The sequence below is a fragment of the Cavia porcellus genome, unplaced genomic scaffold (genome assembly GCF_034190915.1).
Source record: "Cavia porcellus strain 051 isolate PalLab524CR breed Dunkin Hartley unplaced genomic scaffold, mCavPor4.1 scaffold_4, whole genome shotgun sequence".
Lineage (NCBI taxonomy): Eukaryota > Metazoa > Chordata > Mammalia > Rodentia > Caviidae > Cavia > Cavia porcellus.
Window position 1 is genome coordinate 36,829,843 of NW_026947487.1, and position 144,179 is coordinate 36,974,021.

The window sequence follows — 144,179 nt, forward strand, 5'->3', positions numbered from 1 at the left end:
GAGTGATACTAGAAATCTAGTGACTGGGTAGAACTTAAGAAATATTAAAAGGCTAATAGGTGTAGCTGTTTATGCTTGGAAACATAAAGCTTTGCAATAAGAGAAGAAGAAACATGACAGCTAATGAAGAGAATTGGCAACACAAGAAAGTCAACACTTGCATGTGGAGAAAAACTCATCCAGGATGAAATCCATCTCAAATGGGCTTATTTTCACAACAATCAGTACTGTTTTAGTGGATAGGCTGTGACTGTTTTGAGAAACAACATGTACTCAATGTACAAAATTGTCATTGGCTTTCTCAGGCTTCCTAAGAAAATCTGAGCCAGTTTTCAGATAAACATTTATTTGTCACACACACACACACACACACACACACACACACACACACATTATATATATAACTGAGTCAAATTGCTTTTAGAATAAGCAACCGAATGACTCAGAGAGAAGAGGATATGGAAAGTGCTCATTGCAAAACTTACCTTAGTTTTGATCCCCGGTACCGGTAAAAAAACAAACAAACAAAACAAAACAAAACAAACAAACAAACAAAAAAAAACCTTACCTTAGTTACCTAAAACACATGACATAAATTAGCAAGGAATTAATAGAAATGTGCAAGTATGAAACTCTATGTAATACTTCATTTGTATAATATTATGAATATTTCAACTTTTTAAAATTGATTCTATGTTAAAAAATTAAAAAATTCAACTCTATAAACTGAAACTTGAGCTTACATCTCTATGCACTACCAGGATGACAAAAACCCAGGCTTCAAGCCTTCTCCTTTCTTTATCAAAGAAGCTACTATCATGAATTTCCAGCAGATTCTATTTCTACCTTCTTTTTTCTTAAATTCAACACCTGTATTATAATGCTTTTTCTTTTATAATAACCAATTTTAAGTAGGTAACAATTTGTGAACATTTATGGAGAGAATGGAATGTTTTGATCTATGTGTATATTCAATCATTCTAATTAACATAATCATCCTCACCAAGTTATCATTTGTGACAGAAAACACATTAAAAGTTAATGCTGTTTCACAATACACAAATCCATACTTATTGACTGTGGACAGCTTGTGTAGATCATCAATACATTTGTCTCTCCAGTCAGAGGCTTTGTATACTTGTCAACATTCTGCCTTCCTCAGTCCTGCTTCTCTTCCTTAATCTGTGGTAACCATGACTCTATTGTCTTTCTAATATTTTACATCTACCTATTAGTACCTCATATAGTGTATTTATTTCTATATCTGGATTATTTTACTCAGCAGTGTCTTTCATTTCCATCCATATTGTAACAAGTTATAGAGTTTCCTACATTTTTTAGATGATATGTAACATACAGATGCACAATTAGGAAGAATGCACTTAATGTATGAGGCAATCCCAAGTCAGAGAATGTACACTCCTGAGTTCTTTTTAGCACTATGCACAGCAGCTAAAGTATGGAAACAACCCAATGATCAACACCACAAGTGGATAAAAGGATAAAGAAGATGTGATGAATGTACCTGGTAGCTACCTTGCAATTATAATGTGATAGTAGAGAAAAAAAGACAAGGCTGCGTAAGTGAAACATGGCCACAATGACCATGTGTTATTTATATACACACAAAATTTAAAAGTATAAAGTAAATGCAATACTGCATTAAAATATAATGTAACATATATCTTTACATAATAAATAAAAAAATTCTTTTGTATTGTATTAAAATTGGCACATTCCAAGCATCATCTGTCTAGTCATACTGTTCCATTTGTCTAAACAATCACTTGAAATTGGTGCTAATTATTTTAAATTTGTTAATTTCATTGTATATGCTATGTATCACCCATTCACTGTATATACTATATATCATACTACATACCATACATATCATACATTCACACAGCATGGATAACTACATAGTACACACGTTAAAATACAAATGTACAACATGATATTATATGTGTACATATGTATATTTCTATATATCTTTAAGAAATATTGATGTATATGAAGAGAAACATAATAATAGTAGTATAAGTTTCTTAGACACTAGATGGGAAACCATAAAATCTGGCAACACTCTTTTTTTATTCCAATATGCAGAAATAGGAAGACTCATATGGGAGTATAACCGAGTGCAAACACTTCAAAGAAATCTTAAAACCATCAATTCGTTGATGATGGGCATAAATCAAGCTGAAACTCAAGTTCTATGTATAGGCACTAGCACAATCTTTGTATGAGAATAAGATAAGGAATTAACAGTAAAAATTATCTTCACATTGCTTACAATGAACCTTTTGGAAACAATCTTCCTTTCAAATAAAGCCTGAAGAATGTACATGTGTGTGTGTGTGTGTGTGTGCGTGTGTGTATGTATATATATATATATATATATATATATATATATATATATATAATTTTTCAAACTTTTGGATGAATAAAACATAGCCATCTATATTTCTGTGTTTCACTAATATGGATATCAAATCAAAAGCAAATATTGTATAACAGAACTTGTTTTTATTATAAGCTACAAAGTTGAAATACATGAATAATATCATATTATATTAATTTCATAGTAAACAGTTTTGAAGAGGTGATACAATTTAGTGTATGCTGGAAAATGTTAAGAAAGAAGTGATTACACAGAAGGAATACAGCATATATATATATATATATATATATATATATATATATATAGTGGAAATGTTAGGAAAAGACACATGAGATTAGGAAAATTATCTTAGAAAATCACTGTGACTTATTCATATGGTCACCACTGTGTACACACATTGATATGAGCACTTGTGACAGCTCCTACTGTGAGCCCTAAATCAGCCCAGAGAGAAGATACAACTCATATGCTAGCACACTTGCACACACACATAAGCACACCACTTATAAAGTTATATTTATTTTTAATTTGAGCTGAAATTATTCATAATGATAACTCTTTTCAGTGAGAATATATGCACTCAATTTTGGTGATAAGAATGTAAATGTAAATTATTTTAGGAAAATTATTTGAAATTTTACTGCATTTTAATAGAGTACAAGTTACCTTGTTTCTTATTTCTATTATCTAGTACAGAACTTTGGGACAAACCAATTCTAGTCAAAGAAGTTCCACATGATAATGGTGATAATAATTTTAAAGTTTGTTTTATTAGTACTCCCAAATTAGACAAAATATTGCTTCAATGTAATATATTCATATATTCATATAACATTTTAATCATATTCATTCCCTCTATAATAATACTTTTTAAAAACGTTGTTTTGGAAGCAACTTAGGTTCTCAGCCAAACTGAGTAGAAAATGCAAGCATATAAATTGTCAACTTTTAATATCCTGCCACAAAACATACATAGAGCGAGAAGTCCCTTAATTACATTTTCATTTTTTCCATTTCCAGTGTTACTTGGGGTGAGGGCACTCGCATTCCAGTCTTCTGCCCCTCAAGTCTCTAACTGTAGCTCAAACCCAAAGTCAATATTTTTCTGCTTATTAATGTGTTTTCTTTCATTACAGTAGCATCCTACCTCAGCATCAATTTATGATTTTTTTTAATTTATGGTTTAGTTAGGGATTATTGGTTACAATATCTTCCCTCAATTTAACCCTTAAAATAACGATGATGTGCTGTTATTTTATGATTCTTTGAAAAACTCAAGGTTGTTGTTTGATTTTACTTTAAGTTCTTGTTGTTTGCTCATGTTTGTTTATTTTTATTCAATTTATATAAGTTAAGATGCAAAACTAGCTAGAAGATCCAAAGTCTTTCTATAAGAGGCCTGGAAATTTGGAGATCAAATAAGCTGTAGGGAGAAAATATGTATTAGTTTTCCACTGCTGTGAAAAACATTTGAAACAAGCAACCTGAAGGAAAGATTTATTTTGATTGATAGATTTCTGTCCATTGTCTCAGTTGGCATTCTGTATTTGGGCCTGTGATAAGGCAGAAATTCCATGATGGAGCCAGGAAACAGAGAGAGGAAGGGACGAGGTTCTCCTTCAAGGAAATCCTCCCAATTCCCCCCTATTGCATTCTACCTATCATCTCCAAATAGCACCACAGCTGCTGCCAAGCCTCTAATGGGTGAGTTTTGGGGGACATGTAACATTCAAACCACAGCAGAAGTTATTTCAGAAATAGTTATGTGGGACTCTCCAAGTGGATGCTAGAGTTTCTTCACACTGGTAACTACATTCTAAGAACAAGCGCTTTAAACATTGACACATTAGTTTCCAGATCTCTCAAGATACATTCTCTAAAATGAAAGTGTAGTTCTGGCACATTTGCTTTTTCAAAATTTCTAATGAAAACTTCTGGTTCATAGGAGAAAGAATTAGACATCATCTCTCAAGGTGGAGATGCAAAATGTCTTCACTGATTTTAATTCATGGAAAACTGGAAAAATTCTAGGCCTGAAAACTGAACAAACAAACAGAATTAATTTCCACTAAAAATATGAACTCCTTATGCAACTTTAATCAATTTGATCTATAGAATCAAATGCAATTTTCCCATTCTGATCCAGCATTGAAAAGAACCTTTAATGTCCACATGTTTCTGAGTAATCCAGCCTTCCCTAAAATCCGCATCCCCCGTGTTGGTTTTCTCACAGCCTACAGAAAAAAATGGTATTTTTGTTTAGCATTGTTATTATTATTTAGCACCTTTTTTGTATATTTGTAGATTGCAAAAATATTAGCAAATAAGCCATTCTGGACCACAATGGGAATGCTTCAAAATCCACCTGTTTATTATGTCACGGGGACATATCATTCCTCACACATTTTTTTTCCAAATAGCAAAATACACATCAATATAATCACAACATGTAATAGGGGCTGGTCATTCATTGCATCGGAAATGTCTCCTTCTCGTATTTTATCAAGATCACACTAGCTAGAAGAAGGAACAATCACTTTTATTTGTACATAAAATCCATTAATGAGTAATGAGAAAGTAGATTTTTTTTTTGCTAAGCTATTTTCCTTTCTTGCCATGATACTGTCAGTATTAATAATAAAGAGGTCTTTCTGTGGGTTCACATCTCATTTATCAGTTATGCTTATGGTTACATTTATGTTGTGTAATATTTGTCAGTCACAGTCTCTTTTGTTTTGCTCTAAATGGAATCAGAAGGACTGTTCAGAAAAGATTCTTTGTACTATGAAATTAATATCCTTTTCACAGTATCAGGAAATCAGTAATGAAATTAGAATGGATGTAGTAGGAAAGCACTAAACACAGGCAAAAATATAACAGTCACAAACCAACAAAACACTGAGATTGAAAAAAATCAAAGACAAAACAAATCATAATAAATTTCTCTTACTTTGCATAATTACTTAGAACACAATTGTACTATGTGAGCTAAGAGTTTAGAAGCTCCATACCTGTTTATATGTCCTCTCCATGAGAATGTGTGTCTGATTCATGGAAGTACAGTGCCCAAAACATAATAGACACTTGATAGCCATTTCTTTAATTAATTAGTTAATCAGAGATTACACCCAATCTTTGCAAATTTCACATGCCTCACCTGATACACAAACTAGCAATCGATCTCTGCCACATTTAATAGACTAAAGGACCTAGAACAAGGTATATTGGGTTAAATAGCCCAAAAGTTCAAAAGCTTTTCAATTTAAACCACATCACTCTGAACTATTAGGACTATTCCTTGGGTCTAATTCTATCTGCAGCAACTATCATTGCTGGAGCGGGGATCTCTAAGTGCTTTTCTGTGAATGTGCAGCGAGTGAAGTCTGAAGCTAAAGGGCAAGCTGAGAGAGGCAGGCGTCAATGCACCACTGTTTATATAATGATAACAGTACACAAATACATCTAAACCTAGATATGTTTGCATAAGAGTTAAATTATACCAAACGATCTTGTCAGTCTTAAAAGTACCTGTTAAGATAAAATTCAAAGTTAATGAAAACAAAATCTCTCTTTAAATCCCCTTTTCAACATTTCAGCTCATTAGAAAACTTCTTCAAAAATTTAAAATCTCAGCAACTGTTACTGTATATGACTGACTGAATTACGGTAGCAGTGTGAGTCATAACTCTGAATTTCAGAACATCAGAAATGCTTGCCTATTATAAAATACATTTGGTAAAATTGCTTTAGAGAAACAATTTTAGTATTAGAGAAAGAGAAGTTAGTTTAAGTATTAGAGAAAGAGAAGACTAAGTAAATATCTTCTTGTAAGACTGAAATTTATACTTTCTAGTTAAATTAAATGCTCATTATCTCTCCTACTTCACTTTAAAAGGAGTGCTGCAGTGAAATATTTTCATGCATAGAACTTTGCAGTTAAGATGTGAATTTGGATGTTTCCAAAAGGGAAATTCAGGTTTGTACTTTAGCAACTTTTTCTTTACTAAAATCTTGGCTTGCAAATTGGATAAATATATAATTTCCCTAAGACCCTCCTATATCTCTTCCATAAAGCACCAGTATTTCTCCCACATGCTCATGAAGCAAAATAGTCACTTCTAAAGATTTATGGAAGTAACTTTTTAAAATACATAACATTTTTCTACATCCTAAGAGTTGACAAATAAGAGTCTGTGAACTAAATCTGCCTTATCTCACCTCTGCCACTCATGGTTTTGTATGTACTTTCAGAAAAAAAAAAGTGTGTGTGTGTGTGTGTGTGTGTGTGTATGGGTGTGAGAGAGAGAGAGAGACAGACAGAGAGAGAGAGATAGCGTGCATGCGTGCAATGCAGTTTTAACATTTTAAAATACTTAATTTTTAAGCAGTTAATTAAGTACCTACACAAATATTCTTAATTTTTTCTAGGATGGAAGCTCTGTAATCTTGCTTTGTATATGTAAATTATGATGAACTTTTGTATTATTCATAGTCTATGTATTTCTCACACAGTCATTAAAGATATCAGTGCATTTGGCCTCAATTTATTCTTGTTGATTGCTAACAGCAAAAGTGTACCACTTAATTTTTCAATAATTACAGAGCTAACCTTTGATCTGAAATAGCATTTTGAGATTTACAATAGCATAACAAAGCATTGAATCAGAGTAATAGGAATAACAGCACATTGGATTCATAAAACCACCTCGTACATGTGTATTCTTATACTGACGCTGAAAAACACGCAAGTTAAACAGAGCTATCTTCATAAACCTATCTTATAGGTAGGAAGATAGTCTCATAGAGGTTAAGTAATTGACCTAGTATTATGAAACCTGTAATTACTGAGGCTTTCCTTGCAATATAGATATTCATGTTACCTGATTTCATTACACCTTCTCAAGTTAAAGTGATATCATACTTCATTTAATTATGCAGGAATAATAGTCATACGCATATAATTATATGAAGATAGAAGGTAATATAATAAAATCCCAATGTTTTGTTTCAGCTAATGACTAAATAACAACAATCAGACCAACTGGAAAATACACTACTAATATGAAAAAAGAGAGTTAAAACATTCACTATAGAAAATAACATGAATTAATGAATTAAGTAATCTAAAAGTAGCAATCTCACTTCTACAAATGAAAATAGAGACCTTAAATCAGTTACTTTTTCATTAACTCTTTAACACAATTCAATAATTTTATTATGAATTAATTCATTAATAATTTCCATAACAAATTTCAACTTCATTAAGCAACTTCAACTAATATTAATTCCAGATTTGTATTTCATGTTTTTTAGTAAATATTTGCAGTTATCTTGGGGTGTCAGTATATGTACATAACAAAGTTTGAGTCATAATTTTTAATAAATATTTGCCTTACATGATTGCTATTGTGCATAATTAAATATCCATAAATTTTAAAAATTACTTTTAATATCTTAGGACAGTCAAAAGTTATGACATAAGTAATTAAGAAAGGCAGAGTACAAAGGCATATGAAAGTTCAGAAATTATTGAAATTTTAATTATAAATATCACATGTAGTTATATATATCTCATATATACAATCTGGCTACTTTTTCTATTATCTTTTAAATCAACAAGTTGGTAAAGAATATAACTATTAGATATTTAACATTTTCTTTAACACTGCATAAATTATATGGCAATATTTTTTTCTCATTATTGTGGAGAAGTTGGGGCCTGCAAAGATTATATGTTTCTTGTTTGTTTGTTTGTTTGTTGATGCAGATTTTCTTTCTTTATATAATTATTCAATTTTTTAAAAAAATGTTTCTTCATTCTCCTGCCCTTCAGCTTGCTACAATTTGCTGGTATGTGTTTAAAAGAAAACTACCTCTATATACAGGTATTTTAAAAATAAGTCTTTGGGCTATGAGTTCTTAGAATCTTTCTACTGCTCTAAGAAGCCTATAGTTTCAAGTTCTCTCATTTTAAATCTAACACTATGGAATCATTTTTTTTTCCTGTATTCTGAGCATGTCTCATCTGTTTTTCTCATTACTCATTACATTTTGTTCCTTTCGGTTCTGTTCCTATCATAAAATTCATTATTAAATTTTCCATAGTATTTTTATCATTTCTATACAATCCTGCTTTGTCTGACTGAAATCTGTTTTCATCCATAGCCTTTTCATTGTATTTTGATTTATTCTTTGATGCTTTCTTAAATTTTTGTTAAAAATAAAAGATGGTAGCATTAAATAAGGTCTCTGGGCCCACTCATCCAAGTCATTCACATCTTCTCATCCTTAAGTGGACCAATAAACCCATTTAATCTTAATCTTCTTAGTCATTATGTCTTCTTAATCTTAAATGGGCCAATGAGCCCAATAGGCCAGTGTTCCAAGAAGCCTAGAGATTTCTATTTTCTTTTAACTCTAATTATTTTGAGTTTTTCCTATGCATTGTACTCAGATCTACTGTTGGCCTGAAATTCTTCTTGTCCTTCCTCTCTTATGATTAGTCTTTCCTTGAACACAGACCTTAGGATGGAAAGCAAATAAGTGGCTAGGGACATCCTATGGCAAGACAGAAGGAGCTCAGAATTCTCTCTCACTACTTAACAGCCACTAATGCCATCATAGGACAGCAACCTTCATGACCTTATTAGTTCTAATTACTTATTGAGAGTCCATCTCAAATAGCATTAAAAGGAATTAGCTTTCTTAAACTCAAAGGTTTGGAAAACACATTCATACTCTGATAATCAGCTTAGGTTTTAAACTTACGTTTGCCCAGTCAACCTCACACAGAGTTCAATCTCTCCTCCAGGCTGCAGTATATATTAAAATGATTCATCTACACAGAGTGAGAATCCATTGTATCACATGATTTGTTGCAAAGCATCAAGGTTAGAACATGATCACTCTTGCCAGATTAAGGATTTTTAAAAGTTAATACACTTTAAGAATAGTAAAGCAAACAAACAAAAAAAAAAACAAGCAAAAAAAACCCAAATGATAACACTGCTATCCCCTTAAGATGCTTAGAAATTGTATAGAGATTTGATAGTATGTTTATTAGTGTATTTATTAGCTCAATTAAAATAAAATTAGAATAGAAAATAACATATTAACCCTTTCCATTCAATTATTTAAATAGAGAATGACCAAAAATTGCATATGTTTCATTAATTTTATAAGGTATCAGGAAATGTAAAAACAATTGTATCAAATTTATTTAATAATTTTTCTTTGTATGATATATCTTAAACTATTCAATATTCAGCGCAGTGTTACAGTGCAGTGTTACAGTTCAGTGTTACAGTGTTGCAGTGTTACAGTGTGTATCTAATTTCTTTCCAAATTCTTTTTGCTTTATTGTCTTTATTTGAACAATACACTTTACATTATAGTGTTGGTCTCTCCTAATTTTTCCCCCTGTGGGTTGTATAGTTTCAATAAAATATTTACACTCTAAACATAATGGTGAACACATTGGTGATCAAAGTTCTGGGTGGGGTTTCACTATCCTGTATTTTTCAGTTATTAATCTATCAGACCTAAAGTGTAAGTGACTTTTTGAATCCTCTTGGTTTGAATAAATGACACAGTTGCATATTATACTGTCCAGAAGGTACCTAAATACTTTAATAACGTTATTTTCTCAATTTTGATTATAAGATAACTTGTTAGATATTGTTCAACTCTGTCAGTACCACCGATGAAATTATTGTAATTATTGACCACTATTGGAAATCTTTTAGTTTCATTTCTTCTTTTGAATTCTGTCATTTCTGCATTACGAATAGTTGACAATAAGGAGATATCTCTTTTGTCTTTCCATTTCATAATACAGACCTCTCTTCTCTGGTATACTAATACTTCTCTCTTTTTTGTTTTCCTCTATTGCAGATCTTAGGCATTTCCTTCCTATTTAATCTCAGTGTGCCAGATACGTCCATTTTTTTACTGTAAAAAAATTATTGAATTCTGGAGAGGTATAAAAAGTATATATAATATACTTAAGTTTTTATAGACTATGGTACAAAAGCTTATTTTTCAAAAATAAAATAAATACAAATTAGTGAAAAACTAATAAGATCTTACTAGATAACAAACATCAAAATTGAATACAGTGCTTTCATTAAAAAAGGATGCAAAAAAATTAGTTGACAGGAAGCAGAAGGACCTGGAGATTACCTGTTGCATACCAGAATCGACTGGTTAAAATTTCACCTGCCCAAGTGATGCCCGGGGTGAACTGTTAAGAGATTAACTCACACAGTGCAAGGAATAAGACTGTGATTTATCTGGAAACTCAGATGCTGCAATTACATTGGAAGTCTATTGTTGACACTTGGTTCACTTCAAACTACTCAGGCCTGGGATTCAGTAGCTCTATCTCTTCATCAGACTTCAAATAGAGTAAAGAACATTTTTCTTCAGATTTCCTTCCAAACTTCTTCCAAACTAGGCTTCACTAGTTGACAGAATTGATCCACGTGCTATTCGTGAAAATTTTACTGTGAATGTGAGGATTTCAAATACTGGCTGGCTAATATGTGGTCAAACTTCTTCTCATGAAGCTGAAAGTGGACAAATGACCATCAGAAAATACTTGAGTAGTGGATACTTGAAGAAATTAAAGCTATTTTTGTGTAGGCTTGGAAAAATAATAAACATTTATCATTCATTCAGTCATAATACAGAGTAAGTATTATGCCAAAAGTGTAATAAAATTCTACTTAGGAGTGTGCTCAGAGCAGTGACATCAAACAAAAAGTAGGCACTCGTGAATAGAAGATTATTTAATAAAGGCCTGGAGCAATCCCACTGGGAAGAATGAGGGCGTGTAGAAGTAGAAGTCACTTGGAAACACTGGGAATGTAGAGCTGATGTTGGATTTCATGTGAGGCTGGAGGGGGAAAAATATATCAAAGGCTCTTTTGTGAATTTCTAAATAATATTGCCTGAAAAAGTGTTCTGGAATCTAAGATGTGAAACACTGTTTAATGTTTGTGGAGTAAACATCCAGGAATTGATGTTAGGTAAGAAAATAAAGTAAACATTATCATTGCATGCACTGTGTCTTTTAACGGATATTAATTGAAATTCTTTTCAGTTGAAAACATAAAGAATGAAGTTAGGCATAGATCTTTGGCGTACAAAGATAAACAAGTGTTAAATGGAGATATAAGTAAAATTGCAAGATATGTTTCATGTTTTAGTCTATGGGAAATAGTACAGACAAAAGAGAAAGTTCAGAGCTACATGATTGCCACACTTAGAGCTCAGTTAAAGGAAGGATATAATGATACAGAAAATCACACAAAAAAGAGAGTAGCTAATGAGGGAGAGGAAAAATCAAGTATGTGACTGTGGTACCATGGAAACGATCAGAGGTGCTTTTAAAAACTCGTAGCTGATGATTGCATCTAATACTAGAAATTAAGCAATATTATCTCTGTCTTTGGAACTGAAAATATGAAAATGATTAGTAGTCCTCCCAATAATGTTTAGTGGCTTGCTAGAGAAAGAAAACAAGATGAGTATAGCTGTTTAATTTCGAGGTAAGAATCTTGAGGCTGCATACACACTGATTATATTAAAAAATTAAGATACACAAAAGAATAACAAAAAGGAGGAATGGCTGATCAGTAACCCTAAAGATATTCTGTTTGTTTTATTTCTTTAAGTGGATATAATAGATGGTTTAATCAAAAGAGGTCATGAATTCTTTTAGGTTTCTTCTTGACAATGAGAAAACAGGTTGCTGCATAGTTCTCATATGCAGAGCATAAATAATCTTTGTCAAATGAGACTGATCTCTATTTTATTATGTCTGCCCTGCTAAGTACATGTTTAAGTATTCCTTAACATAATTGCACACTCCCAGTATTCTAGCAAGTCTAAATATATTGTAAAACTCAAATTAATTTAATTCTCCCCAAAAGTTAGCTAGGGCTCTATACCTATCCTGAGAATATAAAATTTTGTATCTTTGAGAAATATGAATGATTAACATTTGAAACATATATTACTTTTCCTCAGATTTTCTACAAAAAAAAAAAAAAAAAAAAAAAAAAAACTCAAAAGAGTGTATCCCCCTCCTCTCTTTCTGACCATTCCAGGTTGCTCTTTAACATTTTTAATTTTTAATTTTCTGGTTTAATACTATTTAGTAGACCTTTCTGTGATGACAGAAATGTTCAATTCCCTCCAGTATGTATCCACTGACCATATAACTACTAAGCACTCAAAATGCACCACTCTAACTTTTAGGGTGTAACTCATGTGACCAAGAGGATCCACTGCACAGCACAGTTTCAGTCCGTGCCCTCCTCACACAGAAGGGTCTATCTACTCCCTCAGCTTTAAACAACTACTGCTATCTTCCAAGTGACCGTTTTTTTTTTAATTTAAACAGAATAAACATCAAAAAATGTGATGCTTTCAATAATTATATTGTAGTCAGTACTAGCTTTTCCTGTATTTGCTTTTTTGTATGCAGGAGGTCTCTTTATTATTTTATTTTGATTGTACATCTTAAATACCTCTTAAATCTGTAATACCTCCTCCTTTTGCCACTTCTCTATAGGAAAGCCTTTTCATTGTTTAACTGTACAAGCTTGCCCAACCCTGTCCAGCCAGTTGCCCGTGGCCCTGAGACAGCTAGTATTGAAATCTAGTGTCCCTAGATTGAAAGTTTTAACCTTTTCTTTCTGTCACCAAGACACATCTTTATTATTGTTGTTATTGTGGTGGTGGTAGCGGTAGTGGTGGCAGGAATGGTTTAAACCACATGCATTAATGAGTCGTTTCATGACTGGATGGTACGCTCCTGGACTGAGGACTACAGGAGGTGACAAGTGATGCTGTGTAGGGATGATTGCCATGGAGGGCTAACTCTGCCTGCTGCACCCTAAGCATAGTCCATTGAAACCTGCAAGTATCAGATAGCACACGAGCTTGTACAATTTGGCAAGTAAGTTGCAGTGGTTGTTGATAATGGTATTTCAACCTACCTACCTGACTGCATGCCTGTGAAAACAGACCTAGTTATTACATAGAAGTCCCTCTTCATCAGTGCAGTGCAGTAAGACCAAAATTTGGACACCCATAGTGTAATATTTTAGTTTCTTTGAGAGGATGCTGAAATTTGGCAATTAATATTCAGCAAAAGTGAAAAATATTCACTTATGTGATTTTCTTCCTCTATGTTACCACTGTACTTTTTCCATATTTCAATTAGGGTAAGTAATCTCTTAATAATACATGCTATAGTATGTATAGTATGTAATCTGGCTATTTTGTGTAAACTCCCAGAATTTTTACACTATTATAATTTCCTTGAAACCAAATCGCAGGAAAGCTATGTATCAGAATGACGCTAGTCACATAGCAGGCTTTCAGTCACTTCTTGTTTCCATTTTTAAAGGTTTACTTAAAATGTCAATATCTTAATATAAGAAGCATATCATAGTGGAGAAATGCAAAGTAATAAAAGAAACAACAATGAAAGAAACATTTAAGATCAAGTATTTTAAAAATATAAGAAGTCAGGAACAGTAGCTACTCATAATGCTAATTCTCAGAGGTTCAAGCCCAGTCTGCACAACTCAGCAAGATGCTGAAGTAGTTCTAAATCAAAAGGGTTGGAAAGCAGCTCAGGGCAAAGGGCAAGACTTTAGGCACCATTATCACAAAGGAGAAAGAGATTGAGAATGAGAGTGAAGCAGATAGACAGAGAGACAGAGACAGAGAAAGAGATTCGATGAACTGTCTGTGCAGACAAAGGATACATCCATAGCTATGTCCTGGAACACAGTCTGAGAAGGATGTGCCACATCTTTTGACCCATACAGGGTTCAGTCATCAAGGAAGAGCTACACTGGGGGAAACAATGAGTTGGGAAAGAGAAACACAAGGACAAAATGCATTTCAGGACAACTAATGGGTCTGAGGCATGCCTTTGGGAATATTGGTGAAGCAAAATGGTCATGAAAGTATTCAAGTAATACTGATTGACTATAACAGCAAAACAAAATAAGGATTTGAGATGCTATTTTCAAGCTTCTACTTGTGGGCTAAAGAGTGCAGGCCTTAGTGCCCCTTCACTTTCTGTGACATGCCAACAGACAGTGATGTATTCAACCTTAAGAGAAGTAAAGGAATGTTTACAAAATCCTCCCATTCAGTTTTCTTAACTTGTATTGTAATTTCCACAGATCTGGTCTTTCTTCTATGTATAATACACAACTTTTTTTTTTTTAACTACAAGGGGTTTTGGTAAAGTATTCTAAGATGCCGAGAAAATCATGTCCTTGTATAACTTCCTCTCCTTAAGTATAGGCAGAACCTATGGGTTACTAACAGATTACAGTAAAAATAAAGGGATTTTCAGATAATAAAATGTGCTAATTGATTCACTTTGAGTTAATCAAATGTGAGATTGTCCAGGGCAGGCCTGAACTAATCAGAGGATCCTTTTTGAGGGGACTGTAGTCTTTGCCTATAGTTAGGAAGTTAAAATAGCAGAAATTTTCTCTCTCCATGATTGGATTGTAAGAAGCTGTTGCTGTGAATTCTGTAGTTGATAATTCTGTAGAAAATCCTGAGTGTTTAGAAGCAAGTCCTTTAGTTAGTCCCTCAGATGGGATGTAACCCAGCTAGCATTTTGATTCAGGTTGTGAGACCTAAGCCAAAACCTCGGTGAGTTCTACCCATATTTTAATCTATAGAAAGCCTTACATAATAAATGAGATTTATTTGAAACCACTAAATTGGACTGTTTGGTATACAGCACTGAAAACTAATGCAAGAATGAATTTGCTAAATGCGTACCTTTATACTTGTCAGCCCAGTACTCTGGAATGCTGAGGCAGGAGGATTACAAGTTTGAGCCCAGGCATGCAACCTAACAACTTTGCAAGACTGCCTCAAAATACAAAAAAGAATAAAAAGTTGTTGGTGATATAGCCCAATGTGGAATCCCTGGGTTCAAAATCTAGTACTCCCCAAAAATTTATTAGCCTGTAGAAATGTGAACATTTTATTCCATTTTGTTATAAAAATATTCTGTGCATATTAGCTATACTTAATTCTTAGCACAACTCTGCAGGTATACACACTAATGCTTTTTCCTGTTTATTTCTGTATTTGAGAAAACTGGCTGTTCTGATTTTAGACAAACAGGTCAGTTTTGAACAGTGTTAGGAATCAGGTCTGATTTTCAAAAATATTTTTGCTTAGGTACCTCTCATACTGTTCACCAAACAATTGTTTCAGAGAACAAAGTATCATGTCAATTGCAAAATTAATTGCTCAGTTAAAGGAAATCTGATGTAAACATTCATTTTGCATTTTCTTCTTTTTCTACGTATTTAATACCATTGGGAATTTTGGAAGGGAAGTTCTAGGTGTATTTCGATTCAAATAAAATAAACTCATAATGGCAAAACATTAGTTATCTAAACGTTTTTGGGAACAGAGTGGGACAAGTGGTGTTGCAGGTCTGGCTCATCAAGCTGGAGTGTTTGCATTTGGACTGGCAGAGTACCTTTTAGAAAGCGTGAATTGCTAAGAATAGTGTAAAACTGGGACACTGCTTAGAATACAGTGCAGAAGAAATATTCCATTAGTTATCACAGCAAAATCACTATTTCTCATGATAAGAAGAGATCAGTTGGGATGACCTAAATAAGTTCTCTGTAAAAGAGAGAGAGAGAGAGAAAAAAAAAAGTCTATGCCTGAACTGTGCTTCTGTGATTAATGGCCCTTGCTTCGCTCCAGCATAGCTCTTTCCTTAAGGAGATGAGAGAGAGGCAAGTTAGAATTATGTAAGGTAAAAAAAAATTGAATGCATTTTGTTTTTCATCAGTTTTCAGAGCTTGCAAATCACTATTCGAATCGCATAGCCCTGAAAAAATAGAACAGGAATATCGGGTGTTATGACAGAGTAATATATACTGAACGCATTGTGATTCATCCTGGGGAAATCATCTCAGAAGAAAAGGAACAGAACCGAGCTAAAGGCACTGTTGCGAACTGGATGAAAGGAAATGAATTCATCTATGCAGTCTCGACTTTTGTCAGTCAGTATGTGCCGGGATAAAATTATGACTAAGGTGGGTTCACAAGAGCTGCTTTCATACCTTCTAAGAATCTAGAAAGTTAAACAAAATTGTGCAGATTAAAATATTTTACATAACATAAAACGCTATGGGTGTCAGCAATCATTAAATGAGATTTTCAGCATCCTATTTTGTTTCCTCATATGCACTCAGAAATTACAAAAATTACTTAAATTCTTTCACTGAAATTGTCTCCATAGGTTTTTGCTTATGACAGCTCTCTAGAGTATATATAGATAAAGCTCCCTTTGGAAACCTCAGCTTTATTAAAATCTAAAAATTCATAAAAGGAACTTTTACTATTTCACGTGTAGCTGCTTTAACAGAGTATATATAGTTATTTCCACTTTGAAATCAGAGAAAATTAAGTACTGAGAATTTTATGTTCTCAAAGTTTAATAAAAATGACCAAAGCTGTTAATGGTTGTAATTCATCAGAAGCTAAATAAATGAAATTAGCAATGTTCTGAAAATGGGCAATCATAATTGAATGTTCAAGAGAAATTAGCACTATGAAGCTATAAAAAATATAAAGAATTAAAGCTTTTCTTTTTATTATCATTCACTGTCAGATGTACTCAAATATGTTATTGTGTCCACACTATTATTCTCTCAAAATGCTAAGCAGAAACACTTTTATCATGCTTTTATTAAAGTGAAGTCATAAAAATAGAATTAATGTTATGCTCAGGCAATCATCAAAGACTCTTTTTTCCATATGTTGCCTTTCCTATATTTGCCATGTTGTTAATGCACAGCACCACACCAACTCACATCCCCATTCTATATTTTAATTTACTAGAGAAGATTAATGAGCATCTCAAGCTGAACCTAGCCCCATCACTCCTGATGAATTTCATCTGTCTCTCTATTCGTACTTTGTAACTTTCATGTTTTTGACCTGTTGATTTAATGAAATATTTCATCCTGAACCAATTTTGACTTTTTCCTCCAAGATCAATCTTTCTCCTTCCTTTCGATCAAGATAGAGGAACTTAACTACCATTTTACTGAGATTAAGAGCAACAAGAAAAGCAATTTTTTTTCTAATTTTGACTCTATCTTTGTATTTTTCAACTCTTATATAATGTCCTTGTTATTTTTCAGGTCTAATCTTTCCACAGTCACCTTGCTATTTCCACCATCTTCATCTTTTTATCTTCCCTCAGCTCTTTTATTTCTATATAGTCAAGTTCATTTCAATTCTACTAAAGGAAAAAAAAAACTTACAGCTTATACTTTAAAGCAACCTCTAGATAAATTCTAGACCCATCCTCTTTATGAAAAGCAAAAATAGAAAATGCATGTCCTTTGATAACTAAGTCTGAAAGTCAATTAGTTTCTGAAATATGGAAGAATTTCCAGGGGAAATGTGATGCATTAAGGTCAATCACACTTCAACTTTGATGTTCCCTTCCATTCTGCAACATAATTCTCCTGTTGACGTCAAGAACACGGATACCCATGGCCCAAACCTTCTACCTCCTGTTTTTACTTTGGCAAGGGAAAAGGTATCAGCAAGAGACGAAATGAGGCTGTTACAGGCTATGTACTAGGTATTACAACTTGTGTGAAAGAGAAAGACGGAGGGAGATGCGCATATTTACACACAGAGTTCAATTTCTGGATGTGCATTCATAACAACAGAAAATATGCTGTGACTCTAAAGGAAAAGATGCAGCTTTTATGTATAATGATTGTCTGTTAGACAATGGAACAGATCAGGAAGCTTTCCGACCTTTACAACTTTCAATCAACAAATCAAATAGACAGAGAAACAGAAGACAAGGCATAATCTAAAGTAAAATTCCAAACATATCATATTTTATGCCTGTCTTACATTGTTAGTTTTTTTTTTTTTCTTTTAATTCTGTACTTATAATGTTTTGGCCATGCACCACTTTGAGAACAAATCCTAAGACTTGATTTTGTCCCTTGCTGAATCTTAGACTTCCTTTATCAAAATACCTGTTTGCCTTCTATTTTAACCCTAACAACATGTCAAATATCTAACACAGTATACTATAAAGAGTAATTATTCAACATGTTGTAGTAAACTAATTCTATTGGCTGTTGCTGGTCTTAAGACAATATTTAATTATTATTCATATTAACCTGCACTTGTTGAATTTCACATAATTCCTCCAAGCTTATTTAACACCTGCTGCTTATAAGTGGGCCAAAGGAACTGTGTATTACTGTCTAGTGTGGTCTTTGCTTCCTAGTGTGTTCTACGCCTCTACATCATAATATGTACTGCACATACATATATAATATGTAAATGTAGACAGTTGAAAAGTCTACCCAACCGTTACTCAGTCAGAATAACTGCTGATTTTCTTAAAGCCTTTCCAAATATAGGAGCTCATTAGAGTTAGGACACCTATGTCCTCAAAATATTCACAATTCTCCAAGTTTTCTCTTTTTTTTTTTTTTTTAACCTTCCTATACTCCATAAGATCTTTTTTCTCTGTTGACATATTCTTTCTTGCAAAATGCCTAAACTATTCTAGGACATGGATACAGCAAAATGAATTACCCATTCCTTATATCACCTTTTTTTTTTTTTTTTTTTTTTTTTGTCTTTTTCCTTTTTATCGGTACCTGGGATCGAACCCATAACTACCTGCTTGCAACGCAGGTGCCTATGCCACTGAGCTAAACCCCCAGCCCCCTGTATCACCCTTTTAAAAACCATGGGGAGGAGGCCTCTACCAGATCCTTTAAATAGCCCTGAAATCTTATTGGCTATAATTAAATCAATGGCTATGGTTAAATAAGCCTATATAAAGGTCATCAAAAACCCTTAGTTTCTAAAATTCCTTATTACCAGGACTCAAGGGATAGGATAAGCTTAACAAGTACAAAGGCTCAGCTGCAGGGAAGGAGGGATTGGATGTAAAATTAGCCACCAAAAACTTCCACTTTTCTTCCCAACAAACACTTATGGCTATGTAAAACATCTTCACATTGAAAAGGAAATCTCAGTCCAATTTAAACTCTGAAAAAAGTAATAATATGTGATAGTCATGTGAAGTTTATGATATCACACATTATATTTTTAGTTGTAACTTCATATGTGCCTACTGGCTCTAAAAGGAGATGACAGTACTCTCAAGACAAGAATATCCAATTTTTCTTACTAATTCTTTTTCAACTCAAGATAATATGCTACACGGGAAAATGGCATAATACTAAATGTGTTTATTCACTGAATTAAACAAATGTTATACTTTCATTTATGTTTTAAAATGTTACATATTTTACTTTGAAATTTCAGAAAGAGCTCAAACTTTTTCGCATGAACAAAAGTGGAGAAAGTGACAGAGGACAAATGAATATCCAAGGAAAACATATTTAAATATCACATTCTCAAAATGATTTCATTCTTGGGAAAATGTAAATGGGAGAATGCCAGAGAAATGTATAACTGGAAACATTTATTTTCCTAACATAAATATTCAGTATACTCACCAATCATTTAATAAACTGTATGTTACAGGATTTGCTAAATCACATTATTTAATAAATATGAAATCTGTTCTTTCAATATGTTTTAAATCATATTTACTGGCAGCATTTTTTCTTTAATGTTTTCAGGAGAGCAACCAAAATATTAGAATTTTCTGAATTTACGATGATTCCATTTGACAATTTTCCAAGAGCAGACTTTGCATAGATGCATGGATACATTTTTTCACATTGCAGAAACTAGCAAAAGATTCCCTATTCATTTTCTATGGAGGCATATATCCACCAAACTAATGAGAAATAAATTAACTAACTTAATCAAAGATACAATATTAAATTATACAGAATAAATGCAATCTTTGCCAATTCACACACTCTTGAGTTGCATGATTTATAAAAGTTAGGTAATAAAAATCTCTGAACATATATGCATAAAATATATAGTAATGTACAAAAGTATTTAAATAATTTCCTCAAATGTAAGCATTTTAAATAAATGAAAATGAGAAAAGAAAGCAATTTATGTGTTAAAACTATAATGCAATTTTATCTACATATCAACCAATACTCCCAAATGTTTTTCAATAACTACATAAAACTAGTATTATTAATGCTGGAATAACATAGATGATTGAGCAAGGGAGACATAAATTTTCACTTTGATATTGTTTCTATAGTAGAGAAAATAATTAAAAGGTTGTGTACTTTCTAGTGAAGTAAATCTGTTTTCTGGTTCTTTAATATAGTTTTCCAAAGCAGAAACCATAAATAAGTGAACAAAAAATTCACAAATATGAACAAGATAGCACTGTATGGTATATGATTTAGATTTATATTAAAGCTAGAATTATATAGAGAGTGAATTATGAATCTTTATAAATTTTATATGCTGTATTAGAAATAAATACTGGGTATGGCAGTATAAAAAATTAGGATGATAAAAGCTGTACTGAGCTCTTGACTGGAAAAGAAAGTACTGAAAAGGCAAGAGGAATATTTTATGGAGAAATCAGAAAGGTTTACGACAGTGGCCAGAAATTACCAATAAACTTAGGTTAAAAGGAGAAATTAGAGTATTTATCCTTAAATAGCTAATTTTCTCAGAAAGAATAAAGCCTTTACTTTCTTCCACGAAATTGGCTTCCTGGTCATGAATTCTCACCTTGGAAACTAATGCAACTGCTTTCAAAATAAAACTAAGCACAGAATGGTAATTCTATGGAGCAAGAGGATTTCAATTGTGTGTGAATTGAAAAGCTTACGAGTAAAGGTAGATTTGTCTGCCAAAGATCTCAGTATTGTGTTAAACCCCTAACATTCAGCACTAGAGATCTCAGGGGATTGTTGTAGGCTTTAATCAAAAGAACATTTTGCAGTTTGGTTGAAAAGGTCAAACTTGCTAACTTATCCTTATATGATGGTAGTTTAGTAATGATCTAGTAACTTGGCTTGTGGTTTGTCATGACCTATATCATTTTGTGGCAATAGGAAATTGATGTGACTACTTTCAGCCCTACTCAACCGTTAAAAAGAGCATTAGTTGGTCTTTTGTATCAAATACAGTTGAGCTACTAACAGAAAGAAAATCTAAGATATTGCAAATATAACAGATCTGCAAATATCAAAGCTTTTCCTTTTAAAAATTATCTGAACATAGCTCAAAAGAAGTAAACATCAGGCAGCTTCATGGAGAATGAGAAAAAAAGGTAAAGGCAGAGGTGCTCGGCTCTGGAAGGAACTGTCCCTTCTGCTTCTGAGAATTTTCTCAAAGATGGAAGAAAATGAGAAATGGCCCCTCGGGCCTCCACTGTCGTTACTACACTCTTGTCTTTGCCATTTATTTCTGAGGCTTCAGTTACCTGAGGCAGGGAGAACTACAGTGCAAAAGTCTTCAATGGAAAATTCCAAAAATAAATGAATCATAATTTGGAGTAGTTCACTGTGTTCCCTCTTTGCTCATAAGTGAAGCACCCTTCTGTCTGTACATGGGTATGTTTCCAACATATGAGTACTTAGAGACTATTTCAGTTATCAGATCATGATAATGGTATATGATTATAGTTGTACCATTTTATTATTTTGTTGTTAATCTCTTCCTGAGCATAATTTACAAATTCATGTTCATAATTTACAAATTTATAGTAAGTATGTATAAAGGAAAAAAACCCACAATGTTTATTCTTGTATAAATTATGCTATCTGTAATTCTTTGTATCCACTGGTGGTCTTGATATACATCCTTTGTGGATAAGAAGGACTAGTGTGTTTTTATTTGTGTATAAATCAATTATGAGTATTTTGGACATGGAGAGTTATTAATTAATCAAATAATACAGATATTTAATGGAAATATTGCAGTATAGGAAACCAAAGGTAATGTTTAATTGTTATGCAGAGCAATGTTTCAGGAACAAAGCAGGAAAGAAATTTTGCTTCAGACAGGTTTTGATGCACTGCACATATTAAAATAGTAAACCTAATATCTGAGTTATTCATGTATGAAGGTTTTTGACAGATAGTTCAGATAAGTTTGTTAGACAGAGCAGTAGACAATCGGGACATTGCTCACTACAGGTTCCTTAAACTCTTTCACTACACATGAAAATGATTCTTCAGGTTTTGCAATAATAGTTACTTAATGTTTATTAACTTTTTATAAATATCTAGACTCGTCAGATGGCAAAAGTTTTTAGATGAATGCACTGTGGCCGAGTGTGGTGGTACACACCTATAATCCCAACATTTGAGAGGCTGAAGCAGGAGGACTGCTGCAAGTTGAAAGCCAGCCTGGGCTACATAGTGAGTTCAAAATCATCCCAAACTACATACTAAAACACTGTGGTAGCTTTAAGGATATATCCACATACCCTTTCCTCAGCAGATGGGATTTAATTCCCTTCTCCAGAATTGTAGACTGGTTTTAGTAACTTCTAGATACTGAGATGTAATAGTATGACAGTACTGATGAGATGGCATTTCTCAGATTTTTTTTAAAAAACACTATAGCTTCACAATTTGAATCCTCTGGCTTTGTCTTTCTTAGTTTCTCTGTCTCTCTGTCTCTGTCTGTCTCTTTCTCTACCTCTGTCTGCATTTCGCTCTTCCTCCCCCTCTTTTTTCTCCCTCTCCCTCCCCTTTTCTCTCTCTCTGTTTCCCACTCCCTCTCTCTGTCTGTCTCTCTCCTTGTTCTAAGGGAAGTTTGCTGCCATATCCTGAGGACATGGATGCAGCTTACAGGATGCCCACCAGAAAAGGAACTGAGACTAGGCTGAGTAGGATCAATGTACACTTGAAAACAGATCCTGCCCAAGTTGACTCATGAGAAAAGTGCAGTTATAGCCAACAGCTTCTTTGGAAGTCCAAAAATCCATGAGCAAGCAAGAATTTCTCAACAGAGCAGCTCTTAGATTCCCAGTTCCTAGAAAGTATGACATAACAAATAATTGCCATTTAAAACCATCGATTTATAGCAAATTGTTATGCAAGAATATATAATTCATTCATATACAGAAATGCAATGTTAATACTAATACAGAATATACAGTTTATGTATATTTTCAAAATTTCCAAATACCATACTTATGTGAATAAGAAGAAACATACTCAAGGACAATGATCACTTGGTCTTCATTTTCATGTTAGCCAAGGATGTATTTATCTGATTTTAGTCTATGGCAATTAAAGAAGACCTTATACTTGAAAAGACTAATTTAATTTGCAAGATATACAAAGCTGATGAAAGTTTTAGCAAGAATGAGTTTAGGAATGGTACAAGGCAAGGTGATGAATTTGCTTTAATCTCTTCCTCTTCCTCTTCCTCTTTGTAATGGGTATATTTAAATAGGCAACCAGAGTTAAGATGAAAACCTCCATTTTCTAACTGTGAATAAAAATACAGAAAATTTTTGATTGCATGGAAAGCTAAGTCAAGCATGTGACTGAAGTAAGTATTCCCAAGAAAAGAGGCACATTGCTAAGATAGACACCGCCCATGACTCTGCACTGAATTTCAGAGCAAACTGGAAGCATTCAAATCCTATTTCATATGCTATTTTATTGAGTGCTAGCCATCTAGTTCCACATATTAAATATTTACATCTGTTTATTATATTAACAGTTCCATTTAAATACTTTGTAGGCTTTCAGTATAAAATATTTTATCTGATCATTCCATAAGCTATATTACATAGAAATTATTAAACCTTTTTAAAAGGAACCCTGAGATTAAAAAAAGAAACAAGTTAAGGTTGTACAACTTAAATAATTGTAGATTATTCTTAATTTTCCTGTCCAGAGTCTGTCTGTGTTCTAAGATTTTATACTTTCTCATATCCTGAGAAACAGCTCAGAATTTAAAATTACAAAATCTGGATTCTGTTTATAGTTCATCCCCTAGACAGCCTGATGTTTTCAAGTAGAGTAATAGCTGAATAGATGTAAGGCTCATTGGCTTCCCTGAGCATTTGCTGTATTTGTTTTATTTTGAGCAATAGTTGGTCAACTGAACTCACCAATCCCAACACTTTTCAATCAGATTGTGTCAGATAATCAATTTTGAAAGATCCCCATGAAATACAATGTTCATGCCTCTCTGTATGAAGCTCCATATGACAAATTCCTCTCGGAATATAGAATCCACCCTTTAAAAATGTTTCTCACGAAGCACACAGAAAAACATGGCCATAATGTTAAATTTAAAACAAAAATAATGAAAAGCTCAGCATAGTCTAATCCCAGATAACTCTTCACCTGGTTTTCCAGTGATTTTATAAAACTTTTCTCAGATATGTTATTATTATATAAAATACTTGACATATATAGTTCTTCATGAAAATTTATTGCTTTAGTTAATGTATGCTAAATACATAATGTCTGGTAATAAAAACACACTACCCCCTTCATTTTCTAAATTATAAAATCAAAAAATTCTAAAATCTAGCTTTTTAACTGGGTTTTAATCATACCATCATTTAGTTAATTAATATATGAAAAGAATAGCAAAAAGCCACAGAGTGATTATTTTTAACTGTATAGCAATTTGCATATCTGAAGTTTTATTTTTGATGTGCTGTTTATGGTCAGGACCTGATAAGATTTTGTGTCCTGTAAAACTAAAATGCATGCACACACACACACACACGCACACGCACACACACACACACACACACACACACACACACACTCATAAAATCATGTTTAAATCTATCGACAAAAGCCTTTTAGATTGAGACATAAATTACTGAGTACAGCTATGGTAACTGGCAAACTACAGCCAATACAGGTGGCTGATTGATTGTTTTTTTTTCCCCATTTCTAATTAACTAGTGTATATGTATATCTTTGAAATTAAAATGCTAAAACATTGAAAACATGCAAGCATTATGCTTTTATTTGTAAGACAACTTTTTTTACTTAAAGAGAAAAACAAAACAAGACAAAGCAAGACAGTAAAAGGCTACAAATAATACAGAATTTCAAGAGAAAAAATATACAGTAAAAGTTCACTAGTGAATAGATTACATATTGTCATCTCAGAAACAGTTGTCCAGGTTACAAAATTAAAGCATACAAAGTGGACATTAATACAGTGAGATTGCAGACAGTTCTGTTCAATGATCCAACAAAAACTCAGTAATATGGTTTTCTATCCTACACTCTTAAATACTCTCGCAGTTGTATCCTTCAGATCACTTTCTTTCCTCCCTATTTTACACTAACAATCACTCATTTTGGGTCCCATCACTCCCACAGTTCTTATAACTTTTTCTTTAAAGAGGAAAAGAAAAAAAAAAAAAAAAAAATATATATATATATATATATATATATATATATAACAAGAAACAAGACAAAACAAAACAGAACAAAAAAAAAACACTACAATGTGACACAGCAAAACTGAGTCATTTAAAAGAGGAGGATGGACATAGTATATAATGCTAAAAGAGATTACTAGGTGATCAACAATGGTTACCATTATGCCTCTTGTTACCCTACAAAGAGGTGCCTATATCAGTTGGTATAAAAGAATTGAACAAAACAGTACAGAATAAGACCAGTAAAACCCACATTGGAGACCTTGTAGGACTTCCAAAGAAGATAATAGTCAAACCATAATGGGCATCATAAAGTATCTGGTTGCCTTCAAAGTGATTGCCTATACCCTCAAATTTGATACTATTAAAAAAACAGAATATAATAAAATCAGTCAGAACAAGATGTGGAGAACAACACAAGGGTTCAAATCAGGTTAATAGGAAAACAAAAAAGTTGCTATAATATATCTCACTATTTTTAATTTAATTTTCCCTTAATTAAAAGATGCTAAGAAATAAATTAATTTTTTAAAAAAGAAAAAAAAGGGGGGGGGGAGATTGAGATTTAAAAAAAGAGCATATCAATAGCACAACACAGGTCAGAACCGAACAATTTAAGCATCATTGTGTTTCACCACCAGATAACCTGACATTAATAGTAGTTACCATAGTGTCTCTTTCCTTGAAATATTTGAGTCTAACTTCGTATACTGTAGCATCAAACTTATCAATAAAGTGCGAAATCTTCCAAGAGAATGAAAGTATCACAGAGTATTTAGAACCAGCTAACAGAAACTGAACTTCGGTTTCTATGTGATCTCTTTGCCTATAAAAAATTTGCTTGTACTATTGCATATATTAAAATATAATAAGATACAACATATTAAAACTAATGGAAATGGATAAACAACAACTTGATGGGGCTTCAAAACAGGATGATATTAAATCAGCACTAGTTATTACGCTGTCCTATTTTCTTCAAAATAGCTATTCGTATTATCGCAGACAATAATATAAAACAACCAGTGTAAAGCATTACAATTAATGAGTGAAAACATTATATGGCTTCAAACCAGTGTGACTGGGGACACTGATTACCACGTATTTTTATGTATTCTCATCATTACTTACACTAGGGAAACAATTCAGTATTTATACATGTGAGTTTGATTTATTTCACTTATGAGCATGATCTCAAGGTGTGTCCATTTATTTATAAATGTCTCAATGTGATCATTCTTTATAGCTGAGTAGTACTCCATTGTATAAAAATACCACAACTTTTTTATCCATTCCACAGTTGATGGACACTTAGGTTGTTTCCAAGATCTGGCTATTACAAATTGTGCTGCTATAAACATTGGTGCACATATATCACTGTAGTATGATGCTTTCAGCTTTTCTGGGAATATGCCTAGAAATAGAATAGCTGGGTCAAATGGGGCTTCCAGTCCCAGCTTTCTGAGAAATCTCCAGACTGACCTCCGCAATGGTTGTACTAGTCTACACTCCCACCAACAGTGCAGGAGAGTTCCTTTTTCCCCACAGCCTCTCCAGCATTTGTTGGTGGTGGTTTTCTGGATATTGGCCATTCTTCAGGAGTGAGATGAAATCTCAGTGTGGTTTTAATTTGCATTTCTCTAATGACTAATGATGATGAACATTTTTTCATATATTTATTTGCTGTTTTTATTTCTTCATCTGAAAATTGTTTATTCATCTCAGATGTCCATTTTTGGACGGGGTCTTTGAATTTTGGGGGTCTGATTATTTTTAATTCTTTATATGTTTTAGACAGAAGTCCTTTGTCTGAGGGGCAGTTCACTAAGATTTTTTCCCAGTTTGTGGGTTTTCTTTTCACTATGTTAGCGATTTCTTTTGAGGTGCAGAAACTTTTTAATAAGAGGTAGTCCCAGTTATTGATTCTGGGAAGTATTTCCTGTGCGGTTTGAGCCTTGTTCGTGAATTCTCTACCTATTCCTATGTCTTCAAGGTTTTTACCCAATTTGTCTTCCAACAGATTTAGTGTTTCTCTTTTAATATTCAGATCTTTGATCCATTTAGATTTTATTTTAGTACATGGTGATAGGCATGAGTCTAGTTTTAGTTTTCGGCATATGAAGAACCAGTTTTTCCAACACCATTTATCAAAGAGACTGTCGTTCTCCCAGTGAACATGTTTGGCCCCTTTATCAAAGATAAAGTGTGTTTGTAGTTGTGGTTGTATCTTCTAATCTATTCCACTGATCTTCGGCTCTGTTTTGATTCCAGTACCATGTTGATTTAACCACAGATGCCTTGTAGTATAACTTCAAGCCAGGGATTGTGATGCCTCCTGCCTTGCCTTTGCTGCTTAGAACTGTCTTTGCTATTCTAGGTCTCCTCTCACTCCAGATGAAATGTAGGAGTGATTTCTCGAGATCTATGAAGTATGTTGATGGTATTTTTATCGGGATTGCATTGAATCTATATAACAGTTTTGAGAGGATGACCATTTTCACAATATTTATTCTTCCTATCCATGAGCAAGGGATGTCTTTCCATTTTCTGAGATCACCTTCAATTTCATTTTTCAGTGTATAATAATTTTCCCTGTATAGGTCTTTCACTTCTTTCGTGAGAGTAATTACTAAATATTTCATTTTTTGGTTGCCAGTGTGAAGGGTGTGACTTCTCTTATTTCTCTCTCTGTGATTTTGTTGTTAGTGTGTAGGAATGCTATTGATTTTTCAGTATTGATTTTGTATCCAGCTACATTGCTGAATTTATTTATTATATCTAGGAGTGTAAGACAACTTTTAATTTCATGACTTTTTTGTCACATTGTTCTTCAAAGAGCATGCATTATTCAAAACATGCATATTTCAGTCTGATTCAACTATATGGAGGCTGCCTGTAACAAAACTTACACAAGCATGCAAGTTGTTGCTATGTTCTAATATTTTAGAAAATTTATTCTTGGCATAATACCTCTATGCATCCCATGTCCTTAAATACAATATATCATATATATATAATTATGTTTGTCAATTAATGATAAATTAAAAAATGAATCCGTGATAATCAATCAAGACTCACTTGTAAAATCCGCTTTTCCATTATCACATAATTTAGACTTCCAGAATAAGTTCTCATTTAAGTTAAAAGCATTTTATTAATGTTAAGCTAAGAAAGAGTATTGAATTGTAATGCATAGCCACTCTTCAAAAATAGAAGAATGACTTGTTAGTTTTCCTTATAGTCCTTGAAGTGATAGATATAGACTTTACTTATCCTGAAGCATCTGTCTTTGGATAAGTATTTTTATGTACTCCTGCAGAATCAGAAGTAAAATCTCAAATAGTCATTCTACTGAAAGTATTGTAAAGATCCCTTTTCCTCAAAGACCTCCTCCAGGGAAGAAGAGCTTACTTGACATTCTAAGGAGAAAACTGTGGCCCAAGGCCATCCTTTGATCTTACCATACTATACTAAAGGTATAGTCTGCATATCTCCCTTAGGAAGGAATTGATGGTTATTTTACTAGTGTTTAATATTGATATGAAAAACCTACCATCTCTTCAAAAATTAAAGTCATTTTCTTGAAAAGGATGAAAACTCAAGTCTTCAGAGTGATGCACTGGTACTCGGCAGGTGATAATTCTAGAGTTGTGATTAATACGTGTATCACTGGGAACACCTATCTGAGGCAAATTCTAGTCAACTATTATTAGGCAGCTTGTTCTTGAAAATCACCTTCCTCTTCTGTGATATGCAACCACCCTCCAAGGTTCATTGTGGGGATATTCATAAAGAAAGCATGCAAATCTTTTTATGTAATTCTTCCCACTTAGTAAGGTTTGATGAATCATTAGGAATTTAAATTTTTGTGCAACTCACTTTTATAAATAGAATGCTATATCTTTCACTACTACCTAAGCAAATCTTTTATTACACTTAGTCTCTTAAAACTATCTCAAATTCTACCTCATAGAAGAAGTGAACTAAGTATCTACTTATTATATCATTATTATTTACTATTTTTCAGGTCAAATTTAAATTTTCTGAACTATATAATAAAGAAGCAACTAGACAGCCTAGTGCAAGGGATATAAGATGATATACCTTGTAAGTACAGGTTGTATGTAAGTAAGCTAAATCTCTGAATTCTAGGACAGTAGAAGCAACAAAAATAGCTAAAAGATGCATTTTATGTCTCACAAAACTGTAAGCTAAGCTTCCATAACTTAACTAGGAAACAGCAGTACCTTTTCAGTCTTGATAAAAGGTTTTTCTTGATCATTTTGAATGAATTTGCTCAAGTATATCAATGAATGTAGACTAGGATGGAGAAATAGATCAATTTGGTGCCTTCTAAAGCAATGTTTACTAGCATCAAATTTAGCAAAGTATTTCAATAGTACAACAGTGGGTACAATTTTCAGAAATAGACCCTTTGTGGGAAAAATGTATTTTATGCTTATTGATTTCAGAGATTATTAAAATATAGTTAGGTACTTATAAAATTTGGTAATACTAGACCATGCATCAGGAGATATGAAATGTATCTCTAGAACGCAATATTTACAAGCTTCAGCTTTTGTGTTTTTCAAGTGGAAATAATAACATTCTTCCCCTAATACATTGAAGTTATATGAAAGAATGGTGGCAATATTTTTGGAAATAGTAGTTCTGTGTTAAATAACATTCACCTAAATTATGAGAACTCATGGAGAAGTGATTTATTAGGCAGCAAGATTACTAGAGACATGTGTCATCATTGTTTAATTCTGAATACAAATGCTCTCTAAATGGCTTGACTGTTCTATTTTTGATCAATGAGTTACAGGCTTGAACCAAACTCTCTCTTATCTCTGTTTCTCTTTTGTTTTTGTTCAATTCTATCTGACAGATGTCAAATGTCATCATAATAACACAGCGTGTAAAATGAAATTTCAAAGTTTCTAGGTTATCTTAAGTTTTCATATATTTCCATTTTGTATATATGTACAATCAATACTCATAAGAATATCAAATAATACATGTATTTTAATTCTTGCATTGGCTGTCACGTTTATAATAACCATAGTTGTATGTTAATATTAGTCTTACTATGATTATCAAGAGAAATACTGGTGATCAATTTAAAAAAGTGAAACTCAGAAAAGAAAATTAGGATATTTTAGTCAATATGTCTCCTATGTTTTTATGACTGAAATGCTTTGATGATCATGTAATGGAAAGTGAAACATTACTGAAATGTGATTGGTATATAAATTAACCTTATGATACAGGCAATTATATAGATTCTGATAAGATCCCTTTAATACTTCACAAAATATAATTCTGTCCAGGTAAATAGTGCAAGTTAAATGTCCAGGGCATTTCAGAGTGAGTAGATAATAACACACACACACGCACGCACACACACACACACACACACACACACACACACACACACACACAGATAGGATACACAAAATATTGTTTGATATGCTTATTAGTTACAGGAAACAAATTTGTCTTCATCACTTACTGAGTACTTTTCTTAGTAGTTTTGAGCATAAAAATCAAGGACATTTCCAAAAATTATTTAGAAGAATACAGATTGTTCTCTGACATTCTCTTTCTCTCTCTCCCCATGCCCCACAAAAATGTACTGTAATCTCTCCATAGAAAAACTTTAGATATTTTTATTTCTATAACTTGATTTATGCACAATAAACCTGTATTGTATAATTAATTGTAAGTTGCTTTGTGCATGGAAAATACAGGTTAAAAATTATCATATATATATATATATATATATATATATATATTTCCAAAAGATTACATAAATAAAATACATGATTAATATATGATATAATTTAGATAGAGACATACAATACAGTAATTTGGTAGTTGTGAAGCTATCCAACATATATTATATGTCCAAATAATATAATATTTTTGTTATCATCTTTCAAATTATTTATATTTTATTTTTTCCACATCTTCATTCTCTAATTAGTCTGTTTAGGTTCAAATGGCATGACTGAGTTTCCAAATTTCTAAAATTTTGGTCCCATGGTTTAGCTTGTTTTATTTATACCAGAACGGTTGACTTTAACAGCTGGTTTTTCCTGAAATAGTTTTGTTACTGGTTTTTCATTTCAATTAACTCCTGATCTTCTAATTTACTATTATAGAATAATTTCATGAAATATTTAAAGAGTTTTCTTATACTGATATGAAAATTTGACACTGGTTTTCCAAATTATCTAGAATCTTTATAAAACTTTCTAAAGGACCCAAAATAATATACAACATAACTAGCCACTACCTGTTGTTTAATATAGATTAGCTAATTGCTGTAATGACAGATAATTATATACCTCTTTGCCAGTTTTTCATTACATTCAGTAGTCTTGTGCTTCCTAACTCTTAATGATGAGCTATGTTGGTATATTTTCCAAGTTATATAATTTGTAATTTTAAAGTTGAAATATAAATTATTAATTATTGCTATAGAAATTAAAGAACTCAACACACTCAAAAATTCATAAACATCAAAAAGAGGATAAAAATAATAAAAATGTCAATAGCAAATGTAAAATTGATTTTTAAAATGTATTAATAATGATGAGGCATAGTTTGCATAATTCATATGAAGGCAGACACTGAAGAGTTAGTGAATGCAAAAGTTTTAGCTTTATCACTTACTTGTTTTGACCTAGGACAAATAACTTTTCTCCAATTCCTTTGGCTACAAATTATCTGAAAACAAAAGATGAGTAATTTTTAAATAAAACACAATGTCTGTGGTGGAAATTTATTTCTAAGGAACTGAAACATAACCCCAAAACTGACCAAAGACAAAAATGTGGGGATAAATATCACTGATCAAAATTTAAACTGCAGATGACAATTAATGATATTCAGGAAAGGACTGTACTTTACTTTTATATATGGTATTGAATAACATTAATCCAGGGAGTCATCAATAATAAAGTGCAGGAAATGCATGATGCAACAAACATAATATGTAAGAAATGACTAACAGTTGTATCTCTCTGATTGGAAAGTCATTGTGCTTATAATGACTCATGATTAGGCTGAAATCACATTGACAGTCCAAAGCAATTGACTCATCTCAAACATATAACCTTCATGAATTCCTTCCCCATTCAATGTAAGATAATATACGAATAAGTTTTAAGGATTAAGACTTGGTTGCCTTTGTAAGGTCATTTTTGCTGTCAGCTCATACCATTATGGTGAGATAGCCAAGTTGACTTGTGGATAATATATATATATATATATTATATGCACTATATATATATTATGCACTATATATATTGTATTTTGTACACATAAATTCATACATAAAAAACTATATTTTCTCATTCCTCACATTTCTGAATCCTTTCTGCAATATATTATCTGTACAATTTACATGCATTGCTTTTTGCTGAGATTAAAATATGCAATCATATACTTAATGCATATATTAACCAAAACATAAATAGAATATGCTCAAAATTCCATTCTTTTGAGTGAAACAATGAGTATAATCTGAAAACTTAGAAATACAAATTTTCAGTGGCACACACAGACCTGCTGAACCATAATCTCTGCTGGTGGTTCCAGAATTATGTTCTCACAGGTTATTTAGGTGTGCCTGAAGCATACTCAGGTTTGAGAGTCATTGACTTAGACAATAAAAAAACTGGAAAAAACAGTTTAGAAATTAAACATTCATTAGTGCCATCTCTCACGCAGAACTGATGTATGACATCTGCAGTGAGAATATATTTCCATTAGGGTACTCATACATGATTTGCATTCAGAATCATGAGAAGAGAGGTGATTAAATAATCATATCTCCTGAATTTAAGTCAATTATGCTAAAATTATATTGCTTATTTATTTATCTACTTATTTAATAATTTTTTTTGAGTAATAGCCTTATGTGTATTTAGATTTGGATCACTTCTCGGCCTTTGGCTAGGATCATATGTAGTATTTAAATTTGGTTACAAATGAGAATTCTGCATTGGATATTTTGTAATATAAGTAAATGTATAAAGAATTAAAGCATACATTGCAAAGAATAGAGATACAAACATCTCAATTATCTAAATTCTGGATTACCAGGAAAGACAGTAAAAGTTCATTCTGTTTTTCAAGAATAAGGTACTACAGGCTGTATAGTTCAGTGACATAGTGCCTACCTGACAAGCACAAGGCCCCAATTTGATTCCCAATAACAAATAATTATATACAGATAAATAAATACATCAGGTACTAAAGAAAGGTGAAGTATAAGAACAGAGGCTGTGGGTGAGAAGGAATTTACCTTCATATTTCTTTAAAAAATAGAATTGTGAATCTTTAACTTTTATGATTTTTAAAATTTTAATTTATGAGTTTGTGTACATAAGACATAATGTTTATATTCCTTGTGAGAAATTGGTACAAGTACATAACACATTACAGTTTCCTTTTTTTTTCTCATTCTTTATCTTTTCCTCTCTCCCACTTCCCCTGACCTCTCCCCACTGTGAAAATGATCTGTCTCTCTACTTCCTATTATCCATATTTTATTTTTCTCTTTAATTTTACTCTGGGTTTCTCATATAAGAGCTGCCATAAAATATTTAATATCGTGTGTCTGATTTATTTCTCCTAAATAATGGTCTCAAGGTGCGTCACTTTTCCTAAAAGTGATTCAAGTTTGTCTTTCTTTATGGTAGAACAGTACTCTCTGTTGTGCAAATGCCCACATGTCCTTTATCCATTTGTAGTTTTTTTTTAAAACTAGCAATGCTAAGAAATTTCTACTGGCCCAACGATCACTTCCGAGGCCACTAAAATAAGTTACCTATTGTCTGGATAATTTAATCCTATTTATACAAAATTGTCATAGTAAATATTCACATCCATGAGACTGATGAGCGTGGCACCCTTAGGGCACATGAGATCCATGACTGTAGGCAGCAGCAACCCCGAAGAAAACATTGGATTTTTTTGTTTGTTTGTTTGTTTGTTTGTTTGATGTTCAGATTCATCAAAGTAATAGTAGAAATTTGATTTAAATTCAAGAACACTACAATTGAGCTTTGCTTTCTCTTCTTTCCTTTTTTATTTTTTTTTTTAACTATCACTTTTATTCTTTTTAGGTAATCGATATGAATCATCAAGAAAGGTGACTTTAGAATCTGTCTAGACTTGACCAAGCTCGTAATGTAACTCCACTTAATTGGAAAGCCTGTCTTATAGTATTGATTAGGGTGAGTAATTGTCTGAACTGCTTAGGATTTACTGATAACCATAATGGCATGTATGAATTAATGCAATACAGAACACCAAAACGTATTTATTAATTGTTACTGACCCAATTTCTGTGCTAATTATTGTGAGTATATTCCAGACAGCAATGAAAAATTAGTAACAAGTACTCTAACTTGCCTTGGTCTGAAAGATATAACAAATTGTGTTAAAATATTATACTCTTAGATCCATATAATTTTAGTGCTTTTGCTAAGTGCGTATATTTTTCCTTTTGGGGTTTTAGGAGTAGATGATTTAACTTCACTTTTAGAAGCACACAATAACCTTCTTTACAGTTTCTTCTGCACCAATTCCCCATTCTCCTCCATTCTTCCCTAAGTGCTTAATATATATATATATATATATATATATATATATATATATATATGTTTTATATATTCTTTAAAAATAGTTACCTTAGTGTGTGTTTTTATTTACATAAATGGTCTTTTTTTAATAAGTGGCTTTTTTATACTTATATTTTTCTACATAATGGATTTTTTACTCAACATTGTTTAAAAATCTATCACACTGCTTGTGATACAAAAAGCTTTTCTGATTTGTGAAAACTTTTGAGTATTTTATCATTTGTACTTTATCCATCCTTCAATAATGGTCCCTTAGGCTTCCTCCTACTCATTAATACTAGCTAGTATGACAATTAAAATATCACTCTTGGCTAGTTGGGGAATTCATGGGAATTCATCTGCAATTTATAACCTATGAATTATAAAACACACTACCTAATACTGTCAAATTGCTTTTCAGTTTAGCTACTAGAAAAGATTGTTTTCTTTTATTTTTTCTTTCTTCCTTTTTCTTTCTTCTTTTTTTTTTTTCAGGAAACTAGCCAATCTCAAAATAACACCTATCCTACTATCTGAAGAGTTTGAGGATTTGTCAATCATGTTTTTTTGTTGCTTTTAATTGTATTCTTGTCTATGTCTCTATTATTTCTTTCATTTATTGTCAATTTTTATCAAAACTTGTGTTATAGATATTGTTTTGCCATGTACTTTAAATTTTGCAAAAATATTCCCCTTAAGGCCAGGAATTTAGCTCAGTGGCATAAGTGACTGCCTGGCAAGGGTGAGGTTATGAGTTCAATCTCCAGTATATATATATATATATATATATATATATATATATATATATGAATATATTCTTTCTGTATTTTGTTCTTCTGTTAAATTTGCACAAATTTTTTACTGGATAGCATTTCTAACATATTAAGAGAAACAAACTTAAGTATGATATATCTCAACTCCATTATTTATATCCTATTTGTGATTTATTTATTTTCTTTTTAAATTTTTATTTAAAAAAAGACTAAACAAAACAGAAAATAGGTAGAAATAATACGTTCAGAGAAAAAAATGAACAGTAAGAAATCACTAGTGGATGTTTACATATTGTTGTTTTACAAATAGTTGTTCAAGATACAAAAATGGAACATGTAAAGCGGGAATTCAAACAGCGAGACTGCAAACAGTTCTGTTCAACTGTCCAACAAAAACTTAGTAACATGGTTGTCAATCCTATACACTTAAACGTACATGCAGTTATCCATTGCTTCATTTATGTTTAGATTAAACAAACTAAAGCAGGTTAAAATCATTCTGAACAAAGAATAATAGTATTGCTAGATTTCACATCATGACACTCTGTGATCAGCACTGGGTACTGTAGTGTCTTTTTTTAAAATTTAATTTAAAGAAAGATTAAACAAAACAGAAAATGGGTAGAAATAATACATAATTTCAAAGAAAAAAATAAACAGTAAGAAATCACTAGGTGATGATTACAGATTGCCTTCTTACAAATAGTTATTCAAGATACTAAAGTGGAGCATATAAAGTGGGGATTCAAACAGTGAGATTGCAACCAGTTCTGTTCAACTATCCAACGAAACTTAGAAACATAGTTATCAATCCTATACACTTAAACATACATGCAGTTATTCATCTCTTCAATTATGTTGAGATTGAATAAACACAAGCAGGCTAATATCACTCTGAACAAAGAATAATACTATTTCTGGGTTTCACATTATGACACTCCAGGATCAGCACTGGGTATTTTACTGTCTCTTTTACTTCAGAGTATCTGTTCATTTCATCATGTGTCATAAGGTCAGTTCTCATAAGCTGTTTATGGATTCTACACATGCTTGAGTCTTAACATGTATTTCTATCCTTTCTATATTAGAGGGAGAAATAAAACAAAGCAAAGCAAAACAAAACATATTCCTATAAACATATGAAACAAAATAAACCTATAAAAGACAATTGTACGAATCGTTCTACTATAGTTTCTGTGTTGTCTCTTGTTATCTCCAATGGAATTGGCTATATCATCAAACATAATATAATTGAATATGTCAGTACATAACAGTATTAATGAAAACACAACTTTGCATATAGTATAGAACTTTAAAAACCTGTAGTAATCAAACCACAATGGGTATCATAGTGAATCTTGTCATCTTCAGTGTAGTTGCCTATACTCTCAGACTCAATACTATCAACTGTATCAGTTTTGCATAAAATCTTCTCTGCCTCATTTCTTTTATGCTCTTTTTTTGCCATCAGTTGTCTGCTTATCTTCTTAATTCTGTTTTCTACTCCATTCATTGAGGCCTCTCTGCCACTGTTCCTGGAATCCTAGTATTTTTCTCTCTCTAGAATGCCCTACAGTACTCTCTGTAGAGTTGGATTGGTTGTTGCAAATTTCCCAAGTTCCTCTTTGTCTTGGAAGTATCTTGTTTCTCCATTAATTTCTAGTGACAGTTTATCAGGGTATATCAATCTGGGATGGAGGTTATTTTCTTTCAAGGCTTGGAATATTTTGCTCCAGATGCTGACTTGATGGTTTGTGTCAAAAAGTTTGCCGTTATTCTGGTGGGTCTTCCTCTATAGGTTATCTGCTTCTTGTCTCTAACAGCTTTTAATATTCTGTTTTTATATTGAATTTCTGGGATCTTGATTATTATATGAGTCCTGAATATATCTCTTTATGTCTGTGAGTTCCGAATATATCTCTTTATGTCCACTGGTGCTGATATTGCATGTTTACTGTTCTCATTCTCCTTTGTATTTACCTGTCTTGGGTCAATGTCCTTAGGGTTGGAGCCTGGGGACTTTTTGTTGTTGCTTCCTCTTCCCCTCTTTTTTTGCTTCTTCCAGGAGGCCCCGGTTTCTTTCTTTGTTGGTTACAATTCTTCTGAAGTGTGCTGGCTAGATGACCCTTCACACTGCAGTGTGTTAGTGAGTTGCAGACAGCGATTGCGTATGCTAGCCCCTCCCCTCCAGATTAGTCAAGCTGCTGTGGCCTGCACTACTGTATTACTTTGTGTTGCCTCCCTCCAGACCAGCCACTGGGCCAATGTGGTTAGTGTGTACCACCGCTACAAGGACTTGACCTCAGATAACCTATTGGGTATCAATCAGGTCACGTGAACCAGGTTTAGCTCACTCCACCAATCCCGTTTGGGAAGGGAAAAATTGACTGAAGTCACTGATGTCCCTTGTACTTGCCAGTTCTGCCCGATCTCAGAATGTCATCCACTGGGGACTCCCTATTTATGGAATAGCTCCACTCCCGTCACTCACCACAGATCGATGTAGGCTCCCCTCCAACTCAGCTCTCCATTCAGCTCACTGACCCCCAAACTCAATGTAACTGTACCTCCAGTGAGTCGAAGCAGTGGGACCTAGGACGGCTCGGCAAGTCATGGCAGGACATTGGCCAGTTGCGGCGGGGCCTCAGCAAGTCACAGCTGGAACCAGTTGCAGCAGAACCCTGGCAAGTCACAGCGGTGGCCAGTCACAGAGGGACCTCAGATAGTCAGCAAGTCACCTTAATTTCTTCTTGGGACGAGAGAATCCATCTCCCTTCGTTTGGGGCTCTTCACTGTATTATGTTGAATTCTAAGTTGACTATCTCAGGGAGCTTCTGTAGCCAGTTGTTGTCTATCCGCCATCTTTGCTCCTCCCCATTTGTGATTTATTGTGGCATAGGGAAAGTATCTCTCTTCACAAATAAAAATGTTTTGTCTGTTTCTATCACTTCTGTATTTTGCTTTACATGCAAATTTTAAATTCACTTGAGGTTACACCACTTTAATCAATATAATTAAAGTTTTACTCTCTTCCATGTAGTAAGCCCATTTCTTAAACTCTTCCTCTTTTGATTTGTGATACCATGTATTTCCTACACAAAATTCTCATATATGATCCCAAGATTTCTATGTCTTTATTTCATTTACTTATCTATTTTTACCATTTGTAATACTATCTTTGTCACAATGTTTTATAACATAATGTTATTATCTAATTGTGCAAGATCCATGCCACCTATTATTTTTCAAAGTTAATATGGCTCCTTATAAATTGTTATATATTTTTAAAAGGTTTAAGTTATTGGAGAAGTAAAGCATGATACTATAATATACTTGTTACCCTAGTACTCGTTTTTGTGTCATATTTACCATCATAATTTAAATTCTCCATTCTATTTTTACAATGAACTTATTTTTCTTGATATATATATATATATATATATATATATATATATATTTATGGGTCTTTTGAAAAATAGACCAATGAATCAGATATGAAAATGCATCTGTATTGGTTTCATTTTGAATAGATAATATCAACTGTATTCCAGAATCCTTATACCAAATAGTGTACTGAGTTGTACTACAAATGTTTCCCATGTTAAGTATTTTTGCCTCATTATATTGTCAAACATATAAACATTTACCAACAGGAAGTTCAAAATGTGGTTTTACATGGCACATTTAATATATATTTCTTAGGTTATTAGTATCATTGAACACCTGACCAGGTTCCCAGATGATCTCAAATAGAACTTCCAGAGTTACTTGTGCAACCACCTATCATGCATTTTTACTTACACAAGGGAAAAATAAATCACAGAATATTGGAACTACTTTGTAGTCATAGCTATGATTGAAACTAATTAAAAAAACTTAGGGGGTAACACATTATGTTTGTTCAAAATTATTTTATAATTTGTTGAAACTAGAGAAAATTTCCTTATATTATCCATGTAATTTCTTTTATTTTCATTTTCTATTTTTGTGGTACATTTTTACAATCAATGAAATGATATTCCTGTCTTAGTTCAGGTCATTGCAACAAATTATCTTAGGCTGGATAATTCCTCAACAACAAAACATGCATTGCTCATGGTTCTGGGGGCTGGGAAATCTGCAGTCAAGATGTTTAGCAGATTCAGTGTTGGGTCAGGTCCCAACACTGACCCAGGTGATGCCTACCTTCTGCATAATCTGGTGATGGAAGAGTTAGCTCTCTGAACTTCTTTTATAAAGGTATTCATTTCACTAATGAGGATGAAGTCTTTATGACCTGACTGTCCAAAGGCCCCATCTTCCAAAATAATCACCATGATATTTACACTGTAGCATATGAATTTGGGGGACACAAGCATTCATACATAGCAACATCTCTGTAGAAGTCCATATAAAATGTTAATTTTGTTAGTTTTAAGATAATATCTTTTTGGACTGGGATCTCACAGGGTTTTAAATTAAGTGTATTGGCTCAGTATTCTCTTAACTGAGATATAAAACCTGACATACACAATTTCAAATAAAAGAGGTTTTTTTTTTTTTGTTCCTTTGGCCACTTGGGAGATTTAATCTATGTTCAGTTGGCTTCCAAGCAGGAAGATCAAGGCAGAAAGATGTGGTGGAACAAAGCTACTTAGTTCATAGTAACTAGAAAGCAGAACAAGGGAATGGCACCAGAGAAAAAAGGGACCAGGGACCACATATAACAACAAACCTCCATCTCCAAGACTCACCCAGACACACCAGCAAGGTGCTCCATGAAACTCTGGACAGATCCCAAAGCCAATCACTCTGACATACTCTACCCTAACATCAACATGATGTCTCCTCAGGTTACTTTTGGCCACGCATGTTATGAATAATTTCTTTATTTTTGATAATCTTAACATTTTGTAAGTTGTGTTTGAGATGTTTGGTGAGATGCCTTGTATAGTAATTTGATTTTTTGAATACACTGGGATATGGAATTTTGAAAACAGCAACATAGATGCATAATGACATTTTAATTATATGGTATCCAGGATAGTTACTATCTACGTTTTATCACTTTTGGCATTGATGCTGGGCAGATGGCTAAAATAGTATTTTCTAGCTTTCTGTATATTAAAGTTACTTTGCCATGCCAACAGTTAAAACCCTTTATGCCATATATTGCAAAGAAAGTCAGAATATATAGACCACAAATAAAGAGTGGAACAATTTTTCAATCTAAAAAAGTACCTTCAAAAGGGATCATACACCTAAATGAAAAACATGAAACTGTAATATTCTTAGAAGACAGAATAACAGGTTATCTAAAAGACCTTGATATTGGGGAGGATATTTTTAGATAAGATACCAAAGGTAGAATCCATAAAGAATTGGTAATTTGGACTTAGGCCCTGTGGAAAACCCTGTCAAGAAAATGAGATATTGCAATACTCAGAGACAATACTTGTAATACATACCTGAAAACACCTGTATTCTTATATATTCCAAAACTTTTTAAATTACATAATAAGAAAATAAACAACTAATAATGGGCAAAGTCCCTTAACAAGCACCACATCAAAGAAAATTATACAACATAAATAAAAATATTAAATTATGTACCACATCACATCATTAAGAAATTATGAGATATCACTGAGCTATCACTGTGCATCTTGCAGAATAGCTAAAGTCTAACACACTGAACACAGAAAATTCAGATAAGGATGTGAAAATCTTTATTTCACTGATGGTGGGAAAGCAAAATGATACTACCATTTTGGAAGATATTTCGGCCTTATCTTTCAAAATTTGACTTATTCCAACCATATGATCCAGAAATTGATTTTCTGATTATTAACCAAAACTTGTTGAAAACATATCCACAGAAAATCCACAAAGGTAAGTTTATAGCTATTTTATTTACAGATGAAATACCTTAAAGTATACCATGACATTCTTAAATACTTGAATGAATAAACTCTGAAACATTAATCAACAATAAAAACAATTGAGCTATCAAGTAATGAAGTGACACTAAAACCTTCTCAAATTTCTGCTACATTTTAAGTAGCTAAGACTAACAGCACAGTTAAGGTATTAATCATATGTATTCTGCATTTTGACTCTTGTTTCTCTTAAAATTTTTAGTATCCATCTCTATTGATTTCCTTTACTAGAAAACACGTGCTTCGCTTTAAAACTACAAAAGAGATTAAGCTTGCTGATACACTGATTCGCATTTTATTGTAGGATTTGTGAAAAATGTGTCTCTGTCTCATAGTATACATGCCAAATCACAGCTTCTGTGAAATACCTATTTTTAATTTGCATTTCAAAAAGACAATTAGAATATTCCTTCAGAATAAAGTTTGCTCTTTTATGCTGGCATGGAAAACGATGTTCAAATTCAAGGTAATCTTCAAGGTCAACTCTAGATCTAGCATTCAGTTAGAAATTTAGGAACTAGATTGTTTATTTTTGGAAAGTGTTATTTAGGTACTGATTTTAGGTTTATTTCCTTCTAGCAGTCTGTAGGCTGATAAAACAGCAGTAACAGAAATAGTTCAAACAGAAGAGTCAGTGAAATTTTTGGAAACAGGTTCAATGGAAAATGCTGTTCTGTCTATGTATAAGGATCACGTTAGCCAAAATGCAGACCTAAAGTAAGTAGAAGAGGAAAGCAGCCACAGGCAATCCCTGGTCGGTTTGCTTTATTAAATTTAGATCATTAGATTTTTTTTAGTGTTCTCAGATCTGTAACCAATTTGAAAAAAAGATTCCCTATTCATCTAGTTGGTTCTCATGTTAAAATATTACAATGGTCTTTCCAAATTAAAATTTTAAGCTGGAACACTTTCCCACTTCAAGGCATGATGCTTGATGTTGAAGCACGAATATAAATGATGCTTTCTCTTCCTCTTCAGAGGGTATATATGTGAAGGCCTTCATTTATTGCAAAAATATCTATACTTTTTAAACATTATTTGTATACGTGCATATTTTTAAATACACACAATGACCATTGGACAGATTTTTCACTTAATAGAAATGTAGTGATGAAATCTAGCACCACTTAGAATTGGCTTTCTGAGGAGATACTCAGGGGTCAAGGTGAGGGATCATTAGGGGACTTAGGGTTCCTTCTGTGCGTGAGGCCATAAAAAGTTTATGTGTCATTACAGTGCCTATCCATTTGTTGGTGGGCATTTGAGTAATAACTACTTTTTTATGATAACGCATAAAGCAAGTATGAATATTGATGTCATTGTGTGCATGCATGCTTTCATTTCTTTTGGATAAATATGTAAGAGTGCATCTATGCAATCACACAGTGTATGGATGTTCAATTTTATTTTTAACAGATAAGGTTATTTATGTATTTATTTTTCTGTCCCTCCTCCTCAGTACTTATCATTTTTGTCTTCATTTTCTGGTGAATGTTAGTGGGACCTGTTATGTTATCACATGTTTCTTCAGATTCTTAGCAACATCATTCTCATGGTTTTCACTTGATTTCCTAAGCTTATTGATGGACAAGTCCCCTCCACTGTTACTTAATTTATTTTCTTTAAAAAAAAAATCTCACTCAGCTTTCTCAACGTCTCCGGTAGATTCTTTGGTTCATGAATTTGATCTTGATGTAGAATTCTGACCAAAATGGGAAGAATCCATAGTGTCACTGTTTGGTCGCCTTGAGCCTCTCTTAGCTGGACAAATACACAGTTTCAGTTTGCTAAAATTTTGTTACAGCTTTTGCATTTGGATTCATGAGGATATTTTGTCTGTAGTGTTCTTTTCTGTATTCTTTGTCTTGTATTGATATTAGAGTCATGCTAATATATCTAAAGCACATTAGAATCTACTCTTCTTTTTCTTTTCATTCTTTTCTTTTGCAGCATTTGTATATATTGAGTAATGTTTCATAATATTTGGCTAACTCTTAACAGGAGAGTAATCTGAATCAGGAACATTTCTTGGAGGAACAGTTGTTGCTAAAAATTCGATATTTTTACTATTCTTTCTCATTATGATGCATGTCTCTTCTGCCCTTCCTCTTTAACTTCCTCTTTGACAAGATCAGTTTTATTGCCCTTCTCAAGTAATTGGCTCTTGGTATCATTGATTTTTCTATTGTTTTACAGTTTACTGATTTTTACTCTTACCTTTATTGTTTCTCTCCTTCAACTTCCATGAATTTTGTTTTCTTCATTTTTAACATTTCTTATAGTGGCTTCTAAAGTCAATGCCTTTGAATGAAATTTCTAACATAGGCAAATAGCGTTACAGGTTTTCCACTGCTTCACCAGCATCCTAAATATCTTTCAATATGGTGATTTTACTTTCACTCACTTAAAATATTTGATACTTTCCCTTTTTGTTTCTTGCTTTGAAAAATTGTTTATTTAGAAATGTGTTAACAACCAAATACATTGAAATTTTGAAGTTATCAGTTGTTTACTCTTAATTACATCCTGACAAAAAAGATATACTTAAATTAAATGATGGTTCTTTTATGGCTAAAATTAAGCTCTACCTCAATCAATATGTATTTTTCTAATCTAGATAAATAATTGAATCTTTAACTTTATTTTTATCTTCTTTGTCTTGAATGTAAGCTTCTATACATTTCACTATGATCCAGATGGCAATATAAGTCTACTGATTTTATGTACATGATTTGTACTATCACATGTTGGCAATTTTTAACTTTCTGATTCTTACAAAGGCTTACAAGTAAAAGTTTGTCTTGGGAATCAGAAACTATTGACTTCAATGTTTTTGTATTGTTGAAACTATTGACTTGGACAAGTCATGAGATAAAAAATGAGTCGTTTAGGGCCCAGTAGCAGACGGTTATAGTTTTAATCTAAAATATTCCCTAAATATCTCACATTTGGAAATAGGTCCTGTTTGGAAGTGGTAGAACACTGCTAACATGCTTTCTTTAGAAGAGCGAATTCTTATTCCTGGCTCCTGTTTATTTCTCTCCCTCTCTGTGCTTCTCAGCTATCAGAAAGTAAACAGATTCTCCTCTACTGTGCCCTTCTGTCACACTATTTCTGCCTTGGAGTGAGCTGATCACACACTAAAATCCCTCTGAAACAGTAGGCCAAAATGAACCTCTCCTTTAAATTACAGATGTCAGATACTTTGCCACAGAAATGAGAAAAAGGCTAATACAGATAGCAATACAGCTGTTAAAGTAATTTAATAGTTTTATTTTGGAAAGATCATTATAATATAACATGAGAACCAACTAGGTGAATCAGAAATTGGATTTAAAATTGATCGTAGATCTGAAGATACAAAATTCAATAAAGCAAACCAATATGACTTGCCAGGAGAGAAGGCCTGTGGCCGCTTACCCGTTCTTACTTCAGGTCTGCATTTTGGCTATCATGATCCTTATAAGTAGACAGAACAGCATTTTCTATTGCACCTATTTCCAAAAATTTCACTGACTCTTCTGTTTGAACTGTTTTATTACTGCTGTTTTATCAGCCTACAGACTGCTAGAAGGAAATAGACCTAAAATCTGTACCTAAATAAAACCTTACAAAAATAAACAATCTAATTCCTAAATTTTTAACTGAATGCTAGACCTAGGGTTGACCTTGAAGGTTACCTTGAATTTGAACATCTTTTTTCATGCTAGCATAAAAGAGCAAACTTTACTCTTAAGAAAGAGTATAATTCTCTTTTTTGAAGTGCAAATTAAAAACAGGTATTTCACAGAAGCTGTGGTTTGGGATGTATATGAGACAGAGACAATTTTGCACAAATCCTACAATAAAATAGGAATCAGTGTATCAGCAAGCTTAATCTCTTATATAGTTTAAAAGCAAAGCACACATTTTCTAGTATAGGAGATCAATAGAGATGAGTACTAAAATTTTTAAGAGAAACAAGAGTCAAAATGCAGAATATATATGAGTAATTACTTAACTGTGCAATTGGCTTACCTACTTAAAATCTGGAAAGAATTTGAAAAGGTTTATAATAATGTATTTGCAATACTCTAATCCATGACTTTAGGTCAACAAATTTAGCTGTTGAATGATTCTTTAATGCACTTAAACAAATTCAATTTTCTTGTGTAAGTATTAGGAGTGTATCAATTTTCCTTTAAGTATGCCATCAAGGAATAAAGAAGTTGTGGAACTTCATAGAGAATCAGTTAATATATACGTTTATATAGCCATTGTGGAATAACTACTGGGTGAATGTCAGTAAACTAGTTGTAAACTCATATACTTCATTTATTCGCATTGCACATGCTACTTTTGTAAGGCAAATTGCTTGGTATTGCTTGGTCATTCAGAAAAATACACTGTGATTGGTAAACTGCAAATTATTAGCAAGCTCAGCTTGCACAAAGATGGAACCAATGTTTGTTTCAATTTTTTGAGATATGCCTACATAAAATGGAAAGCACAGAAGTGCCTATAATATCATAGGATTATCTAATGCTTAAATTAGTTATTATTGGTAAAATATATAATACGTACAAGCATACTCTAACATCAATACAATTTAAAAAAACAATGATGGTGAATCCATAATTCATATTGTAACATGATGTAAACACTAAAAAAATAGAAATAATACTTAAAATAAAGGAAAGTTTGATCATATTTTAGCTTCTGACATAACTAAAAATTATGAATTAACAAAATACCTTTTAAAGTGTACCAAGTCTCCTTTCTTCAATCAACTGTTTGGGGGCCATTTTTAGGCTATACTGCAGAGAATCACATATTTTCTGCTATCACTGTTAAATGAAGTCCTTAGAGTATGCAAAGTCTTAAATCATTTCTATTGATTCCCATGATTCTTATTTTACTATGTAATAATTAGTATATTTCATTTATGATTTTTATTATAAAGGATAAAATATGCTTTGTTATTTTTTTCAATTCTTACTTTCTACCTTTAATGTTTCAATATTTTGACAAAAATTACTTTTCATGCAACTAGAAGTCATGGATATGAAAGAAAAATTATTTTAAGAAGAATTGAAAGTTAAAATAAAAAGTTCTGGCACATATGGGTAATCAAATATATGGTGAATACATACATTAAAATAAATAATAAGAATGTCTTAGTTACTTTACTCATAGCTGAGACAAACTACCCAATGTCTAATGTTTTATTTCAGCTTACAGTCTGTAGAGGTTTCAATCCATAGTTAGCCAGCTCCAGAGCAGCGTAGCGTGGCAGAGGGGGATTGCATTGGAGAAACAGCCTATAGTGAAGCAAGGCAGGCAGAACACAACAAAACAAAGAAACAGCAACAGCAAGCAGCAGCAGTGGCAGCAGAAGTAGCAGCCTGTTTCCTTTCTGTCCCTTTTATTCCTTCAAGGCTACTCACCTTTTGGGTGGGGCACTCAGTCACATCTTTAATGCAGAAAGAAATACCATAATTCAGCCACCTTCAAAACTCCCCACCTATCACCACATGAGGCTTTGGGGACACATCTATACTCAAACCATGACAAAGAGAAAGGGAAGCCTTGCAATTAACCACTCATAGTATTCCTCATTTTCAAACACACTTTCCCCATTCTTCTTGCCACATTCTAAAGCAATTCTGGGAGAATGGTAATAACAAATATAGTGAACTCTGCTGGCAAGAGTCATCCAATACAGAGACAGACTCCTAAGAGCATTGCATGCATTCTCATCTACCTTATTCTCCAGACCAGGTACCATGTGACCCCTGCCTTTCTCAAAGTTAAATGATCATGTTTCATAAATGCTATGCATAAACTCAGGACATGGAGGCAATCATGACAAAACTACATTTAAAAATGACAAGCACAATGAGATAGGTGTACTTGATGCAAGAGGAAAGTATTTTCAGATATATTAATATATACTTCTACTATAATTTTTAATGCAAGCATTCCCCATATTTAGTTGGTCACATCTCTTATAATGATCAACCTTTATTCACTGGACACAGTGTGGGGGCTTTAGACTACTTTATATTATATTCTCCTAAATAATACTAGGCAAATACTGGTATCTAATTTTTCCTTATGTGATTAGACATTTATAAAGGTTAGGTCATATAACAGTAAGTGCTGGAAATGGGGCCATCCATATTTAGACAATAAGGACAAGAAATGCAAGGATGAAGAATTGGCATTTATGGAGAAAGATCATTAAATTGAACTTGAAAGCAATTTCTAGCTCCACAAGAATATTTCCAGAATATTCTGTTTTTCTTTCTAGTAGAGCCTTGGGGGTTTTTGAAGTGAATTGGGACTCCCTAATGGGATTCCTTGTCTTTCTACACTTGTACTAGCAGAAGATGGCAAATAAACCAGATGGTAAAAGTTCAAGTTGATTAAAATGACCAGATGGAATTGGATGACAAACTTGAAATAGTTTGGGAAAGAAAGCAGTATGGATTTGAGAACATAGATCAACAAATCACCAGAGAATGTAAAGACAGCTGTAACAAAGTAAGAGGAAGAAAAGATCTATGAGAAACAGCAGCAATTTTTCTTACTGAAGGATTAAATAACTAACGAATCTGTCAGCCAAAACTCAATTGAAAAGAAGATTTATACAAATGATAAAAAATAGCAATATTTATCATGATAGTCTGTCATAGTTTGAAGCAATGAGTTTATACCCCATGCTAAATTTTAAAGAGAAATATGATTCATTTTTAAATGAATAGAAAATAATATCCATGAAGTTACATCTATCATTGAAATACTAAGTTATCATTATCTTAAGTTCTTATGAAATTGACAAATTTCACAGTTTAGACATACTATTTTAATTACTATAGTCAAAACAATTAAAGCTATGAAATATGATGTTAGAATTGTTGATGATGATTTTTAAAGATCTTAAAGTAAAGTCTTTAATCAAATAGTGACAAGTTTTAAGACATTCATTTTTTCAGAAAACACCATAAAGACCATTCCAATTTTTTAAATATTGGGAAATGTCAAATACATGTGTTTTAAGAAAATACACAATTATATAACACAATTCTTAACAAAAAAAGTTCAAGATGGCAATTTAATGTATATTTAAACTAAAGTTAGATTGCTATGCTATTCCATTTAAGATGTCTGGTAACATGTGGTGTTCCACATTCAGAAACCTGAATTTTAATCACTATTGTGAATCAGCTTCCCAATACTTCAGATAGGATTGCTTTTGACATTTCCAAAATAGATAACTCTTTTTTGTATAGAATGTCATGGGCACTTCCGGACGTGTTCCAGTTCTGCCCTGCTCAAAAGTGAATACTGCCAACCTCAGTGACTGCAGCTTTCAAAAAAATGCCCAGTGTATTCCCAGACCTCTGACGGGAAGGCATTTACCATGCTTTGTTAACATACTCTGGTCTACAAAAATGTAAATCTCTTTAGCTAATTTTTTTTCAATATTCAGTATATACCTTATATCCAAAATTATAAGTGGCTTCAAAAATGATTTTAAGTGCATGTATTCTAAAATTATTTTCTGTCTATGAAAGCAATCATGCAAATATGTTTCAGTGTAAAGAGGGTTAATATTGGAGGGCTAAGAAAAAGTTTCTGTTCTAGAATTCATTTAATCTTTTTCCATAGATATATCTATAAATTTAACACTATTTACTACTAAAATTATCATTCCAAGAAAAGACATGAAAAACATTCAATGCATAATACTAGCTGAAAGAAGCCAATATGAAAACTGCATGTTGCGTGGTTCCAATTATATGGCATTCTAAAAATGCAAAGCTATATGCAGAGTAAGTGACTGGTGGTTGTCAGGTGGAAGAGGAAAAGGAAAACTGAAAGGGTATTTTTAAAATAATGAAGCTATCCTGTGTGACAATACAATACATAAATATCCTTATTTATTTCTCAAAAACCATAGGAACTTAAATGCCAACATTGAACCCTGATGTAAAATATGGACTGCAGGTACTAATACCTCAGTGCTCATTCACTATTTATAATAAATTTCTCATTCTAAGAGGGGTAGAGATATAGCACATGTGTGGGAACTGTGCTTTTCAATTTGTTGCATGTGGATTTAAAACTGCTCTAAAAATAAAGTATATATTTAAAAGTCAAGTATTAAATTTGTTGTATGTCGTATGAACCTCAATAAAATACTAATGAAAGGAGAAAAAATCTTATAAAATGTCTCAAAAATACATGCTGTTGCTGAGAATTTGCAACATTCATATTTAGTATTTCAAGATAGAAACAAAACTTATGCCAAAAGTATCAACATTTAACGAAACTATTGTTACCAAAATCAGAAAAATACACAAGTCACCAATTAGAAATATGTTATTAAAGTTAATATCAGTAACAAAAATTAGGACACTGGGGATGTAGCTCAGTGGCACAGCCCTTGCCTGGCAAGCATGAGATCCTGAGTTCAATTCCTAGTACAAAAATAAAATTCAACGTACAAAGAGAATAGCATTATATTAAATGTTCTCCATGACAACTGCATACGTAGGTTGTTTTATTACATGTATGTATGCTATGTGATAGACATACATGTACACACGCGCACACACACACACACACACACACACACAGATTAACAAACAAGCAAACTTTTAGAATTTAGGTCTCCTACGGTTGTTATTTAAATAGTGAAATTTATTGGAAGTTGAACAGTTTAAAAATCAAGGAAAGAATATTAAGCCAAGCAAAGAAAGTATGTATGATCTAAGTCCTTATCAGGGAGTCTCTAAACTAACAAGGTCACTTGCCATTCCTGTACCTGACATCACTGATATAAATTCCAAATAATATAATTCTATGTAGGTATGTTATATTACTCATGCTATATATAAAATGCTACATAATAATCTGAAATAAAACAACCAGATAATGATATTTTAATCCCCAAATTAATATATAATGAAAATAAATATAATTATGCAAAAGAATACAGTAAATTCCACCCCATGATAAATTAGAAGAGAGTATGATATAAAGCAGTAGCCTGATGCAATTGTACAAACCAGTGGCTTAATTATTTTGGTTGGTCAAAATTTTCTGAAACAGTACAATGGGAAGCTTTAATGAAATTAATTTATAAGAAATAGCTATTGTACATAATTCATAATGATCAGATAATCAACAGTACACAAATAAGTTAATTCAAAATTTAAAAGATTTTAAACTAGGAGTATATTTGTCTGCACACTTGTTTTGGTGCATTATGTATGTTTAAATATTAGGATCTGAATATACAAAAGTTGGGTGCCAGAGATTCCTTCTTTAATTAGAAAGTTCTTTTATATTATCTGTATTGGAAATCTGCATAAAAGTATGATTACAAAATATTCCGAGGTCCCTAGTTTCGAAAACCAATGACAATTTCTGGCTACTAAAAAACTAATTCTGATTATAAATACACTTTATTATTTGAAAGAGGTTGTTCACTTTAAACAGTATACTACATTTTATTAAGTGCTTACTACAGAGTAGAAATGTTTCTAGTACTTTCAGTAGCTACTTAGTTTTAAAAAACAGCTCAATTATTCCTTTTAAAAGCACTTATGTGTGCATTTATATACATAGTCATTCAAAAACTTACTCTGTTAACATATATTTAAAATACATTAGGATGTTAAATTGTTGGTGATTAGTTTATAGACAAACATTCTGATCTCCAATAATGCATATAAGCCTTTTTACAGCAGGATGAAATACCAAGGGGTTCAATAATTCTAATGAGCTGAATGCAGTCTCTGCTTAATGTGCTACTTGTTTGAGTGGAATCTCTACATCATAGACCTCTGACTAAAATCCTACATTCTCTTTAAAAATAAACTTGCACAGAATTGTATAAAACCAGGAAAGAACCCTAATAATATCTGTGGATTTGGGCAATTACCTTGTACCCATATTGGTTCATTGGTCATAACAAAGTAGCACTCTAAGAAAGCGTTGACAATAGGAAATGCTCTGATGCGGGGCCATAGGAATGAGGTGGCAAACTTCTGTACCTTCCTCTCAGTTTTGCTGTGAATCAAAAACTCATCTTAAAAGAAAGTCATTAGGAATGGTGCTTTTGAAGACCAGGTAGTCTCTGACAAGGATACCACAATTCTATAACACTCCAGTCATGATAAAAATAAGGTTTTACATTAATCCTCTTTTAGCAAAATGAAAAAAAGAAAAAAGAAAAAAAAGTTACCACTTTCTTTGAAACAGCTATGAACTGTTCATATTTATTATCCGGTTTTTATCCAAAAGAAAGAAACCTGCAGTTATTTGTAGTACACAAAGCTTGTCTTCTCTTTATTTTTCCTCAAAAGTAAAAACAAGTTTATCCACAAAACGAAGCTTAAAAATATTGTAGCATAAAGGATGCATTTTTATTACATTTCCTTTACCTGCAATCATTGCAATTATAGTGGTCAGGTATGTGATTTCTCACTTTCTGCCTTCTTACAGAGCTTAACCTTTAGTGTCAATCCTTCTTGGTTTAAACTTTGCTTTTAATGCTTTGTCTTGTTTCTAATCCCAAATAACATGAAATACTCCTCTTAATCTTTATATTTTTTCTTGTTAAATATGAAGATTTTTAACTTTGCAAATTGTCAATGACCCATTTAGGTCCTAAATCCAACTTCTTACAATTACAGAGAAAAACCTTTAATATATTCCTATATATATATTATTTTCATAACATAAAATTTGCTTTAGGTGGTTACAGTTGGCAGACCTAGTAGAATATGTTTTAACTGTTTGATTTTTGCCTTACATCTTTTCTCGATCTTCTACCTTAAAATACAAAGATGACACCTCAAGGGCTAGAAACTAAGTTTTGAAAGCATGAGGGTAAATCCCATACACTTTGAAAGATGTAAAGGAAGGCTTACATTAAGGTAACTTTAATCAAATTCAAGCCACCATACCTTGTCTGAGCAGTTATTCTGAACACTATTTATGTGACAAAAATAAACTCTACATGAAGAAGACAAATGTGTTGGATTAACTAATGTGCAATTCGTAGCACCCAGCTGAACTGAATCATCCTGGTTCTGGGTGTGGAAGGCCCACCTGAGGATTGCTGCCAACAACATAAAGGAGAACAGGAGGAGACCACGTATGCTGTTGATTCTCTTGGAGAATCTTAGCACATTGGTTTTCCTGATTTGCTGTCAGCTCTTCTTAAATCAGAGTAGCTTGGGTTCTTGCTGCCTCTAAAGGTGTTTCTAGTTCTCTTCAAAGGAGTCCTTGTCTTTTCCTTGAGATTTGCTTCTTGACTCCATTACAGATCAGCCAGCCTGCTGGCGTAGATCCTTCATCCCACTGGTGCTGACTTTCTAGCTTCCACGGTAGACGTTCAGGCCTTCCCAGGGCAGATCCTTGGTACAGACTCAGAGGAGACGTTGTCATGGACTCTAGGCCTCCAGTTGGACTCTAGTGAGACATTGAGCTGCAGGCTCTCAGGTGGATTCTTTTGGTTTCTAGTGTGTGGAGAGATCTCCAACACCCTTTTTCATCTCTATGTGGGTATATATTATAAAATAACACTATAAATCATGTGGCCTGTATTAAATACATTCTCATGTAAACCCTGACTACAACAAATCAATGGCTCATGCAGTTTAAAGCAGAGAGATGGTGACTCTTTTAGAGACTGCGTGCCCAAATTACAACCCAAAACCCATTTACTTACTGCAAAGTGCCAACAGTACTATTAAATATGAGTACTAAGGTTTTAGTATAGAAAAAAAAACAACATATATATTAAAAAAAACAGAATGTAGATTTCAATAATATGAACAACCCATTACAGCACACATACCATAAGTTTGTCATCATTGGCTTAAGTTAATTTATTTGATTAGACAACTACAAATACTTTGATTTATTGCTGAAGTTTGCAAACTGCAATGAAGAAACTCATACATGAAATGAAGTACAAGACTATGTTTATTCTATCTATTCTTATATGGACACAAATTACAACAAATTTCCTTAAGTAAAAGCCTATAGGTAGTCAGGCATGGTGGGAGGCTAAACAAGATGATGATAAGTTTGAGTCCAGTCTGGTTAATTTAGCAATTTAGAAAACCCTGTCTCAAAATAAGCAGTGAAATAGGACTGGGAAAGTAGCTCAGTGTGAAGATACTGCTTTAGTCTCCAAAGCTGCAAAAACAAGCAAACAAACAAACAAAAAATCCTTATAGATTTTCAACATGAATCACTTTAACAAAATTGTATTTCATTTAATGAATACTTCTCAATACATTAATGTTTATGGTTGGATTTGTAAATACAATAATTAGGTGACTATGTAAAATATTTCATAAGACTAACACAAGGATTACCATTTTTTCCATGACTCTAAAATACGAAAATAATCTTGTTTCATATAGTTCTTATTCAACTGAGAGCATATGCCATGGATTATTAATCATGCTTTTTTGTTCACATGTTTTTTGAGAAAACATATATTTCATGTGAGAAATATTTGTGTAAACTTTTATATGTTACAAATACAACCTAATGACCTCTGGGAATTTTCCATGATAATTGCGCAAGTATTACGTACAATGCCATGAAAAAAATGGATCCATGTGCAATGCTCAGAGCAAATCTGCACATGGCTCTTCTACTTCACAGAAAGCTCTCCTTGTGGAAGGAAACAAAAATCGGGTGGTGCATAGGTTTTTGAAGAAAGAAATCAAACAGGATTTGGGTTAAACTACATAGCTGCTATGTTGGAAGATGATAAATTTTTAAAGGCATTATTGAAATCCTATTCCTGCCTGTATTCAACACTGACCTGGCAAATATTGCCCAATGCATTCCCAACTCCATAAAAAGTTTCTTGAATCTTAGAAGCACATTAATGCTTTCATGTTCAGTCTTAGTTCTAATAGCTGTCTTGTGAGTTAAACATTTTCATGTAAAATGAACGTTTCTTTTAATATATGGAATTATAATAAAAGATAACCCATAAAGGAATTTAATAACTGATATATTGTATTCATTATTCCTCAGTTTAGTACAAAGTCCCTATGGTTTAAAAAAACATATTTAAGCTGTTTAGCTGCCGCGCCTGGCCATAGGTCTGCAGAGGAGGAGCTGGGCAGATCCGGGGTGCCCTCACTGGCCTCTCTGCGTGTCTGGAGGACTCTGGATATCTGCGCCCAGACGGGCTGGAGTTCCCTCAGGCTTCTAGGTGCAGTGAAGGAGAGAGGTGGGTTTGAGGCTTCCACATCAGCCTCCCCATTCCCAGCTTCATTTGGAGACCTGCTGAGCTCCCCATAGGTGGGCTGGCCCACACTACCAGCCTAGCCCAGCCTGTTTAGCTGCCACGCCTGGCCATAGGTCTGCAGTGGAGGAGCTGGGCAGATCTGGGGTGCCCTCACTGGCCTCTCTGCGTGTCTGAAGGACTCTGGATATCTGCGCCCAGACTGCTGGAGTTCCCTCAGGCTTCCAGGTGCAGTGAAGGAGAGAGGTGGGTTTGAGGCTTCCACATCAGCCTCCCCATTCCCGGCTTCACTTGGAGACCTGCTGAGCTCCCCATAGGTGGGCTGGCCCACACTACCAGCCTAGCCCAGCCTGTTTAGCTGCCGCACCTGGCCATTGGTCTGCAGAGGAGGAGCTGGGCAGATTTGGGGTGCCTGCATCGGCCTCTCCATGTGTCTGGAGGACTGTGGATATCTCTGCAACCAGGGAGGGTCCACAGGTTCCTGAAGCACTGAGGCCTGTGGTGAGTACCCTAACCCGGCTGCGATTGAAGAACTGTGGAGCTTCCAAGGGGCAGATGGGCGCACAGTGTCCCTGAGGCCCTGCTTGTCTGGAACTGCGGAGTTCTGAGCAGGCAGAGGAGGGCCACTGGTTCTGTAGGCCCAATGGCTTGGGGTAGCGCGGCGCCAGAGTCTCAGTAGCTCCAAACATAGAAGGGGATTTTCAACAGATCCTGAGGAAGCTTTCAAATAACACTTGAAACACAGAAATATAGGAAAATGACAAAACGAAAGACCAAATTACAACCTCAAACCTCCAGCCCATCTCAAGAAACCCTAGGAGCGATGTATATAGAAGAAAATATATCCCATCCACCTCATATATCGGACACAATAGCCACTGAAAATGACAAGCAACTCCAGGAAGCTTTAAAGAAATTCAAACTCGAAATAATCTCCCAGATAAAAGAAGAAATGATAAAAGAAATGAAAGAGATTCTAAATATATCTAAAGAAAACACAGATAAAAAATTGGAGGAACTAAACAAAAAGATAGAATCCCTAGACGAGCAATATAAGAAACAAACAGAATACATAATGCAGATGCACAGAGATATACAGGAAATAAAAAACTCCACTGAAAGTTGTAAAAACCGCCTTAATGAAAGTGAAGATAGAATTTCAGACCTTGAAGACAGGATTGCAACTAGTGAACAGGAAAGGAAAGATCTTTTGAAAATAACAAGGAATCAAGAAACAACAATTCAACAACTGCAAGACGATGCAAAGAAGAATAACATAAGAATGATAGGGATTAATGAAAGAGAGGGAGACAACATGAAGGATGTCAGGAGGATATTTAGAGAAGTAATAGCTGAAAATTTCCCAAGCATGAGATCAGAAACTGACATCAGGATCAGTGAAGCATATAGAACTCCAAACAGTCATAACCAAAATAAAACTACACCCAGACATATAATAATCACCATCCCAGAAATCCAACACAAGAATAGATTATTAAAAGCTGTCAGAGAGAAAAGACAGATCACTTATAAAGGAAAACCTATCAGAATCACAGCAGACTTCTCAGCACAAACGATAAAGTCAAGAAGAGCATGGAGTGAAGTATTCCAGATCCTAAAGCAAAATGATTCCAACCTACACTGATGTATCCTGCAAAACTATCATTCAAAATTGATGGTGCAATACGATACTTCCATGACAAAGAACAGCTGAAGAACTTCATGAACACCAAACCAACCCTGCAAAAAATATTGAAAGACAGTTTAGATACACAAAGGAAAAAACCATGAAGCAAAGCAAATAATTAAACAGAACAGAAAGATAAAGATGCAACAGCAGAGAGATAACATTCCTACAATTAACCAGCATTTAACAGTAATAACCATTAATGTAAATGGTCTCAATGCACCAATCAAAAGAAACAGACTAGCAGAATGGATCAAGAAACAAAATCCAACCATATGCTGTTTACAGGAAACCCATCTAACCCAGAAGGATACTCACAGACTGAAAGTCAAAGGATGGAAAACAATTCTTCATGCAGCAGGAATCCAAAAAAAGGCAGGAGTAGCCATTCTGTTTGCAGACAACGTGAATTTTAAACGAACAATGACCATAAAGGACAAAGAAGGTCACTACATACTCGTAAGGGGAAAACTCCAAGAGGAAGAGATAACTATCTAAAATATATACGCACCAAACTCCAGAGCACCCAGTTATATAAAACAATTATTAACAGAAATGAAAACTCAAATTATCAGTAACACAATTGTAACAGGAGACCTTAATACACCACTGACACCAAGGGACGATCAACCAGACAGAAAATGAGCAAAGAAATAACAGAACTGAATCACACCTGTGAACAAATGGGTTTGATAGACATATACAGAATGTTCCACCCAACAACATCAGAATACACATTCTTCTCAGCAGTACATGGATCATTTTCTAAAATAGACCATATATTAGCTCACAGAACATATTTAAGCAAATGCAAAAGAGTTGAAATCATCCCTTGCATATTATCGGATCATAGCGCTCTGAAATTAGAAATTAATGACAAAGGATACTGCAAAAATTCCGCAAACACATGGAAACTAAATAACACACTCTTGAGTAATCAGTGGGTCACAGAAGAAATTAAAGAAGAAATTAAACAATACCTAAAAGAAAATGAAAATGCAGATACAACTTACCGGAATCTGTGGGATGCAATGAAAGCCGTTCTGAGAGGAAAATTTATTGCACTGAGTTCCCACATCAGGAAAACAGAACGAATACAAATAAATAACTTGATGCTACACCTCAAACAGCTAGAAAAAGAAGAGCAAGTCAAGCCCAAAGCCAAAAGAAGAGAGGAAATTATAAAAATCAGAGCAGAAATCAATGCAATAGAGACTAAGAAAACAATCCAAAGAATCAACGAATCAAAGAGTTGGTTCTTTGAAAGAATAAATAAAATCGATAAGCCCCTAGCCAACCTTATTTTAAAAAGGAAAGAAAAAGCTCAAATTCATGCAATAAGAAATGAAAAAGGAGAAATCACTACAGACCCAATAGAAATACAGAGGATCATCAACACCTATTTCGAAAACCTCTACTCTCAAAAGTTTGATAACACAGAAGAAATAGACAGATTCTTAGAAGCATGTGAAGTACCAAAGCTAGATCAAGAGGATATAAAACTGTTGAATAACCCAATCTCTGCTAATGAAATTGAAAATGTAATTGGGTCCTTGCCCACCAAGAAGAGCCCAGGCCCAGATGGATTCACTGCAGAATTCTACAAGAAATATAAAGAAGACCTAATGCCGACACTCCTCAAACTATTCAATGAAATTGAAAGGGAAGCAATCCGTCCTAAGTCATTCATGGAAGCAAATATTACTCTAGTACCAAAACCTGAGAAAGACCCAACTATAAAAGAGAACTATAGACCGATCTCCCTAATGAACACAGATGCAAAAATCCTCAATAAAATATTGGCAAATAGGATCCAGGAAATCATCAAGAAGATTATACACCATGACCAAGTGGGATTCATCCCAGGAATGCAAGGATGGTTCAACATACGCAAATCAATAAATGTAATCCACCATATCAATAAAGCCAAAAATAAGAATCACATGATCATCTCTATAGATGCAGAAAAAGCCTTCGATAAGGTCCAACACTTATTCATGATAAGAACTTTACAGAAAATTGGAATAAATGGTCTTTACCTCAATATAATAAAGGCCATTTATGACAAACCAACAGCCAGCATCATACTAAATGGCCAAAAATTGAAAGCCTTTACTTTAAAATCGGGTACAAGACAAGGATGTCCTTTATCACCACTCCTATTTAATATAGTACTGGAAGTACTAGCCAGAGCAATTAGGCAAGAAAGAGAAATAAAAGGGGTAAAGATAGGAAAAGAAGAAGCTAAATTATCATTGTTTGCAGATGACATGATACTCTACATAGAAGACCCCCTAAACTCCATTGAAATACTCTTAGATACAATAAATAAATTCAGTAATGTGGCTGGATACAAAATCAATACTCAGAAATCAATAGCATTCCTATACACAAACAACAAAATTACAGAGAGGGAAATAAGAGAAACTGGACTATTCACATTAGCAAGCAAAAAAATGAAATATTTAGGAATTACTCTTACGAAAGAAGTGAAAGACTTATACAGTGAAAATTATAATACACTGAAAAAGGAAATTGAAGATGATCTCAGAAAATGGAAAGACATCCCTTGCTCATGGATAGGAAGAACAAACATTGTGAAAATGGCCATTCTCCCAAAACTGTTATACAGATTCAATGCAATCCCAATAGAAATACCATCAACATACCTTATAGATCTAGAGAAATCACTCCTAAATTTCATCTGGAACCAGAAGAGACCTAGAATCGCAAAGGCAATTCTAAGCAGCAAAGACAAAGCAGGAGGCATCACAATCCCTGACTTGAAGTTATACTACAAAGCAACAGTAGTAAAATCAACATGGTATTGGAATCAAAACAGAGCTGAAGATCAGTGGAATAGATTAGAAGATACAACCACAACTACGAACACACTCAACCACCTTATCTTTGATAAAGGAGCCAAGCAGGTTCACTGGAAGAACGACAGTCTCTTTAATAAATGGTGCTGGAAAAACTGGCTCTCCATTTGCCGAAAACTAAAGCTAGATCCATGTCTATCACCATGTACTAAATTAAAATCTAAATGGGTCAAAGATCTGAATATTAAAACAGAAACACTAAATCTATTGGAAGACAAAATAGGTAGAAACCTTGGAGACATAGGAGTAGGTAAAGAATTCATGAACAGGACTCAAACCGCACGGGAAATACTTCCCAGAATCAATAACTGGGACCACTTCTTATTAAAAAGTTTCTGCATGTCAAAAGAAATCTCTAGCATAGTGAAAAGAAAACCCACAAACTGGGAAAAGATTTTAGTGAACTCTCTCTCAGACAAGGGCCTCTTGTCTAAAACATATAAAGAATTAAAGAAACTCAGACCTCCGAAATTCAAAGATCCAATCCAAAAATGGGCATCTGAGATGAATATGCAATTCTCAGATGAAGAAATGCAAATGGCAAATAAATACATGAAAAAATGCTCATCATCATTGGTCATTAGAGAAATGCAAATTAAAACCACACTGAGATACCATCTCACTCCTGAAAGAATGGCCAGGATCAAGAAAACCGACAACAAATGCTAGAGAGGCTGTGGGGAAAAAGGAACTCTTCTGCACTGCTGGTGGGAGTGTAGACTGGTACAGCCTTTGTGGAGATCTGTCTGGAGATTTCTCCAAAAGTTGGGACTGGAATTCCCATTTATTCCAGCTATTCCACTTCTAGGCATATTCCCAGAAGAACTGAAAGCATCATACCACAGTGATATATGTGCACCTATGTTTATAGCAGCACAATTTGTAATCGCCAGATCTTGGAAACAACCCAAGTGCCCAGCAACTGAGGAATGGATAAAAAAGTTGTGGTATTTCTATACAATGGAGTATTATTCAGCTATAAAGAAGGATCACATTGAGATATTTATCAATAAATGGGCGCAGCTTGAGACCATACTCATTAGTGAAATAAATCATTCTCGCATGTGTGAATACCGAATAGTTACCCTAATGTAAATAATGATTCAAATATATAAAAATATGTGGTAATCATGATTCCCCATTAGGTGGCCATGAAGCCTTATAAAGTTTTCACTCATTAATTGGAAAGGCTTTATTCTGGGCTTCTTGATATGAAAATATTTGAAGCTAGAATATATGAAGTTTTATCCAAATATTTCAAGGAAAAAGACACTATGGTAACTACTATTAAGTCAGGTTATAAGGTGGTGAAGTACTAGGTTGTTGAAACAGTCATGCTGTGACCTCTATTGTTATATTGTTATGTCCTGTTTTATCTCAATCTCCCCCTTATTGTTTCAAAAAAAAATTATTTAGTCATTTCTTATGTTTGTCTTAATTAAAGAAAAAATTCAAAAAAATTAGGATATATAAATAGTAACTCTTTTCGATTTCCTATTAACTTGTTTTGAAGTCCTGTAGTACTCCCACGATCTTATTTTGACTGATTAGACTCTGTTCCATTCTATATGATCGTATCAAGTTTGAAGACATAGGCAACTACTTTGAAGACAATAAGATTCACTAAGATACCCATTCTGGTTTGACTATTGTCTTCTTTGGAAGTCCTGTAATGTTTACAATGCCTAAGTTTTATTGGTCTTGTTCTCTACTGTTTTGTCCAACTTTATAATATCTAATAAGATAGACAATTCTTTTTAAGGAAACAAGGGACAACGTTGATAACCATTGTTGATAAACTTGTACTCTGTTCTACACCATGTGCTATGTCTATCCTTGGTATTGACTGACAGCTTTGTTTTGCCATATTTGACTGTATTCTTCCCCCCCCCCACAAAGAAAGTAATAAGCACTAAGGAGTAATAAAATCCAAGATGTGTAAATTTTGTTGTAAAAAAGAGAGGGAAAAAAAAAAGAAAAAGAGCTCTAACGGATATAACAGCAAGTGTGTTTGGGGGTGTTAAATAGCTGACTTTATCAATGTTTTTGGAACATTGAACACAGCTGTTTGCAGTCTCCCTGTTTGAATGTCCACCTTGTGTTCTTTGATACTGTGATTTGAGGAACTATTTTCAAGAAGATAGTGTGTAATCTACTAGCAGGTAATTTCTTACTGTTATTTTTTTTGTTTTGTTTTGTTTTGTTTTGTAGTTCTGTATTGCGTGTACCCTTACGCCGCTTTGGTTTGTTTTGTGTTTTTCTCTTTTTCCTCTTAAATAAAAAAAAACATATTTAAAGGTAAATATAATAGTGCAATAACACTTTTGGTTCATTAAGTATTTTTCAACATAGTAATAAATGTTTGATTATATTAAATGTTGCTAAAAGGAAAGTACTCATAAAGGTAACATTGTATCTAGAAATTAAGTAAATTATAGACAGAAAATGCTCATTTAAACCTATGTGAACTATGCATTCTTTTGTTTGAATATATTGGGTAAAATGCTTTAAAACTGCATATTGAGAAACTGACCAAATACATGGCGATACTAACAATAACCACCATGATTATATAATGACATAGGACAGTGAAAAATTAAGGTCATTCCAGATTTTCAGTGATGTATGTTCCATCATAGAAAGTTTAGACCATTTGTAACAGGGGACATAATAAAGGATTAAAGCAGTGCTGAGTTTTCACTGATGTATTTTCTGTCACAGGAAGTTTAGGCTATTGTTTCCCCAACACCTCAAGTGAGAATATAAATACCCTCTAGGCAAATAAAAGTTCCTGTTGGCTTAGGTAATTTAGTATTTGCTCTGGCAGGTGACATACGCAATTTTTCATCTTTTCTGAGACCACCGGAACAGCTGTCCTTGTATGCTTAAATGATTATTAAAATACCGCTTTGGAAGTGTTTACCTGAAGGCTATAGGAAAAGTGAGATGTCTTCTCAGGTCCAAAGAAATTCAATTTAATAAAGTTGGTTTTAAGCTTTATTGCACATCAACTCTATTTTCTCCATAGTTGTTTCAAATAGAAGGAACGGATATTCTGCTGGAAAACAGATCGGGGGTGTCCAAAACAGTATAAGGATTCCCATCAGCTTCACAGTGAAAATAATTTATAGGTGATCTGTAAAGCCAGCCTAAAAATAAAAAATAGAGAATCTTTTGAATGGGAGAGATGTTACTCTAGAATGTTTTCTTTCTGGATGGTGATTAAGGAGCCAACAATAAAAGAATAGTTCCAGGTACCACAGCAGTAAAGAAAAATAAATGGGAGATGAGGTAAAAACACACAAGATTTCTTCATTATACATTTCATTATATGTTGACAAAATTACCTGCTTCAAAACAGTGGCCGTGTTCCTGAATATTCTTTGCCTGGAACTGTTATCCACATGATGGATGCATGAGAAACTCAAGTGGCACCTCCCTCGACTTCTTCAGAGTCACCCCTATCACATTGTCTCCATAAAGCTGCTCCCCTGGCCCCATGCCGTAGTCCCTTGCCTCTCTTACCTGTTCCACAGTGGTTTCTCCATGGAGTTTCTCTCCTTCTTACTAACCAAGGTGTTTGTGCATGTATTTTTGTCATCTGACCCTTTCTTAATGTAAGGTCTACAAAGGTAGATGCTTAACAAATGCCTGTGGGGTTGATGAGTAAATGGATGAATAATAATTTTATAAATAATTATTGAATATTTAATAAACCAAAATGAGTAAATGAGCCAGCCGGGGCGTATTCAAACTCTAGAAATAGATATTTTCTTTGCCTCTATACAGAAATCTTTCTAGCATAGAGTATAATTATTGCACAAATGATTGTTACTGTGATCATTAAGTGTAAACTACTAGAGTGCAAGTTTATATAATACTTGGAACATGAGGAAAGTTCAACAAATAGAACTCGGTTAAAATTCTAAGAGAGGAGTAAATTTTTCCTTAACTTATATAAGCAAAGCTATCTGTTTTTTAGACCCTTACAAGAGTCTTTGTTTGCTGATCTAATATAGTTCTCATGCTACATTCATCATCTTTGGTGTGAGACCCAGTCTTGGTTCCTCTTGTGTACATGGTGCTCTTCCAGATGAAAATGGGAAATGATTCTTACTGATTAGCAGAAGTGGTCAAAGCACACTAAAAAATGAGTGACTATTAAGACATGAAAATTAGACCTGGTAGACATGGCAAATATTTGTCTTCTATATAAGGACAGATGGAATCAAGATTATTGTATTCCTTAGTCTTATACAGGAAGCCTTAGTAACAAGTGCTTCTTAAATCAAAATGAATGACTCATAATTTAACTAATAATTTTCCTCATCTACAAAGCAAACAAACAAAAAAGGTTTTTCTCCTTTCCTTATAATATTAATATATAAATATTCCAGGAAGGACCCTGAGAGAAAGGAGTGTGCACAAAAGAAATAGTGTTTGGGTATTTGAATTCTTGTCAGACAATTTGCCCCTCTCCCCATCTCCTTCTTCTCTGATGGAAGGAAATGAGGGTTAGGAAAGTGAAAATTGTCTGTGTCTGGAGGCTGCACTGTCTGGCGTCCTGGGTTTCAGTCAAGTGCAATCCAAGAAGGTCAAGCAGAGACAGCCTGCGAATTCTTGCGGGCCGATGCACGTGGTCCTATCTCAGCTCAGTCAGTCCTCTCACTCACAGATAATTTGTTTTCGACAAATATCGTAACAACCTCTCTAAGGAAATCTACAGGATGGACCTGCACGTACAATTTTACAGCTAATGGACTGGTAGAAAGTGTTCTCAGTGAGCTGTAAAAAAATAAAATATTCTGATGGAGATGTCAATATTTGATAACACCAAAAGAAGAGAGAACAAGATGTCCTCCTACTGATATTTCTGAGTTTTTTTATCAACACTAAGCCAAAAGACCATATATCCCTTATTACATAAATTGGTCAGCATTTCTAGAGCAAGACAAACGTAGGAGAGGTGGAAGCTGTGAGATTTTCCAAAGAACTCACAGAGATGCTGAGAACCTGGCAACAGAGTGCTGGAGACATACTTCCTGGACATCAACTCAGTACTTTTTTTTTTTTTTTTTTTATTATTATTATTATACTGGGAGGAGGCGGTTAATCATGCAGTGTCAGATCACTTCACATGATTTAAGTAAAACAAAAGAAAACTTCATGTGAAAACTACAGTTGCTATCATTAATCACACAGCACTTAAATACATTGATCTTGTAAGAGAAGTAGCCTGAAATAACTTAATACTTTTTATTTTCTTGCTTTTCTGTCTCTTTGTCCACAACTTACAAGGAAGGCGAGCTAGGAATGAGGAATCAGCTTTTCAAATTTCTTTTGCTTTTTTCAAGCCTTTCTATGTGCATAAAACTAACCTCCCTTGATCAGGCTCTCAGATCACTAGCAACATTTTATGTAATGATGTCGCCTGATGGTAAAACTGCAAATAAAACCAGTGAAGATCTTTGAAATACTAAAAACAAATGTATCATTCTTTTAAATGGAAGCTTTCTCTTATGGTGACTTGGAGAAAACTTATGCATGCAATATGTTTTGTACCACGTGAGTATCTTTTACTTTCCCTAAGATTGTAGTTTATTTCCTTAAGAACAATATGTATTTATGGTTTTATGGCTCGAGCCAGGTGTCACAACTACTCAGTAAGCTGTTTGATTTTTTAAATGATTTACATGGAACTGACTTTGGGCTTTGTCGGTCCCACCAGCTGCACACTAGAGCAGCTGTGCGTCCCCTTCTTCACTTGCAGCAATTTCCAAGGAATTGTATTTAAAGGCAAGTGAGATGCTGTCTCTAATTATAACAGAGATCTGCTCCCTAGAAGTTGTCACCTCTGCTTACATTCCCTAATGTGTTTCCCCAACACTTTTACTCTTTCTTCCATTTCTCTAATTTTTGTTTTAAACCCATCCAGCTGCTGGTTAACTGAATTAATTTCAAAGTACATTACTTCTAGCACAGTCTTTGAAGCATGTATGATGGCTTACACTGATTATTTTTTAACAGCAAGCTTGAGTTATTTCTCCAAATTACAAAGACCAAGGTGAACCACCAGGGATAAGTAAGAACAGTTTGTTCCTGGTATTTATTTACTTGCTTTAGTTGGTGTTGCATACATTAGGATGGATATAGGAAGCCATAGGTGGAATAAATGAAATTCAAATCCACGGTGAAGCATTTTCACACATGTTAACTCAATTCTTCTGCACAATTTCAAGTTTCCAGAGGAGAAGACAAGGTAAAACAGCAAGAATGTTTTATAAATGTGACCATTAAATCACCAATAACTGTGATAAAACATATACTCGATTTCCAAAATACTGCCTACACGATGTAACATGTAAACTGTCCTTTGTTTGTTTAAATTTCATTCTTCAGTTCATAAAACGTGCATGTACTTGCCAAATATGAGACATCTAGACATCTCTCAACAAGAACCAAGGAATTTTATGTAATTCTGATTTATACACTACATGAAAACTTTAAGCACAGTAATTATTTATATTTGTTTCATATTCAGAGAGTTAATGCCTAAACTATAAAAATTATAACCCAAATATATTTTTTTTCATTTTTTAAAGTCATTTAAAATTTATTTCATATATAATTGAAGTATATTTCCTAAATGAAACACAATTACTTTATCACTCTTCTTTTTTTACTGTTTTTCATTATTAGGTAAATTGACCCAATATTAGGTAAATATTAACATTAGGACTTGCTGGTAAACATCTCCTTAGTGATTTATGCGTGATTTTTCTTTAAAGAGAAAGACAGGTTAGGTAGAATCAATATTTTTATAGTATTAATATTTGCTGTAGTAGTATATTTTTTCCTTCAAGTGTTACTTACATTATTACAGTTCATAGATTTAACTATTCATTGTAGATTATTAATTTATAACCTACTGCCTTACTCAATTTTATTAACTAAAAGTTTAATCAGTTCTTTTAAATATTCTATGTACCTATTCACATGTAATGAGAATAGTGAACTGACCTCTGCCTTGCATTTTTTCAATTTACAACTCATGCTTCATTTTTGACTCCAGTAGTATTTTCATTTAGTTCCAGAACAAAGGCAAAATAAATGCTATTTTAAGTATTCTTATATATCACCAGCCTTAAATAGGGAATTTCACTATTTTAGTATTTAAATTTTGATACTGGCTTTAGATATTCCTCAAAAATATCTTCTTGTTTGGTATGGATGACCAGGAAGAAAAAAGTGGTGTGGAAGAGTGGGGAATTAGGAGGGGAAAGATTTTACAATTTCTTTTATAAACGATTGCCCTGAAAACTTGGAATTTACTCCTTCACCAAATGTATTTTCTTTTGAAATATGGATGTCATATAATTTTGAAAGCCAAAAGCAAGAATAACTAGAGAAGTCTGTTCTGTTTGTTTCCCCATTTGAACATGAACCTTCTTCTTCACCAAGGAATATGTGTCTATTTGCATTATGATTATTATTTTTTTGGTACTGGGAATCAAACTCAGGACCTTGCACTACCAAACAGGCACTTATGGTACTCAGCTATCCCTGACCCTCTATTTGAATTATTTTGCCACATTTTTCACTTACAAAACACAAATGTCAGGTCTTTATAAGTATTCTTTAACAAATTATACTATTTCCCTTACCATAGAGCTGAGAGTTCAAGAAGTTTTAGAATCAGAGGACATGTTATAAATTTGTTTTTACTCAAGACAAAATTGAAATAAATAATCATCAACATTCTAAGTATGTATGCATATGTGTGGATACATGTGCAGGGATATGAATTCAAGCAAATGAAATATTTGTATCATTTATATAAATTATTAGTCTATGGATAATTAGTCAATATTACCTCCTAAAAAAGCTAAACCAGAGAAATGTATTCCATCATAAATAAGAACATTTTTACTCTATCCCCACATCACAGGTATATTATAGGGGCTGGGGATTTAGCTCAGCGGCATAAGCACCTACCTTGAAAGTAAAAGTGATTTTGAGTTTCTTATCAGGTAAAATTATTTATATTTTTTTCAAAACCAGTTACTTACCAATTTAGACATAGTACTTATTCAGCATAGATATGAAAAACAAACCCCAAGTCCTTATAACAGACTTAAGCTAACTATAATTATATTGTTGATTAAAATAATAAGCAAAAACTTTTCTAGATTGTATGTGTTTGCATGTGTGTTTCTGTGTTAGGTTTTGCATGAACTTCTCTTCTCAACAAGATATCCTTGTGTAGAATTACATAAATTGTTCTAAGAAGAAACATTTTGTGTCTGTGACAGGTATTCAGTGATGTAAAACTGAAAAGAACATTGTGCTTGTGGTGAAAAATAATTCCCAGACTTGACAGCGAAGAACATATTCATTCTAAGCCTAGGGCAGAAGTCTGCTGAGATAAACTGAAGCAGCATAGTTAGTGAGCAAATTCATCAAGACCAGTATCATTCTCCCTCTGGCTTGATGGCTGTTGATGTACTCTTTCTGCAAGCAGCAAAACTGTAATAGCAGCACTACAAAACAGATGCACCTGTAAGTCCATGGGAACACATTTTTGCTCAACAAGAGATCCTGACAACTAACAACGAGCAACCATCTGCCTGAGACACAGTTCAAGTTTTTAAGATGCTTCAGGTCCCCTTTGTCAGCCAGCAGCCTCATCAAGTGTCACTTTCAGTGCTTGGCATCTTGAGTCATAAAATTATAAACTATTAGAGCTTGCCTGGTGGGCAATTATCTGAGGCAATGCTCAAACTTTCCAGATAAGGATAATGAGAATACGCTAATGAGATAACTGCTCAAGGTCATATGTCTACTTTGAAAAAAGAGCAATATAATATCCAGCTTTTAAATCCTAATCCCTTTTCTTTCTCTTCCTTCCTTCCTTTTTCTTTCTTTTTCTTCATTTCTTTATTTGCTTATGCTTTCTATGTAGTCAGCTCTAAGTAACTAAATATTTTAGAATGTAAATTGGAGTAATCAAGTCAAAGGAATTAATGTGTAGTTTTGAAGCATATGATAGCCCTAAATTTTCAAAGCACACATTCTCACTCCCGCCCCCAAGCAATAGGTGGTCATTTCAGCTTCCTATTGAATCTTTCATGATTTTTGTTGCCAGATATCCCTGGTGAATGCATGGAGAAAGCTCTGAGTTGGCAGTCCAAGTTTACAAAAGCAATCTGTGGGGCTGGAACAGACTGAAGCTAACGGGCACATATGGGAGTGCAAACATGACCGTGGCCTCATTAGCACCATGCTCTAAAGCACGGAGCTAAACAGCCAAGTGTGAAGGTGAAGCAGGCATGGAGAAGGTCTGGGCACCCTCAAATGGCCACGTTTTGCTTCACTGTGGAGTTTTTCCTGAATGTAATTAAAGCTTGATCCTTTCCAGCTGTAGTAGCACAGATTGTTTTAAAATAAACTCAACCTATAGTTAAAAGTCTCATTAATCATTTCCTAAATTATTTGTTGTAACTAAAATGGAGGTTGAAATTATTCCTGCTGTGAAAAAATGGCTACCATGTTAATAACTTCAGCTGTCACAGATTTTAGCGACAAAGTAATCTTTGCATTTGCTTGGTTGTTTTCCATTTGTACACCTCCCTCCCTGAGCAAAGAACTGAATACTCAAGTATTGTTTAATTCAACGTGTTTTCTACTTTCAAAATCAGTTATTTTCAGCTTTTTCTGTATGACATTAGAACATGATTGCAACTTTAAACTGCATTTATTGATGATTCATTGTTCCAAAATATGAGATTCAAATAAGATTTTTTAAAGCTTTTACTGTGGTTGGTGATCCATCCACACACATTCTCTGAATATGTTAAGCTGTCGAACACTGAATTTTCTTTTTTTTCCACAGTTTAAATCTTCATAGTAACTTTTAGTTTATAAGGATAATGAAATTTTCCTATTTTCTTGGGAATATTCGACAAAACTTTAAGTAACAATTTCAAATCATTTCATGAAGTTCACAATATGCTTATTGTCTCCAAATTTGTGTCATTTATTTAGAATTTGTTCCCAATTGGCTGTAATTGTAAGATATTATTATCAATAGTTGCATTAACTTAGGATGCATTGGTACATCTTATTTTTATCCTCCAGCAAAGTCTCTATTGTATAAGAAACTCACGGGTAGTAAACTGAGTTCTGACACATATTTAACTCTGAAAAACAAATGAAAATGTAGTCCTCATTTCCTGAACCCAAGTCCTCATTTCTAGAACCCAATAAACTAAAATCCTAGTGAAACTTGTCATATTTAAAGTGGAATTTTCCACTTCAAATCCTGATAAATGGAACGAGGGCAGAACTGTCTTGCATGATTTACCCTATAACAGGAACCCACACAGGGACCTACACAGGACCAACTCAACAACTTACAAAAGAGCCCTTGATTGTCACACTTACTCTAAGACTAGTTTTGCAAAATAATTGCACTGATTCACCAGAGCTTACCAGTACTCACGTAAGTGCAAAAGTGCCAATGAGCTTCTTATAAAGCACCTAAGAGAGTTTCATTTTATTTTTATTATTTGCAATGAAAATGGAAAATGCTCCTTTGTTCCTTAGACATAAGAGAGGCTACCCTTGCCTGTGCATGTTCGTGTGTCAGTCTTGGGTGGCAATTAGATTCTTTAAAAATATCCTCTCTCTCTCTCTCTCTCTCTCTCTCTCTCTCTCTCTCTCTCTCTCTCTCTCTCTGTGTGTGTGTGTGTGTGTCTTTCTGTGTGTGTGTCTCTCTGTCTCTCTCTGTCTCTCTTTCTCTCTCTCTCTCTAGTCCCCCCTCTGTCTCTCTCTCTCCTTCCCCACCCCCATCCCCTTCTCTCTTTCTTCCTCCTCCCCTTTCTCTCTTTCTGTGTCTCTCTCATCTTTAAGGATACAATTCTAACAAACCACTTAAGTGTACTGTTCTACCTAGCTGTCCTTGCTAATCAATTAATGAGAGCTAGCATGCCAGCCCTCTTACTGAAACTTTAGGAAATACCAGATAACACCAAGATCACCAGGAAATGCTGAACTTTTTTATTAGCTATATATAAATATATGTATATTATCATATAATAATTTTTCAATTATTGTTTAAACACTACAATTCTATATTCATTAAGTGCATTATTGATTTTACCTTGTAAAAATTATAACAGCAATGATTTCTGAAGTCTGCATGTTTAATGAAAAAATGAGTTCTGAGTTTTTATTGTTCAAGAAACATGATGTTAAAATATGTCTCCCCAAGATGCTAATGGAATTTAACCTTCCACATGGATAACACAATAGATTACAGATATCTAAGAGGTCAACTCTTTGGAAGAAGCAATAGTGTAAAACTAATTGACATCGGAAGAAATATGTACAATATGAGGAGAATGAGCTCACTATGCCAGAATTTAGCAAGTATAACTGCAGTACACGTGTTTAAGCATGTCCATCTGTAAAACAAATTTCCGTTCAATTCAACTGGTTCTAACATTTTTTTTGCTCTATTTTCATCTTCAAATTTTTCTTACACGCTTTGAACAAAGAACTAGTCACCAACAGATAGCTATGATTTAGGCTATAGATAGCTATAAATAGCTACAGATAATGAAGTGATCCTAGTTTAAATCCATGTCATTAGATATTTGAAATAGAAGTCAGCTAATTACTGTTGTGGGTTGAGCTTTTCATTCAATTTTTTAAATCAAAATGGACCCATTAGAATTCATTCTGTCTAAGGTTAAATATGGGACAACATTCTGAAACCCACTAAAATGTTAGTATTAGTTGTCGTAGTCTACCAGTGGAAATGGAATCAGTAACAACATTTATACACACACTGAGTGAATAAAGCAGAATTATAAAATTTTGTGATGTAGCTCTTGAATAAAACAATGCAGTAAATTCTGCATAATATTCTTTACTCGAAAGCTCCCTAAGGCTTCTGACAGTAGTATTTTAGAAATGCCTGCTCTATTTTGTAAATAAACTTAAAGATTTCAGTGTGATATTCAGTATTTATAAAACAGCAATCTATATTTCCATTGAAGTTTATTCAGAGTCAAAAATCTCAGTAGAAATGTTCAATTAATGTATAGCTAAAATGTAACCATTTTAAACTTTAAGTACATTGGAATAATTAAAAAGAAGTTTGATGTATGAAGAAACAAAGAGAATAAAATTTTCTTATATAAACATTTATTAAACAAAAACACTGAAACATATGTGGAGTGACAGCACCTATAATATTTTATGTATGAATGGAAAAAAAAACAAGAATTTATAATTTTTTGTTTAATAACATTTTTTATATTTTCCAGGAGTTAAAATATTCTTATTCAGATTAAGGGTCAAATAAAATTGTTCACTAAACAGTCAACTCAATTATGGAAAAGATCATGATCATATTCATAAAAAATTTATGAAATTGAATGTTAAAATTAAAACTAATTTACTTTAGAGATATACTGGGAAATTGATTAAAATATGAGAATAACTACTCTGATTTGCATATGTCTTAATGTTTAATCAACATAAAGAATTTATTTTAAAACTTTGGTTTAACATACATTTACTTTACAAGTTTTGCAAATAATCTTATTTTGATCAATTTATTTTAGAATTTTTACAATTAAAAAATTAAATTTTGTTCAAGGATTTCTGTCTCAGTACAATAAAATAATGTTAGTTACCAATTTATTATTTTATTTTAAAATAGAAAAGAAAAATTGATCATATATAATTTCAAAACAAAGTAATAGGATATTTACAATGGTTACCACATTGTGTATTTTTATCTCCAGAGCACTTGCTTAGATTACAAGATAAAAAATGGTTTGTGCTTTGTTTGATTTTTTATGTTAATCACTATTTCAAAAGTGTATAAATTCAATTATTTTTAGAAAAATGTCTTATTTGGAAAGGAGTCATAGTTTGGGCAGTAAATTATATGATCAATGTATAAAAAATTCTCTTTGAAATTTATCAAATATCATAACAATATTAAAGCTCCATTCCTTGAAGACACTTAGAAACAAAATAAATCAGCTGGAATAAAATTTCCAAGAGATTTTAAAGAAACTTCTTAAAGATACTTTGTCATGAATTATTTATTACAGAAAATATAAATGTGAGAAAAAATTAGTTCTGTAACATGGCAGTGATGACTATAAGTAACAATTTCCACATAGTAGATACTTTCTTCATAAATATCCAAATTTCCAGGTCATGGTATGTGCCTTTCTCAGATCGTATTACAATGCAAGTAAGCAGAGACTTGTGCTACTTGTCAGAGAAAGGGGTTATTTTCACTTCAGGAGTCTTCTGCTTAGAGTCACAGCATCCTTTCTTGGGTTGCTGAAATTCAGATAAGAAACGTGCTTGGAAGAGTTGGAGAAGATATGAGGTCCATGCCTAGAAAAGGTTCTATCATTTCCTTTTATACAGTACTGGCCCAAACTGAATTCATGGCACTGTATAACTGCAAAGAGACCTAGAAATATAGACTAGAAATTGTCAAAGAAAACAGAAATGTTGTTGAACAACTAGCAAACTTCTGCCAGAATCATTCAACAGAGAATGTGTATTTATTGACTATGAAGTCACCTGTCTATTTAAAGCTTCTTAACAACAGTGTTTATTGTCAGCATGCAGTATCATTTCTTCCAGGTGATGCAATCCAGGAAAGTAAATAAAAAAGCTAAGAATGTTAGGGTAGAGTGTGGTGGAGACTGAGGCACCAACACTGCACTTGAAGAAAAGAATCAGCCGATGCTTCAACTCTCCAGAAGACAAACTTTGAACTTGTTGAAAAAGATGGTCCTATAGACGTATGAGAAAATATCTGATGTTCAAATTTTTTTCTAAAATTTAAACTATCTTTGAAAACGCCTGCTCATGGGCCTTTTAGGAGTAGACAACTTAAGACAAGTTAACTAACTGATTGAAAATAGAAAAGAAATGAAACAGGAAAGGTGGTTTGAGAGACAAGGTGATGGGTAGTCATGAACATACAATTATGTTCATCTGGAAATGTGGTTTGAAACTAAAGGTATATACTCTAGTTCTAAGGATGCCTACAGAAGAGGAGCAAGATTATGAAGAGACGGACAATCGGATAAGAAACCGAAAGGGGGCACAGTGCTCCTAAGACAAGGGAAGGCCAGTGTCTAAACATACATGCTGAATCATCCTGGTGAAACTGGCCAGCAACCTAGAAGAGAACGGATAATTTCCTCTCCTTCCATTTCCTTTTTTTCTTCTCTGATATTTTTTTATCTCATTTTCATCAAAATCAGTAGTTTTTATCCCTGTGATGAAGATTACTTTTCCAGTAGCTATTTTTCATACTTAAGAGCTGCTCTTTACTTTTCAAGAAGAGCTGACTCTCGCAAGTGCATCTACATTCTATGCTGTGTCACCTTTAATTCTCCTCTTGATGATCCAATCTCCAGGTCCTGCCTGATTTACTTAAGTTAGATTTTTCATAATCTGGAGTGGCACCTTATTTTAGCACCAAACATTAGCTTAGATATCCTTAACATCAATACCAATAGAGATTGAAACATCTCTTTATGCATTTAGGCTTAGCCACACACTTATAAAATAAATGAAATATGAAATAAATCTTCAGATAACTAAAAAATAAATCAGGAAATGCAGTTTGTTTCTGGTAAAATAACTGCATTGCAAACTCTGAAGGATGTGAGGAATTCCCTTTATTTTTTATGTTATAGTATTACCAATCAGGTAATTAAGATCAAAGTAATTATTTTTAGCATCCGTATGATGATGCTCAACTTTATAGTAATTTTTTCACAAAACATACTTTCACTGACTGTACCAATAGTATATTAAATTATAAAAATATTACCCTGCTCCTCTCATTTAGGTTTAATATGTCTATAGTTTTTTTTTTCTGTATCAGTAGAAAATTTTATTTTATAAACTGAACTAATCAAATAATTGTGAGTGATAGTCTTTGTCCTAAATTTTTTATGTGGAGACTGTTATGGCTTATATCTAGGATGTGCCCCCAAAGTCTCACATGCACACAGGTAGGACTTGGCTGGAATATGGGTGTGTGTGATGCTGGATATTTGACATGGCATAACTCTACTGGCTTAGTGTAGCTGTAGCTGATGGGACTACTTATTGAAAAGGGAAACCCCAACTAGGGTGTGGGTGGCACCAACTAACAGGCTTCTAGCTTGGATGGAATATAAAGGGCAAGAAGAAAAGGAAGCTTGCTGCTTGCTTCCTGCCTGCCATGCCATGGACTGTTCTCCTCTGCCTTCCCCCTCTGCAGGCCACCCTGGAGCTAGGTGATATGTACTGAACATCTACAAACTGAGAGCTAAAGTGAACCTTTTCTCCTTTAACTTTTGGATGTGGAGAATTTTGGTCCAGCAATGAGAAAGTAACTAAGACAGAGACTAGATTAAATGGATGTTTGGTTGAATATATATTTTCATCACTTTGCAATGTTAAATAACAACACATAGAACTAGAAATAGGTAGAAATCTTTTAACTACTGATGTGAAAAAGTAAAGTGGGTAGTTGTTTTCAGAGTGTTACATGTGTCAGCATTAGCACTGTAAGAGTGGGATTTCTAGTGTATGTAACACGATTCAGAGAAAGGAGAGAAATGATACCTGGTCGGACATTGCTTGTTCATGACAAATTTAGGTCTTCTACTACATATCATCCAAAGTTAGCCTTTTCTGATTTGATCATTTTTCTTTTTTTTTTTTTCTTTTTTTTCTTTTTTTTTTTTTTTTTTTGTATTTTTCTTTTTTATCGGTACCGGGGATCGAACTCACGACTGTCTGCTTGCAAGGCAGGCCCTTATGCCGCTGAGCTAAATCCCCAGCCCCGATTTGATCATTTTTCCTAGTATTGCCATTTCTAAGAATTGTTTAATAATAGGACAGTGTGTTCTATACAAGCAGATGGAATATTGAACTTCTATATATTTTAATGTAAATTTGTCTTTAGTAATGGCTTTGAAATGTTGATTATGGTAATAGTACAGCACATTTATCATATTATCAATTATGAGTTTTCTCCTAACCTTTCAGAAATTTCCTTTTTAAAATTTGAAATTTTAACATGAAATCAACATGTTGATAGATTTATCTTTGTATAGATAACTCTGTTCAATGAGTCAATTCTAAACAATAAGGTTTTTTATTAATATTTCTTCATCACTTCATTTTTATTCATTCTTAAAAATAATTTCAGAGTAATTATATGGGAAGAGTCTATTTAAGTTAGAGATAATTTGATAAATTACATAATGCGATTTAACTTTCAAAATTATATAATATTTTGTTACATGCAAGTAAACTAATGTTAGAAATAAAACATAATCTCTCTTGTGTTTTGGAATATTAGATTTCAAATGCTTAAATGACTAATAATTAACTACTTTATGAGTACGCTATTTTTAAAATCTTTGTTTCAAGTTCAAATATTGAATGTTAAGTTTAATAAAGTATTAACTTACATTTAAGGACTCATGATTTCTAGAATGATTAAAATCACATTAACTTTGGAAATATTCTGAATATAAGGTAATATTAAGTTTAGTAACATCAAATTTTTAGAAATATTATCTATTCTGATTTTTGGGAGCTGGGTATTTAGCTCAGCGGCATAAGTGCCTGCCTTGCAATCAGGCAGTCGTGAGTTCAATCCCTGGTACCAATGAAAAGAAAAAAGACAAAAAAACAAAACAAAACAAAAAAAAAAAAACAGAAATATTATCTATTCTGATTTTTCATGTGAGCTTTCCAGTCTATAAAAATATTCAAAACCTTTGGATATTTATGTTACATGAATTATATTCATATAAAAATAAGAATTAAATCCATTATAAATTAATATATATACTTGTACTTGCATGTGTATGGATATATGCATACATAGCATAAGTGTATATTGCACTTGAATGACCAATATTTCAAATATGTATTATTTTGAATCCTTTTTGAACATGTTGAAACATTAGTCTCTGTCAGTAGCTTTTTTAAATTTCTGATTTATGACCAGAGTACAGACAGAATCCAACTATAAAGACTTGGAAATAAACACTAAAATATATATTTGACAAATTGTTTATACAAGATCAGAAAATTAATTTTGTCAAAAACAGAGCTAGAATAAAATTCTGCATTATCTCAGTGATTTGGAAAATCCCAACTACCCAAATCATAATTTATCAAGTGTCTTACCTGTACATATTAGCTACATATGTATATTCAACATTTTGCACAGTCAGTTCATTCATATAATAAATATTTTTCCTAGTGTAGAATGTGTAGCATCAGGGTTTTGTTTCATTTGTTTTCTAATACAAATCTTGTCCTTGTTGACACAAACAATAAGGATTACATAGGAAATGTAAGTTTCACAGCTATGATTCTATGCAACAAAATCTCTTCTTCATAGAGTTACACATCTCCTTATTTGATATTTCTCCTGTATATTTTTTAATTTGAGCAAAAATTCAGTCTGTAACAGAAGCAACATTTTATAGTAGATGCATAAGAAATACTCAAATGTTTCCTATCCCTACTGTTATCTCTGTGTTAATTTGGCTGGTGATTTTAGCATTTTTGAAAATTTTGTCGTGATTTCTGTATGGATATGTTAATAGCTGTAATAAGCTGAAGACTGAATTAAATTGGCCTTTTCGAAACTTATCAATCTGTGGTGATGTTGGTGGACAAAGGATAAGGATAAATTAGGATGCCTTTATTATTGATCTATCCAAAGCTTTCATGTTATTTGATCATGCTGTTGTTGATACAGCTGAAGGCAATTAATTTTAGAAACAAGACAAGTTGTTAACGCTGAACAGTTTGAAAGTCTTCCTGCAACAAAATGTGATACATTGAAGATACTGTATTGTAAAGGATTGGAAGATTTCAATTAATTTTGCTTGGAGTCCAAATTAGGGTTTTATATAAATGTGTGCTTGCTATGTTTCATCAATCTATTGTCTTAGCTTTACAGGTATAATATCATCCTGAAGTTTAAACTAAACGGGCCAAATGTAAAAGTCACAATTATATCAAGTTGTTTGGAAGATTTGATATCACTCTTCTAAGGCTATTCCTTTGAAATTATGACAACATTAAGTAACCTAAAAAATAATTTTTCTTACTCTTCAATTTATTTTCCTCTTTAAGGATTTATAGCTTCTGGAGTTTCACAGTGTACATTTCTGAATTCCTGTCTTGGAAATACACTGTTAATATATTAGCAAAGAATTCATTAAAATGACAAACTAAATTTGATAATATTGACTATACAATAAAATTATTTATAATTAAATGACAAGGAAAATATATTTAAACTGAACAGGTTAACACCTCTTTCACATTTAAACGTATATGAGTCTATAGAACTGAAATTTACCTCTGACTTTAAATTCCCTCCTGTTTTCTTTAGATTTTGATCTACAAGCTTGACAGCCTAAAAACTCATTATATCTGCAAAAGTTTATACTAAACTGATATTGGAGTTGTTTTTCCATCAAATTCCATCATGAATGTTAAACACATCAAATGCAATATATCTCCTCAACTACAGTTATAGAAAAATTTTTAAAAGATTAGAATTTACAAATACCTTCATGACATTCCTGAGAGCTCATCATTCTTCCAAGATTTTAAATTTCAACAAATTATTAGTTTAGAATTAAGAATGGTAATTGCTTTGTAGTGAGCTATTATATCAAGTATCAAGTTGAAGCGCTAAAGAATAAAGCAAATGGATATGATATAATATTTTAAAGGTACTCATGATAATCTATTTGATGGCATTGAAAAAACTGGACAAATATAAATTTATGACAATATATAAATTTATAGGCAAGAGGATATATTCTCACCTGAATGTAGTTACCCAGAATCTAACTAAATCTCATCTTGCCAACTGTTTATTAGAGATATGTAAGTTGTAACAAAAAGCACCAGAAGTAGCTTCATTAACTTGTGATACGTTAAAGTAAATGTACAGAAAGTGATATTAATCATCTATTAATTGAATTTAAGAGACTGCCAATAGGCAGCAAATTATACAGTTAAGTGTAGGCCTTACTATATTTGTTTTAAAGTAATCAGCTAAACATTGTAGGTACTATATGATAGGAAGCATTCAATATAGGCATAATATATATTAAATGGGCCAAATGAACAGACTTTTTAAAAAATTAAATATAACTTGTGTTGTAGAAAATGATTTGTACATTTGTCCAAATAAAATAGTATTCTGGCTCCATCAGGTCACAGGGGAGATTTATAGAAAAGTGTGAAAACTAGATGTGGATAAAATAAAATGCCTTTCTGCTATAATTCTCTGTTAATAAATCACACAAATTTTGAAGAATATATATATATATACATATAAATATAATTTTAGATATTATAATGACTCCTAACATCTTCAAGTGTTTTAATTTTGATACAATAAGAATCTGATGGCATTACATGAGCTCTTAAAGTAGAGATAGTATTTTAAAATGGCAAATACATGTTATTTAAGTGTAGATGATAAAGCATGAAAATGGTGTAATGTCAGTGAATACATCAAATCCTCAAATAAACATCAAAAAAAAGTATGAACAGAAGATGGGTTTTCTAATTACAATGTTTTCTTCTTGCATTGATTATTCATGTGATAAACTAAAATACTGGTTTTCATTATGTTTCAAGCATAGTAAGACCTCTATAAACTGGTAAACACAACCCTACGTGCATTATGGCTATAAACTTATTACCAGAGAAGAAGTGGCAAAACAGCCAGTGAAAAGCAACAAAATAAGAATGGATAAAATTGAGTTTTAAGAGAATGGGGATCTATAGTTCAAATGTATGAACTCATTTAAAGTTGAGGATACTCGGTCTTTTAATATATATGTAAACAGATATATAAATATTCAGCATGGCTTGAAAACCTTATAAAGGCTCTGCTATAGTGAGAAACCAGAATTTGTGTCTATTTTGTGAGTAACACCATGTGTGATAGACATATATTCCAATTTAATACCAGCAATCCTTGATCAAAGACTTCAAAAGCAAAGGTAATCACAATGTTTAATCATATATGGACTGGAAACCTGTTATACTGTCTAGTATAATTTGTCACCATTTTTAGAAGTATGAAGTAGAAAGCTTGATAGATTTTCTGATAATGCATAGTTATATATAGAGATCACCACTTAAGTTCATTTTTCCAGGTATTTATTTCGGTATTTGCAAAAAATTGAATAGCTGTATACTCTGAGACATTTTGCTTAGAATTATATGATACACACTGTTGTGTAAATTTCTGTCATTTAAATAGTTTCATAAATTGATATGTTTTATAATCAGTATGTATTTTGGTTCTGTATATTCTTTAATTGCCTCCAAGTATGTTCTGTATGTGTGAATACCATGTGCGATGCATTTGAAACATATGATAATGAGTTCTAGTATCTTCAGAGTTTTATTTAATTGTGAACTTGATGATCTCATATAAACTCTGAAGATACTGGTATTATGTGACAATTATATATTATTTAAAATGTGTATAGGCGATGTTATGCATGTATATCATATCAGACCTAAATATAGTACTGTTTGCTATGGTATCAGAATGATTTCCCTAGAATTGTACTACATCTTCTTCTAAAACTCTTAAGACTTTTGATTGGGAAATTGTGACCAGTCTGTATTTTTAGTAGTTAATTTCACTGCTGCTCTATTATATTATTATCTGTACCTGTCTTTTACTGAAATAATTATACAGTAAGGAAGTTGAAGTTTTCAACCATGTAGTCAGATATACAAAACATTACCAAGTTACCATGAGTAGACACATCGGAAAGTCTGAATTTTGTCAGAATCTTGGGTTTGGAATTAAAATGATCACATACAATGTTTCTGATTTTCATAATCTTTACACTTCTCTTTAAAATGTAACAAGTGTCAGATTTTTCTCAGCTCACCACCTCGTAGTATATGTTTTCAGAACCATCTGGCCTGTTGGACTATGTAAGAAAAGTCTCAGAGTGAAATGAATGTTGAAGACAGATGGATGAATACACAGAGTGAGAAAGAAAAGTCAGTGAGCATAAAGAATTATTTCTAGAAACTTTACATACAAAGTTAAAAGAAAGATACATGGCTGCCTAGAATTTAATTCTCAATGAAGTGTTCAGTAGTATTTTTAATTTGTTTAGTTTTTTAAAAGGATAAAACTGTAGTACTGCATATTTATGAAAAAAATCAGGAGATACCGAGTAAGTGACATGGTCACAGACTCAATACAGCCCTCAAAAATGTGAATGTCAAATCCCTAACTTCCATAATGATGCTACTATTATTTGAAGGTGGGGTCTTCAGAAGATAATTGAATTTATGTCAATTACATTATGCCAGTTATTCTTGATTATTAGTTTGACTGCATTAAAAGATCTGGGGAAGGTGATTGGGTTGTGAGGGCACTACCGTCATCACTGGATCCTCTCATAGTTGGATGGGATAACACAGGTCGTCCTACTTGTAGGAAATGGTCATGGGGGCTGAACCTTGGAATTTTTGTCCCTTTCCTCTCCACCTTTTCCCCTGATCCCTGTTCTAGAGTGCCATGATTTGGAGGTTCCTCTGTCACGCCTTTCCACAGTGATGTTTCTGCCTTGGGGTCAAGTGATCAACAGCTGAAACCTCTGAACCCATGAAGCTTCAAAATAAACCTCTGTTCTTTTAAATTGTGGGTAGCAGATAATGTGTACCAGCAATTAAAACCTGCTCAATATTGTAGCTGTGAGGTGGATAATGATGAGATTAGTATCCTTGTAATGAGAAGAGAAAAATAGCAGAGCTTTCTTTCTCTTCACCATGTGAAAGACAGAAAGAAGAGTTCCTCACCGAGAGCCAAAGCTGTACACACTTTAATCTTAGATTTCTAGGTTTCAGAACTGTAGAAGTTGAACAATAAATGTCTTTTTAAGGCAACAGGTATGTTGTTGTAGCAGCTCTAGCTAAGCAAGCTACTCAAAACAGAAAGTGAGAGAAAAAGGTCCCATTAGTAACCATCAGTTAGCATGGAACCATGAGCAGAGCTGAAGAAAGTCAGTGGGGCTTAGGAGAAATACAGCAATTCCACTTAATGTGAAGAGAAAAAGGAAAGATGGATGAGTATTAATAAGCTTACTAGAAAAATAAATGCTTAAGAGCATTTATCACTGATAGTCTCTGTTACTGAAGAGTAGGAGGCAATGTCATTCATTCAAAGAATGTTTAAAAGGAGGAGTGGCATAACATAGGTTTCATTGATTCTTGTAATGAATAAAAATGGAAGGAGGATTATTTCTGAACTACTCAGAACTCAAATTCTACCAAAGGTATTGTTTAAAAGAAAAAAAAAATTCATGATGTTTTTAAAAAAAATATAGAATTGTTAAAATGAATGAAGTGTAAAGTGAAACCTGGCTAACAGGAAGTATAATGACTGTAGAGCCTCCAATTTTATTCTGAGGTAGAACATGAAGCTGTGTGAAGTTTCACCAGCTTTGGTGATTTACACACTGCAGAAGATATTTTTGCTGAGTCTAGATCCTGAAGACATTCTTAACAAGTTAAGCAAGACCAGACAAAATGAAGGCATTAGTTTAAATTATTTTCAATGTTATTAGTGTTATATATAATATTCTTTTACTATTATTATTAATGTCTTTTTAGCACTTAAAAGTCATCTTACTTATACCAGTTAGTTAAATATGTGTACACATTTGCTCAATATACTCTACTTTTAACAAATGTTGATATAATTATTCATAGATGAGGAAATGGAGTTAGACACTTAAGAAACTTTTAAATGGTCAAGCTCCTAGAGCCAGGCATACAGCTCAGCGGCACAGTGCCTGCCTGGAAAGTACTAGGTCCTGGGTATGATTCCCAGTACTAAAATACAAATAATAATAATAATAATAATAATAATAATAACAAAAAAGCACCTGGATAAAAGAGGAGCTTATAAAAACTGGGTCTGTCTTACTGTAGAAGTTGTCTCTGAAGGTGGAAAGGGAAGAAATTGAATGTCATAAATTTGAGGTTAAAAAAGGTGATTAGGTGATAATTAAAATATTTTAACTTTCTCTGAAAGCATTTATGCAAAAAAATAAAAGAAGTGAGAAAATACTGCATTTAAGAAGAATCAGAATGGAATTGCTGGTCTTATACTCTTGTTTTTACTATTGCATTAAGAATAGAAAATCTTTTAATATTACTGGGATGAGAAAATGCCTATAAAAAGGATATTACTGAGAAGAGATGAAAAATAATCCAAGAAAAATGAGAGGAGATGACTTTTCTTAATATGAGAGGAGATGAAAGCTGAGGAATGTTTAGTGCAAGTGTCATGGTGTTGCACAGAAGTAACTCAACTTGTGAGATGAGAGTTTGTGTCCATGGGTGCCAAAGAATGGAGGTGAAAAACAGGGAAGTTGTAAGGGAAAGCTCCTGGAGGTGAGAGGGATCCTGAAGGTTGGCTGCTACTGAGGGACTTTCTCTAGGATTTTTCTACAGTGAAATATATCAGAGGTTACCTTGGATCACCCTGTCATCAACCTAAAGGAGTCATGAGTACAGTCACTTAGCTAGAATTGATCCAATAGAAAAATGGGAACCTAGTCCATAGCATGGAGAGGAATAAAGGCATTTCAGAAAAGGGTAGGAGCAAGGGTCATCTGTCTATGTCTTTGTTTCGTTGTTTATGCATGTTTGTTTTACTGTAATGTTTTGACTTATTGGATTCAATGGTGCCAGTGACAGTACAGCTTTGAGCTGTTGTTTATTTCCTGGACTGTCTTCATCCTGGGGCCTAATTTCAATCAGCTGAGGCCTTGACCACAGGACTGGTTGGCCTCATCTCTGTTCTGATTTTCTCTTGGTCCCAGTACCATTTTAACTGCCTGTCAATCCCAACCTGAGGTTGCTATCTGCAATAACAAGAGACAAAAACATCAGGAACCTGCTAAGACCTCAGTGTTTAGGTAAGTTATGGACTGAGGTTGGCACTGACAAAGAATGTACATGGGACCTTGTTTCAGTGATAATGAAAGCAACATCGTGAACCCACAGGCAAATGCTCTAACTGAGAAGAATAAGTAGGAAAGGAACCTTGCTTGAGGCAGCAAAATAGCTGAAGGAAACAGCTGACAGGAGGACCAGACTAGCCCTTAAAGGAAAAATTAGAACAAACCTTTCTGGTACTGCTCCAGCGGGCTAAGGCCTGGTAAGTTTCCACTTGGGTATGAGCATGCCAGCTTTTGAGATATTTTCCCATCATGCTTTAGGGGATTTCCTCCTAGTGTAAGATGTGGATCCAGTGCTATTTTTGTCTTCAAAGTCACAATGGTGTTCCCTGCTGTTACAAGGAGGCTTTGCTATCATAAGAATAAGAAATTCAGGGAGGATGCATTTGCCACACGGCTCACAGGGAAGATAAAGAGAAAGGGATGTCTACACTTTCAGTATATAAGGGGTCATGGCTCTGCAATGTTGGAAAATCTGTGTTGTATATTCTATAAGAGTTCCTATCCTATTTCATTAGCAGTCTAAGCATCACCATGATAACTCAATTTCTCACACAGTTATTTCCCTGAAGGAATGCACACTGATCTAAAAATTATAAAAATCATTGACGGGCTGGTGGTTAGAAATCAGAAAGACTGAAATGAAAGAAGGAAAACTAATGAAAGAAATAAAGTTCTTAAGGAAGAAGAGAAGCTAGAAGGGAGAAAGAAGGATGTAGTACGAGTTGAACTGTCACTGACCTGACAGTTTTCCTCCTAATGTTGGGGAATGTCTTTCCTGAAAGCAGCATCTTTGCAGATATGAGCAAGATGAGAGCGCTAGGGTGGGTATTGGTTTGTTATAATCATAACCTTACAAGAAGGGGAAATTTGAACAGAGACAGACATGCACAAAGGTAGGTGATGTAAGGCACACTGTGAGATGGTCCTCTACACAGAAGCACAAGTTCTGTCACAAGGCAAGGAATATCTGGGGCTATGGGAAGCTGACAGTCAAAGAATCCTCCTCCACTAGAGGTTGCACAGACAGCATGAGTCTCAGGGAACCTGGACTTCAGGTTTCAACCTCCAGAATTCTGAGGGAATAACTTCCCGTTGTTTTAAGCCATCCAATTTTTGTTGCTTTGTTATGAAAGTCATAGAAAACTAATTAGTATTAACTCTCTTTTCTATTAGAATTAAAAGATTAACATATTCCTATGCCCAGAAGAAGAGGATGGTCTTTATTTCCAAATGTAAACTCCACTAGGATAAGTGACACTCATTTGCTATGGGAGATGAGAGATACTCCTTGAACAGAAGCAAATAAGGAAAGAAGCAAAGAAGATGTAAGAAGAGACAGCTGGCTGTGTCTTTACTTATATGTACTTGTCTTGTTTCATCATGCCACTCACCTGCAGAATTTTATTACCTAAAGGGATTGGAGTTTGTTTTTCCCCTCTTGAAATCAGTGAAGAAAATAATGTGTCTTTAAAATATTAGTAGTTTCAAATTATAGCTTTAGTTATAAAATCATAATTATTTAGAAAAAGATACATACTTAAAAATGTCTTCATAACCATCCTCTTTGAATAAAAATTCTTCTATTATTTTCCTGATCTCTAGAAAATGTTTTGTTGTTGTGTAGTGTATTGAATATATATTTGATACAAAGATATTAAGAATAAAAGTCTTGCTCTTAGAACATATGACACTAAAATGAAAATACAAATAAAATGAACATAAGATTAAGTATGTGTTCTTTACATTAATATTTCATCTATTATTAAACTGATCTTTTAGTATTCACTTATTCAACACTGTAAAATTGATAGAGCATGTATGGCATTTAAGTATTAGTTCAAATCTTATCAAAGAATTTTACTGGATTTTTTTGGTAAGGAGGTGAAAACTTTTCTGTATGTAATAATCATGTCTCAGTACACATAATTTAACAGTGAATTTTTATATTAAGGTGAAGAAAGCAGTTTAAATTTGGTTATTTTAGAAATGGTACTAAAGTACAATAACTATATATAACCTTCCCAAACTCTAACATAGTTTATAAACCATCAAACGAAACTATGAGTGTTAAAATTTTAACAATGTCAATCAAGCCGCAAACAACAAAACCAGAAAGTTAAAGTTGTGAATATCCACTAAATTTGGCCCATTTTTTCCGTCATGTCAAGAAACACCTCAGTTATGCATTGGGAACTGAGTTAACTATCCTCTCTGCAAACTCAGATATAATCAAGAGACGGAGAGGGAGACAGCAGATACAGACTATCACAGAGGAAGAGAGAGAGAAGAACCATAGCTTTTTGATAGAGTGCTTGCTTAGCATGCCTGAAGACCTGCATTCAATACCTAGCACCAAACAATCAAGCAAACAGAGAAAGAGAAAGAGAAAGAGAGAAGAGAAAAAGAGGAGGGAGAGAGAGAGAGAGAGAGAGAGAGAGAGAGAGAGAGAGAGAGAGAAAGGGAAAGAGAAAGGGAGAGAGAGGGTGTATAAAAAAATTACAAGATTTAGCTTGCTTTTCCATCAACTCATGTTATTCAGGATGTTGTGCTCTATTGTATCTCTAGAAATGTTTTTGATGAAACATGGCCCTATTTTTCATGTGCATAGTCCAGTGTTTTCTGACTTGAGTCTAAAATTTCACAACTCTAAAAAATATGTAAGGTGATGCTACCTGTGTCACCAAAGTGGAGATTAGGAATAGAAACACTTTCTACCCACAAAAGAAGTTGCAAATGTAATGACTGCTGTACTGGAAAAAATCTTCAGGGTGTGTCAGTGAGATGCATGTGATACTCTGGGGCTGACCCATATTTGTGGGAAATTTCAAGGTGGAAGTGTGTAGCACTTGTGACTCTAAGGGAAAGGGGACTTAATTTACAGATTGAAGATGATGACTCTTTGGGTGAATGGTTGATGACCTATTCTTAGGTTACAGCTATGACAGTTGAAAAAGCCAATGCCCTCCCCTGGGCAAAATTCATTTTAAAGGTTAAAAAAAGTGATCAGTTCACAGGTAAAAGAGACCCATTGTAGGAAAAAGCAGAGAAGTTGAACTTATTTGCAGGTAAATGGGAGTGGACCAGATGTATTGTGTCTTGGGAAAATTTTTTTAAACTTGACTTGTATCCTAAACCAGCAATTTTTTTCTTTAAAATTATGATTTCCCTTCTCTTCTTTTTACCTATCTTTATTTTTTCTATCTTACCTCTTGTGAATAAATCAAGAAAACGGTAAGGAACAACACCAGGCATAGACCAGGTGAGACCATCAGGAATTTATTGTGCCTGGGTGCAGGCAGACAGAGAGCAAAAAGGCCGTTTGTAGAGATAAGCAAAAGTGGGCCTCTTTTATAGATGTTGAAAGGAGGCCAGGGATATTAGGCAGGGATATGATAATAAACACCTGTGGTCAGAATTCTCTGGCAGTCTTGCAACTTAGTGGAAAAGTCCTTGAGGGTACAGTGTAAGTTTTTGGGTATCTTCAATTGTCCAAGGATCTGTACAATCCTTGTCCAATCTCATCTCTTTTACAACATTCTGTGTTTGCTGATGAGAGTCTTGGTGCTGCGCTGAGTTTAGCTGAGACCAATGCCTCTGCTGGCAAACAGGTTAGGGGCTGAATCAGGTCCAGTTTGAGCCTTCAAAAACAATTATATTATTTTACATAACCTAAAGGAAAAAAAGGAATCTACTCCAGCTATCCCATCTAGCATTTTAATTTTGTTGTTATAAAGTTTACGAGTTAAGGTATGTCCCCAGTGGTTGATAAGATTTTAGGGTTACACTCTAGTCATTTCTTATCATTTTTACTGTTGCTGTGGTGAGAGATATTCATTTATTGTTGGTTTGTTTCTCTTGGTACCTGAAATCAAACTAAGGATCTTGCACTCGCTAGAGCACAGGCCCTTATACAGCTAAGCTACATCCCCGACCCAAGAGCTATTTATTCACACTATATTTTTTCAAAAGATATTTTGGGAAAAGTATTCCCTCTTCATTGGTATCTTCTATAATATTTTATATCCTTCTCTCTTCAGCAGAATTAATATTCCTAAACCCAAGAGTAGGCTTTTTCTTACATTGAAATTCACTTTTATTACAAGAAATTATACTGATATACTAGAGTGCCGCCACTGTTCTGTATGCACTGTCACCCTGGTAACCTGTTTGCTGTGTTAACCTTTGTTCCCTTTGCAAAGGACAATTGTTCCAGGAATTAGTCTATCTCCAGTTACCTATATTCCTCTCGACCTTTGTTCCCCTTTTGTAAAAGATAGTTGATCCTAAAATTAGTAGACAAAGGGCTGTAAATTCCTGTAAATAAGGAAATGGCTGACCACTGACTGTGAAACTTCTCTGCCCTCAAGCAGAGAAGAACGAAGGTCTTCCCCATTCCTGTTCCCCCTATTTTGTGGTTTTTTTCCCTAAAAAAATTTGTTCAAATTTTAACCAGTCACACAGCTTTGCAAACTCCAACTACACTGTGTCACTGGTGCCAGCTTAAATAAAGCATTCCTTTATCTTTAAAAAGATATCTTGCCCCATTTTTGGACAACATTTTGGAGTCTTGTTTTTGGGGTACAACATCTACTAGTATAAAAATTATAATAAAGGTAATTGGCCTTTTTGTGGTTGTTGTTTAATGTAAATAACTGCAGTGTACTCAGCACTTTCTGGTTGATATCACTGTGTGTCCATCACCAGCAGAAGGGATGACAGTAAAACATGGGTCTAGATACTAAACTCCACCAAGAAAACACTGGGATGTATTTTAAAACACAGGCTGGAGGTTTGGTGGTCATCTGTGTTTGCTAATTGGCTCTAGAGAAAGGAAAAGAAGTTTCTCCTTCCTTCTTCACGATTCAAGGTAGTTTTACAACTTAGAGTATGGTGCCCAAGGATGTTAGGCTCTTCCATTTCACAGAAACCTGGAGTTGGAGACCCTGGCTTCTGCCATGTGCACATTCCTAAAAAATTCAAGGGCATTGAGAAACATTTCCTGGATCATAAAATCAGAATGAACATTTCTTTTAAGGCAAATTTCAAAGGGGCAGAGAACTTGCAATTTTAAGTTTTGTGGTAAATTCTATAAAAAGAAAAAAAAAAAAAAAAGGAAGCTAAAAGCCTACTTCAGGAAGAAGCCTACTAAAGTTTAGTCATTAGGAGAGATTGTTAAGACTATTGTGGTCTTTTTGTTAAATAATGCAACTTTAATGATTTAAATGGTATTTACTGAGAAATCTGCTTTCAACTCTTAACTGTTAAAAGTGTTCTCTATAAGTGTAAGTAGCATATTTTTCCTGCAATCCTTGTGCTTAAAAAAATCAACCTACCCACATTTTCAAATGAATTATGCAACTGAGTAGGTGAACTATGGCATTGAGCAAATGTGTCCAATGGAAGATATTATGGAAATTAAAATAAGTATGAAGATCTTAAAAACTAAATATTTGAATGAAATACAGCTTCATTGGTAATCAGTTTTAGCAGAGTTGATGTAGCACTTCTTATGGAATTGTATCTGAAATTATTGACATCACTGACATTATATAAGGAATAACAGAAATATTGATGTTTGAGGTTGTTTGTGGCATCAACATACTCCACTTTTTAATTTGATGGTAATGATTTATTTGTGATACCATGGCCTTTGCACTGAGTTACATCTCCAACCCTTTATTTTTTATTTCAGGACAGAGTTTCACTAAAATTACAGAATTTTCCAAGCTGGGTTTAAACTTGTGATTCTCCTACCTCAGCTGCCTATATTGTTGGTATTGTAGGTCTGGACCACCAGACTTCAACATACTCTACATATGCTAATTTATTATTAATTATTATATCTCCTAGCAACTTTACTTATCATGAGTAGATTGGAAATAACAGATAGATATTCAGATAAAACACCGAGATAGTAACAATACAATATTACCTTTTGAGAAGTAAAAGTGTTTTATCACTATGATTAGAAGCATTGGTAATCATAACCAAAATTTATTGAGAACCTATTATATTTCAGATGTGATCTAGTTAAACTAATTAGTTACCTCATTAAACTAATTAACTGCTAGAAATAAGGATAGATACTTTCATTACTGGATGGCATCTAAGGAGGTGCTTCTAAAAGGACTAAGCCTATAGTGCTTTATTCACATGATGGAAATAGAATTTCAAGACACTTCAGTGTGCAGCATACTTAAAAGTAAGGAAGAACAGGAAAAGGAATCAAACTTCAGCAACAGAAAGGAACTCTTATGATGCAGGGATTCAGACTGACCTGCTCATAAAAAAGAAAAGTTACCCCTTTAAGGGATTGACTGGAGCCTCATATCTCTGGAGGAATCCTTGTAGCTTGAGGGACGATTTGGTTTTCAGGAAATGATCTCCTCTTACTTAGACAAGGTCTGCCTAGGTTCCTGTCAAAGAGTAATTGTTTCTGCTCTGCCAGGGGAGGTGAGTTCATCATGGGGTGGTCTGCTGGGCTCTGCTTTTCTTGAAAAATTAGGTTACAGTATATTTGGAGACTTCTAGGTATTGCTGCAGAGGGGTCTGGAACCACACATTGTACAAGCTCACAGTAGGTGTCCCGGAAGCCCTGAAAGTCACTGTGGTTGCTCTGTCTTGGTATCTTCTGTACTGCAGGGGAAAGAGACGGTCTAGGAAAGAGCATATTTCTTTTCTTACCTTTAATAAGTGTAAAACTGGGGCTGGGGATTTAGCTCAGTGGCATAAACACCTGCCTTGCAAGCAGGCAGTCGTGAGTTCGATCCCCGGTACTGATAAAAAACGAAATCAAACAACAACAACAACAACAATAACAACAACAACAACAACAAAAAAAAAAAACTGTAAAAATTTGCTACCTATGTTCCTCGTTTTGTGCACTTCTTTGCCCAGGACAAGAAGCATTTAAAGAGAATCTCTGCAAAATATCCCTAGCTCCTCAGAACCTCATAGGAAGATGACATAGAAATTTTCATAAGGCTAGAGTAATCATGATACATACTGATCTATTAAAATTTCAGGAAAAACCTGGAAACATACACTATACTTCATACATTAACTTACTGTGTGATAATAAGATCAAGAAATAACTACTAACTAAAATAAAGAATATTTGAAGCATTCTAGAAGAAAAATGGCTATTTGCAATAATTTTAGTTACCATAAATCTCACTTGTCTTAACATAAGAATGACTGCTAGATTATAGATAGTAAAAATTAAATAAATAGAGAGAGAAGCCAGATAAGGATTACATTTATCTGTGGCACTGTTGTAGAAGCAATGAAAGCAGCTGTACTCCATATTTTTCTTCCTCTCCATTTTAACTTGTAGTTAAACTTTAGGTCACCTTACTTCTGAAACCTGCTCCCATATAGTAAGCCAGGAATTAAAGAAAACCAAGCAGTTAGATAAGGAACAAACAGTTTTAGCACACACTGGTCAGGATGACCATTGTCCCTGGCCCTTGTGATTAAAGGGGCAGATATAGAGGAAGGAGATTGTATAAGGGTCCTGTGACATTCCAATGAAGTGATGTGGTGTAATGTGGTCGCTATGATAACCAAGGAACTGGCGACTCCATAAGAGGTTATAAAACTTCAGGAGTACAAAAGACTACTCATCGACAGCTTCAGCCCCATTTACCTGTTCTTTTTGTCTGCTGGTTTTAATAAACCTGCTTGTTTCTCAAGTACCCAATCTCCTGTGAGTGTTTCTTCCTATTTAGCAGCAATATTATTATAAGAGTTTTAGGGTGAAAGTCCAAGCTAGACAAGTCCCATAGCTATGCCCAGCTTCTTATGCCAAATACTGAACAGGGAGACAAGAAGCAGGGATGTGACAGGGAGGAGCTTCCATCAATATGTCCATGCTGGGAAGCACAGAGAGGTGTAAGAACTGCCTTTGAAGGGCTGGCAGAAATTTTGGGCTTTATATAAAAATGGAGCAAGGCAAGAACAAGGTCTTTCACAGCCAGTGTTGGCAGGGTAGTTAATTGTGTGCAAGCTCTGATCTGGCGCATCAACACCTCTGGACTGGCCTTGCCAGGTACTGGAAGAGCTGTCGTTGGGTGACTGAACGTGAGATGACTGCTCCAGTGTGGGGAGCAGCACTGGTTCCCTTCTCAGGGCAACTGCTTCAGCTTGGAGTAGGGGTTCTGCATTACTAGGTGGTCTGCAAGACTCTATTTTTCCTGCAATCCATGACTGTAATTTCAGGGCAATGGCAGATTTGTAGACATTTTTATAGCTGGCAGTTGGAAGTTTCTGTAAGTAGAGCTACCCTAACTGTCCTATTGGTGTCTGTCTTAAAGGTAGACAAGGTTGGTTGGATAAATTCAAAGTTAATGAATCTTTTATTGCTAGTTTTTAGACACTTCTTAATTAATTAACATGCCCATATGAAGACCTAAACAAGGAACTGACTGAAGTTGTAAGGTAATCGAGCAATAAATATAAGTGAAGTGATGTTAAATTTTGTACTGATTTAGTTACCCAGTGGTATCAGCATGCCCAGCTTAGAAGGCTTTATGGAGGCACAAAAAGAATTTTCTCCTGAAAAAGCAAGTTGATCACAACACAAATATGTTTCCATTTATACTTTATACTCCTGAACTACATATATATAATAATGAAATTAGAACATATTAGTGTATATGAAAAACTGCAATAGAAAAACTATAAAAAGGTGTTATGGATTAAAAGCTGGTGGTCAACTTAATGCCAGCTGGATTATATCACCATGGCACTGAGTGTAGATGTACCACCTGAGGAAAGTTGGCAGCATAAATAGAGATGTGGAGAAGGAGAAGCTATTGCGTTGAAGTGCATTGAGGCATTGTGTGTTCTTCTACGTGTTGCTGTTTGAGCTGTTAGGTTCTTCTGGAGAAGTTTTGGTCCTCACACCCAGCATTGTCCCCTGGCTCTGGAGGGGAAGACATGTGTCACTTGGTCTCCTGGATGAACTCATCACGCTGGTTTCCTGGCATATACCTGACTGTGCTTGTTGGAGGAGGAGTTTGTGGACTCCGTGTTGCTGAGCATGGCTGTTGTGCTTTTCAGGACAGTCCTGGTGTTTGTTGTGAGTGTGACTTCTCGGCTCCAGCATAGAACCCTCATCCCACCAGCACAGCTCTTTCACCCAACTGGTATGGACTTTCTGGCTTCCCCCACTGACCTTTGGGCCTTCCCAACACGGATCCGTTAAGAGACTGGCTGGAGTCCTTCTTGTGGGCTCTGAATCTCCAGTTGGACTTGTGGGAGGCATTGTTGTGAGCTCTGGGTTTTCATCTGGACTCATGTGGGACGTTGTTGTGGGATTTAAGCCCTTGGCTAAATATTCTGTCTTTAGTGTTGCGGATAGATTTCCTGCAGTTTCTTGTTAACTCTGGGTGACCATCATAAAACAGTATTATAAACTCCATGTCTTGATTCTAATTTTTCTCTGCACAATCCCTGACTACAACAAAAGGATTAAAGCAACTAATTTAGTAACTTAGCTCTATTAAAGTATTCTTTTAGCTAGTTTCAATGTTTGTGGGACAGCACCTTTTCTTTCTTTTTCTTCCTTTTTTTCTTTCTTCCTTCCTTTCTTTTTTCTTTCTTTTTCTTTTTCTCTTTCTTTCTTTCTTATCTTTCTTTTTCAGTGAACACAACCATAAACTTTAGAAAATGGATAGATTCTTATAAACACCACCACCAGCAGGGATGTTCTGCTCATTTAGAGACTCTTATTATAAAGCTTTTTATATTCTGTTATACCACATACTTTTAATTCCTGAAAGTTCTTGATTTATTCTGTCTCTATAACTTTTTTTTTCTTTTCCAGAATGTCACATGAAAAGAATCATACCATGTGTAACCTTTAAAATGGGCTTCTTTCATAGAGCAGAATGCATTTGAGATTCACCCCTGCCATGGTATGTATCAATGCTCTGTATTTTTTTATGCTGAGTAATGTCATATTGTATGGAGGTTTTATACTTGGTCCATAGATTTACTTTTCAATGAACAATTATAATGCCTCCAGTAACTGGTAAAAATGAAAAATGCTAATGTAAATATTTATTTAAAAGATCAATATTGGCAATATTATTGAGTATTGATACTTTATTATATCTAAAACTACTACCCTTTTTTAGGTAAATAAATAGAACATAACTTCTTTCAATTAGTCGTCTTTTATTTTCTAATAGTGCATCTTTTTTTAATTAAAAGTGTAAAATAGGGCAGTAACTTCCTGGTGTTTTATATTTCAGATTGCAGTGCTTCCTGTTTTTTAAAAAATTAGTACATGTTTGCAGAACATGTAGTTTACAGTCAGTACACATGCATGATACAGCTAGAAGTTTGATGTTACCTTTCTCCTTCTCTTCTGCCTCTCTCCCTCCTTTTCTTTCATGGAGTAAATTTGTTTTACTACTTTCAAATTTCTTATTTTTTTAATTTTTCTACCAAAGTTCAAGTTATTTAACATAAATTTTGTACAAAAAGTGTTTGGTATAATTTAATATTTTAACTTTAAAAGTATCAGTTAGCACAATAGGAAGTCTATAGGAAAGAGAAAATAAGTTATATATCCACATAAGTTATATGTATGAAAATAATATTGAGAAAATATTATTAGTGCTTAAAATTTTAAAATAATTGCCTGAAGTCAAGAGCAAAACAATAGCTCTTCAGGAAATTAAAAATATAAATTTTAAAAATATACAAAAAATATTTTTATGCCACCATTATATGTGTCAACATTAAAAATGCCAAAGAATCTACTGAGTAAATAGATTTCATTTGTCTGCTTGTTTGTTGTAAATAGTATCAAGGACCCAACTGCACTCAAAACAAAGCCTGTCAATAGTATGTGTGTACTAAAATGATATTTTCAAAATACCATTAAAAAAGTGCCTTTTGTATAACCAAGGTCCTGAATGAATTTACAAGGAAATTACTTTAAAAAGCAGTAACATTAAAACCAATTTTAGAAAGGAAGATACTGCTTAATACTCTCCACTGCATACCATGGCACGCATTTACCTTTAAATATTACTGTTACCACTGCCAGCTGCATGACTTTTCATGCCACTGACCCTGCTCTTTTTCCTTTTTTTTTTTTTTCTTTTTTTTTTTGGTAATTACTTGAGGAAGGCCTCCCATAAATAATCATGATCCTTTTAAATCTATTTCTTTCTTCTCAAAGTGACTTAAATATTAGAATTGTTTTTTGTTGTTGTTCTTATTTTCATAAAAGGCATGCAATTTGCTTACAGCCAAAGCAGTTCCTGCAGCTCCTGTAGGGTCATATTGTCATTGCTTTAAACCACTTTAAATATTAATAGCTACTACAAAGTGCCACCCCGTTTTCTTAAAAAGAAATTCCTATGAATTTGTAATCAAAGTATTCAAAATTTACCTTAACTTATAAGAAAAATAGAGCAAATTTTTCTTATTTTCTTACACAGGATGGTATCTGTGTACAGATAGCACTGTTGAATATGCATTTCTAGCCTCACAAAATCAGAGTCATTATTTTCTTTCCATAAACATATTTTAAGTGAAATGAGAAGGCTTAAACCGTTTAGTGTTCACCAGAAATAGAAGTTTGTGTTTCTTATCATTCTGAAACTGAAAATCAAGCTATACAAGTGACAGTTGGGAAAAATTAAATTGCTTATCAGTGGATCTACCAAATTAAAATCCCACTTATTTCAAGATCATCTTCTATGTGATTTGCAGTGGGTGCTGATCTGTGTGACTGAAATATATCCGTAGCATTCTTTTTTGAATATTAAGAAAACATGTACTATGCAAAGAATACAAATAACATTAAACTTCTTGGTTCAGATGTATATGCCATCAAATTTTTACTTCTTAGTGATTGAATAGATAAAATGTCTATACTCTTTACACATCCAGATATTCAAGTTAGTATGTCAATATATTTTCAGCCAGGAGCTGACAGAAAAAGACTTCTTTTAAGATGTATATTTTCATATTCCACTCTATTTACTAAGTCATAACAGAATATTATGTGTACTTATTCAATGGCGACTCATTTTTTGTGGTTGTTGTTTATCCTCCATTGACATCTCACTGGCTCAAAAATTTCCTGAAGCAGTTATTTATGCATGAAAATATTCAAATTGGAAAGAAATTCTATTAAAACAATGTGTATCCCCATTGAAAAGACCTCTAAAATTATAGCAATTATTTGTTTGTCTGTATTATTCACATAATACTAGATAACTACTTTTAGTGAGACACCTGAAATCTATACTGCAATTCTTAATTTTCATTAAATGAAAAATGCAGTAGTAAAAATGAACAGATCTTTCTAGTGGATAAGAGTAAGATGGCTCTGAGTTCATTCCAGAAATGTCGAAATGATCTGTTATTTGGAGAGCACATTTTTATTGTCTTTCTGACAAAAAAAAAGTTTTGTTTTTTTTTAATAAAGATTTTAGCAGTTGTAAAAAATTTCTCAGCTTTGGAGTCTGAAAGGAAGGCTGCTGGGAGGAGAAGTGAGAAATAGAGCAGGACTTCTGGGCAATTATAAGATCTCACAGTTGCACGACAACACTCACTGCCATGGTGTGCGTCCCTTTCTACCTGAACAGCAGTTCTTCATGGTGTCAGATCGCACTGTCTGAAAACACATTGTACCTACGCAGATTAATAATTTATCACTTCATCTGCCTCCTTCTTTATTTTGGAATACTTTAACAATCTACTTCACAAGCCTTGAACTTGTCAGATATTACCTGCTTCTGTGTGCCAGTTATTCAGAGGTTTAACATAAAACAGGGTAACCGTGCAAGAGGAGAGTTTGAAAACTAAACTTCTGTCAGTCATATAAATATTAAATAGCTAAGCCTCTAAATTTTAAGGCAGTTTATCATAAAACTGTATTTTTCCTTGTTAACTTCAAACAGTGACTTATATCACTGTTTAAATAGAATGCATTGCCCATTGTATAGCTCTCCACTGTAACCTTAAATAAGGAAGCAGGTATTTAATATCTATAATGTGTGAAGACAGGAGCCATAATTATAATCTTCTCCAGGAAAGTTAGAGTATTACGGTTTCTCAAATTAACAAGATAGAATTTGGGGGGTGTGTGTGTGTGTGTGTGTGTGTGTGTACATACACTTAATTTCTTTCTCTGCAGAGGAAAAACCATTAAGTAGAAAAAAAAAACCCAATGAATTCATCAGTATTTACACATGAAAGGTTCCTGAGAAATTTAATGTTGATAATGAAAACATTAAATAATGGGAACCAGTACATCTGTGGATACCGTTTTGTGTTACATGATTTATTCTCTAAAGTTACTATGAAATCTTAGCAAAATCAATAACGATCAATAACTTCTAAACAGACAGGTGTCACTAAACATTCTCTTAGCTAAAATTTGACATTTTTTTTTTGTACTGAGAACCAAACTCAGGACTTTGCACTTACCAGGCAGGCTCCATACAGTTGAGCTATATTCCCAGTTCCTCTCTCAGCTAGAATCTCTTGAGCTTGTTCAGTTCAACATCCTCCATCCTAAATGTCATCAGTCTATCCCACACCACATTTCTTGTGCACATTCATAAAAGGTAAAACAATGAGCAAACAAGGGTCTTTATTTTATTTATGTTACCTTTTTGTTCTTTTCAGATTTCAACAGACCAATTGAACGTGTGCTAGTGACATTATCTGATTAAACTAGAGATATGAAAAAAAAATGTTATGTGTGGTGTCTCTTTTCTCTGAGCTAATTGATGCACCATTTTGTTCTGGGGAAGTCAAGTCTTACTAGAGGAAGAATGATTGAATTATTCTACATAGCTTCCTATATTTTGACTCTAATCAAAGAAAAGTTGTTCAGTTAGTCTAATTTCTGGAGCTTCTAAACAGTGATGGGTAAGTTGATACCTGAGACAAGTTTTAAATTTGGGGTTGATTTCATATGCCAGCTGATGCCAGACAAATTAGCCTAATATCAGTTTTATAACCATTTTCTTTCTAGTAAGATTAAAGTGATTATACAGTGCTTTCAAGACATGCACTGACATTCACTGGAAAATATCAGTTATTTGCTCTGTTTTGCAGTGACAGATTAGTAAAGCGCTCCATTTTTGAGATGTTGCTGCCGATTGCTAATTAGCCCAGCACCTAGTAGTGACATCTATTTACTTTGCAATTTGGCAAAATTTAATGACAAGAGAATGTCTCATATCTTTGGCCCAGATATCCAGCCATCATTATTTTTCTTTAGTGTTTCTACCACAAGATCTGCCCAAGTGGGTCTGTCCACTTTTTTATCATCTCCTCTGAAGTAAAGAAAAAGAGTCAGTGTTTCAGTTGTACCTTGCTTTGCAGCCAATCTTACATCTGACACTGAAATTTATTCATCCACATTGTATCAGTATTGTGGGGAATTGTAGTTTGAGAGGAGGGTATGTTCTAGTAATCGCTGTCTGATAGTTACCAGCTGGTAAAATCGCTTGTCAACTGCAGTAGGCTTTTTGTCATGATACAGTGAGAGCAACTTTTAGGACATCAAAATTGTATGGATACAAACAAGGACAAAGAAGGCTAGTCAGGACACTCATTCTTTTAGGTCTTCTCCTTATTAGTTTCCCAAAGGTTGCTTGGCCACAGTATCACTAAATTCGTATAACCTTATATTGTTTGTTTAGTTTTTCTACTGCTAACTCAGTACAATTTCTGTGTCTTCAGAGGAGGGTTTTTAGTGCTATACCCACTAAGGAATAATCTCATGCAAAAGTCATAGAAATCTTTAGAGATCTTTTTAGTTTTCTATGATAACATTTAATGACAGCCAGTTTTTCCCCAGTTTGACCACTAACCCTGTAATGAAGGGAATATATGCTCAGAGTATTTTCTGGAGGGCTGATAAAAAATAATTTTGACCAGACCTCCATGCTTTCTGGTCCATCAATGCATCTTAAATAAAAAGATTTTGCTAATTTAAGTTTGTAAAAATATGGGTGCCAAAATTTATAAAATGTAGCAAAAAGCACAACAGTTAATGAAATGAAATTAATGAAAGATGTTGAATGTTTTAAATCAATACCATAATCTCTTGTTTTCATAAAGTAGTATCATTTCTTTACTGCACATAGTAAGAAGGCCTGGACCCTGTTTACTCTCACAAACACTCCAGTTCCAGCAGGGCCACTTAGCATGACTTTCCCCCCAAGCTCTCTCTTCTTCCCACGCGTAACACAATGCAATACCGTGAGGAAGACAGAACCCCCATGCCGCTCCCCCGCTACTGTTTAGCTTCCCTGTTACTGCGTTATGGGGGAGAGCTCAGAATAAAGAAGACATGGTTTATAAACACCAGATATTCATTGATCACAGCTCTGGAGCCTACAGTGTACATCAAAGTAATGGCAGGCAGATTCAGTGTCTGGCGAACACCCAAATTCTCATTAGAACTTTCCTTGCTGGGTTGTGATGCTTTCTTCCTGTGTCCTGACAGGAACAAAGCAAGCAATAAGTGAGCTCACTAAAGTCTTTTGTAGGAGAATTTACCCTAATCAGAAGGGCTCCACTCTTGCAGCTTAATCACCTCCCAAAGCACTCACATTCTAACCTCCTGAGAAGTAAACATTTCAACGTATGAGTGGTTGATGGAAACGTCCAAACTGTAGCAGTAGTGAGCATTAAGTTTCCTAGCTAGTCGGCAGGGAAATCCATTATCAGACGGAATTATCCAAGTTTATTTTTGGCATCCATTTAAATGATCTATTTAAACTTTCTGTTATTTCATGAAGATCCCATAAATAGAGAGTAAATGCCAGACATAGATTTGTGCAATAGAAAGATGACATTAATTTTAAAACATTCAACATATTCCTATAAGTTTATGATTTGCAGCTATTAAATTACATTTGATTTCTTTAAAAAAATACCTCACATCCTCAGAATTTTATCTTATGGTACATATTCTAAACTCAAGCTGTAGTTCTTTAGGAAAGATAAATATCATTCTTGGCCTAGAGTTCTTTCTTAATTTATCTTTGCATGAAAAAAGTTAAAATTCTCAAATTTTTATTCATGAAGAATCAGGGACAGAAGCCAGTAAACATGACTTTATAGTCTATCTAAGGTCACATAACTTGGGCTTCTACGTGGCCTTTATCTCGTTCTAAGAATCTCAGGCATAGCACGTGAATAAAATAGGCAGGCATTTGTCTGGCACCTGTAATGATGTCTCAAGAGGATAAAATCTTTCCTGCCCTGTGCTTCCCTGGAAGTCTCTGGGACTCTGGGATGGGATCACATCAAAACACAGAAGTAGAATTTATTATCACTAAACCCAACTCCTTTTCTTATCCCTTTAAGGAATTTTCACATTAACCATTTCTAAGTAGGTTTGCAAAAACAAAGTGAAAGGACGCAGCCAATTTATACTATGATACAGTGCACATTTGCCTGGAAATATTTGAACATGGCAGCCACATGTGATGCAATACTTGGACTGACCACTGAAATCCTTTGGTCTTTGCTTCCATCCTCTGCTCCATTTGGAGTCTTCCTCTATTCAAAAGAGATTGGAAACTGGGGAAGGAGATAAAATTGAACTATTTGTTCCATAAATGCAGAGAGGAGGCTTCTCTCTGGGAAACAGTGGCTACAAGCAGCAGTTTTTTCCCAGTGGTTTACCTGAGCTCCAAATACTTTCTTATTACTATTCTCCATCTCAGCTTTGCCCATGCCACAATATTACAAGCTTAAGTTATTTCCTGTGTTTTCGCTTACTCAATTTTACTTTTCACAATCAGCAGCAGGGAACGTGAAGTGAATGAGTATCTAGCACCAGTGTTACAAAACCCACTGAAGATGCCTTTATGACATTCACTGGTTATATTTGCTCTACTCTGTCACTTCCTGTCAGGTTCTGTATTGTTCCTACTAACAAACTTTCCTCCAAGCGATCTGTTACTCCCTGTTAGGGGAAAGCGCTAAACTTTCTCCTTCCTGGGCCTGACCCAATTAGGAAAAAACTGAAGAATGGTTACATTGTAAACAGGCCAAGTTTTATAAAGGAAGTTTCACTCAATATTGGTTCAAACTAAAATTATTTTACTTTTGCATATTTGAGAATTGAAAATTCTTCAGTCCAAGTGCCCAGAACCAAAATCGTCAGCCAAATGATGCACAGAAATATCAGTTTCCAAGCATTTTCATAGATAATTACTTATGTTTTACTACTTGGTAGCTCCTTGGGTTATCCTGGCTGATAAATAGTTGGGCTTTTCTTCAGTCAGCATAGGGATGAGTCTTTGAAGGATGCCAATGGTCTCAGAGTTTGGGTTCTTAACACGCTGTCAGGCTCCACCATGCGTTTCACACTCTCTCTGTCTCATACTTGCTGCTGTGACAACAGCTCAGCCTGTTCCTTGGCATCAGCCAGCCCTTTCCGGAAGTAGATTCAACCCTCCACAGTACTATCTCTCAGAAATAGCATAATTTTTCTTAGAGTTTCTCTCACTGTTTAAGTAAGCTATGTTTACTCAGAAGATACTTCTCCTTCATAAAAAGAATTTATAATTTCTGATAATATCCCCACAGAAACAAACCATGGTTTTAAAGACAGAGGCATGTAAGTATGTTAATTCTTTGGCATGTCTCACATATGCACATGCACATCCACATACATTTCAGGATTGTATTAAAAATTTTAGAATGAGTTAATGCTAGATGTTTAGGTAGGAAAAGAGTATGAGGCTTGTATTTTATTTTCCTTCGAAATTTGATATTATTCCATTTATTTCTGATATCCAAGATTACTTATAAATGTCTTAAATAGTGTTATTTTTTGCTTTTAAAACAATTTTGAGCCAAGTTTGAAATTGCTGATAGAATTTTCAGAGTATAAAGAAACACTGAACACTACCGTGTCCTTTTCATGACATTTCCACACCTACTATATCTATTGGAGCTAAAGATAATAAATACACTTGTTCATATTAATTTTAACATGTTTAGAATACATTTTTTAACATACATAATTTTAAAGTACCTCATGAGACTTGTTTCAAAAGAAAGGAACTGTGTTCCTCTCTAATGTCAGACCCAGCCACAGTATGAAGTATCTTCTGAGGTATGATAAGAACCCCTGCTAGCTCCAGCTTTACAAACTGCTTCGTGGTAACCTCTTGAACTCTCGTTGCTTCTCCCTTCTTCATACCAAAGTACATCCCTGCCTCCCCGATGCGCACACACGTGCTCTCCAACAACCATTTTCTGTGTGGCTCTAGACACTGAGGCTGGACGTGGCTTCACAGGCTTCTGAGAGCTCACTCTCAGCTGTAAACATTCACTGAGTTGAAGGTCAGATCCATGACCTCTGCAGCGAGAGGCGGGGACTGCCAAACCAGATTACAGGGAACAGAGGACATGTGCCCCAGTATTGGGCTTGGATGGGTGGATCAACTGTGTCCCCTCCAGGGACCAGCCTTGCTTGTGCCTTGCATGGCTTATATGGGCATCAAGGCAGCTACATCCTTGCAGTGTAAAATGAAGGCATGGTTAGATTTAAAACACATCTAAATGAGACCTACAGCTTACACATGATTTAATATGCTAGACACTTCCATAGTCAGACATTCATTGTTGATTATATGACATCAGTTTCTGAACTGCAATTCAATAGTTAAATAGACTAACACAATTCAATAGTTAAATAGATTACCTGGCACAACACGTCATCCTCAACACTGATTGATTTTGGAATATAACTGACTTTGTTTTCTGGAAGAAAGCAATTTTTAAATATTCATTGCAAATAATGGGTTGCTTTCTTCTTAGGTAACAACACAGGAGATCCTGCGCGTTGGAGAATTCCTTTATCAGGAAGTATCAGATTGGCCCTTTGTCCTTCATGCCTTCTTGTGAGTCAGTCCTTTCTCTGTCTGCCCTCCACAATAAATAAAATATCTATTAGTGTGAAATGACATTGTCCCTTCTTCGTTTTTGTTTTGCTGTCCCAAAGGTTTTTGATGTTCTAATATAATGTCTTTAAGTGTTCCCAGTAAGGATGAGCATCTTCCTTTTGCCAAGTCCCTGTACGAATCTTTCTGTCTCTGTTAATCTCATTTTCAAACTAAAGTCAAATGAACGCTGGCTTCTTCTCTCCTTCTTGGGCCCTGCAGTTCCCACTGGCTCCTACTTACATTGCTCCTTCATTCACTGTAAAATTATGCATCACTTAATCACAACCCTTTGCACTGAGAAATGACTACCACTTTTTCCTTGTGTAGATACAGATTTCACTTCTTAGGCACACATATCCAGACTGGATAGCCCATTACACATTTAGGTTTTATAACACACAGCTTACTTTTGAACTGAGCATAAAAGCACACCCGTTTACCAAGGGCTGTATGGATCAGGCTCATTGATATTACTGACATCTGCCCCTTATCTAGATCCATTGGAAAGGCTGCATAGAACCGGGGATTAGTATAACAACACTTAGCATAATACAAAGTACTAAAGATATATTTAATGTATTATAAAAATAAAAAGCAAATTGAAGAGCAGAAAAAGGAGCTAGACAAATTAAATAGCTCTAATGCAGAAAGAAATCTGGTCAAATTAAAATATGAAAATAAGAGTGTCATAATATTACTAAGTATTAAACAGTAATATGCAGAAATTTTCTGTTCACTATATATGCCTTTGTCTGGTTAGAATACATACATACACTCACACACACACATATATGTATTATATGTATAAACTTATTAATTCTACAATAAGCCATTATGTAGCTAAGCTAAACAATGATCAAATAAAATACATGTACAGAACCTGAGGAATTATTATGCTGGAATTTCCTTATTGCCTGATATTGTACTAGTGTGTAAACCCTTCTTTTCCTCTAGTTGTTGATGAATTACCAAGAAAATCCTATTGTCTTAAAGCTTTCACCATTTTAAGAGTTATAATAAACAAGTATTATAGTAACAATGCCCACAAGTAGAAAGAAAATTAAAATTATTGACTAAATGGCCCTTTAGATAGCAACTGTGTATTTACATAAATGACAGCTGGTGGACACCTGTAAAAAAAAAAAAAAAGTATCGTTACTATGCACATAAAGTCAGATGCTATCAAAGATCCAAAGGAAATGTGGAGAGAATCTTGAGTTTATTCAGTACTTTCATTACTCACATTAATATTGAATTGCTTTCTTCTGGCTATTTTTCTCTCACAGAGCAAATGAGTATGCCATTTTCATTAGCAAGCTAATTATCCAGTATAAGAGAGAAGGTAGAAAAATACAAAGTGTAAAAAGTAAAAGCTCTTCCATATTAGAACTGAATTATAAATATTTTATCAAAATCATCAGTCAATTTAAATATCTTTTTGCTTCCCATGTCCCTGTTTATAAAATCTTCTCTACATCTCTCTCTCTGGACATGAACTTGAATCAATTCAGGCAATACATAGATTCTGTTCTTTCCTACTGATTTTCCACTGAGAAATCTTAGGAAAGGTGGTTGATATCATATTAGGAACAGGGCTGTACAAATGAAAACAGGAACATCTTGCTGAGTCAAGAAGAAATGAAGCTTTGAGATATTAAGAAGCTATGGAAAATATGTAGAAAGTAGTACATTTCTGAGTATTGAAAGAAAAATGACTGCAATTAAAATACACTGAATCTGTGAAAATTCCATAATAAGCTTCCAAAGGGTAAATTAACATAATTATTTAACATAAAATGATTTTAAAGAAAATTAGTATTAGAAACCTATTAATATTTGAGTCTTATTTTTGTGATGCTACTGACAGATCTGCAGAGTGTCAAACACCCATTTTTCAGAAGACATTTGCATTCTCATTTACATATCAGATAGTAACTCCGGCACCTAGAAAAATAGTGTCCATCACTATTAGCATGGGTGATTGAATAGTCCTAGGAGAGACTCACACCAAAGAGTTACAGACGACTGAGCTCTTGGTCCATCACAAGCATTGCAATAGGCTGAAGAACAGCACTTTTTAAATAGGAGGACAAACAGGAAATAAACAGATAAATAAATAAATAAATAAGGGGAAGGCATTTTTAGATATTGATGAGATTTACATGAGAAGTAAAAACAAGGTAACATCACTGAAAGCTAACGGTAACAAGAAACATGCTATGAATGGTAAATTCTCAGTAGAAACCTTCAGCAGACTGACAGCTCACTTGGCATGTGGCTGAGAAAGAGGAAGCTACAGAAAGATCTGGGAAATGTTATTCCTATAGAACGATGAAAATAGTCAGAGCTCTGGATGCCAGTTAATTGTGTTTGGAAACCAGGAAAAGAACCAGAAGATTGGACTGTGTTCTAAATTTTAGTTTTTTTCTGAACATCTAAAACTAAAAAACATATATTTTTTAATTTAGTGTGTTGTTTAAAAATTCAAGTAGGCTACAAGAGTCAGTTGAAGTTGTCTTTCTCTATTTTACTAATGAATGATAGAAATTGACATTTGGAAATGAAAGAAATGACATGACAATATTATATGATGATTCTTTTTACAGTAACTACCTGGAGACATTACACTGCCCACGGTCACTCTTCACTACACTTAGGGCAAGTGCCTCTAGAGCAGGAAGTCTTATTTTTCTATTTAGTAACTGCTCCATGTGAAAAATATAAATTCTCTTCATTTATCTGGAGCTTTTTAAGTATTCACCAAAACTCCAAAACCTTATCAGATAGGATAGAATATGACAAAGGAAAGCAATAATATCTCCATGTTTTATATTTATATATATATATATATATATATATATATATATATATATCTTATACAAATAAAATTCAAATATATTAATATTCAGTTCACTACCTTTAGGGAAACTTTGAAACACTACACATCAACAATTAATACATCCACTGGCCACTGATTGCAGTTTGTCCAGGACTCTACAGTTTTACCCTGAAATCCCTCAAAATCAGGAGGGTAAGTCACCATTTAAATTCCATTCTTCATTATTACTCAGACCACTACGTACTTGCCAGGTTCTCTCTCTTTGGAATGCGTTCCAAGTATTTCTGTTGAGGATGGATTGACTATAGAAGATATTTTAGTATTAACTTGAACAAAAATTATGATAATAAATCCTTCAAAATGTAACTGTATTTATGGATGAAGGCATGAAAGGTATATTTAGTCACTATTCTCTAAGAACTTTTACAAAATCATTTGAATGTAAGTTTGGTATAATAATTATATTTGCTAATTCCTTTTTAATTTAAATAACCATGAAAAACAGCTATTCATTTAAGTTTTGAGCACAGCAATCAAGCAAACATGATTTGTCTTTGCAGTGGTACAATAAAAAATCATGAATGGAAATGATTAGGTAGATTGAAACTTTAAAAGCTCAGGATTCTCAAAGCTCTGCCACTGTATAGAGTGTGTATTTATAGTAATCTTTAAGTACAGTTGAATATTCCTAGAACAACTGTCAAGCAAGTTCACAGAAGACAAGAAGCTACAAAAAGAAAGCAAAGTGTAAAAGCACTGCTATGAGACATTTATTCTGAAATAGAGGAAACAAATCTAAGTATAATATGAAACAAAGACTCTAGAAAAATGTTAATTAAAAAATTAATGTAATATTCTTGTAGAATATGTAAAGTGTTTCAAATTGGTGGTTGCTGAATATGATCATTACATTTCAAATATTTAAAAACATATTTAATAAAAACCAATGATTTAATATTTAAAAGTAGTATATTAAAATCTATACTACAGAGTATATAGATAGAGTGTAAGTTGTTTATCTTTTGACATGAATAAGAATTCACATATCTGGACATGTCTTATTTTATATTAACAAAAAAATACATTTTTGCCTCTAAATTCACCACCTTATTTCCAGTTATAATACATATTACCATGTCAGATTCATAAACTAAATAATTAAAGAAAAATAAATAAAAAGAAAACAACCCCAAATCTTAATCACGTGGCTAATTAGTAGAATGAAATCATTCCTCAAATTAATAATTATGTTTTCCTTTTGAACAGTTCACTTAATACTGTATTAGTGAGTATACTTGGTCAAGCTCTTTGGCTTAATTTTTTTAGCTAGTATTAAAGGAAAATTAATAGCATCTACTAATCCCTTGGATAATCCTACTTTTGTTTGGGAATCGTGTTCAATGGCATTCCATTAAAAAAGGAAAAAGGATTTTATTACCCTTAAGTCACAAAGAAACTTTAATTGTATTTCAACGTAGGCCCAAAGTTCTTCCTAGATAATCCAACTGAACAGAATTTTAAAATCTCATAATTCCTCCTATATCAGCCTCGGTAGACTACAACAAATTTTCCAGTTGTTACATAACAACAGTAACTCTGTGCACAGTGACATCACTTGAGGTCATCAGGTTAAACATAGTTTGAGTCAAATTTGAATTCTGCTTAAAAGTGCAAGTAAAGGGGAAAAAAAGAGAATGTGCAAACTTTTGGCTGGTTTTTCTTCTTGGTGATTAGAATTTTTATGATGTTATTACATGGAAAAAAAATCATTTTCTGGCTCCTAGAAAAGAACATTGTGAATTTGGAAAAATCATATTCTTTCAATTAAATTGTTTTCAATACATTGAGAGAAATCCTCTTCAGTGCTTAAAATGCAATAAAAATTACTGCGCCAAGATATAAGAAGGCTGCCAAAGAACCCCTTCACTTAACATCTCTCTCTGATCTGAAAAACAAAAAAGATTAAGACTATTTTAATTTCCCCAAAAGAGTCAGAGGTAAGAAGCAATTATGAACTTTATAAATGACTATCCTATATAGGAAAGTTATTATATTTTTAAAAGTATCCTATAGACTATAATGCAACAAAAAAAGAAAATGTGTCTATTTGATATTTCTGAATACTTGAATTCTACTTCTCTCTGTTGAAATGTGTCAGTAAACTACAAAGTTGGCCCAACTTGAAAATGATGGACTTATGATAAATAATCATTAATATCTGAGATTGAAATACAAACTATTAGTGTGAAAACTAAGCAGTATAACTTCTTTTCAGAGTACTTGTGTTTATTTACATCTTTATGTAAGAAAAATGTACCTACATTTCAGATGAGAGAATCAAGCTTTAATCCTAGTATTGCTTATATAAAATGACAAAATGCCTACAAAGTATTTAATTATACAAATTGCAATGCTTATGACTAATAATTATGCCATTCATAGTTGCAAGAAGCTCTGGTAAAAAGATGGAAATCATTGTGTAATAAAACAGTGAAATACTAAGCTAAGTTTTTTGCATTCAAAGTATAAGCAAAGTAAAGTAGCCTGCATTATCTGTTTAAGTAATAATTTCCTTTCTTTCTAAGAAATAATATGAACTGACAAAATGAAATAAATAAATGTGGAAAAAAATGATCTATTTTATTTGTGGTTCTATTTACTCTGTTGAGAATGATTATTTACAAGAAGCTGTATACTTACCTTTAAATAATTTTACTTTTGAATAAAAAGTAAATATTTTAAAAATTTCAAAAAACTGAAATAGTATTCCATTATGTATTTGATAATGTACAATAAAATCAAGTTAGAAATCATTATACAGGATTTAAAGCATAAATATTAATTATAAACCTGGCCAATGGGCAATTAAGATGTACTTACTAAGTGGCTCCATTAAGATAAATTAGCCTAATATGGCTCTTAAATTAGCTCAAAATTTACATAATAAGTAATAATTATAAATATGAAAGGTCTTTCCTAGTTTTTCATTAACAATGTCTCCTTTAAATATAGTCACTAAGATTAGAAGGGCATATTTAAAATATAATAATCATACAAAGTCTCTCCATAGAAAACTAATTTCTAATAAAGTACCAAAGTATAGACAAATCTACATTTAAGACAAATAATCTCTACTTTTGTGCCTTTATTTTAACTTGAACTTTTCTTTTAAAGGGCTTGGAAAGTGCCTAAGGAGAGAAGCCAGCATCATAATTAAATGTAATCCAACAAACCACACAAAGCCTACATTTCCATCATAAAATAAAACCCCAGGAAATAATTCTGTGCTGCATGTTCAAATTTTGTGAGTGCAATTAAAGAAACCCAGACTAACAAATGGCTAATCAGCTTCCATTGAATTCTAACAAGCAACAGTAAACATAAAAAGGTATGTAGGCTCCGTGCACTTTCTTCACACTGAGTCCTATTTATCAAAAGGAAAGAGAGGAAAAGAAAGAGATGAATGGAAAGGAAAAGATAGAGAAAATGTTACTCCTGTTCACTGGTAGTCAAGAGTCTAGAACAGTAAAAAGTACAGAATAGAAGTAGTGGCTTTTGTATGATAGTTATAATGACTAAGTTTAAAATGATCATTTAATTTAATTGAAGGTCAAGAAAGGAAGTTAGATATCAGCATGGTTCAAAAACTATACTAGGGCTGTGGGAGACATGAAACTTGGATAGAGATCCTGTGTAGTTATTTTTTAGCAAATGATTCTTGTAATTGCATTGATCTGATTTTAATTTTTCAAGGAAAATAGTTGGCCATAGCAAAAGAAAAGCAAAACAAAGAGAGACACAGGAGCAACAGAATAGAGAGGTGATGAACGTTCAGAAAACCCAAGTAGACCATGCAGACGACAGTGGCTCCTCCTCAGCAACTCCGATGAGTAGAGTATGCAGGTGCACATAGGTTTCCAAGCAATTTTCCCCAAGTAGAAGAATTTGAAAAATTATGCACATTGTTGCACAATTTAGGCTAACACCTAAATATCTAAACAATGAATAAAATAGTTGAAAGTATATATATAAATATGTAACTCAGAGTTTAAATTTATGTTTACATTTAGATTTATTCATATTTAAATTTTCATACATTGTTTAAATCATTACATGTATAGTGATGCCATAGTTATATTTGATAATCATCCATTCAAAAATATATTCACAAATATTTCTTTATTTGCCATTAATTTTTTCTTATTTTTCATTTATAACTTTTATTGTAACTCCATACAGAATTTTATACTAACATTTTTCATTAATTCCCCATAAAATCTCCCTAAAATGAACAACTCTTTATTTTTCTTTACTGTTTTCTTTGTTACTGTTTTCTCCATTGGTACATTTTAGATATGTGTAATGATAAAATTCATCATAGGGAATTGTACCTGTACATGTAATAACTTGCTTCTTCTTTTTTCCATTCCTTTCTCCTTCCTTCAACTCCTGTTTCCCGGCTTATTTAAAAAACTTCTTAGTTTCATTTTCTCCTTCTATTCTCTTTTTTCTTCTCTTTAATATACTTGCTTCACAACAACTTTAAATTCAATTTTCATATGCCTGGGATTAGATATTTCCAAATTTAACATGTTATTCAGATTGACCTTTATCCTAATTAGCAGTGCCATAGGATTATTAAAACCCACAACACAAGATGTTATATATACATTTTGACAGTGAATTATTATTAAAATAATTATCTTAATAAAAGGTAAATCAAAATACTTATTGCTAGAATGTGCCAAGTACATAATAAAATCCATAGTCACATATATTTTTAGAAGCATGCACTGGGAAATAATTATGTAAATGAAAATGAAAGATATTTTAAATACTATTTCACTAAATAATTTGAATTTTTTGGAATTATAGACTAGAAACCACAGGTTAATTTTTATTGATTTGTTTTCTAACAATTTGATTTGCAACTCTTTTCAATTTTGTTCAACTATACAAATGCAATTTTTTCTAATTAATAATCATTCTCATTTTTAATTTTTGAAGCATCTGAATGAACTCAAATTTCATGTAGAAAAATTGATTTAAACTGAAATAAATTGGGATGATCAAATTATTTTGTCTCAATACATATTTTCCAATTTTACATTTTTTATTAAAAAGTATAGATTTTATCATATATTTTAAATACATTTGCAGGAAAACTTCGGAACTGCAAGTCTAGTTCAATGAATATCAAAAATATCCACCATACGCAGCAACTAGCAAACTCAGGTATTAAAAGCCTCTTACCGTTTAATCGATAATCTAAAGTGGATTTTCTACCACAAAAAGACTAAAGTCATTTTTTGAATTAGATTTTGTATTAATACATATTCCAATGATCACGTTCCATCTTCTGTCTTCTAGTTCCCGGTCGCAGAACTGTCCTTTCTATCAAAAGATGAGAAATAGATCTTCCTAAGATTAAATAGTTGAGCTGATAGCTGAGAAACAAATACCTCTTTTGTGGAGTAAGAAGTGGGCAGCTGGAAAGGTAGGGGTAAGGAACTGATGGGGAAAAGAGTTCATTCTTATCATTTAAGAAACCTTTTGTATCTCCCAAATATAAATACATACCAAGGTTAAAGCCAGTAAGATTAAAAAAGAGGGTTAGTTTACCTCTTACAGTAAAAAAATGTCAAGATATAAGAGGTGATACAAAATGCAGACATGCAGGGATTTCAGGTACACAGGGGAGTCGAAAGAATGGATCTTTTCATAAAATGGAAGCAGCGTTGCTTGGTGAAAGAGAAAGAGACCTTTCTTGAGGGGACATAGTACTGACTGACAGCATATTCTGTTTTGAGGTCCCCAGATTCCGGAGAGTAAAGCCCATAATAATATAGTTGACTGGACTGAGTTAGGTGATTCCTGTTTTTCACATATAAATTTTCCCATGTTTTCAGGAATATAACCTTTTGGATGTAAAGAAATGTTACAATCTTCTACAGATTTAAGATTTGCATTTCGCACTTTTTATAGTAAAAAAATCCTGTTTAGTATTTACTAAAATAATATATTTTCAAAATTACTAATAAAAGTACACACAAATAATTTTGTTCATGCTAGATTATTTTTCAAATAATTCATCTTTTTTGGTTTTTGTTTAAAATTCAGGTCAATAATCAGAACAAATAAGCCTATGTTCTTTTAGAAGTGGCTTTGACTCAGAGTTAAAATGTATTAAATGACCTTTTGACATAAAGTTGTTCATGTGAGTTGTTCAGGAATATAAATCAGTATCTGCCTTGGATAGAAGTCAGAAAAACATGAAAAAATAATTGAGTTTCCTCATACTGGAATTTGATTAAAAAGATAAAAGTTTTAAATTGTAAATATATATATATATAAAATTGTTTAATATCTCAAATGCATTGCTAATGCAGTAGTATTTTTAGCATATTGAGGTGTTTTATACTAATAATTTAGAACATAAGAATTCTTTGAAACAATAGAATAAATTATAGGTGATTAAATGGAATAATAATATGCCTGGGATTTAGCTCAGTAGCACAAGTGCCTGCCTGGCAAAAGTGAGGTTGTGAGTTTGATCCTCAGTACCAATAAAAAAAAAAAAAGAAAGAACAGTAATATAATCTGTCCACCTGAAAAAGGAGAGTAGCATGTTTCCCAGGTTGAAAAAGAAACCAGACTTTATGTTGTTGGTAACTTTAATGTTGGTGTGTTGACACAGACTATCCATTTACTATTTCAGACATTTTACCAAAGTCTGCTAACACTCAAAAGAACATTGGCTTCTCATTTAAAGAAAAATAATGGGATCATATTTGATATAACCAAATCCAGGAGAATTCTTGATATAGGAATAATATTTTAGTTATTATAATAATAATTATTATTTTTAATTTAGTAAAAACAATTATTGACAATAATTTTGATTTCCTGAGATAATTCTACAGTCACATTTTCATTTCTTAAAATATTTTTATAGATTTTCAATTATATATAAAAATAAAAATTTTTATAAACAGTGTTATGATGCTTCATCATTTGAGTCTTTACTAAATATAATTTAAGAATTAAATTTTCCAATTAAAAACTTTCAATATTTTTGAAATCTATAAAATGATATAAAAGCCCTGCTTTAATTTTAAATTAAATGACTGTAGTAATAAAAAACCTCAAATCTTAGTAAATACATGAAGAATAATAACAAAGGAAAATTATAATTTTGATTTGAGCTTCTGGTACACAGTGCCAAATTTTATATTTCTTTTTGCTAATTAGGCACAACCTATGAAACAATCTAACAAAAGTGATTAATCAGAATCTGAAGTTGGTGTGTCAATTATGATCCATTGAAACATTTTATATCGCAGCATAAGCTTTTTATATTATCTTCAGCTTGCAAAGCTAATGCTAATTACTGCATGGATTAATAGCTGTCAAGTGTGTCCTACTTTCAGTATAAATGAATATAAATTAACTTCATATTTTGGCAATAAATATACCACATCACTTTTGAAATTCTTTTAACCAGTCTATGTACATATCCTTACAGAATTCAGAGTAGCAGCTATATATTTCTCTGAAAAAGAAAATTGCCCACAATAACCTTGGTTGTGTTTCTTTCTGTCTGTAATTGAGCTTCTAATTGAGCAGGCTGCGGAGATCAGACCACCTATGAGTGCACACTGTGCAGAACGTACCAGCCCTGAGGCAATGACCCTGAGCTGCCACATCAAAAGCATTTATGCTATTTTCCCCTAGTACACTGTTTTGCTCATTAAAAATGAATAGGCATTAAAGCATTTCCTTTTTTTCATTAGTTATTCAAGATTTAAAAACTAAGCTCATTTCACTTAAGACAAAATCAAATACACCTGAAATTTTTAAATAAAGAAACATCCACATAGGTAAATCTTAAGTCTCTCTCTCTCTCTCTCTCTCTCTCTCTCTCTCTGTCTCTTCCCCTCCTCCTTATCTTGATTTTCTTAATACATTAAAAACAATTCATATATTATATTCTCAGCACCAAGTTTATGTTCTCCAGAAATCAATCAAGAAGCCTTTAATTTCTACAGACAGTGGTTCCCACTTGATGTTATTAGAAGTTGGAAATAATTCTACAGTTCATTTTCCCAATTCTGGTGTCTTCTTACCCTCTTTAATCTCGTAGTCCACTGCCAGAATAGTATTTACTAATTATTATTTAAAATCTGGTTACATTATGCAATGTCATCCTTTTTCTTTTTTGCTCATATTTTCAGCAACAAGTATATAAGATTAAAAAATATTAACTTCAAGCAGTGGACAGTAACCTTAAACCAAGGCTATATTATTTCTTCTACATCAGATCCAAGAGATCTAGTCTTAGAAAGATAGTACTTATGCAATTTCAATCTGAGCCTTATCTGAAAGCTGGTTGGCATTTGATACTAGCTACTTCTGGTCAACTTCAGAAAGTAATGAAAACTCTGGTGGGAATATGTTTCTAAGCAATGACCTCAAGTAGACAAGCGAATCAGAGTATATCATATACTTAATTTCTGAATACTTTAAATCAAACTACTATAACTAATAATTCCTTTGGGCCCATATTAGATTCCTAGGGCTACCATAACTAATTACCACAATCAGTTTGCTGTAACAGTTGTGGAGGCTAGAAGTCTGAAATCAAGAACTTAGCAGTACTATGCTCTATCAGAAGCCACTCGGGGAATGTCCTTCCTTTCTCTGCCATGTGATAGGTAATTAAAGAAATTCCTTAGCCTGCAGATGCAACACTTCAGTCTCGGCCTCTGCCTTCATATGCTATTCTCACTGTGTCAATGTCTAGATTTCACTACTTGTAAACATGCTGATTGTATTGGTCAGTTTTCCCAATGCTGGGACAACATATCTGACACTGACAACTTAAAGGAAGAGGAGTTTATTTTGGCTCATGGTTTTAGAGATTTTATGCCATACTCAGCTAACTCTAGAACAAAAACATGGTGACATCAGAATTTCAGAGAACGGAAGTTATTCAGCTAATTCCATTCAGGGAAGCAGAAAGCAAAGAGAAAGGGGACAGTGACCAGATATGGTCCCTATATATTAGCTAGGTACATAGGGAGTCTGCTTGTACCTCTATATCCTACTAGACACACTCAGATTGTCTCCTAAGTGGCTCTCAAACCAATTGAGTCCACTTTAAGTACTCATCATACCAAGCATATTATATTAGATTTCCCTCCAAAGACCTCTTATAAATTGTGTTTATACTCTATTCACAAAAATCAAACATACTGATATTTGACATCAATACACTATATCTACTTTGAAGAAACAAAATGAAAATCGTAACAGATCTTTTTGGAATAAAAGCTTAATGGAAACACCTCCACGGTCTTTGGATGTAAATAATTCTGGTAAATGAGTTACAAAATGTAATTACCAAACTAACTTCTGCACCAAGTAAAGCCTTTTTTGTATGGAAGGTCTATCTATGCTTTCCATTTTGTATCATGGTGATATGCGAACATACATATTCATTGTGTCATTACAGGAGTCAGAGACTTACCTTTAACATAGACAAAATTACTGTATTGCAAATATATAGTTTGGATTCTGTAATTTGAGAAGTATAAAGACAAATCTTGATACACTAAAACAAAAAAAGTGAAGATAAAGAGGTCTGTAGAAGAAATTGTATCTAGAAAATACTTATGCAAATTAGGAACTTAAAAGGCTCTAAAGGAAAGAACTGGGTTAGGGGGAAGGAGAAAAGAAGGAAGGGAAAAATATGGATGTATATACACAAGATACCTAAGTTAATTGTACTACTCATTCTATTAGTTCATTGAAAGGAACAGTTAAAAGAGAGAGAGAGAGAAAGGAAAAGTTAGAACTTATATTGTTCGATAATTTTGCATGCCCATATCTTATAAGCTAAGTAACTATTTTGAAGACACCAATAGGCAGTATAGTAACCATTGTTAATTTCCTATTGTCTTGTTTTGAAATTCTATATCTTTTTTATTTATTAGTCTCTGAAATAAAAAAAAAACTCATTTGAAAATAATCTTCAGGTAGATAACTTTCTGTATGATTCAAAAAGAAATTAGAGTGACTTTGCTCATATTTAAGAAGCAGAAATAGCACAGTTGGTCAAGGGGGAGGCAAATTTAAGTTGTGCATAAAGGATAATGCACTTGATAATACGTAGGTTCAAAATGAAATGTTTGTGACAGTGATCTTCTTTGGAGACAATTCAGAAGTGGGTAATTTCTTCGATTAGGCTCAATAACATTTAACAATCACAGGCCATGTCACAGACTAGTACTGTAATCGCAACTAAAGTTAAGGATGAGAAGTTTGTTAGGTAAGTGGTTGGACTGTGCTGAATATGGTCCCATGAAGAGTCCTCCAAATATCTACAATTATATATTTGGTATGTCTCCAAGTTTTTGATGACAGGTATAGTGTACTTTTTAAAGTTAAATAGCTATAGGATGAGTTTAAATATAAAATATAAAAGGCAGAGCAAAGTAGAGATAAATATCGGTCTATCTGGTCTCTGCTGAAGAGAAAGAACAGTGGTTCTTTTGTTATTTCTAGTGTGTTTTCAGCCATACTGGATATCTTCATGAGAATAGGCTATTTAACACTATAAAATAAAATTTACCCTCTTTCTCCATGGAACCTAGAGGGGAAAATGCAGACTAGCACATTAGATAATAGGAAATAGACTCATTATTTCTAACTTAATTACTAGGAATTCTTGTACAGTTTTTGTTGGCATCAATTTAGCTCTGAGAAGCAAATATGTAAATAGAATGCAAATCACAATAATCAGTAGGCTAAATTGTTTGTAATAAATTTAGATATTTTACATTTCCTCTTGCCTCATCAGAAATAATTAGAGAATGTAAACGACCTCAGTGGAATTAACGCAGGTTCTCCACTACCATTAGTGTTTTCAAGTATTTCTCTACACTTTTACAAACTGAAATCATCAGGCATTAAAATGGAAAAACAGTGCTGCTTCAAGATGTAATTATCCACTGTAGCATATTAACAATTTCAAGTGTCAGATTTGTAATTAAAGACCAGGAAAACTACCTACAGTTTCCACAACCATCTGCCAATCTATGATTATTTGAAGAATACCAATAAATAGAGACTTTATTGCATTTGAAATTTAGTGACAACACAACTCAATATGATTAATGTCTAGCTACAGTGATCAAGACAAAAATTAGAAGACATTAATAATATGCACCTTAAATAAAAGTGATGTCATCCACTGCAGACATTCTGACATTTAAACCATAGTAGGAGAATATTACAAATGATGTGTTGCTCATAATTTGAGAGCTTATATTAAAAAGACAAATCCTTTAGAAGACAAAAATATAAAATATTACTCAAAAAGTAATACTGAATACTGAATAATTATGTACCTGCAATGAACATTCTGTTCAACATTTAAAAACTTCATTAAGAAAAGTTCGGATTCAGAAAACTTTAATGGTGCATTCAACCAATAACATCAAAAATAATAATCACTAATAAATGTAGAAAAATACAGAAAAATAGTAATCAAGCAATGTTGAGGTCAGTACTATTTTTGTGGGAAACTCTGCAATTGGTCATCATCTTATGTTAAGACAACAAGCATCTTCATGTTAAGTTTCTATTTAGTAGTTAAGTTTCTATCTCTCCTCACCTAACCTGTCACATGTCCCTGTGGTTTGGCCTGTAGAGCGATTATGCTAATTAGCCTGCCTTATGGGCCTGTGCGTAGGAGACTCAAATTACCTTATAACCTCTGGTCTTGCTAGAACTTCCCATTGTTGCTAAGTTACCTGCTGATGTCTCAGACCCCAACTCCCTCCTCCCCTATATATTCGTTTCTCTTTCTTTGAATAAATGAGACTTGATCAGAGCACTGTCTTTCCATTCTTCGCATCTCTTGTCTCTTCCAATCCCCACTCCCCCTCTACGGTCTCTGTGGACTTACCCGCGAGTCGGGACAAATTTCATACCAACAATGGAGAAAAGAAAAAAAGGAAAAAAAAGTGGCACATTTTCCTCTCATGACTAAAACTGCAAAATTGTTTAAATTATGTTCAATAGTTATGAAAAAGAGTTCATTTAAAAAAATAGGTTTTATCCAAAAAATAGAAGTCTGGCTTAATATTTGCAAATTCTTTACTATAACTCAATACATCAAATAACTAAAACAGAAAAAACATCTTTGCAATGTGACTATATACAAAAAAATTAAAACTTAACTTCCATCATCTTAAAACAACTCAGCAATAGGAATGTAAGTAGGAACAAAAATTAAATTATAAGTTAATGAATTAGGAAACACAGGCAACCAAGAAGTAGACCTGCACACACTATATTAATTTATGTGTTGTGACTAATAACATAAATACTATTGTTAAAGAAAATGAAGAGAATAAATTCAGGTTTACCTTCATCATCAACATTTTTAATTTCTAATTTCTCTTCAAACTTCACTAAAACTGTACTACAGGAATAGCACACAGGCAAATACAGTAAGACAAAGAGAAGAGAGGAGCAGAGACACTAGGCAAGGTGTACCCAGGCAATTCTGCATAGATTTAACAAAGAGCAAAGAGCACTGTCCCGCACTTCCTACAGGACAACAAACAAGAGAAGAGTTAAGAGATTTTATGTTTTTATGTGAATAATGAAATAGTAGACAAAAATAAATGTTCAGCGGGGTTACAAATATTTTGGAAACTCAGAATATAGGGACAATTAAGCAAATTAAAGTATATTCACTTAAGGTAATGATGTGAATCTTTTAAAATGATAATTATGTCTACTGTGCAATAAGATAGAAGATGTCAGTATTTTCAGCCAGGTACTAATCAAACATGTTACATCTTTCATGTTATTTATTCAACAGAAAAATCCTTTGAACTGTGTGCTTCTTCATATCATGAATGTATAACCCAGGCTTAGCTAAGAACTAACTTCAGGATCTCAAAGGTAATGAGTGACAGTAATGTCACTGAAACCCAGGGCTATTATAGAACTGAATAGAACTGACACTGCAGGTAAATATATATATATATATATATATATATATATATATATATATATTATACACACACACACACACACACACACACACACACACACACACACACACATATTGTTGTTGTTGTTGTTGTTCTTGTAAAGATCTCCTAATGAGTAAATGATTCTACCATAAATACCACAAAGACAACCGTGGCTAACTTTCTGTGTGTCACCATATGCTTAGTACTGCAGACAGAAAGTTGACTATCATTGTCTGAAACTGAGCAAACCTTGCCAATACAGTACTTCCATCCACTACGATAATTGCCACAACTTCCTGTCACCACCATTATCATCCACATGCACAGACAAGAAGAGGACGAGATAGAACATTTCTGCAGACACTCACTGTTATTATTTCCTTTAGGGTGGTGCATTGCACTTTCATTTCTTTCATGAAGAATAAGACGTCTAATTTTCCAGATACTGAACTCTCATGTTTACAGAAAAAATGGCAGATCATCTACTCTTCACAATATTTCAGTATATATCGACTAGAGCAAGCATTATCTTACTAAGTCTATGGTTTGCATGTGAGTAGCTTTGGTCTTTGCAAAAACAGTTTGTGTATTTCATAACATGGTGATACATGATCATCCACCTTCACAATAGAGTAGGTAAGTTGATTAACACAAATGGTATTTTATCACTACGTATAAATGGCTTTGAGTCGCTTATAGCAGCCATTTTATGGTAAGCTAGTTTAATCAAACTAGTTGATTAAAAACAAACCATAAATTAATAAGAAAAAAATGTTGACCTTTAAATATTTCCAAATAAGGCTAATATATCTTTGAGAGTGGTCACTAACTACACGATACCAAATTTTCCTGTTGTTTTGTTTTTAACCATGGAAATCAGATGTTTTACTACTTTCAATATCTGATTAAGTTAATTTTGGAGAAATACTCTAATATTGTAAAAATCTGTTCTTAACCGAGTTATTTCTATTTTTTTCCTGTCTGAAACCCAAATATTGTTATTTCTTTAACTCACTAAATTAAAAAGCAGAGATACACTGATGAAGCAGAAACCAAGTAACTAAAGTGGTAAGAGATTGATTCTAAAAAGGTCAAGGTCACAGAATAAAGACACATATGTGTCAACTAAGTTTTGCATAGAAAAATATTATCCCATAAAGCCCACTAGGATTCAACCTGGTCTAAAAATTGTAAATGGAAATAATTAGAGGAAACCGTGACTCAGGAGAATTCTTCTAATGTAAGCTGATGCAGAAGGGTTTTCAAGTTCATGTCATTTTGCATATTTGTACATTTCATCTCCCTTTTAAAGTAAAGAAAATATCTGAAAAGGTGAAATAGTGAAATTGTGAATTGGACAGGTATAAATTTGGAAATGCAAGAAATGAAATGTTTCATGGGATTTGGTACAATTACTCTTTTCTATGATTTCATCATATAATCTCAGCACCACTTTAACAAGTATTTGAGGGAATTTAACTAATGTGTACATATAGTGAAAAATATAAACTTTTATAGAGGTGCTCATGAAAGCTATTTATCCCTCTTTTCCCAATCTCTCCAGACAATGTTTCCACTGTGAAGCTAACATAGCACACTCTCCTTATTTTAGAGAGACATATAGTATGTACAAATGGACAGTATAAGTTTATTTTTCCTTCATCATTCAAAAAAGTGATTATATTATTTGAATCATTCATTTGTCATCTGATATTTGCAAATGATTTTCAAATATAATTAATGTTTACGAAACTTACTCCATGTAATAAAATGCTGAATCAAAAATCTTGTTCTTTAAGGAATATTTCATTAATTAAATTCCCTCAAAACAATTCCCTCAATCTGTAAGAACTATGCTCAAGTCAACACTGCATTCTCTCACCCTACATGTCCTGGTAATCCATGGTGCCATGTGGATTGATCTGCCAGGGCTTATCAGACTGTCAGATCCCTGAAGGGAGAACAATGGAGAATAAAGAAAGACAAAGATAATATTGAAAGTACAAGAGGTCTGGGGGTCCGGCCTCTAGTGGTCTGGCTCAACAATCTCTGTGGTAACCCACTCTTAATAGAAAGCAAGAAGCACAAAAAGGGCAGAGTACTTTCTACGGAACAGTGACTGCAGTAGATAAGGAAAAGTTAACTGAGAATAGGTTCTTCCCTATAGCTGGATGCCTCCACTCTCCACATTTGGCCTCAGCAGATGTTACCTGGCCTTAGGTGAGCTCTAGTTATGAGATTTCTGGCTGCAGTCAGGAAGCATGTGGCCTTCCACTTACTTCTCTGTTCCTAAAGCAGGACACATGGGCCTCGAGACCATAAGACCCCAGTCACATAGCCTGATTCCCAGCACAGAAAATATTATTTCATATCCCTGGCCCCCAACAATAAGCACTTCTGTTATGACACCTTTTCATCTAAGCAAAGTCATATATTTCCTAAGGCACTGAATTTCCTTTTTGTATTTAACAGCTTCTGTTTTCTCAATTCTTGATCGTATATCATAGTTTGAAGGTGATTTTTACTGCTCTACTTTGAACATGTGTATTTGACATTTATAAGTATATACAATACTGTTACAATATTACTTGATTGGCACAAAATAAAATTAATTTATCATCTCTTGTACCCAGGTGCTTTATATTAGATTTAGCTTATTCTCTAGGTGTCCTTCTCATGAAAATATCTTTCTCTAACACTATCCATCAAAACTTTCAGTAATTAATCGAATAGTAATTAATCACTGAATCAACAAATAGATTTGGGCAGGTTATACACAGAACAATGATGTCAAACCTAGCAGGTAGTTAGAACTGATGATGATTTCATTCCATTTTCATTATTGTTTTCTTCCATAAGACTGAGTGCATTTGAAGGAAGACACTTTGTTTCTAAATGAACAGTGGTCCACTGTGCTATGTGAGCCCAGAAGAATATTATTATACATTTTAAAATATGAAAATATAATTTTTCCATTCTTGTATTAAGAGGTCATGTCCATTTCCCGAACCTTGAGTATTGGTTTCCGTTGAGTTTTTGTTTTGAATTTAGAATGTGATAAAAGTTTCTAGAACCAACTTTTCAACTTCTCCCTTGGCTTACTACCCTAAGATCACTAGGGTGGCAGCCAGTTTAGGCTGATGCAGAAGAAGGGATACAGGACCGTGAGGCAGAGTACCCAAGGTAATACCCACCCTCACTGTCAAACAGGTGAGAGAGATCATCGTGAAGTTCCACACCTGCTGTCTACCACCTAAATTTTCAGGAGAACACCCAAGTTAACAAAGAATGTCCCATTTAACCCACTGAATCTCAGGAAATAATAAACTGTTGGTTCAAAATCATAAGTTTTTAGATTTCTTAATAGCAAAATAATTAAGCATGCTGCCACTTACGAACATTTTACTAATCCTAACATCCAAAGAGTGAGACAACACTTTCTCTAATTCTCAGGAAGCTAGTCTAAATGCAGACACTGATACTGTAAGTCAGGTCTACCTCAAGAGTTAAATATATATTTAGAAAGTATGAATCGTGGCTATAAACATAAAAAAGAGTATCATAGTTGTTGAGTGACTGATTCTCCCAGATATCTTATAGAAGGATATTTCACTACATGAAAAGTAAGCCATCCAAAATATGTCCTTCCTAAATAAAAGATAAAACTATAAAATGACTAAGGGATACTATTAAGGACTACACACTATGACATTAAGTAACAGAAATAATGCTAAAATTTATATCTAACAACCTCTCGTGGGGCTCAGCTATAGCGCTATAACCTTTGAGGGGCTTAAAAAGTTGTTTTTAGTAGACAGTGTTCTGTTCTGTTTTTTTCTGTAATGACATGAGCCTACATGAAAGATCAACTTTTTTGATGCCCCAGATTATTCCACACTATTTCACAATGTAACTATTATGAACCTGCTCAAGAATTTCATGTAACACTAAAACAGCACAAACCTTTCTTTATTGTTTAACAGGCACAGTTTGTTGCATGAAAATATCAATTAAAACTCTTTTAGTCAGCTACATCTTTAGTCTTAAGATATCAAAGCATTAATGATCCTATTTTAAAATGAAATCATGTAATAACTATAAAAATATAGCCTCTTAGTAACTTAAGAGATTATGTGGTAGTAATGGTTATAATTTAGCATTTTGATATTAGTCTTATATACTTCTATAATTATAAACAGGATGTCTTCTAAACATGTTTTGCATATTTCTGAGTAATAATACTAAAAAAGAAAATATTGGTAAACTTATTGAGTAAATAAAAGTAAAAAACTAAGAGTAAAACAATTTTTTTAAAAAAATGGAAGGACATACAAAATAGTAGAATAAAGTAAAACGTTACAAGGTTGGCAATTAATAACATATTAATTGAAAATGTTAATATAATTTTACATTAAAATTAAATATATATATATATATGTTATATATCTGCTTAATTTCTCTAACAATATTTTCAATCCCATACTAATTGGGAATATTAAACTATTTTTTGCCCAATTTTCAGGACCTACATGCTGAATAAAGGCCTTTTGATGCATGTAGTTTCATTTCACAAAAAATAGTCTTATCACAACATAAGAAGATAAAATTCTTGTCAGAAAGCTTCTTGAAAGTACAGCATAATAGCATGTTAGGGAAATATACAGGTAGGTATATTTAATCTGATTTTGGAAAGGAATAAATATGTGGCTATTATCAATAATATCAAATTACCAAAATTTAGGGTCCTTGCCTAGTTTACAGTTGTGTAAGTTATATTAACTTTGGCTGAAAATAATGTTTAGTATAACAAAAAATGTTAAGACAGGTAATTTTTCAAAGTCATTTGAACAATAACAACCTGAGACAAAGCTCTTGATAAAATGCCTTCACTGCTGAGTTTGGAATTAGTTTTATATTGTATTTATATAGTTTATTCAAGGAGTCCAATACAGCATACTGTGGTCTACTGGCTATCCTCATTAGGATGATACCTAAAGGGAGCTGTTGGTTATTATTTATTTATTTTTTCCTGATTGTGGCATACTTTAGTGCACAGGAGGAGATTTCAATTATCTCTTTCTTTTTTATTTTCTTTACCATAGAACTTTAAGCAAATCAGCACTGGGAATCAAAGGCTAAATTAAATTCCTAATTCATATGTCTCCACTTAAACATGCTGTCATTCTAACATTTCACAAGTAAGCACATTGATTCTATAATTTTCCTTTTTTCCAATTACTTTTATTCTACTTATTTTCTAAACAGACATTTTCAATAACTTGTTTTAGATTATTTGCATTTGCTACTGTGCATTTCATACTCTTTCTGTTAATTGACATAGAGAAAATTTACTGTTTTATAAAAAATAATTGGATTATTATCAGCATAAAATCTCTGTATAGATTAACTGAACTTTAGCCCACCCAAAATTTTACCATAAAGATAGAATTAAAGTAATACTAATATCTTAACATATGTGTCATACCTCTACATGTACTTTTAGATTTAATTTTTGTGAGAACATCATAGATGAAGACAAGAAATGATATCCAGTTTCCTCAGGCTGACATGAGGAATAGTGAATAAGCTCATCCCAGAACTCAAAATCCAGAACTTAACCACTGTCTTCCTGTCATTCCATTTTGCCTCTTTTCTCTCTATAGCTATTAGTGCAAACTGTTTTTGAAGATGCAACAAAGAATATTCAAACTAGAAATATAAAATTTGTAGCATTCGTAGTCCCCAGGATCATAGGAAACTATTTAAAATCAAATTCTAGTGCATTTTGTGGCTGATAAATGGTTTGATACAGGCCTGCACAGATTGAGATAAGACCAGTGAACAGGCAGATCTGGAATGGTACAGATAGTATGAAATGGGGGGCAGCCAGGGACACCCCTGAACCTGAGCCTGTGCATACAGAGCTGGCGTTCTTCAGACACCAAAAAGAATGAGAAATGTTCTAAGAAAAAAGGAACTGTGAGAAAATAGAGTGTAAATAGATGTTGAAAATATGCCATGCTTGCCATGTCTCAATAGTCAACTCTGAATGTATTCAAGAAGCACATTCTGTCATCATTTTGCAGTGTGCTCCTCCAGTCTTATTTCTCTGTTTTTTAAAAAAGACCAACTTGGATAATTTAGTAAATATGAGTGACCAAAATAAAAATATAACGATCCTACTTATTTTTCCAATGGAATTTTTAGAAGAGATTCTTATCAAATTTCAAATTCAACTTATTTTAAATATTTCTACTACAGTTTGGGCTTTTTTTTTTTTTTTTTTTTTTTTTTTTTTTTGTCCAGGGATTCATATGCTGGGTGCTCGATCTACTGTGTGACAATTTTGAGGTGGAGGGTGCTTGAGCTATGGTTCCTGGTAGGAGGTTGTCAGGTCATCAAATGTGCTGCTCTTGAAAGGGGCAAGAGTAGTTCTCAGGGGGCCTTAGAGAGTGAATTGCTATAAAAGAGGGACAAAATGCCCAACATCCTCACTTAAAGGAGGAGAGATTGCTGTGTCTTACAGCTTCTGTCTGTGGTCAGCAGGCTCCAAGGCAGAAACAGGATGGCAGAGGGGCCCGGTGGGAGTAAAAGAATTCAGTCCATTGCAGCCGGGAAGCAGAGATAGAAGAGAGAAGACAAAGACAAGAATACACCCTTTCAGGTCACCCCCGCTGTGGCCCACCTCCAGGCAGTCCCCATTTTCTAAAAGCAAGTTACCTATAATGGCCCCATGATTTAATTACCTTCCACACACGTGGGATTTTGGGGGAACATTTTAGATGTAAATAAGACTATCATGTCCTGCTTTGACGTCCTTCGTGGAGACATTATTATTCTTTCCCACATGTACTGTTAGTTTACTTACACCCAATCCAATCTAATGCCCTTGAACTTTCAGAACTTTGAGCTTATCTCCTTAAATTATCCTTCTGCAGATATTTTGTTAAAGTAAAAAGAACAGGCTAATCCATTTCACTATTAACTAGTTAAATTGTTAACATCTCTTCTGAAAGGCCTTTTTTTGGGTAAGCTAGCAAAGACAAGCTAAGTCTTGTCAATTCATGGCCATAACTAGAAAAAGAAAGAAAAATGTTTTGGTATTATCTGGATGCCAGGAAAAAAAAACATCAAGTAGGGATCAGTGTGCGTACATGAAATGTTTCAAGGCTAAATAAGATCAAAAAGTAGAAAAGGGAATCTGAGAGGAAAATGCAATTAGCTTAGGTAGCACAGCTGGGGTTATGGGACCACCCTCTTCATACACCTGAATTCAAGCAACATGCCAGGGCCAGTCCTCAGTTCACTGTCCTGTGTAAGTTAAAAAATAAATAAATAAAAATAGTAAAGGCCCAGAAAAATCTCAAAAGCTCCAAGTCAGAGCACATCATCAGCTTGACATAGGGTAACATTTCCCAAACCTGAACTTAATTAAAAGTTCATATGTAGAGACCACATGTCATGCATGTGATTAAAACAGTGAAAGAATATTTACATCTCCTTGAGATGACTCAGCACCCCATCAATCATTTCTGTCAATCACCTCCAGAAACACCCAATGAAAGGCATCCTGTGTGGGATGTACATCTTTTAATTCCAAAGCTTGACTTATTCCTACTTCTTCCTTACCCTGCCACCATGTCAGCAACACTGTTTCCCTGTTCATGCCAGCCTTCTGTTTCTGCTGGCACAAACCCACACACTCTGAGCACAACTTCTTTATTAAACTTCAATTAATCACTGGGGAAGTCCTAGTCATGACCCATCGTGAAACAAATAAGCACATTCTTACTGTCAATGGGTCAGCATGGTACCTCGTGCCAACACTTCGTACTAGGGACAATTACAGAACAAAAAGCCATAAATGGATTTCCTACAATGCAGGGAGGTTCTAAAGATAATTAAGGCAGGGTAGAAAAAGACACCAATTGGATAATGTGTTCCTTAGCAGGTCACTGTTTCCTATAAGAAAACTAATCACTTGATATTGCCAGACTAACAGCTACATTTGGAGATAATTTACCTAAAGAACGAAGAAAAACAAATTCAATAGCCCCGTGCTTCTTAGTTGTATATGTAAGCAAATATTTTTCTCTTTCAAAATGTTAGTAAGCAGTGTAGAAAGTAAGGGTGCACAGGTCAGACAGGAACCAGCGCATTGTTAAACACTGTCACAAGTAATTGGCTAATGTTTATGCAGAGCTAGTGATGGGAGGAGCTATGGGGTCAAGGACAAATAGGCAGAGTCCTTGGAAACAGATTGCTGCTGATGATATTAACTTGTGCACATTATTTCAAAAATTTTTTATCATTTGAAACTTCCCCAGTCACACTTTGAAAATAAGATTTGGATTAAAAGAGCTTCTCAAGGACAGTGAGAAAGCAACAAAACTGGGATTTAGATTCTTTACAATCTGTCTGAGTCTGGTATGCATGCTAACCTTTTATATAAAATGTTTTGATAAATACCTGATAAGTTTATTTGCCACCAATTTCTATTTTGATTTCTGAACTCACACATATAACGTATCAATTGGCATTTCCATTTGATATTCACCCGGTATCTCAAGGATCACATGCTCATAATGACGCTGTTAACATTTACCCCTCAAAGGATCCCTTCACTAATATTTTCCAGCCAGAACCTATCCAGAAACCCAAGTCCCAAATATATGACCCTCCTCTCACCTCCAAAAACCTAGGATTCTTTCTTGTGCATTTTACTCACTATGTGACCCAAAATATCCTTTGATGTCACTAAATAAATCCAGGTTCATCTCCTTCAATATGTGTCCATTGTTAAATCATCATTCTCCTTAACTTTTGCAGCTCTTAACTTAATGTTCTTGTTCCCAATTTCACTCATTTCGAAACTACGTCCTACGTTTCACTCGATGTGGAAAACGTTAATGTATGATTTTCCCTACTGAAATCATTCAACTTTCTTCCTTTGTCCTTAAAATACAATCACACTTCTCTAACATAGCTAGCATTTGGCTTCCCATTATGAATCTGGTTCATGCGGACATCTCTACCACCGTCTTCTCCAAGACCTCCTTTAACTGTAATGAGAGTCATGCATAAATACTTTCTGTTCTTGTGAGCTATCATGCATTCTCTCACTTCAAAATCGTGCTTTCTGGACATAAGCTCCATGCCACCTCAACACACTTACACATATGTCAATTTTAGTTTTTTTAACTAGTCTTTAATTTTCTCAATAAATTTATTTTTAGAAAATAATTTCTGGTCCCTGAATATGAACTTCCTGCTTAGTAAAATTGTTTAATTATTCACAGCTCTACTGTATTATTATTAACTCTGAGCTTCTGCTAGCTTATAAACTGTGTAAAATATGTACTGCATTGTTCACCATGTTTTTTTTTTCTTTACAAGTATCAAATTAGATACAAAGAAAAATTACCTTTTCATCTTTTGTATGGTTGTATACACATACAAAAATGCAAAACTGTACATGTATATGCACAAAAAATATATATGCCCACTTCTGCATCTTCACACACAAGGCTACTGAGGCAAGCCAATTAATTCATGTGGGTCTTCTACAAAGTGATTTCTAGTTAGGTCAAATATTCAACCGATGGACAAATGGGGATAGATTATGGTTGTATATCACCTCCAATTAAGGAGACACATTCTTACTAAGATGAGAAAATAATAGCTTTCTTCTCATTTTTCCTAATTTGTTAAAAGTTCTGACCCCCATTTTGTTGACTGAATATTGTTTTGTGTCTATTTTTCTTTATTCTGGGTTTTTCTAATTATAAACACAACATGTTGGGAGCCGCGGCCGAGCCCGGTCGCCTTACTTGGCGGACGTGAGGCCTGTAGGAAAGAGCAAAGCCTGAGCTAGATTACCCCTCCCATCGAGTGTGCTAAGATGGTGCTTATCTCCTGCTTCCTGCTTGGTAAACAACCCGCCCTGTAAGATCTCCTGCTTCACAACCCGCCCTGTAAGATAGTCTGCCTAGCAACAACTGAACCCTATAAAAGTGAGTGCCTCTCCCGCCAAGAAAAGAAGAAGAAGCAAAAGAAGCAGAAGAAGCATGCAAGGAGCCGCGGAGAGCGGACCGGTAGAGGCTTCGGGACAGACTGTAGGGAGAAGCACGCAAGGAGCCGCGGAGAGCGGACCGGTAGAGGCTTCGGGACAGACTGTAGGGAGAAGCACGCAAGGAGCCGCGGAGAGCGGACTGGTAGAGGCTTCGGGACAGACTGTAGGGAGAAGCACGCAAGGAGCCGCGGGGAGCGGACCAACAGAGGCTTCGGCCGGGAGGATTCCCGGGGCAGGCTGTACGGAGAAGGAAAATAAAAGAAAAGGTTGTCCACTGCCAGACTTTGTTGTGTGTCCTTCCTGCCGGCCGGGAGTGACACCGACATCTGATGGCCCGTACGGGGAGCTGATCACCCCCGAGACGTGGCAGTGGACAACGCTCCAACGCAGAGCTGCAAGACAGGTGAGTAGAGGATAAACCTGGGCCCTGGGTAGCGCGCACCTACAGGGTTTGTAGACTCCTCTCAGGCTCACGCGTAAGTGGCGGATTCCTTGGGCCTCACGCGGTGAGTAACATATTAAAAAATGGGAAACATGCTAGGTAGCGACACTAAGAGTGAGGGTGGTTGCGGGGAAAGCTCTCAAGAGCTTACAAAAGTACGCAGGGTATTTGAGCAGGCCCAGTCAGGGAGCTCCCGAGAGGGATCCGTCAAGGGGAACAAAGATGCTAAGGAGGAGGACGGGGCTCAAGCCTCGGAGTCGTCTGACTCCGAGGACGAGGGAAGGTTGAATGGTGAGGAGGCCAAAGAGACCAGCTGTCAGGGGCCTAGCAGAGAGCTTCTGAGCGCCCCCTGGCAGGGGAGGGAGACAGAACCTTCTGCTCCGCCCTGGAACTCGTTCCCGGAAGCGGTCCCTCGCCGCGATGCCGCCGCATGGGAACTCCCCCCTCTTCCGTCAGTACAGGAAATAACGCACAGGCCGCCATTTTCTGTTCAGCCACGGCCGCCATCTTACGATGCTCCGCCACCGGCGGAACGTTATTTCCACAGACAGCTGTGGCATGGGGGTCGTGTGTCTAATGAAGACCACCCGTTCCCAGGGATAGATAGCGGCCCCTATGGGATATATCCTGTACAGATGGCCATGGGTCAGGGACGTAATGTGTGGGAACCCTTTGAAATAAAGCAGATTAGAGAACTTAAAAATGCAGTTACAACCTTTGGGCCGACTGCGCCTTACACCATTGCCATGCTGGAGAACCTGTCTTCTGGGCCCCTCACCCCCGCGGACTGGACTCAGCTGGCAAAGGCGTGTCTGCCCTCGGGTAGTTACCTGGATTGGCGAGCCTGGTACGCCGAGTTCGCTGCCGAACAGGCGGAAAGAAACGCTAACCGAGGGAACCGGGGATGGAATAGAGACATGCTTATGGGGGAAGGCCAACACGCTGATAATCAGACTCGGTTCCCTGGTGCAGTTTATGAGCAGATCAATACCATTGGGCTTCGCGCCTGGAAGCAGGTGAGTGGTGCCGGAATGGCATCCTTGTGCCTTTCTAAAATAGTCCAGGGCACAACAGAGCCATTCGTTGATTTTGTGGCTCGGATGCAAGATGCCGCCGATAAGATCTTTTCCGATAGGGAAGTGGCTCAACCGCTGGTTAGGCAGTTGATTTTCGAACAATGCACAAAGGAATCTAAGGCAGCAATAGCCCCACATAAGAATAAGGATCTTAACGCCTGGATCAGAATATGCAGAGAAATAGGGGGGCCGCTTTCTAATTCGGGAGTTGCAGCTCTTCTGGCTGCGGCTGTGCAACAAAGGGGACCTCGCGGGCCTAGAGAGGAACATAAAGCCAAGGGGTGCTTCAGCTGCGGGGACCCAGGACACATTAAACGCAACTGCCCAAATAGTGCAGACGCCAAGCCTCGCCTTAAAAATGAAGGATCGTATAACGTCTGTGGGCGATGCAGAAAGGGTCCACATAAGGCAGAGGATTGCAGGTCAGTTTATGACGCTCAGGAAAATCGTATTTGTGGCCGAGATGTTAACGAGCCAAAAAACGGCCAGAGGGGGCCCTCCTCGCCGGCGGGCCCCCACCCCCGAGACAGGACAACACAGGGTGGCAGCCTTCCACAAGGGCTACCCCTGGGTCAGCAGGCGTGGACCTCTGTGTCGCCTCCAGACTCATACTGACGCCCGATATGGGTGTTCAGGTGGTTGAGACCACCTTTAAGGGGCCGCTGCCTAAAGACACGGTTGGCTTGGTAATTGGAAGGTCCTCTACAGCCCTCCGGGGTCTTACGGTGATCCCTGGGGTCATAGACTCAGATTATACAGGCAATGTTAAAATTATGGTCCAAACTCTTGTAGGTACTATGACAATCCCCAAGGTCAAGGAATCATTGAGAGGGCTCATAGAAGCCTCAAAGAAATTTTACAAAAACAAAAAGGGGGAGTAGGCCAAGGCCTGGCCCCAAAGGCACGATTATCCATGGCACTATTCACACACAATTTTTTAAATTTAAATAATGATAATTGCTCCCCAGCTATGGAGCACTGCAACCCTTCCTCCAACCATAAAGGGTGGGTTAAATGGAAAGATGTCCTAACAGGACAATGGATGGGCCCGGATCCGGTGGTTAGCTGGAACCGAGGCGCGGTTTGTGTTTTCCCACAGGAACCGGGACGAGAACCACTGTGGGTACCGGAGAGACTGACACGGGCAACAAAGCCCTCGACTGAAGATCAGACCTGCCCTACCGGAGATCCATCACAGACCAACCAACAAGATGAATAGAAATAGCGGTAGCCCAAAATGGACAAAAAGATCCTCAGGCATATGCATGGCTCGCTCGCCTAGCCTACGACCGAGTCTAGGGGCGGTGAGCTTCCCACACTCCTCCTCTAAAAAATTATGACATAGCTGGGTAGGAGAGTCAATGACGGGTAAGAGCATACTCCCCTGGTGCGACTCAACCTAAGCCAGGCCCTACCTCATCCTGCACGTAAGCCGCTGGACTGTTAGATGCTGCCCAGGTCTAAATTTCTCTCCGAGGGGATTTCTTTACGGAGAGGAAATGAGTGCAAGCTTGTGTGCATCCAGGTTCCGTCCAGTTTGTGCCTGGCCCTAGAAAAAGGACGAGGGCATCAGGGCCTTGGCAGACCATGGGACGGCCGACCAGGGTCTAAGCCAAGGACCTACGGTGGGCCTACGCATAGGGCATAAGCCTCTGCACCCAGTCCAGGAAGGGCTACGATGCGCACATTCATAAAAAATAAAAAAGGGGGAGATGTTGGGAGCCGCGGCCGAGCCCGGTCGCCTTACTTGGCGGACGTGAGGCCTGTAGGAAAGAGCAAAGCCTGAGCTAGATTACCCCTCCCATCGAGTGTGCTAAGATGGTGCTTATCTCCTGCTTCCTGCTTGGTAAACAACCCGCCCTGTAAGATCTCCTGCTTCACAACCTGCCCTGTAAGATAGTCTGCCTAGCAACAACTGAACCCTATAAAAGTGAGTGCCTCTCCCGCCAAGAAAAGAAGAAGAAGCAAAAGAAGCAGAAGAAGCATGCAAGGAGCCGCGGAGAGCGGACTGGTAGAGGCTTCGGGACAGACTGTAGGGAGAAGCACGCAAGGAGCCGCGGAGAGCGGACCGGTAGAGGCTTCGGGACAGACTGTAGGGAGAAGCACGCAAGGAGCCGCGGAGAATGGACCGGTAGAGGCTTCGGGACAGACTGTAGGGAGAAGCACGCAAGGAGCCGCGGGGAGCGGACCAACAGAGGCTTCGGCCGGGAGGATTCCCGGGGCAGGCTGTACGGAGAAGGAAAATAAAAGAAAAGGTTGTCCACTGCCAGACTTTGTTGTGTGTCCTTCCTGCCGGCCGGGAGTGACACCGACAACAACACTGAGTTTGTTCTACTTGCCTCCAATAAGTTCTTTAATGCTGATACGTACTAAAGTAAATATGTTCCATTAAATCTCTAACGCTATATTTTAAATAACCCAAAACAGCTTTTCTTAAATAAGCTGCATTTCATTAATTTTGAATGTTTACAAATAACAAAATTTCTGTTAGGTTAGGCAGGCATCCAAAATAGTTCCATTTCATTTATCATTGAAAAGTATTATTTTCTTCTTCTCATAACATCTGAATGAACTGAACACTGCATACTAAAGAAACCATTAAAAAGTGTGAAGAATAATTTAATTATCACATATTAATTGAGAACATTTTAAAATGGATATAATTACCTCTATATTTTTGCTGCTAACTATTTTAATGGGATTCCATTGGTAAAATTTGAAATATTGTAATCAGAGCATAAATCCTGAGGTTTTATCTGACAAAGCAAGTATTTAAAAAATGACTCAAATGCAAATGATAGCAGGAAAGTAGATTCCTATTCAGTCTACATAAAATTACAAAATCACAAATGCATACCGTAAAATTTCAGTTGGCATCACACAGTCTGTGCATGTAATGTAGTACATTGTGATTTCTTAATAAAAATACAATGGCAATATATTTGTATATGTATCAAAGATTAAATTTAGTAAAAATATTTTTGTTAGAAAAAATAATCATCTCAAATACCTCTTGAAAATAACTTAAAATATTTAAATGCAAATGGAAAAGTGTTGTTTTGAATTCTAAAAAGAAACGTCTCTTTGTTAAAAAAAGAAACACAGTGTTTGAATATAGTGACTAGGACATTCTGGAGAGTTTCTTTTCCTTCTTTCAATTTATCTCCTACCATGTCCTATTGACTTAACAACAGCTTCTTGGTTGGTTTTCTTGCTGCAAATCTTGTCTCACTGAAATCTCTTTATTCATCACTTGTTCTAGCTGTATCCCTGACTGTATCATTTTGTGTATTTAAACTAGTTGATGTTTTCCACTTGGCTTCAATGAAAAGTTTGAAAATTTCCATGTGACTTATCAGATCTTTCATAAACCTGCTTTCCAATTTATTAAAGCTTGCTGCGACTTTATAAAACTTTGGCTAAAGTGGGATAGCCCAGTAGTGGTGAATTCTGGGGGCTCTATTTTATCCTTACTCATGGCCAAATCATAATGATTTTGTAGCTCTTGATCAGACAAACACTGTACAACATATTCTTTTATAAGAATATACAACATATTCTTTTCAAGGAGTAAAGTACCGTTTCCCCTTGCATAGGTATTTTTTCCAGGGGAAATACATTAGTAGCAATAATGTGATGCACTTCCTATGATCCCAGCAGAATGTCCTTTAAGTTTCATTGGCACATGGATATGTTAGTACCCTGACCAGATTTTACTAATTGTGATTAGCTCCTTACAGATAAGTAGAGAAACCTACCTGACCTCGTTATTTGTATAAAATATACTCTAAACCATTTAGAATGTGTAATATGTGGAAAAATATCTGTCACTCTTTATGTTGTAAATTTTAAATTTATAGGTGTTATCTAAATATAAACATTAGAATATCAGTATTTCCCAATGCTGAAGATAGTGATTTAAAAATAACTGTTTAATTATTCATAGTTGCTTCTCCTGTTATGAACATTAATTAAATGTATTACTTTACCATTACTATACCTGGTAACTGCAATATTAACACTGCATGCAAGCAATCTTTGGCCATTGTAAGAATTCTTTCCTATATAACAGAAGTCCCCCTTTCATTATTGCATTTATTAGGTATAATATCTACCTTTTAAAATGTAATAAGATAACATCAATAAAATAGAAACAACTATAAAAGAGAATTATTTAATATAGTGCTGTATCATATTATGAAACATTATATTGAATTTTACCAAAGGATATTGTCGCACTTTGTTTGCATTAACTCATTTCATCCTCACTAAAATTGGTTATATTAGCCACTTTTTAAAAATAAGGAGTCAGAGATCTTTTTGAAAGTCATACAGTCATACAACCTGTTAGGGAGTTTATTAAGATTCATGATGCCAAAAAAAAAAACCTCTATTTAGTTGTATCCACTATGAAAGTAAAGAGAGCAAAAGTTATAAGTTGATTATATAAACCAATCTTGAAAATTTGAAGGCCAAACTTAGGGAGGAGTGCCATATTCTCATACTCAAGGAGAAAAAAATATTTATGTAAATGTAAGATTATTTCCTCCAGGATTTATAGACCCTTCTACATATCAAAGCCCATGCCTTGCAGGCCTTTGAGTCTACAACTCTTTAGAGCCCAATCTTAATCACGACACCAGTGCATGCTGTCATTAAACCAGCTAAAAATTTCATGAATTGGCACACACACTTTTATTTATCTCATTTTATGGAAAGTATTAGTAATACAGTCCTATTTTACAGATGAGGAATTGGGATTGAAAAATTTTGCTCTGTTTTTCTCTGGGGCCCAAGTCCTATCCAGGTCTTCTCAAGATTTACTGTGTGTAGAAATGCTCTAAAGTTCTTGAAACATCCAAGTGTGGTTTGGGATTGAGATTCTGCATCTCATTTGTCTCCAAGTCATGCTGCTGACTCTTGCTCATGCTCCAGGCATTGTGGCTCTAATTCTTAAACCATATTGCATCTGAGGGTTAAGATGTATCTACTTATTTACAAGAAATGTAACTAAAAATATACAAATAATTTAAGAAAATCTTAAGTCAAGAATAATATAATGGTTCATACCTGTAGTACTAACACACTCTGCAAGTTTGAGGCAGAAGATTGCAAGTTCAACCTCAGCCTAGGCAATTTAGTCACTGATACCTGCCTCAAAATTAAAGCATTTTTAAAAATTCAAAAGAACCGGGATGTAGCTTATTATAAAGGCGCTCAGTTTAACCCCCAAAACCACAAAGAAAGAATGAATAGAAAACAAGGAAGGGAAGCAGTGGAGCGTTATGGGGTGGGGCAGAGAGAAGAAAGAAAGAAAGAAAGAAAGAAAGAAAGAAAGAAAGAAAGAAAGAAAGAAAGAAAGAAAGAGAGGGAACAAAAGAAAGAAAGAGAAAATGATTTGTTAGTCAAATCATTAGAATCAGTCAGACTATCATTAATAGTCAGGTCATTCATTGATGTTACTGAAGTATAGATACTATTCCGATCCTAAATCACTAACAATGATTACAATGTTAAAAATTATATATATATATATATATATATATACACACATATATATGTTGTTGTAGTTAGGGGTTGTACACAGAGAACAATTAGGATTAGGACATGGAGTTTATAATATTGTTTTTATAATGATCACCGGGAGTTAACACAGGAAAATGCAGGAAATCTATCTGGAACACCAAAGACATAGATTATTTAGTCACGAGCCTAAATCCCATAGCAATGTCCCACATGAGTCCAGATAAAAACCCAGAGCTCAGGACAATGCCTCCCATGAGGCCAACTGGAGGTCCAGGACCCACAAGAAGAGCTCATGCCAGTCTCTTTTATGGATCAGTGCCAGGAAGATCCAAGGGTTAGTGGTGTAAGCCAGAAAGTCTATGCCAGCAGGATGAAGGAGCTGTGCTAGTGGGATGAGGGTTCTACGCTGGAGCCGAGAAGTCACACTCACAACAAAGACCAGGGCTGTCCTGAAGACACCACAGCCATACTCAGCGACACCGAGGCCCAGAGCTCCTCCGATGACAAGCACAGTCGGGTACATATCAGGAATCAGCATGATGAGTCCATCCTGGAGACCAAATGGCAAATGTCTTCCTCTCCTGAGACAGGAAACAATGCTCAATGTGAGGACCAAAGTTTCTCCAGGAGAACCAACAGCTCAAACAGTAACTCGTAGGAGAACCCACAATGCCTCAATGCAATAACACCTTAACGCCTCAACCCTCAACACCTCCCTTCTTCTCCACCTATTTATCCTGGTAACTTTCCTCAGGTGGAGCATCTTTGCTCAATGCCATGCTGATATAATCCAGCTGGCATTAAGTTGACCACCAGTTCTTAATCTATAACATATGTGTGTATATAAAATCATCTCAGTGTCAGTGCTATAGGCAATATATTAAATCTTAGTGATCTTTGCCCACAAAATTTTGATATTTCTTATTTTTCAAAACATTATGTCCTTATATGCTGTAATAATAAAATAACTGTAATTATCAAACTAGAAAAATTTTTTTAAAAAACCTCTGTTTGTTTTTGTTCTCATCTATTTTCTTTCTTGGCCAATTTATTTATATTTTTCTTCATGTATGCATATAGCTTAGAATTTATATTACAAACACAGCAACAAATAATTAATTTTCTAAATGTTTGCACTACAAAACTTTTTGCTTTCATGCAACACTTACCTAATATATTTAGACATATACTCTCCAAGACAGTTACAAATTTTACACATGTGTGAAACTAAACTGTTTCTGAGCTAAGGAAAAACAAAAATCCATCAACAATTTGCATAAATGAAGAAGCATTGTTTTAAAAACAGTTGTTATCTGACAACTCATATTGGCTAAATGAAATTTTTATTATTGCTGTCTTCTCTTTCAGACTGAAAATAAACAGAAATAAATCTGCAATGACACCATATTCAATTTATGTAAATGGAAAAACAAACAAGTAATTCAGAGTTGAGGTATTACCATCATAGTGAAGTGATAGTAAAACATCACATTAATCCATAATCAAGAAAATGCATTGTCATTTCTGATTGTTATAGCTTGTATCTAGATGTCGCCCCAAAGTCTCATGCACTCATAGGTGGGGCTTTTTCCCTGAGGTGACTGGTTCTAGAGTGTGTGGTGCTGGGGGTTGATTTCATGGTGCTATGCTAGACTCCAGAGCATTAGCATTAAAGGTGTAATTGATGCTCATCAGACATGAACTGTTACCCCTCTGCCATGTGTCATCCTGCCTTGAGGCAGCTGATTATGGACTGAAACCTCTACAAACTATGAGTCAAATAAACCTTTCATCTTGTAAGTTTGAATGTCAGGTATTTTGCATCATCAATGAGAAAAATAACTAAGATATTGAAATTTAAAACTGTGTTCTTTGAGCTTATAATATTTTAATGTTTCTTTTGAATTTTTCCATTTTTTTACAGAGGAGATATACATAATGTTCATAATAATGTGATATATGTAATGCTGATGATGACTGGAATAAACATGTCTTTGGAAAATGTAGCACCTGTGTGTTGTAAATTTAAGACAGACCTTAAGTGTGAAAACTGGAATTTTCATTACGTGAATATTTGGAATATTCACATTTTTTTCTATTGCACCTTTACAAGCTAGCTTTTTATGATCTGAAATGTCATTTTTTCAACTAATGTATTTGTCCTTTAAATAAGTTGAAAATAATTTCTAGCTTTAAAATTTTTATTTGTAGAAGAAAATAAAATATAAATAACATTCACAAAAATATGAAAGGATAATCCAAATTTGCTTTTTAAAGTTAAAAATCACTCACTAATGGAATAACGTTCACTTGCTGAACAAAATAAAGAGGAATTAAGAACATTTTCTAAACAAAAACATAGCAGAATGCATGTGGTTGAGTGAGAGCAAATTGTGTAATTCATGCATATGTGTAGCACACACTGACCTTGATACCTCTGAATCACTTATATAACGCTCAAATATGTTATTATAAAAATAATTATGGCTACCAGAGTGACATTAATAAGTGCTCATCAAATATATCCTGTTTCCAAATGCTGGTCTAGAAATATTAGGCTGGCAAAGATAAAGCTCACACAGGTTGGAATTAGATAGTTAGGGCTTTACTCTGCATTTTCAACCAATTTAATCTGTGCCTTGAAATTTATTTTGCTACAACAAAGGCCTTAACTGTCTTAGAGAGTCACTGTGAAAATTGGGTAAGTACGTATTAATTTTAATTCTGAGTAAAGTAACTACTCTAAAAGCACTGGTATCCTAAGTGAGAACACAATTGAATTATTCTGTTAGCCTCGTTACTGCAGGGATATGAAGAACAGATCTTTGCACAGGGTCCAAATCTTTTCTCTACTGAGATGAGAAGAGCTTGTGGTACCATCAAGAGGACAGTGACTACTAAGAGTAGTCACACCCCTGAGTCCTTGTGGCGTTCCATTATTGCCTTATCACTTCAGAAGCTTCCTGTTTCTTAGTTTCTTGCCCTAATTTTACCAGGACCATTAACAGAGATATACAAATACAGATGCATGAATAAAGAAAAAAGTGTGGGGTTTGGAGTCAACAAGTCAATTCTGAATTCCTATCACCATCAAGATCCCAAGATTCACAGTAGACTATGAGAAAAACCAGTAAAATATTGCATTTTTTATTCTCTGTTCAGAACTCGCTGCGAATAGTGGTGAGTGACATTAAAAATCCTACAGGAAAATGTCTAGCAGCTTGCATTTACATATTTTGCTATTTGTAGACTGAAACTCACAAAACTGATTTTTGTTTTTTTTAAATTTTAAGGGCTAAAATAAGTGCAGTTTCTCAGGATTCAATCTAGCCGAAGGGTTATCATATGTCTCTTTGGTGGAGCTATTGAAAAACCTCTGAGATGGAGCTGACAGTGACCTAAAGCACCTTCCCCCAAAGGTGATTACATTTCAGATGAGCAAGAATGGAAAGAGGATAAGAAAGAGAAGTCGGGGAGGTGCCTATGGGTCGCTTTTTCAATCACTCACCAAGCCTCTGAGACTTCCGCAAATGCTCAGAACGCAGTTCTGTCCCGCACAGCTCCACCTCCAGATACGATAATGTCTGGCCCAACACAAAATGCTGACAAGAGAACCAGGCTATTGAGAAAGCAAGAGAGAAGGGGTCTGGCCACCTTGACCCAAGGACCTGAAAACCTGAAGCAAAACACCTCCGGGGAATAAATGTCAGTTTTTAATTTGGTCTCTGGACTTGATGCTTGATTGTTTTTCAGTTTAATAATCTAAGCACCAAATCATTTAGATGATCAAAAATGCTTTACACCAGGCATGGTGGTGCATGTCTGTAATTCCAGGTTTCTGGGAAGTTGAGACCAGAGAATTTCAAATTTGAGCCCAGCCTGTGTAACTTAACAGCTTAGTGAAATCCTGTCCCAAAATTTCAAAAACATATAAAAGTGGGGTGACAATCTAGTTCAGTCTGAAGGCCTGGGCTTCAATAGCCAGAATAAAACATTTTTTATGTTGAATTATTTCCATTCCCCTATATAAATGTAGGAATATGCATATTACACATTTACACATATTATACATATTTATGTACATATATTTCATGAAATAACGAGAAATGACTAGGTCAAGCTATATTTTAAAATACAAATTATCTCATTTCATTATAAGTGTTCTTTTTTTATTTCAGGAAAACTTATTGGAGAAAAAGAATGGGGGATAAGAATGGGAAATAGATTCTGAGAGATAGGAGGTGTCATGAATGGGTTACCTTAAGTGATTTTTTCATCTGCCAGTGAACCAAAGTATGCACTATATAAAGAAGACTGACATTTTTGTCTGAACCTTACAGTCTTAAGATTTACACTATCATAAGATGCCAACTGTTTTCTGCAAGGTCACCCTGCTCTTAAGAGATGGCATCAGCTGCCACATGGTAGTCAAGGGCAGAAGGAGCCTGAAAATGCCTAGTACATGAAGAGCTAACCAAAAGTAACCTGATTTTGCCTACTTAGCCAACACTACACACACCGGGGAGGAGTATCACCCCTTAGTGGAAACTGGCATTTTGTAAAGACAGAGGGCACTGGCTACAATATTAGAATAAGCAATAAGATTTATGAAAGAAATGAGCTGCAAATATGTAGAAATGGTTGTTAAGAAAACTAAAGATACAAAGGTTCTCCAATTTCTGCTCCTATGTGTTTACTTGCGTGCAGTTGTTCCGACTTCTCAGAGCTGTTGGGTCCCCTTTCTTCCTTTCCGGGACCCATTCTGATACCTCTTGCCTACTCACTGGGAAAGGGACTGGTGACATGCTAAAAACATGAAGACTTTTTTGCCACACAGGATCTGAATAAACCCAGCCAAGTCCACATCGTTTTCTAACACCAAGACAAATGTACCCAAAGAGTTTGCAGGCAAATAGACACTTACATAAAAATAACACAGAAAAATACTGAAGTTCAGAATATTCTCTACTTCATTTTACAAAAACAAATTGATCACCCACTGTATACCGAAGACTATAACAATACATATAAATATTTCTTCAGGGGTATCCATTTCAAGGACCAGTATTTCATGAAGTCCACTCCAGCGAGTGTCTGCCTGGTTTAGAACACACTACACCCCAGCCATCCACATGTGCCTTCTTCCAGGAGCACTTCCAGGAGTGATTTCATTGTATTCAATTATCTTTGTTATTTCTCTGTTAGTTTAACTGATGTTTCTCCAGAGACATCTTTCTTTGATATCCATCCCAAACCTGCTGTCATCTTTCTACACAATCATTTCTACCTTTTATAGTTCACATCCCATTTTGGGCCTACATACTTTTCCTGTAACTTCATTTTATTCATAGACTGAAAGCTAGTGGTTTGCCAAATTGGCTACACATGAAATCATTAGGAATCTTTTTTTTTTTTAAAAATTACCGTTACCAAGACCGTATCCAAGTGATTCAGATTTGATTATTTGCAATTTTGTTTCAGGATGACAAGATTTTAAAACTTTCCCACATGATTCTGATAACTGGTACAGAAAGGTGAGAATCTGTTTGTTTAAAGGGTTTATTAAAGGAGGACAAGCACATGGTATGTACTGTACATGCTATGTGCTCTGTGTCCAGTGTTGTTCCTTCCATACAGCAATCCCCTGAATACCAACATGAGCTCCTGATCTTAGCAACTCAAGAGCAGCATCCAGAACAAAATTGTTTTCTAGTTATGAGGAAAACAGAGGTCTCATGAAAAAAAGGCAGGAACATGGCTGTGGGTGAAGGGAAAGAAACCAGAAGCAAGGAAGATATCATATGAGTAGTCTCAGTGGATTTAAGGGACTGCAAAAAAGGCTTAAATTCAAGCCTCCAATAGGCTGCATGAAATTTGACAATCTTTTTTACCTCATTACATCGCAGTTCCCTTACCTGAAAAATAGAAGCAACAATAATATTTACAATATAGAGTTGTGAATATTTGCTGAGTAAATACAGTAGTGTACAGTAGGTGCTGTGTTGCTTGATCTAATGACCATACCAGTAACTGAGTACATTTTTCTTATTCTGAAAACAAAGATATATGTGAACCCAAAGAGACTGACATAAAGGAAATAAACTCCTGCCTCTGAAAAGTGAGGATGTTGGAGCAACATACTGAAAATAATGCCCTGGACACTGCGGCGGTTGGAGAAGCTGTTGCTCTATGCCAGAAACAATCATAATACGGTGCACTCTCCATCAATCTCACATTGAGAAAAGTATTAGAAATTTCTCCCCTCCTAAAAAACCCCTACGTTTATCCTCTAATTTCATTTACTTTGTTTTTCTGACAAATTTTCATGTCAGACATAAATACATAATATGAACTAACATTGCTAAAATGAAAATAAGATATCATTGTCTTTTTAAAAAGAGATTTAGAATTAATGGAAATTCAAGAAGTAGGCAAAATTATAAAAAGCAAAAACGTTTGAAAAGCGATCAAAAATAAAAAACACTGCACACTTCCATGGAATCATATTGAGGGCATTCATAAATTAGAAACTCTATAGAACAGTTTGTGTGATGTAATCCTATTAATTTCATCACTTTTCAAATGCCCACTGCCAAGGACTGCCAATTTATGAAATATGGTATACACATGTAAATAATTAATTCAGTGATGTGTCCTTCATTTTCATTTAAAAAGAGCTACTCTGAGATGCTGTTCAGCAATTTGCAATTTATTAAGCATATGTTCTGGCTCTACAGATGACTTTTGTGAAGACCTGCTCTCGGTACTAAAGAGACCAGCAGAATCTGCAGTGATGGATGTTCTTCCAAGCATGACTGAGTGGGTCACATATGGTTCTTAATTATCACCAGTGTTGTTTACTAGCAAAAGGAACTAGTACACTCCAAAGATTTCCTTTTCTCCAATCTGAGGATTTTTAATGCCGTGTTCTTTTGCAATGAAATGTTTGCATTTCTGTACACTGAATAGTTTAAGTCATAAAGATGAGTCTCTTCTTCAAACTATATTAGTTCTCATTTGGAATTATAATTAGAAATGCTGCTGGGGAAGGTCATATTTCAGAAATAATGATGCTAAATCTCTTCTACTGGAAAGATCTTCCAGCCAGAGGCTTTCTTCCTGCACATATAACTGACCAGTAATTTTTTACCATTATTAGGAATGCATGAACATCACCAGGGTAACACAAGAAAAGTTTCGAAGCTGTTGGCATCAAGAATTTTAAGTATTTCTTTTCTTTAAAACATAAAGGTGATGAATGTCAGCTCTTTAATTTTTAGAGTTTTAACAAAACTAGAAAAAACAGAATAAAAGCCTTGATTTGTGAGGTTTAGTTGGCTGTTATTATAAAGTGCCTTTATGTCCTGGAACTAAAATTTAATAGGAAGCCATTCTTTAGCCAATTCAGTACAGGTTTTAATAGACAGATAACATAAACAGAGATTATGTGCGGGCCGCACTTTTGTGTTTCACTCTCTCCTTTGTCAACTACTGCAAGCCTTTTCTTCAAAAAACATTCTAATGATAATACAGTCAGTATAGCATCCAATCTCTCTTATTTGAGAGGTGGACTTCCCACTGGCTCTAAAACTGCCTGATCAAAAGGCTACTGAAGATTTACTATCCACACTTTCTTTATCTTTTGAATGGAAAAAAAAGTTTGTTTTTTGAACATTCAAAACCTACAGAGCGTCTTAATCCAGGTTTTGCCCTTCTCCCTCACAGAAATGCCACAAAACCGTGACTTGTCAATCAATGCAGTCAGATATTTACACACTGTGCGCCAGTTCACATACAGCAATATACACTCTTTGGAGGTCCTTCTGTCTGTCTTGCCTTTAAAATAGGCTGCAGCTAACTAATTTAACCTAAAGTTGCAGTATCTATTCTTGCAAATTTTGTAATTTGTACCTTCTGATAGGTAACTGGATGCTGAGTCTTAGCAGGGCTGTGTTTAATAACTCCAGATTAAAAATAGTAGGACTGCAACTTTTCCAGTTAAAGGAGCCCTAACAGACTGTACTTTGCTTTTGTTTCTATGGTGCTCTATATATGGTTGCAATAATAATTACCTGTTAGGTTAAACCATAACTTGTGTTTTTATTTCTATAGTAATGATGCTTAAATTTGAGATATGGTTATTAT

General features: G+C 34.2%; 1 long non-coding RNA gene across 2 annotated transcripts; it reads left to right on the forward strand.

Moving 5' to 3' along the window:
* Positions 1-16,120: 16,120 nt before the first annotated feature.
* On the forward strand, positions 16,121-103,048 carry LOC134475579 (uncharacterized). Of its 2 annotated transcripts, XR_010046752.1 has the most exons (4): positions 16,121-16,509; positions 34,940-35,050; positions 93,904-93,994; positions 102,903-103,048. It is a non-coding gene; the product is annotated as an uncharacterized LOC134475579 (long non-coding RNA). The 2 variants fall into 2 exon arrangements; XR_010046751.1 differs by lacking the exon at positions 34,940-35,050.
* The last annotated feature ends 41,131 nt before the right edge of the window (positions 103,049-144,179 follow it).